The sequence below is a fragment of the Taudactylus pleione genome, unplaced genomic scaffold (assembly GCF_031769625.1).
Source record: "Taudactylus pleione unplaced genomic scaffold, aTauple2 ptg000181l, whole genome shotgun sequence".
NCBI lineage: Eukaryota > Metazoa > Chordata > Amphibia > Anura > Myobatrachidae > Taudactylus > Taudactylus pleione.
The window spans coordinates 3771514-3885000 of NW_028284583.1; the positions used below are offsets into that span (position 1 = coordinate 3771514).

General features: G+C 43.3%; 2 protein-coding genes across 2 annotated transcripts; one reads left to right on the forward strand and one right to left on the reverse strand.

The window, feature by feature from the left end:
- Nucleotides 1–18867: 18867 nt before the first annotated feature.
- YAE1 (YAE1 maturation factor of ABCE1) lies at nucleotides 18868–26659 on the forward strand. Its single transcript, XM_088476040.1, has 3 exons — nucleotides 18868–19160; nucleotides 22180–22301; nucleotides 22626–26659. Exons 1-3 carry the CDS (start codon nucleotides 19029–19031, stop codon nucleotides 23044–23046), a joined length of 675 nt encoding a protein of 224 aa, XP_088332166.1. The 5' UTR covers nucleotides 18868–19028; the 3' UTR covers nucleotides 23047–26659.
- On the reverse strand, nucleotides 25685–98773 carry LOC148519817 (mediator of RNA polymerase II transcription subunit 1-like). Its single transcript, XM_088476039.1, has 17 exons — nucleotides 98605–98773; nucleotides 90416–90498; nucleotides 81166–81250; nucleotides 80320–80374; nucleotides 79675–79807; nucleotides 76960–76988; nucleotides 74896–74967; nucleotides 66898–66972; nucleotides 66639–66712; nucleotides 51620–51685; nucleotides 50604–50712; nucleotides 49860–49984; nucleotides 47286–47392; nucleotides 40573–40771; nucleotides 34209–34304; nucleotides 30487–30595; nucleotides 25685–26566 (listed from the first exon to the last, which is right to left on the reverse strand). The coding sequence occupies exons 1-17, from the start codon at nucleotides 98744–98746 to the stop codon at nucleotides 25975–25977; spliced, it is 2151 nt and encodes a 716-aa protein (XP_088332165.1). The 5' UTR covers nucleotides 98747–98773; the 3' UTR covers nucleotides 25685–25974.
- Nucleotides 98774–113487: the final 14714 nt, after the last annotated feature.

A 113487-nucleotide genomic window follows, 5' to 3' on the forward strand; every position in this document is an offset into this window, starting at 1 on the left:
ATTAAATAGTATTTAAAAAATACAGTACTGTACTGTACAGATCAGTTTCTTTTTCCCCAAGATTGAAATAATTCTCAGAGTGAAATGTGGCTGCTATTTTTGACCCATTTTGTTGCAAGCCAAATGTAAATTATTTATTATGAGATTTACTGCATGCCTAACCATCCTGTGGACGTAAAATAAACCAGGACCAGCACAATTTGGCTCCATGTTACATAGGGCATAGATCTTCTCAGTTTCGCCACTGTGTTGCATTCAATGAACTTTTGTGACATTTTAGCCAAAAAGAGTAGATAGAGAAATAGGACAAATTGTTCTTTTGTTCAAAATAAATATAATGCCATTGGAGTTTTATTTACAACCTAAACATGGAGATGTTACAGATAAGTCTTCCATGAACCAGGAAGACTTATCTGTAATACCACCACCTGCACTTGAGTGTCGATGTTCAGCAATAACAAAAATTTGTGTAAAATTGTTTCAAACAATTATTTAAATTTTTAAGAAAACTGTTAATTTGTGTCGATTTTATGGGCACAACTATCACTTTGTGGTGGGTAAAACTATACTGTGTATGTGTATGCAAAAGCAAAACTACATCACTGTATGTGAGATACCCGAGCTAACACAGTAGTCTGGGTGTAAGCCTTCAGACTACCGGTATCACGGAAAACATTGTCAATAGAAATTTAGAGATGACAGATATTCATGTTGATCCTCCAGAAATGTATGTTTTTTAATTTTCTGAAATGTGATGTGTTGTTAAGCAGATTGTTAACATTATGTTTGATTTATTATATTTCATAACTGGTAAAAAATATATTTTATTATTTATTATCTATCTTTCAATTGAAATTTTCAACATCTCATGGAATAACTCTTGTTTTTTAGACTCCTTAGAAGATTAATTTAGGAGATCAGAACTTATCAGATAATTATTCTTACAAAATAAAATACATTTGAAAAATGTTAAATATGATATCAAGAGGACCCATTTCTTTTGGTAAACCCGAATAAAGCTGCTCAAGTATTTATTTATTTTTTTATAGTTTTTCATAAGTCGCTGTTAGCTGGACCTGTAACCATGATTTTATTATTTCTGATTGAACTACCTACGTGTGTCATGCTACACATTTGTTCCAGAAACTATGAGTATTTTAATGCATTTTCATTTTCCTGCTGGCAGAACTTCTCTAGAGTTAGTGACGCATGGAGTGATTTTTAAAGGGGGGGATCTATAGGGTGGCTCTATAGTGTTGATAATTCTTTATGACACATCACTTTAATAATTAATAGAGCTAATATGTACATGGAAAGAAAAGACAGATTCAGCAATTATTCAGTACTATGACATTATCCTGAGAGCAGCTTGGCAAAGGTCATAATAAAAGTTAATTTCAGTTTTTAAGACACTATCAACATGAAGCTTAACAAACATCACTGTAGTTTATGTGCTTCTAAAATACTCTTTTTACTTTTTTCATCTCATTTTTGATCCTTGAAAACATAACAAGATCTGAAATAAACGTAGCAATTTTAACATTTCTCATAAGTATTTACTGAGTGTACCCCTAATTTTAAAACAATAAACCAAAACTATGTTTTTATTAATTTTATTAGCCTGTTATTACACTCACTTTAGTGTTAGGTAGGATTATTGGCCTAGCTTAAAAAAAAGTTTTTAGTTTAACAATATTTCACCATTACCAAAGAAAATAGTGCTCTCTCTAAAGTTACTTCATCAAAAATATAAAATCACAGGAGCCTGTATCTACCACAATGTAATTGTATTCTTTTTTATCTACAGGTTAGTAGTTTAGTTAGACAAGTTCATGAACTGAAATGCTTTGTGTCTATCCTATTTATCATTAATTTTGCGTTCTTTGATAAAGATCAATTAACTAATTTAAAACTGTAAGATGGACAAATTCCAGGCTTTCTGATGAGTAAGGTAACCTAAATGGTATACTCAAACACCAGTAGCTGCATAGCTATATATCCATAAGTTCACTAGAGTTCAAATTCAGATACTTACTAACATAAGTATCTGTCATTTGTGGAAGTGAGAATGACTGCTTAAGCCCTGCAAGAAAGCTAATTTTGGAGTGGCTTTATAGAAAGTAAACTATGACATTAAATTGAATGATTAATGTATAGGTGTTCATGGATGAAAACACTCTAGAGTCATCCATAAACAAAATGTAAGCCAGTTCATCTATGTCAGAGAAGGGGGTTAAAGATTCTACTCGGCTCACAATAATTAGGCAGACAAGACCCAACCACAAGCAATATAGTAAATCATTAATGTAAACTGCAACACTGTGATTTCTTATTGAAGCAACATGTACCAAACTTTAAAACCTAGTTTAAATTAGCAATGTTTTTTAATTATTTTTTTTAGATACTTAATGTTTTATAAAGGAGATTACCCCAAATCTAAGCACATGCTCTATAATTTCAATTTCTTACTAACAGGAAGATAGCAGACTTATTATAGAAAACAAGATCTATCCTCATCTAAACTATTGAAACTGGATTTCATCTTTTTTCCAGGTTATTACTGATCTCGTCTGAATTTTGGTGTCATTTAGTTACCTCTGTATTAAACAAATCTGGAACTTAGTGTAATCGATACAAATGTATTTTATGCCAAAAAAAAAATACAGTTGAAATTGTCAAAACTTTATGACATGGCACCTGATGGAAATTTCTTTTTAAGTGCAATATATTTATTTCTGCTAGAAATGTTATATCAACATTATGTAATATTTGAAGCGTTTAAAGTTGAATGCTACGCAAAAATGTGCTTAAATTCTATATATATAAATATATATATATAACATGAGAACATTGTATATGTTATATTATTGCTGATGTGAGTGATTAATCATTAAAATATTTGTGTGTGTTTTAATACATTTTCCAGTATTATCTGTTTTCTGTGAATAGTGGCTGACCTATTAAGGTTACTTAACTAATTATTAAGGTTACCTGTAATATTTTCTTAAACTTCGACCAGAAGTTAGCAAGTTTATAATTATAACAATAATTTGCAAATAATTTTCTTATCACCTACGGGATATGAGATCTGTATATCTGTATATCTTTTATCATATGAAGTTCTCTTGATGTGTATAGAAAATGTACCTTGTGTGATACATCAGGGAAAAAGTTGACCTGACATGCAAAAGATATTTTCTTCCCAATGGAGAACAATCCTCCCATCCTTATTCCTGTGAAATAATAACTATTCCTTATTCCTGTGAATTAACAAACCACATTCCTAATTCTAACCATTGGCATTCTGACCATCGGGATCCTGTACCCAACTTGTTGAAAACATAGCAACCTAATATATTAACTGCTAACTGATACAGTATTGTGATAATATCCACAGTTACAGTATGTTATTGTGTATTTTAAGTAAGACCAGCAGGGTAATTTGGATAAATGAAAGGACTTGGTGCCTTTTATTGCTCAAAAATCCTGTGTGTCTATTATCCTTTTATCTACTATACAGTATAATTCCTTATGTAATGACAACTGAACATGGAGAGGTTTATAAATACAGTTTTCAGTTCTGCGGTTGCTGAAGCACAAATCCACTAATCATTGCAAATTAAGTGTTAAGGTGCCCACACACATACCAGCTTTTCATCCAATTAGGCCGATTTTGAAGAATCGTGACGACAGATCATGTAAAAAATGGCCAAATCGTGAGTTTCTACTCTTGATCACGATGCCAATGCGCGTCTCCGCTAGTCGTACCTCGCATCTTTAGATTTGCCATGCTGTAGGGCAGATTAGCCAATCTGGGATACAATGCACTGGCTGCAAGATAGATCTTAACTCAGATTGGACATTTTTAACTCCAAATCGTGACCATGACTGCCTGGAGAGAGTTCAGGGAGAGTTCAGGGGAAATCGTGTACATCGGCCGATTGGGAGCAAGTCGGTATGTGTGTGGGCACCTTGAAAGTGTCCTGTTTACGAATATGAATATATTTGCCTATTTCATGTGATACAAAATTCTCTGATGAGAGCTATTAATGCAGTTGTCAAGGTTTGTGTATAATAACATGTACACTGTCTGATACAGAATACTTAGACATGATGGGGTTGTTTCAGAGTTACAGTGGGGCAAAAAAGTATTTGGACAGCCACCAATTGTGCAAGTTGTTGCACTTTAAAAGATGAGAGAGGTCTGTAATTTCCATCATAGGTATACTTTAACTGTGAGAGACAGAATCAGAACAAAAAATTACGGAAATCACATTGTATGATTTTTAAACAATTTATTTGTATATTCTTGCGGAAAATAAATATTTGGACACCTACCAACCAGCAACAATTCTGGCTCTCACAGACCTGTTACTTCTTCTTTAGGAAGCTCATCTATCCTCCACTCGTTACCTGTATTAATGGTACCTGTTTGAACTGGTTAACTGTATAAAAGACACCTGTCCACACCCTCAAACAGTCAGACTGCAACCTCTCCACCATGGTCAAGACCAGAGAGCTGTCTAAGGACACCAGGGACAAAATTGTAGACCTGCACAAAGCTGGGATGAGCTACTCGACAATAGGCAAGCAGCTTGGTGAGAAGAGATGAACTGTTGGCGCAATTATTAAAAAATGGAAGAAATACAAGATCACTGACAATCTCCCTCGACCAGGGGCTCCATGCAAGATCTCACCTCATGGGGTATCAATGATCTTGAGAACAGTGAGGGATCAGCCCAGAAGTACACGGGAGGACCTGGTCAATGACCTCAAGAGAGCTGGGACCACAGTCACAAAGGTTACCATTAGTAACACACTACGTCGTCATGGATTCAAATCCTGCAGCGCCCGAAAGGTCCCCCTCCTTTAGCCAGCACATCTAAAGTTTGCCCTTGACCATCTGGATGATCCAGAGGAGGATTTCATGTGGTCAGATGAGACCAAAATAGAACTTTTTGGTATAAACTCCACACGCTGTGTTTGGAGGGAGAAGAATGATGAGTGGGATCCCAAAAACACCATACCCACTGTGAAGCATGGGGGTGGAAACATCATGCTTTGGGGATGCTTTTCTGCAAAGGGGACAGGACGACTGATCTGTATTAAGGAGAGGATGAATGGGGCCATGTATCGTGACATTTTGGGGAAAAACCTCCTTCCCTCAGTAAGAGCATTGAAGATACAATGTGGCTGGGTCTTCCAGCATGACAATGACCCCAAATACACCGCCCGGGCAACTAAGGAGTGGCTCCGTAAGAAGCATTTCAAGGTCCTGGATTGGCCTAGCCAGTCTCCAGGCCTCAACCCAATAGAAAATCTGTGGAGGGAGTTGAAAGTCCATGTTGCCCTGCGACAGCCCCAAAACATGACACATCTAGAGAAGATCTGCATTGAAGAGTGGGCCAAAATACCTGCTGCAGTGTGTGCAAACCTGGTCAAGAACTACAGGAAATGTTTTACCTCTGTAATTTCCAACCGAGGTTACTATACAAAGTATTGAGTTAAACTTTTTGATTGTCCAAATATTGTTTTTCAGAAAGAATATACAAATAAATAGTTTAAAAATCATACAATGTGATTTCCAGAATTTTTTGTTCTGATTCTGTCTCTCACAGTTGAAGTGTACCTATGATGGAAATTACAGACCTCTCTCATCTTTTAAAGTGCAACAACTTGCAGAATCGGTGGCTGTCCAAATACTTTTTTGCCCCACTATACATGCAAGTTTGTTTTTTCAGATGGATCTTGCTGCTTTTAGCACTATGCATGCTCTGTGGCCGAATGTACACATCTATGAGCAACTCTGGGCAACTAAGACTCGTACACATACCAGTTGCAGCTGAATGGGCGTAACGGGTTGGCAATTGGGTGTTCCCATACAGGCTAGGTTCAGTGAGGGAGCGTCGTGGACATGTAGGCAGAATTTCAGGCTATGTTCAGTTGTGATTAAACAGAGATCTGTCTGATTGGATCTCTTGAAACAGGAATGGAGCTGGTGCAAGTGCATGTTGATAATTATGGCAGCTATTTACATTTTTCACAAGTGGATAGATCGCAGATGCTCCAGGCGCTGCTGTTCGTCAAGGCGCTAGTGGCCGTGCATCCCTCGGCAGGGTGTGGCTGGCACAGGGCACCGTAAGACCCAGTTATGGCACTGCCTCCATACAGTATGATTTTAGTCAATACACCCAGGGCTGCTAAGAGCCAGCCTGGGTGAAGGGGCATGGCCTAATCGGGGAGGCATGGTCACGCTCCCTTAAGAAACAAAAATAGGGGGCTGTGAGCCCCTCAGCCCAGCACATATCCAGGGGGACACGATAAGCATCATTGCTCCCCCCACAGGTATAGGAGCATGTGCTGGGCTGCTCAGCTGACAGGGAGGAGGGGGCATCGTAGGACGTGGGTCCCCACCGGGCCCCTAAAGCAAGCATGGGCGTGGGTAATTATTACCCGCTCCCCCCCTCTCGGTGCCACTGAATAGACCTATGGAGTTGTGTCACTTTCAAGGTTAATAATAGCAGGATGTTGGGTGACTACCATGTCAAAAGCACTAGACAGTCCCTAACCACCTACCCTCAAAAGACCCATTAATTTCTGCAGGCACCATGGGCCGATGCATGTGGTAACCATTCACAGGCGCGCTGACAGCCACACTGGGCCTGGGTGAAGGAGGCGTGGCCTACTAACGGTAGTCCTGACCACGCCCCCTTAGAAATAAAATAAAAAAAAACATTTTTGCCCGCTGGGGAGGGAGGCGCTGTTAGACCCTCAGCCCGGCACATAGCCAGTGGGGGGCACGATCAGTGTGATCGATCCCCCCACAGGCATAGGAGACTGCTACGGCTGCAGCTTAGCAGCCAGGAGTACTCTACCAGATGATGCTGTGTGCTGGGCTGCTGTGATGTAAGAGGAAGGGGGTGAGGTGCCAGGCCCCTTCAGCAAGCCTGGACCCGGGTAATTAGTATCCGATTCCCCCCCCCCTCTCAGCGCCCCTGACCATTCACCACTACTTTTCTATGCATGCAGTATGGACTTGAGCCAGCATTTAGTGAGTGAGATCAGGCTTAAGTCAGGATGTACTAAAGGAAAAATGCAGTAAAAACACAGTTTTCGGGGTTTTTACTGCATTTCCATATGTACAAAGCCCCGGCCGCACTTTTACCGGTGCAGAGGGTAACGGCAGAAAAACCTGGCGTTACCCTATAGAAGCCTATGGGCTTCTTACCACACCCCGCTCCCGACGCTTCACAGCCCAGTGCTGGCCCCCACTCACCTGCTCTCCATGTTCACTGGCCCATGCTCCTCCTGGGTCCTCCACCTCCTCCTAATCTTCTTCCAGGTGCAGGGAGGAGGAAGAGGAGCCCAGGACTTCCTGCACAGGTGACCAGCAGGAAGCTCCCGGGGCTCGGAGGGGGCGGGATCCCACAGATACCCCGTCACCCGGCGTCAGCAGCTTCGCAAAGGGCAGCTCTTATTGCAAAAGCTGTCCTTTGCGATACTAATCACATATGTTAGTACATACGGTATGTGCTTAGTAAGGTTGCGGTGACTGGCGGAATGGTCACCGCAACCTTGGTACATCCCAGCCTTAGCCACAGAACCACTTCTGCGAATATATATACTTACACCAATAAGTACACATTCTTGCTATATTTTTGTTGTTGTTGTTGTTGTGAATACACAAAAGTGCTCTCCAGAGCTGTACAGCAAAGGGAAAAGGGACATATTAAGATGGCAAAATAAATGCTGAAGTTAAAACAGAGGTCCAAAGCAAAGATACGGCCAGCTCAAGATAATGCTTATGATCTAGTGGGAAAAGGGCACAGACAAGAGGAGCAAGTCTGGCTCAGAGAGTAGATTGGGATTTGTGAGGATAATATAGCTGGAGAAAGATTATGCTATAATAAAAAGGTGGGTTTTCAGGAATCTTTCAAAGGATTAAAAGTTAAGGGATAGGCTGGCATGGTCAGGAATTTCAAAGGAGTTTATACACAGGTATGAGAGATGACTATGAGAGAGGAGCTGAGGCACAGGCCAGAGGAAGACAGCTGATCCAAAAATCAGCTGTCTCCCCAATTTAGCTGCTCCTTTCAGAGCAGTGAAACTTAGCACTGCCGAGTCTGACTCTGCAGTGCTAGTGCGCCTGCGTGAACTAGAGTTCACGCAGGTGCACAAAGCTCCGGCGTCTGGTGGAAGGAGCTAGACAGGGGCGGAGGGATCCAAAAGGAAAGAGCAGGAGTGCAGGAGCAAACTCCATCTGAAGATTGTGATTGTGAATGTTCCCTCAGTCAAGCTCCAAAAATATTGTATTTTTCAAGCTTGATAAATGTAGGTCCCCATACTAGTGTATGGGGACAGTTGGCCACATCGGGAGAGAAAGGCAAGCAGAAGATATCTGTGACATCTCCTGCATTACCTTTATGATGAATGGCCCAAAACTTAATTTCTCCAAAAGTAGGTGAACATTTTTATTTTCACCTGCAAGAAATTAAGTGACAATGAATATAACCCAGTGTGAGGGAGAATATTCCAAAATGAGGTGTGAAATGTGTGAAGGGGTGGTTTTGATGAGGTCATTGCAGGTAACATTGAGTAATTTTAATTAGATTCTGGAGAATATGGAGAGTCTGTAGGGATTTGCAGAGTGGTGCTGGGGATGTTGAGTCTTGGGGTAAATTTACTAAAGTGAGAGTTTTTAAAAGTGGAGATGTTGCCCATAGCAACCAATCAGGTTCTAGCTATTATTTTCCTGAAGGTGCTAGTTAAATGCTAAGTAGAATCTGATTGGTTGCTATGGGCACCATCTCCACTGTTAGTAAATGTACCCCTTGCTGTGCATTTAGGACAGATTGAAGTGGGGATAGATAGCGAGGGGAATTTCAGATGGGGGATAAACAAGGCGAGAGAATGAGAAAATAGATGCTTTGTTTGTATCTTGGGTAAGAGTGTATTCTAGAGATATTTCAAAGATGAACACAATTATTATTTTTATTTATAACTTACTGACACATTGCACCATTCTATAGTTTCAGGTGATCATGGTACAAACAAATTATGAACAATGTCTCAGTAAAGAAGTTTGGGAATGGGTCAGGGGACCAGAGGTAGAGTTCAGTGTAATCAGCATAGATATAGTACTATAACAATTAAGCAAATTATTTCACTCAGACAAGATGTAGAGTGACAAAATTAAAGGGATGAGAACAAAGCATTGTCAGACCCCAAAATACAGTATAAGTGGCGAGGAGGATGTGGCAGAGGTAGAGCAATTGGATAGGTAGGACCAGGAAAGAAATGTGTTGAGAAGGCCAATGAAGTGATGTTGGTGACCAATGGTGCTGAAAGCAGCAGAGAAGTCCTGGAAGATGAGTATGAAGAAATTACTCTTAAGGTCAGATTCAATTAAGCGTGCTGCACATTTTCCAGCCAGTAACAGTTACTGATTTTTACTAGCACCTCCATAGGCTGCATGCGGAAATCAGCTACTGTGAGTAAACACGTGTAATTAAATCTGCCCCTTAGACTTGTAGTAAGTAGATCGTTGATAACTTTTATGAGGACATCCACAGTAGATTGTTATGGGAGTAAGCCCAATTGCAGAGATAGATAGACCATATTTGCCTACTCTCCCGGAACCTGCAGGCTCCCGATTTTTCAGGTAACCCCCTGCACCCCTGGAAGAGTAGGCACTTCTAGAGAAGTGGGTAGAATGGGAAGAAGTTTCTGTTGTCCGCGATAGATGGCGGAGCTTAATGATGTGATTCTTGGCCCCATCCCTATTTAAGTTTGCAGTATTCATGACAATTTACCACACTGGGGCGGGGCTTAATGACACAAGCCGTCCGCCCCCATCACCGCCCACTTGCTCCTCCTCCCTGGGCTTCTCCCAGGGTGGAAGAAAAAATAGTAGGTAAGTATGAGATAGATAAAAGATAGATATTTTTTCATAGTTTTTATTGAAATTTAAGCAATTCAAATCCAACGAACAACATGAAAGGGTACAAAGTTAAGCAGTAAACTGCTAGAGGCTAAAATACAAAGTTTAGGTCAGCAAAATCTGAAAAATAATATAATTTCACAGTTGTTAAAAAAAGGCCTTTTTCAGGGAACAAGTAATGGGTCAAAAACTTACTGTTGTTCTCCCGCAATTAAAAACTGGGTTGCATGGGCCATGCAGCGCTGCCAGCGGACTACTGAATACTGGAAGTAGGACTTATGGGACGATAAAGTAAAATGTGAAATCTTTGATTCATCATGCAGGGTTATTGAACACTGTTGAGTAGGTGAAAGGATGGCTCCTCAGTGTGGGCGGTATGTACTAACCTTACGGAGTACATCCCGTCAGTCACCGCATCCTTACTGATCGCATATGCACTAACATATGCAATCAGTACCGCAAAGGACAGCTCTTCTGATAAGAGCTGTCCTTTGTGATCAGCGCTACGCCCTGGACTTCCGCGGGGCATGCTGGGAGGGATCCAATCGGATCCCTCATACCAGTGCGATGTGGTAGAAGCCCATAGGCTTCTATAGGGTAAGGCCAGCAAAGGCTAGCGTTACCCTCCACATCGGACCCCCGGCGGCCAACCAATAATACATATTGGCCAGCCAATAATACAACCCCGAAAACTGGGTTTTTATCACATTTTCCATTTAGTACATCCCAGCCTTCGTGAGGTTTGTTTACTAGTAAAAACAATCTTTCTAGCCTGTTTAACCCTAGAAAGATAACCTTATAAAATAAAGTTTCATAACAGCCAACCTTGCTCTGTGATATCCGTAAGATGGAAAATCCATAGTATCCAGAAAAATAACATTTATTGAACAATGGTGTATGCATGGCTGCTACAGGTTGAGTCTCCCATATCCAAATATTCAGAAATACGGAATATTCCAAAATACAGATTTTTTTTTGTATGACTAAGATAGTGAATCCTTTGCTTTTTGATGTTTCAATGTACACAAATTTGTTTAAAGCACAACATTATTACAAATATTGTATAAGATTACCTTCAGTCTTTGTGTATAAGGTGTATATGAAACATAAATTAATTTCATGTATATACACAAACTTTGTTTGAGCCACAAAATGATTGAAAATATTGTATAAAATTACCTGCAGGCTGTGTGTATAATGTGTATATGAAACATAAATGCATTCTGTGTTTAGATTTGTCCCCATTCCCAAAAAATGTCATTATAGTATGCAAATATTGCATAATACGGAATATTCCGATATCCAAAATACTCCCGGTCCCATGGGAGGCTCAACCTGTATATCTTCTAAACAAGAATTTACGACTGAAGAAAAAAATAAATAAATTTCATTCAAATACAATCAGAACAAACCTATATTGGTACCAAATGTTGATACATTTTTTTGCAGAATGTCCTGTAACAACATCTTAACTGAGTGAGGTAAAGAGCTATTTGAATGTTCTTTATTGGAAAGTTAGAAATGGCCTGATGCGTCATACCCATGGTTTCCTTTTACATTTTGGGCTTAACCCTAAAAAGTTAATAGGGGGAATTCAATTCAGAGCATTGCTGAATAGCCTCAGGAGGGAGCTCCCGGAGCTATACAATTCAGCGCGCTGTTTGGACCGACTAAAAGGATTTATTTTTGCACCCTCATGAGGGTGCCAGGAGAAATCCGACTAAAGTGGCGGCCACGCGGCTGTTTGCCAGCTTAGCGTGACGCTAACAGCCTTGCGGCTGGCAATTTAGTCAGAAAATGCCGGTTCTCGCGACTAAACACTCAGGTTAAGACGCGAGAGCTGGCATTTTCCTACTTAACAGCTTCTTGATAAAGTAAACAGCGCGCTGAATTAAATAGCTGCGGGAGCTCCCTCCCGGGCTATTCAGCATCACAATGAATCGAATTCCCCCAATGCTTTCAATAGCAACCATCTTATTTCTGCTATTAAAAGCACTCCCCTTTTAAATTAAACACAACGGTAAGCGGGGGCTTTTACAAGCCACAGCTTTGTAAATAAACATCTGTGACACCAGCTTTCAAACATGGAGGAGGAAGCATAATGGTCTTGGGCTCTTTTGCTGCATCCTGAGTTGTCGACTTGCACAGAGTTTTTATTTTTCTATTCTTGCCAGAAAGCAAGGAGAAGACAAAAAATTGCTTTTTAGGGCACACTTAAACATACTCTTCCCAAGACTGTTGCAGAAGTTCCCACAAATGTGTTGCATATGTAGGTTGAGTTGCTTTCACCTTTTTGTATCTCAAACCAGCTCAATATGGGTTTAAGTCTGGAGACTGTGCTGGTCATTCCATGATTTGAAGCCTATCTTCTTGTTCTTTTCCTTCTAGGTAGTTCTGTTTTGGATCATCTAGCTTTAGGATGAACCCTTGACCAACTAGGCGCTGCAAATTTCTTTGGTAGCACTTTAGGTTCAGGGTCATGGTGATTGTCACTCTGTGCAAGTCATATATACAACCTGATTCCGCACAAGATCAAACAGGACATAATTTATATAATAGATCCCAACATATTAGCTGTTGTGACACAATACATATGCTATAGCTCTTGGTTGGTGGTGCTCCCAAATTTTAAGTATCTAAACTTTTTATTTTTCTATTCTTGCCAGAAAGCAAGGAGAAGACAAAAAATGGCTTTTTGGGGAACACTTAAACATAGTAATTCAAACAATATGATGAGTATATTTATTAAAACACAATTTGTATTGGATACTACCCCTTTAAAATATTCCCAACATGTTAAAAATGGGGGTATATCAAAGAAAATACCATTAAAAAACAAGTATTAAATATTGAGGGTTATGCGAAATATCAAATAATATCAAATAAATTCCTTCTGATACCCAAAAGAGTCTGGGTTATATGTATTCACTTAGGCTATTTGCAGTAGGTGTGTGACGAAAAAAATAAGTCATGAATGTTCATTCTAACACTTATCACCTATGCTCTACCTAAAAAGGGAAATATCAAAATTCCACTCAGAGTACCTCCTTCAATAATTCTATTTGGTGTTCATCCACTATATGTCATGTACAATTATCCATGTAAAAAGGGGAGTGGATTTTTTTATTCATCAATATGAAAAAAGAAGGAATTAAGCAATAAGCATCATGTGATGTTATTCCTCTGTGGTACCGTGATTCGGATACATAAATGTGCAAAACATTTATTAATATAGTTTAAATGGTATAATGGTATTATATAAATAACTCATATTCAAGCCAGGGAATTATACATGTGAATGTTAACTATAATATCTGATGTTAGATTGCTACAATAATCATATCCTTACATCCTAATTATCAAGTTAATTGATTTAATTAGCAGTCAAAGCAGTCTGCAAAAGCTAATTAATTGCAATAGAATGGAGATTCTAAGCTATATATTGATACACTTTTTAAAGACCACCTATGCTTATATTTCATATCATTGCAGTAATGTGTTAAAATCACTCAAAACATGTCTAATAAGTGCAAAATCATATCGGAATAAATATATATGTTTGCAGATAGCTGGTTAAAATAAATATTGAATTAACTATTACCTAAGTACTAAGAAAAGTAAAATATAGCTAATTAGATGTGGTCATACATATTAAATGATAAAAGGAAATTTATGATATACTTCTCTAATTTATTCTATGCATATTCTCATCTGATTGATTTTCCAAGCCCCCTTGTAATACCCAAGCCCCCTTGGGGGAGTTTTGTGTTCTTCAATGGACAGTAGAAATACATTTTTGTCTATAATTTCTGTCAGGTAGACTTCCTAGACACTCTCTCATGTGACTGCAGATGCATATTTGAATGCATGACGTCAGAAAGCAGAAGTGACCAGGTTATATATATCTACCGACTCTAATTGTGTTTTTTCCTATGTCTACTGTCCTCTAACTTTCTTTTCCTTTTGATCTATCATTGTCCATTTCAATACACAACTCTCTCAGCTAACCTGGAGGAGTTGAGTTTCCCTGTAATGCTGATATCAACAGGGACTTCCTACCAACAGATAGAACAGTAGAGACGTGTCTCTAAAATCTTCCTTATGATAATTAATAGCAGAGGCGTCACTATGGTTGGTGTCTTCTGGTGCTGTAATGCATGGTGACACCCCGCCCCCCCCCACCAAAAAAAATAAAAAATAAAGAATCGAGACCAAGATGCGCAACTCCGCAAACTTTTCCCCCTTACCAGTCCCGCAGTCACACTGTGCTCCTTCCAGGATGCCAGGTGCACCCGGCGGGCGTAATGATGCCACGCCCAGTATTCTGGGTAGCAGTGCTTAAAGTGGTCCTAGAGACGTGGTGGAACGACCCCCCCTTCCTCAGCGATTTATCAATAAAAGGACAGCATGCGCCTAAGGGGCATGGTGCAAAAAAGAGGCGTGATCTCGAAAGAAAATGGCATGTTCATGCAATACTATCCCCAATTCATATTACACTGCACAGTAGCACAATCTTATTCACATTACACCGCACATAGGACCTCATTCTGAGTCTCTCGCTAGATGTGATCGCTCGCCCCCAGCGTATGCAAATTTGTCAAAGTGAGGCCACGGGAAGCGATCGCTCGCCAAGGCATAAGCATGCCCACCATGTCTTAGCGAGCGGCCAGCGTACGCCCAATCGCACAGGCAGAGCCACCCACCAGCACACGTCATCTCCAGGAAGTGTATTAAAACATTGGTACATCGAGGACAATCGGAAGCGATCGCAGTGCTTGTGGTTGCCTTATCCTACCGCAAGCACTGCGAGGACTTCAGTGTAAAAAATAGGCATGTGAAGTGTACTATGACGCTGCGTGTTAATTATGCACGCCTCTAAAACAGCATTGAAACAGTCAGGCATGCCTGCGTTCGCACCTCCACTCCCCCGTTATTAGTGTCCTGCCCCTGTTACCACCCACGAATGGCCTCTCCTGTCACTCATTTCACTGGGCTGTCTTTGCTGGGCGAGCGAGTGGCCTGCGATCACACAGAGTAGTTTGCGCACATGCAGAACAAAGCGTGCACGTACGCAAACCATCGGGCTGCTTGCGAGCGCACAGCGCTAGCGAGAGACTCTGAATGAGGTCCATAGTGTCCCTTATTCACATTACACCATAAATTAGTGTCCCTTATTTATGTTACGACACACAGTAGTGCCCCTTTTACACAAAGCCCACAGTAGTAGTGCCCCTTAAACAAAGCCCCCAGTAGTAGTGCCCCTTATGCAATACCCCCAGTAGTAGTGCCCCTTATGCAATTCCCCCTGTAGCTGTGCCCATTATGCAGTTCCCCCTTAAGTAGTGCCCCTTTATGCAATGCCCCCTGTAGCTGTGCCCAATATGCAATGCCCACTGTATTATAGCCCTTTATGCAATGCCTCCTGTATTAAAGCCCATCATGCAATGCCTCCTGTATTAGAGCCCCATACACTGTGCCCCCAGTAGTGCCCCTTACACAGTGGCCCCAGTAGCGCCCCTTATACAGTACCCCAGTAGCGCCCCTTATGCAGTGCCCCCAGTAGTGCCCCTTATACAGTACCCCCAGTAGTGCCCCCAGTAGCACCCCTTATACAATACCGCCAGGAGCTCCCCTTATGCAGTATTCCCAGACAGTAATGCCCCTTATGCTGTGCCCCCAGTAGTGCCCTTATACTGTGCCCCCTATACACTACCCCCAGTAGTGCCAATATGCAGTGGCCCCAGTAACGCTGCTTATGCTGTGCCCCCATTCCTGTGTAGTACTACTAACCTTTCTTTACGAAGTCCGGGCTGGCTTGCACTTGGGGTGTCCGGGCGGAGGGCGCGCACCTCCTTCTACTCCTTCCCAGAAAGGAAAGATATACTGTATTTCCCCTTCAGCTGGCATGCCGCGTGCGTGATGACGTCACCGCGGCCGGCGTCCAGAGCCACATACAGGCACAGAGAGATGCTCTGTGCCTGTGTGTGGCTCTGAAAGCCGTCCACGCCGTGAGAATGAACTGACACGCGGCGGCTGCAGGGCCAGTCCATTTGGGGTCGGCGGGGGTGTGGTGGTGCCGGGGAATGGGGTGTGCGGGCAGGGGACGTGTCTGTGGATGGAGTGCGGCCCACATGTGTGTGTGTGCTGCTCTTTTTGGTGTCACCCCCCTAGTGACGCCACTGATTGATAGTTCTTCCACTCCCTTATTTTGTGTCTGCATGACACAGAAGGATAGAAGTGTTAGAACTTGACACTGTTGTCACTATTGTATCCAAGCAGTTGGTATCTGGTTTTTCATTTCTAGGAGCTAAGACATTTGTCATACCAAGAGTGTAGAATATACTCTGTCCTATATTAATATATATTTTGCACATTTATGTATCTGAATCACGGTACCAAAGAGGAATGACATAACTTGATGCTTATTGCTTAATTCTTTCTTTTTTCATATTGATTGATATTAAAATCCACTCCCCTTTTTTCATGGATGATTGTACATGATATATAGTGGATGAACACCAAATAGAATTATTGAAGGAGGTGGAATTTTGATATTTCCCTTTTTAGGTAGAGCATAGGTGATAAGTGTTAGAATGAACATTCATGACTTATTTTTGTCGTCACACACCTACTGCAAATAGCCTAAGTGAATACATATAACCAAGACTCTTTTGGGTATCAGAAGGGGATTAATTTGATATTATTTGATTTTTTGCATAACCCTCGATATTAATACTTGTTTTAATTATATTTTCTTTGATATACCCCCATTTTGAACATGTTGGGAATATTTTAAAGGGTTAGTATCCAATATAATTTGTGTTTTAATAAATATATTCATCATATTGTTTGAATTACTATGTTTAAGTGTTCCCCAAAAAGTCATTTTTTGTCTTCTCCTTGCTTTCTGGCAAGAATAGAAAAATAAAAAGTTTAGATACTTAAAATTTGGGAGCACCACCAACCAAGAGCTATAGCATATGTATTGTGTCACAACAGCTAATATGTTGGGATCTATTATATAAATTATGTCCTGTTTGATCTTGTGCGGAATCAGGTTGTATATATGACTTGCACAGAGTGACAATCACCATGACCCTGAACCTAAAGTGCTACCAAAGAAATTTGCAGCGCCTAGTTGGTCAAGGATTCATCCTAAAGCTAGATGATCCAAAACAGAACTACCTAGAAGGAAAAGAACAAGAAGATAGGCTTCAAATCATGGAATGACCAGCACAGTCTCCAGACTTAAACCCATATTGAGCTGGTTTGAGATACACAAAGGTGAAAGCAACTCAACCTACATATGCAACACATTTGTGGGAACTTCTGCAACAGTCTTGGGAAGAGTTCCCCAAACAATATTTGATTTCCTTTGTAAATTGAATGCCACAAGTGTGTTCAATGGTTATATCAGCAAAAAGTTGCTACTTTGATGAGTCAAAATTTTAGAAACAGTTCTGTTCCTCCCAATATTTGAATCTAGCAGGACATCACCTGTACCCACTAGACAATGCCCTCTTGTGTATGGAGTGTTGGAGGAGTGACTGCATGTCATGCCAGGGCCGTAGCTAAGGTGGTGATCTCAGTGCCACCGCACAGAGCGCAACAACACTGAGGCTGGAACACCAGCCGTCCACCCCCTCATTCTATATCCGCAGACTGCTGGCGCTGGGCGGCCGCTGCGCTCAGCATAGAGGGGTCGGACAGCAGCAGCCTCCCCTCCTCTTTATGACAGACACAGCTACAGCGTCGCGACCTATTGGGATGGGAGAGACGTAATGACGTCTCCTTGCCCAAGGCTCCCACAGTTCACTGAGGAGCTGCTGTGTGTTGTTGGGGGAGTCAGGCCGGCAGAGAGTGGTGCGGCACTGTATTGAGGAGTCTGTGGACACTTGATGACAGGACCTGCCAGATGAGGTCTGGTCCAGTGTTTTAGAGACAGGGGCGGGCGGTGGGGCAGCGGTATCCAAGAGCAGTGGCCAGCAGCCTACCCCAGCCATTGCCACTCCTAGGCTGGGTTGTGCCGATTAAAGATAATGTATTCAGAAATATATATGTATACATATATCTTTCTATATATACATATATATACACACACACATATATATATATATATATATATATATATATATATATATATATATAGACACACACACGCACATATATATATATATATATATATATGTGCGTGTGTGTGAGCAGGGCTTCCTATCTATATATCTGTCTGCTATTAACCAATTATGTTCAATTAATGTTTTCAATTGTAAAGCGAAATGGAATATGCTGCGCTATATAAGAAACTTAATAAATAAATAAAATATACACACATATATATATATATTATTTTTTTTTATGTGTATATAAATATATATAAGTGATTTTTGTTCCATAAGCAGTAGAGGTGGCTGCACCATTGAACTTTCTCACTCAGGGCACCAAAATGTCTAGTTACGGCTCTGTGTCACACTGGGGGTGAGCCCAGCACTCTGGCAGCCTCCAGCCTCTCCTGGCACTAAATGCATGCGGCATCCATTCATGCTGCTGTGCTATTCAGAAATAGTATGGTTGACATTCAGACTGTCAACATACACATACATTCCGCCCCTTATTGAATTGACCCCTAAAATGTAATGTATATGAATTATGAACGTATGTATATGTATCCTTAATCCCTTTGAGTGTAAAGTAAATTAAATAGCTTTCTTGTCTGTAATGTATATGTGCTTAATCCCTTTAAGTGTAAAGTAACAGAACTAAGAGCTTTCAGTTCTGGCATTTTATCTACCGATTTATAACATATACAAGACCAGGAGTTGATATAAAATGAATCAATAAATTAGTAAAATATCAGTTCCAGTTCATTTCCGCTAGGTAAGCCTGTATTCTGTCAGTAACACACTAGGTGGCGCTCATGTGTTATAGTTGAAGGACAATTGATGTAAAAGTAATGTCGCCTTCTTTATATGTCACACGGCGCAAGGCATTGGCTGTCGCGCCGCGGCGATTATACGTCAGAGACCGCAGTGCCCGGCTGCTGGGTACCCGCTGCTAGTATAGTGCGGGATAATAGAAGTGTCGGTGGAAGATGTCCTGGGTGCGGGCGGCCGCAGAGCTGCTGCCGGCCAGCGAGCAAGAGGCGGAGGTGTTTGATGAGGGACAGGACGAGATGGAGCTTGTTCAGAGGGAGTGGAAGAGATCCATGGAGCAGAGACTGAGGGTAAGAAGTGTGCATGTAGCTGTATGCCCTGCCCGGGGGCGGATACAGAGGGTGTATAGGAGATACTATAATGTGTGTGTGGTTACCCCTCAGTCAGCAATCAGGCATTATGTACGTATGAATAAGGCGGATAGTATTGCTGATCATGCGATAAGTGACCGCTCTCACTCACTGGCCAGGTCAGTATTTGGTGCACACAGTACAGTAAGTGACTAACATGGAGACAAATAGGCATTTTTGCAAACTTTTGAAAACCATCCTCAGAAACATCATGCTGGCCAGCTGTACAGATATAATACATACTTTTATAAAGGATTTTACACACTTCTAAGGGAATGGGTATGTAATACCGGCAGTCGGGATGCCTGCTGTCAAAATACTGACATTCCGATGGTCCACCGGGTCTGGTAAGTATACTTACCCTAACCCTCCCTTCTTGTAGCCTAACTCTCCCCACCCCGCACCCTAACCCTCCCAGTTAGTGCCTAACCCTTCCCCCTAGGGATGCCTAACCTCCGCTTCCCAAAACCAACACTCCCTGCTATGTTACCTAAACTGGTCGGTACTTCAACGCCTATGTTAAGTCCTGTGTCTGACTTTCTGCGCCGGGATTCAGACCGGCTGCATGCCGTCCGCCGGTCTGATAACTACATCCTATTTCGAAGTTTGCAGGAAATAAACTAAGCAAAATTGCTCTAAATGTCTAAGAACTACATGGACTCACTACAGATGTCCTCTTACAGAGACATCCCTGCCTGCTTTCTTTCCGACATATTCCCTGAACCATTGATAAATGCTCCAAGTTTATTGGCGGAAATGTTTCCTAAATTGTCAACTGTACCCTAATAGCATAATGTAACTGCTGAATAGGATCTTACTACAGTTCTATAGGATTTATAAGATGCTGCACATACAGTGCATCTGGAAAGTATTCACAGCGCTTCACTTTTTCCACATTTTGTTATGTTACAGCCTTATTCCAAAGTGGAATAAATTTAATTTTTTTACCTCAAAATTCTACAAACAATACCCCATAATGACAAAGTGTAAAAAGTTTGATTTTTGCAAATTTAATAAAAAAAACAACAAACTAAGAAATCTCATGTACATAACTATTCACAGCCTTTGCCATGAAGCTCAAAATTGAGCTCAGGTGCATCCTGTTTCCACTGATCATCCTTGAGATGTTCCTACAGCTTAATCGGAGTCTACCTGTGGTAAATTCAGTTGTTTGGACATGATTTTGAAAGGCATACACCTGTCTATATAAGGTCCCACACTTGACAGTGCATGTCAGAGCACAAACCAAGCATGAAGTCCAAGGAATTGTCTGTAGATCTCCGAGACAAGATTGTCTCAAGGCACAAATCTGGGGAAGGGTACAGAAAAAAATCTGCTGTTTTGAAGGTCCCAATGAGCACAGTGGCCTCCATCATCCATAAGAAGTTCGGAACCACCAGGATTCTTCCTACAGTTGGCCGGCCGTCTAAACTGAGCGATCGTGGGAGAAGGGCCCTAGTCAGGGAGGTGACCAAGAAACCGATGGTCACTGTCAGAGCTACAGCATTCCTCTGTGGTGAGAGGAGAACCTTCCAGAAGGACAACCATCTCTTCAGCAATCCACCAATCAGGCCTGTAGGATAGAGTGGCCAGACGGAAGCCACTCCTTAGTAAAAAGCACATGGCAGCCCTCCTGGAGTTTGCCAAAATGCACCTGAAGGACTCTCAGACCATGAGAAACAAAATTCTCTGGTCTTATGAGACAAAGGTTGAACTCTTTGGCGTGAATACCAGGCGTTCTGTTTGGAGGAAACTAGGCACCGCTCATCACCAGGCCAATGCCATGCCTACAGTGAAGCATGGTGGTGTCAGTATCATGCTGTGGAGATGTCTTTCAGTGGCAGGAACTGGGAGACTAGTCAGTATAGAGGGAAAAGATGAATGCAGCAATGTACAGAGACATCGTGGATGAAAATCTGCTCCAGAACGCTCTTAACCTCAGACTGGGACGACGGTTCATCTTTCAGCAGGACAACCACCCTAAGCACACAGCCAAGATATCAAAGGAGTGGCTTCAGGACAACTCTGTGAATGTCCTTGAGTGGCCCAGCCAGAGTCGAGACTTGAATCCAATTGAACATCTCTGGAGAGATCTGAAAATGGCTGACGCTTCCCACCCAACCTGATGGAGCTTGAGAGGTGCTGCAAAGAGGAATGGGCGAAACTGCCCAAAGATAGGTGTGCCAAGCTTGTGGCGTCATATTCAAAAAGATTTGAGGCTGTAATTGCTGCCAAAGGTGCATCAACAAAGTATTGAGCAAAGGCTGTGATTACTTATGTACATGCGATTTCTTGGTTTCTTGTTTTTCTTATTAAATTTGCAAAATTCTCAAAAAAAACTTTACACGTTGGCATTATGGGGTATTGTGTGTAGAATTTTGAGAACAAAATGCATTTATTCCATTTTGGAATAAGGCTGTAAAAAGTGAAGCGCTGTGAATACTTTCCGGATGCACTGTATCAAACATGACTGCTGGCCTTCATTGTAGCACAATAGGTTATTATGGTTTGGGGAGTACCACAATATGCTGCAGCTCTTTAAATTTGAAAATTATGAATTATATATAAAATGTAATTGAATGTAGATTACAATCTATAGAGACATAGAATACTGCTAATTACCATGGCCAGTAGTAATGGCATAACACAGGTCACTTACCATACCATGACCACTGGCAAATAAAATTCTATTGAATATCTAGTATGTTTAATAAATGAAAAAATGCATATTCTGAAAAGAAAGTAAAAAAAAATGGAACTTGGTGATAATGGACTGACCCGATATCACAAGCCAATCTACGTTCATGGGTATAAACTATCTTTTTTCTAGTGCTGCATGTAACAGCACCGCGTTGTTCATTAAAACTCAGATTCGACTTTTACCTTTTCTTGTGGCACTTGCAGAAGTTATGTGTAGAAAGTTGGTAGAGCACTGAATCCTTTGTCTGTGTGATTTCAGGAGGGCTATCTTGATGGGATAGAAGCTGGAAAGGAAAACTCTTTGCAAACAGGATTTAATTCTGGTTACAAGCTGGGTGTGAACATGCTTATGCCCTGTGGAGAACTTAGAGGAACATTAAGGTATGTGACAATACATTTATGAAATGGTTAGTTTTTGTATTCACTTGGTTGTAACTTATTGCTAAAAAAAAAAAAAAGTTTTAATTAAAATGTGTTGCTGTAAAGTTTATAATTTTGCATTCTTTTCAGCTGATATTATTTATTTGTGTGAATCCGTTTGAACATAATTTGTTGTATTGCAAAGTCCTTGTAATCAAAGCCTTACATTTTCATTGTATTAGATTCTTAGGATTGGCTTTGCAAACAGATTTTCACCAAAATGCCTAAAATTGCACTTTATTCTTTAATGATTACAGTACAGTAATTCTGACTTATTTTCCTTAGTGCTCTTGTCACATGGTGTCAGGTTCACCAGTTGGAACCTTCGCTGAGCGCCCAGCTTGGTGAGCTGCTGACTGCAGTGTGTCAGTGTGAGGACCACATCGTGAAGGCCTTGTCTTCCATTCACCAGGTTGCTCACCCTTCAGATTTATCAAGCTCTTTGGAGGACATGGATCTCACCAGCCACATACATGAGCCAGATAAGAGGTCCTGTAATACGGGCCAGGACTGTTGCCTCAACCAGGAATCTCTGCCATCTTCGCTGCTTAGCTGTTGTAGGACTACGCAGCAGCTGAGTGATGTAGTGAAATTGGAACTTGGTCGGATTCTGGGAGACACCCATGCTATAGCTAAACAGCTGAACATGTCTGAAGATCTACTTTATTATTTGCAAACTCTGAAAACAATGTATTTAACAGTTTGAATCATGTTACTTTATTTCAGCAACAATTATCCAACTTTGGATGTATTGGAGTATAGTTTTTAGGTTTTGTTTCTTAAACTTGATGCACCACTCTTAATATATGGTAGTTTCCATGTAAACATTGCCATTGCCCTTGCAGTTTCCTACTTTCCTAAGTAGTGGAGCAGTGCTTCTCCCATCGCTATATATGGACACTCCATTTTTGAATCTTGTCTCCCCTATATATTACACGGGTGGGAGGTCCCTCAGATGGAATCCCAAAGCTCCTATTATGCATTATGCTGGGCATACACTGTCAGATAAAGTCTTTCAGACTAACAGACATTTTCTGACAAGCTTAAACCCAGTAGATATTGGGGCCATTCACTGTGAGATGTGTCAGTGTATGGCCACGCTATCTGCGTTCCTCCCCTGTGATAGGACTGGGGAAATGTCAGTCACTTTGCCCGTGGCATCGCATACACTGCTCAATGCGGTTGACTTGCAGCTCATCATAAATGATCAGATCTGCCCGACATGCTGGTCGGTCGCACAAATAGACTGTACAATTATCTGGCCCATCCGCTGATATCTGGGGGATCGGCCAGACAATTGTATAATGTATGCCCAAGCATTACATTGCAGGCTTCTGACTGGACTTCAGATTTACTCTGTTAAATGAAAAGTGGCACCTGATTAGTTGGATACCTTGGGCAGCCATTCAGATTCTCCATTTAATGTAATATATAACATCTGATGTTTGAGTTTAAATGTAATACCTACAGAGCAATGTATGTTGGGAATCTGTATATCTATACCAATGTGGGTTGGATAGAAAACCAGAGATAGGGACTCTTTGTAAAGAATAACGTAAAACAGACTGCTATTATAGTGTTCTCTAGGTCCGGTGCCGGGAATGCCTAAGACGCGTCCCCTTTTCGTAACACTTGGGGGTGTGCCCGGCACTTACGGACGTGCCGGGCTGCCCCCAAGCGCTGCTGTCAGTGTCAATGGATGCTGGGGCGCATGCGCCCAGCATCCATTCACTGGCGGTGACCCACGGGTGGAGATGCCACCCGCAGGCTGTTTCAGTGGGGCGCCGCTCCGAAGTGTAGGGTGCTTTTTGCCCTTTAGAAATAGGGCAGGGTGCGATGCCCCGCTAAAACAGCCTAGCGGGAACACTACTATTACCTGCAAGTCAGCGCATAAAAGTAGTTTCAAGTTATCTAGTAGCCTAGCTAAAAAAGAAATTCAACAGGTATAATGTGTGTAAGGCTAAAGATGCTTATTACAAATTTATTCATGATGGTTCCCATTTAGACTTTCATTGAAGTCCTAAACTAGTCTACAAACCAGCCTTGCAATCCATTGTTTACTTTTCACATTGTTTCTGTATTAGTTATATTTGTACTAAAGTAGTAAAAAAAAAAAAAAGTTTGGACTTGTGCAAATCTTAGTCATAGTTACGTGTACATACACAGGGCTGCAGGCGCTGAGCGAAATCTGGTGGGGTATTGACAACTACACATGGTTGAATATTTTTGTGGCTTGACACTGGCAATAAACTTAAATGAAATAAAAAAAATAGGTTTTACAAAAGCTGCTAGTGTGAATGGACAATGCAAATACCATTTCTTCCCCTTTTGGGATATCATTATACCGCTTTTATACCTAAATGCCGGGTCTGACCCGAAGGTTGGACCAGGGTTCCAAACCGAATCAGACCTGGAATTTAGCCGGCGCCGACCCAGGATATTCCCGAGTTGGCGCCGTTCACACCAGAGCTAGATCTGCAGTGACCCGGCTCTTGCGGCATGGAAGTGGACGCTTGGAGATGACGTCATCTCCAAGTGCCACTGAAGCCAGCCCATCGTCCTGCATCGCGCCATTTACACTGCAGGGTTTCACAGGTCATTCCCATGTTAAACCCTGCAAGTTACCTGGGTCGGATTCCCGGGTCGCTCGACCCGGGAATGCAACCCTGTCCCCTTTTACACCAAGGAGCTACTTGGGTTAACCCTGCAATAACCTGGGTTTTAGCTCTGGTGTAAAAGGGGTATTTTCTGTGGGTTAGCACAACTTTCAGTTTGTGTTTTGCACTAACCATGTGTACTGTACATGAAAGCAATGCACTAATAATGTGATTAGAACATTATCATGTGCAAATGTTACACATACAAACATAGACACAACTGTTTTAAGTCATGTGAGTAAAGTAAGAGCAATGAGGCCCATGGTGCAGTAAAGAGGTCTTGAGGACCAGATCTGGGGAACATTGTACAAGACCTCCTGCATTTTACTCTTCTATGGCTAGAACGTAAGAGCAGGACAATTCAGTCCTGCTCAGAGATGTAGTTCTCTTTGGATAGTTCAATGATCAATTTGTCACCACTAGTTGCCCTAGTCACTAATATAACCACTGCTCCCAACACCACCTTACCTTTAAATACAGCAAGTGAGAAAACAGTTAAGCCCTTGTTGCTTAATGTTAAAATATACAAACTGCAAGCATTGAAAATGATGTCCTTTGGATTTCTGGCATCAGAATCATTGTGGGAAGCTCTAGAGCTGTCCCTGGCAGCATTATTTTCTAGTACATGTTATTCCTACAATAAATCTAGTAAAGTACACATATACAAATAGACATATTGCCTCTCACTCCTCCTGTCACTGCACACACATTACCATAGCTAACAGGAGTACACGTGATTTACTGCTCTCTGGATCATAGTTAATGATGGTTGTATAAATGTGTTTTATTGGTGTTGGAATTGCTGCTATTGTTGACAGGTTTGAGAGCCATATCTCTTATGTTACCCAAGCAGCACTAATGTGTAATGAGGGAGCATTGCTTCTTATTTATTGCCAGTTTCAAAGACACATTATTGCATTTAACACTGCTATTTATTTATGGGAATATTATCATGGAATTAACAAAAGCATGTTTGTTTATATAGAATAGCAGTCCTCAATTTCATCTTCAGGAATGGACTGCGACTTCATGAACCCAGAAACACTCAGGCTGAGCTCATCTGCAATGCTCGAGCTCAGCTCTCCTGTAATGCTGGAACTTGGCTCCTCTCCCATGTTGGGGCTGGGAACTTCAGCCATAATCGGGCTGAGTTCCTGGACAATGCTAGAATTTGGCTCCTCAGGAAGACTAGAGTAAGATTCTTCAGTAGGACTAGAATTTGTTTCATCCACACCATTAGAATTTACTTTTGCAATGCTAGAATAGGCGTCTTCTGTAAAGCTGGAGTTTGGTTCTGGAGCGGGCCATGGACTAGGTCCAAGTGAGTCAATGGCCTCAGGGAAGAAATCCTCATTGGATTCATAGACCGCAGCATGTGGAGCTTTCTCAGAAGCAGATATTGTCTCTTGTTGTATATGTGATGGATCAGTTACAGCTGATGGCGATTCCGCTGAGGGGTGTGGAAGAAAAATATTGCTGTTTGCACTATAAGTCTCCCTCTTCTGAGTAATCTCCAGTTTCTGTGCCTTCTTGAAGATGCTTCTCATAGTGATGGGAATTGACATACAACTGCAGACAAAAAGATGAAAACACAAAATTGATGTTACTCAATACTCAGAGCACCATCTTACATGTTGAAAACATGTTCATTTTGTTATTTCAATACCCTTTTTAATGTTTTTTATAAATTAACTTGAAAATGTATATTTTTTTAATTGGTTTTCCTTTTGACTTTGTCCAAATGTTTTACTGAACTTCTAAAGCAAATAATTTTGGAAAACCTTATTCCTTTATGGTTGTAAACTAGGTAGCTTCCAAAGAAGCCTGGGGAAAAAAGTTCTATTGGGGTCCTACCTGTGCATATTTGTATAAAATACTTTCATTGTGTTCAGGGTCCGTGCGATTGTGAATGGTTCTACAATGACCTTTTGGTGTCCTCATTTTTGTGGGATAGAAGGCAGTCTACAAATGGTAGAGGATGACTGTGCATCTGGGCCCTAAAGACTAGGGGGTAAATTTACTAAAGGTCAATTTGAGGAGTGATTTAGCTCTTCTCAAATCGAATGCAGTGAAAGCGGGGGGCCCTCACGTAATTTTTTTTAAACTTTTAACTGTTTAAATTACTTTTTACAGTCAGATACTTGCAGGCATCTCACTGATGTCTGCAAGTATCTGTGTCAATCCGACCTGCTCATGCTCAAATCGAAAGCATGAAGCAGTTCTATTCTATTGGTGATTTGAAGTCCGATTTTGAAGTAGATTTCAAATCAAATGATAATAAATAAGGGTTTTGTGTGTTGGGCTATGTAAAACTACCAATGTTTTCCTATAGTCGATTTGACTAAAAATTCGATTTGAAGTTCAATTTTACATTCGATTTGGCCTTTAGTAAATACCCAAAAGCAAAAATCGAATGAAAATCACACCTCAAATAACTCAAAATACAAAATTGACTTTTAGTAACCCACTGACCTAGGGTTAAATTTACTAAAGTTGTGGTATAAAGTAAATTAGCAGTCATAGGTAGACCTGGCATACTGTTCAGAGGAGGTACATGAACAAATCATCAAGACTGCTTAACCAGATGACATCCCGCAACATAGATCACAAGTCTTTTGCATTGTGGTCCCATTTTTTTTTTGGTAGGCATGTCCCATTGGTAACATGCCTACCAACATATTGACCCTTCCAATTCATTTTTATAGTATACTGATGTTCAATTACTGCGATACATAAACCTGCAGATCTATACTTGGCATATCATCCCATTCAGGCTGCTCCTATTCACCCACACTTAGGACACATCCAGTCTAACACCATAACACAAATGTGTTCTGGATTCACTGCTATAGTATTGGTCTCAGGTATAACATTACTGCATAACTTATTTTCATGGCTATGGACAGATGTGTCCATATTATAATTCACTACCAATAACACAAGCATAGATTTCAAGGGACCTTGTTATATAGTAAATCCTTATTTGGCTTTGAGAGCTTGGAAAAGGTGTGTGCTAGTTATATATCATCTGCACAGCTCTCCTCTCTATAGTTCTGTCTTGTATCCATACTTTGAGCACTTTAATACCCCCATTACACTAAATTACCGGGTCTGACCGATATTTGATGCAAGATTCCAAACTGGGTCAGACATACCCCCTTCAGACCGTGGCGCTGACCCGTGTTATTACCAGGTCAGCGCCGTTCACACTGCACATGGGTGCAGTGGAACTGGTCTGCCGGCGCTTGGAGAGGACATCATCTCCAAGCACTGGAAAATCTGGAACTCTCCATGCTGTAAACGGGACCCAGTTCGGACGACCCGGCTTAACCGTTTACACTGCAGAGTTACACTAGTCGTTCCAGTGTTAAACCCTCCAAGCCACCCTTGTTGGATTGCCGAGTCACTCGACTCCGGAATCCAACCCTGGCCCCTTTTACACCTAACAGCAACACTAGTTAAGCCGGCAATAACTCCAGTTTTAGCTGCTAGTCTGAAAAGGGTATAATTCTGCACCCATATTTGAAAAAGGGGGTGGAAGGGAACCAGCGCTTAATTGGAATGAATAGTGATTCTAGAAGGGAGCTGCTTCAGAAGACTAGAGATGTCCCGTCTCCGGATAATAAATTGGCAATGTAGTTATAAAATTACTGAAGCGCTACACCATACAATCTAATGATGATTATATTGTGCATACTAAACACACTGGTGTGTCAAAAAATGTTTTACTCAATACAAAAACACTCAAAAATTACATGAACATATATAGTAGGAAAAAATGAAAACAAAAAAATTAGAAACAAAGTTGATATTTAGATAAATAAAGTCAATGCAAATCTATGCATGATGATTGAATGATTGCAAATGAGGAATGTAGTGACAAATCGCTGTAGACACTAAGGTCACTGTTCCCCTCTGGTAATAATAAGACAGTACTTAGAATCCCGATTATTGTCAGTGTGTCAGATTTGCGGCGTCCCGCTATCTGGCTGGGTGAGATAATATAGAAGTTGCTGGTGGTGTATGCGAAAGTGATGCCCCGGGGTAGTCTTCCCAGGGCAGGAGTATGGCTCTTGTCTGGATGTGCAGGGATAGAGGAAAGGCCTTAGACGTGATGTATACCCCCCTGTCCAGACCGTACACAGGCGCTTGGGCTGGGCGTCCCAGACCAGCACCAGTGTGTTTGCTGGATGCAGGTAATCAAAACGTCTGGGGAGTGGATGTAACGGTGTGGGCTCTCACGGAGCGTGCTGCCGTAGATCCTCTCCTATGCGGCACTTACCTCCCCTTGCTTGTCCCAGGTGGCCGCTCCTGCCCCTTGCCGGCTAGCGGTGTCTTCTGTCTCCATCTTCCGTGTACAAGCGCTGCCTGTGGTCACGTGATCGCAAAGTCCGGATGAGTGTGGCAAATGAATGCGGCTAGGTAGAGATGAGTCAAAGTAGCCTGTGGGGATTCTTCCGTCTGCCTCGTGTTAGTGCTGTGGATCTCCAACGCGTTTCAGCTTCCGCCTTTGTCAAGGAGCAATATCCTGTTGTTACAGCTGATGTTATAAATACTTGTTGCTTCATTCTAATAGGTAATATCAACTTTGTTTCTCATTTTTTTGTTTTCATTTTTTCCTACTATATATGTTCATGTAATTTTTGAGTGTTTTTGTATTGAGTAAAACATTTTAAATTTTTTGACACATCAGTGTGTGTCTAGTATGCACAATATTGATCATCATTAGATAGCAACATTGTATGGTGTAACATAATTCTGCACCCAGGCAGAAACAAGTATATTGTACCCTTATGGTGGGTACACACTGGGCGATATTACTGAGCGACTGCACGATTACGACAATCGTGCACCTTTATGTCGGAAACGACCAGCGATGCGCACTCCCGCTGGTCATTTCCGACATTGTCCATCGCCTGAACATGCAGCACAATCTGACGATGTCGTCAGGTTCCTGCATGTTCGGGAATGGGGGAAGAGAGCCCGGAGCTGAACGATATCGTTAATGATATCGTTCAGCGGCTGTGCTCAATGTCATGAACGACATTGAGCACAGCCTGCCGGGGACAAACTACACGATATCGCTCAGGGAGCATATCGCGTAGTGTGTACGCACCTTTAGTCACTTACTGATTGTACACTTCAATAAACTTTAGTGACTATTTTATCACTTTCCATTTAATTTATCTCAAGTTGTACTCCTGTATTGTAATCAGTGTATTTTTGGCTTATAGTCCTACTCCAGAGGTTCCCAAAACCCTCCATTACAGTCCAGGTTTTAAAGATATCCATGCTTGAATGCAGATGGTTAAATCAAATTGACTAAGGTACTAATTAAGTCATCTGTGCTCAAGCATGGATATCCTTAATACCTGGACTGAAATGGCGGCATTTAGGAACCTCTGCCCTACTCCATTGTGATGGAATGTATTGGTGCTTTATAAAAATAGGTGATTATAAAATCTAGGCATTTCTAGATCGAAGTTTACCGTTCCAGAACCTTTATTATAAATTCACTGCTGCAGGGTGAAGGAGGGTCTGAGGAGTTTGTATACAGATTGCACGCTAATTTTCTGGAGCACAAGACATCGATGACAACTACAGGGAAAAGAATGGAAATAATTTAAGCTTCACTTATCAAGATATATGGCAATATTGTTCTACTAAATCAACGTGATCAAAGCACATTATTACTGGAAATTTAAACAGTTTTTATTTCATACCTCCTCTCTATAAAACAATGAAAAGTACAAAGAACATGTCCTGTGAATATAGATTAAAAATAATATATTGCATTGTGCATATGCTGTACAGTAAGGCAGCATTCTTGTCTGAAAGTCTAGGACAAAAAAAAACCTTGTATCAGTAGTCCACATTTGCCAACTATCCATAGTTTTCTGGGACAGTCCAATTTGTTTTTTTAAAGAATTTATTAGAAACCAATTTTATTTTATATCCAATGTGCAGAAGATGTATTGTAATTTTAATGTTTAATTCTTATGCTCTATATTATAAAAGTCAACCGATCTTTGGATTTATTTCCATAAATTATACATTAATTCAAGATATTACCTGGTGCCCAGGGTTCCACCTTATCCGGTGATGCTCCCCTCCCACCCAATGAGGTTGGATTTTCCATGCATGTAGCTTTTTGTCAACATCCCCTGCGGATCATGTGGAATGCCAGACCACAGGTAACTAATCTACTGGATTGAGGTTATATTTACGGAACTTAAATTGTACACTAATATTATTCCACCCAATACGGAAAATTCGCAATTACCGGTATAGAAAAAGTGTAGCAAAAATATTAGGTTCAGTAACATCATAATGGAGAGTGTTTAACACCAAGGTTATCGAGCTAGTACCGCATGTAACATGCTTAGATGCACTTGCACTTTGTAACTAAAGGACACTATTGTCAAAAAATGCTATAATTTATAACTGGGTTATTTTAGGATTTTAAAATATGTAATTACAATCTTTAAACAATTGTGTGAGAGTGACACTAAAGCCGGCCATACACGGTGCGATTTCCTAACGTTCAGTGGCCTTGTACGATTTCCCTTAAAATTCTCTATACGATTTATCAAATGCTGTACACGATTGTACATACGAGCATACGATACCGATGCGTCGTAACCGATTACTAATCGTTAAGGATGGATCGTTTGCAGCTAAAAACCTCACATCGGATCTTACGCCAGCAAAACAGCTTACGATGTGTATCACATCATACACGATAGGTCAAAATCTTACCACTTTTTCATAAATTCTACGATGCAGAATTACGGCGGGGACGCGTATCGTTATCGTACAAATACTGCACACGATTGGTCGATGCGATTGATCTAAATAGTGTATGGGCTGTATTACACTTTGAAATTAAGTAGAGATCCTTCCTTAGCATTTAAGAAAAAGTTTTCTGCAGTCCTGTGAGACTACTGATCATTTAGTGTCTCATGAACACCACACAGCAATTATTTTGCTTTGGCCAAACTTGCTCACAACCTCTCTAAAGATCTATTGTATCTGGGATGGGTTCTCTTTTTCCCACTTAATCCATTACTAAGGACTAACTTTTTTTTTTTTTTTTTCTTCAATTGACTGTAGAGACAATTTTTATGCTCAACATTTAGATATTACATTTACACTGGAATACAGTATTGGGGAACTTAATTTTCCTTATCAAGAAATCACTATGAAATAACTAGAGATGAGCAGTTTGCATTCCTTGGAATCTGAACCCATCTGAACATTGGGAATCAGAGTCAACCTGAGTGCGGGTCAGGTCTTCCCTTCTGACTCGGATTCCACTTGGAGGCAAAACGTAATCCTCATGGCATCGGATTCTCGTGGGTTTTGGGTTCTATATAAAAAGGCGCAGCGGACGGGACTCTGTGCCATTTCCTTGTCAGGCATGCTGATGTATGCTGCACTTAACTCTGCTGTATAGGCTGTGCTGCATAGTCAATGTGTATAGGGGCTCGGCACTGCAGAGCAGCACTACGGACAGGAGTATAAGAGTCTATGGGTGCAGGATGTGCAGTGTGGGACCCCCTGGATGCATGGGCCCGTGAGCACCACACACCCTGCACCCATTATAGATACGCCCCTGATAGTCAGCATGATGAGGAATAAGTTGAACCTGACTGTCTCTGGATGAATGGTCATCACAGCACTACAGACATTCGGGGGAGATTTACCAAAGTGCAGGTGTCGCCTACAGCAAATCAATCAGATTATGTCCATCATTTTCTAGAATGCAACCAAGAAATTATAGCTACATTCTAATTGTTTTCTATGGAGAACACCCCCGCTTTAAATTTTTAGAAGCTTTACTCATTGTGGGCAGTGGCGTAACTAGGGTATTTGGAGCCCAGGGCAAGTTAAAAAATGGAACACCCCCTCCCAAGTATGAGCGCGCACCTACCTTAGGTGCCGGAAAAGTGGACGTGGCCACATGCCACAAGGGGAATGGCCAGTGGAAAATGGGTGCGTGTCAACATGACACCACAGTTTCTCATCACTCTGGGAACATTCCTTTCCATGTGCACCTTAATGCCCCCAGTAGTACCCCTCTTGCAATGCTCACTGTAGTAGTGCACCCTTATACAGTGCCCCCCAGTAGTGGTCCCCCCTTTTCAGGTCCCCCAGTAGTGGTCCCCCCTATGCAGTGCCCCTTACATATATAGACACAAAAAAAACCCACAACACTTACCTGAATCCCAGCTCCTTCGCCCACCGCCGTCTGCTCGGCAATATGGGAGAGCAGTCATAACGTCTGTCCCATCCCCCACTGAGGGAGCCAGAAGGCAGAGCTCATGAGTGAGCTCCGGCCGTGGGTGCAGCAGCCAATGAGAGTCAGGGAGGGGGCAGCGATGGCGTGTCGCCGCTGTTGGGGGAGGGAAGAGACCAGGATTTCCAACGGTTGACGGAGATTTCCTAGCCTCTTTCTCTCATCTGCGTCGGCTTGCGTGACCCTATGGTCACTTAGCTGGCCGATGTTCTCGCAGATTATCCGATGCTGCGTTGTACAACGCAGCTCGGATAAGTAATGAATGCAGGAGGAGTGATGCCTCCTGCTGCATTACCATAATTGCAAAGCTGCCAGCGTGCAGCTTTGCAATTCCATCTTAAGCATATCTGTGCCTGATTCAGCTTAACAGTTATACCTCTCTGTCCACCACACTTCCCCCTCTTTGCCTACTCATTTTCTACAGTAGTGCTCATCAGTGATTGCAGCATACTTGTCTACTCTCCTGGAATATGCGGTAGAGTCTTACATTTTAGACAGTTCTACCAAGCTCCCAGAGTAGACCAGACTCCCGGACCCAGTCTACTTCTTGAGTGAGGTGGGTAGTTCATGGGGGAAGGGAGATTCATGGCAAGATTCCCAGTAAATCACAACACCGTGGCCCTGCCACGCACATCACAACTGCATAAAGGGCCTCAAATTCAAGGTACCACACCCCCAGAACTTCCAAACTATTCCTACCCTTTTGGGATCTCTTGAAGCACAACCGAACAAAAAAAATGGACTGGAGGAATTTGTGTGCATACAACATAACTGAGCAGCAGCAATTCTTTGCTTTGTCTATTTTAACACCTTTCTGAATAATATAGCTAGAAAATATGCATCTTCAGTGCGTCCAAATGTGCAACATACACTAACTTGCAACTTATTTTAGGATATTAGACAGATACATACCACAGAAAAGACTGCCACCAGTGGGATGCTGGAATGAAATGCAGATTTTCAAGTCTCTTTGCAGTGAAACTTCAAAGTGAAGCATAGCAGTGTTGTCTGTAGAAATAAAACCAGACTGCGTCATGTGAAACAACTTTATTAAACAAATAAACAAATAAGCATTAAATTTATAGCCTTTGATTGTGTGAAGCCGCCCATAAACGGTGCGACGCGATGGCGGATCCGAAGGCCGACATATGGGGCGGTCCCTACACACGGTGCGATCGGGTGGCTGACCGCCCGATATGCCGGCAACCCCCTCCCCCCCCTGCATAGCTCTGTATGGGATCGCTCATCGAATCCCCTGATCAACTGAACCTGCAGGAAGATCTGGAGGTGCAATGTACGACCCCACGGATGCGCGCACTGTCCGATATCATGCCCACACACTGTGTGATATAGCAGTGATATCGTACCAATCCGTCGGATCGGCTGCTATATCGCACTATTGCACTGTGTATGGGCACCTTTACCTTTTATTATCTGGTCTTCCATTACTAAGCTAACACAAAAATTTTTTAAAAAAGGTAGCTACTGATCTTATTTTCCTTACTCATTTTGATAAGGTTGCTCAGTTTTTGCAATAATTGCATGTTTCCGCCAGGATGATAGTCATACATATTGGTGGAAATTAAATTCACCACTGCTGCTATGTCCGGCTCTGCCCATTACCGCTTATACAAGAAGGAATATTCTTTGCTCTCTATGGGGCCTATTTATCAATGGGTTTTATCATATGCAACGAGTGATAAAACTCGTTGTATATGATAAATGGTGCTCCAGCCAATCAGATCCCAACTGTCATTTTTCAAACAGATGACAGTTGGGAGCTGATTGGCTTGAGCACCATTATCATATGCAATGTGTTTTATCACTAGTTGCATGTGATAAAACTCGTTGATATATGAGGCCTTTTAGGGAGCTTGGGAAAATGATGCATAGCCAGGGAGTGACTTTGCATTGCGCCTCCGGAACGGTCATGGAGAATATAATCGCCCAGTCCCCTATTATCACTGAAACATTTTGGGGGAGATGTAAACATTTGAGAAAGATCAAGTGGAGAAGTTGACCATGGCAACCAATAAGCTTCTGTCATCATATAGACTATGCTAGATAAATGATAACTTGACGCTGATTGGTTGCTATAGGCAACTACTCTACTTTATCTTCCCTAACTCTCCTGCATCCAGAACAGCATTTGAAATAAGCCCGTCAAAGCCCCCGCTTCTATTTGATAGCAGCCCTATTTCCTCTACCTCACTCATCTATATCATAAATAAGCAGACTGGAGTTTAGTATAGTAGAGTACATTCATTTTTAAAGGGCACAACACATACAGGCCTAAATGTTGTGCTCTCATAATCTTACTACTCTAACATAGGGGTCTATTCATGTAAAATGATAGAAACGTATTACTACAGTATATATCACATCACTTCAATGCGATATACAGCTTTGTTTACATGAAATTCATGTATACAGATGTGTCCACATACATATTACCTTCCTGCACTACAAGTCGCGTTAATAATAATGCGTGAGTGCCGTGCGACTCGATAGCGCAGAGCGTCTTTTCATGCATCTCTTTACCTTCCAATGCATCTTATTCGCATAACGATGCAGATAAGACTCACAAGCAGCTTCTTCTGATTAATATTAAATGTGGCATACCTATATTCTGTGTGCGACTGCATTATTTGCATGCGAAATGCTACGTTACAGTGTCACAGCCGCAGTCGCACACAGAATATGTCTTCGTGTTTGGGAGATCTCGTACTGGAGGAGCTGTAAGTCAAGGTCTCGGGTTGGGAAAAGAACTGGAGGCGAGGGGACTATTTATAAGTCCTCCTCATCCACAAGAGCCGGATGTTGGCGAGACCTGACCAAAGTCACGGAGTCTAACTTGCCGGGAGGAGTTCACCAGTGGCCCCTCCAATTGGGATTTGAGTTTTAGCTGCACCCAGTAAGCAGGTCGCGGCCCTTTGGTCAGGTATCCAGTACAAGTGTGAATAGAGGAACACAATCACAGGTGAGACACAGTGGAATAGCACTAATAGAACTAAGCTGCATATAAAGTGCACAATCCTGAGGTAACGCTGATACAGGAAAGACATAACACTATATAGTATCTGATGAAGGTACCGAGGGCCTGATTCAGAGCCGTACGCTATTTGCGAACGGTCGTTCAGAAAAAGGGGCCGGCTATTTAAATTGAGCGCTCGCTCTTTGCGGTCTGTTGATGAATCTATGTCTGAGCGAGCAAATGAAACATGCGCTCGCTATTTTGTAAAGACGCCCCCTAGCTGTTCGCATCATACGTCATCTCCGCTATTTATTAGATTAATCGAGTACATCGAAAGGCGTCTGAACTGCTCGCAGTGCTTGTGGTAGCTTTTACTTCCCGCAATCACTGCGAGCAGTTCAGGCTAAAAGACAACCAAGTGACGTGGTCGATGACACTGCTTTGTTAATTATGCACAACCATTAAACGCCCATTTTGACTGTTTGGCACGCCTGCGTTCGGATCTCCACTACCCGTTTTCAAGCACCTTCCCCTGTTACCACCCACAAACGCCTCATTCTGTCACTCAAATTAGCAGGCCCTCGCTGTTTTGCGAGCGCACGATTTCCGACCGCAATGACTGGCTGGCGCATGCGCATTACGACCCATACGCATGCGCAGATGTGCAAACATTGCTCGTAGCGAACGAGTGGCCGCTTACGAGCGGCTCTGAAACAGGCCCTGAGTACACTAGTTGTGGCTATAGTTGCAGCACTGTCACTGGAAGATGGTATCATGCAATGGTACTTGATGATGGTACTGAGTACACACAATGTGGTTTTAGAAGCAGCCCTGTCACTGGAAGATGGTGTCACAAGATGGCCCTTGGTGAAGGTCCTGAGTATGCTAGCTGCGGATGAACACTAAAAATAGCTCTGACAAGAGAGGAGAGCGGAATCTGGAACGTAGTAATGGCAAGCTTACACCAGAAGAAAAAGTTGTGCAGGCAAATTCCTGCTGTCCAGAGCCCAGTTATATACCCTAAAGGTAGCAGTCCATTGGAGGACAGCGTCAGCTGACAGCAACCACGCTACCATTGGGTAAAGGGTCAGTCAGGTAATGAAGACTGTCATGGCTGTGCCCATGACAGCAACCGCAGCAAACAAGTCACGAAGCAGCACATGAATATCCAAGCAGCCCCAAGACATAATCCTCAGCGCGTCACTCGCCGCCGCACCTGTCGTCTGACCAATCGAGAAGTCAGGGGAAGTCGGCACTGGGGCCGATCCTAGGCCGTAACCTGACAGAATATAGGCATGCCACATATTTAAATCAGCAGACACTGCTTGTTTTGCGAATAAGAGGCATTTGAAGGTAAAAATTGCATGAAAAGAGACTTGGCGCTACAGAGTCATGCCATGATGCAACTAGAAAGGCTGTTTAATGCGCAAGGAAGCAAGATGTATGTGGTCACATATGTACTTACTCTTCCTGCGATACAATCTGGTAACCAGGGTTCCGGCAATCCAGTCTTCTCCATGGGTTACTTCTGCGCATGTGCCAGGTAATGTCAGCGGCAGGGGCAGAGGGAGGGGGCACTGGGCAGTCTGGAGGTCATGACCTGGTATATGCATATGCCCTGGGTTCCTCTAATTGGCAACTGCCGGTGAAGGGGGCAGAGAGAACAGGGAGAAGGCACTGCTTCACTGCTCCTTCTCCCCTAATAAGCATCCTTAGGCCATCCTGAGAGGACAAATGGCTTTTGAAGGCAGAATTTTCCATGCTTCTATGAATCACTCTCCCCATACTACCGTACGGGGAAGCGATAACTGCACTAATCAGGGGCACTGCAGGAGAAATCTGAGATTTCTCCACGGTAACCCCTTCTCTGAATGGGGTGAAGCATTGAAAAGCCCAGTTATCACAGATAAAGGGCTTCTCACTGCTACATGAATAGACCCCCAAACAGTTGTCCAATGATGATAACATGTGGGTGTGTTCATTCCTTGGCATATCTGGGTCCTGGTCTAGAAACAAGTTTTATTGGGAAAGGAGTCTGTAATTTCATATCGCTATTCAGCCAAGCAGGCAGCTTTTCCCACTGAGTAATCATGGTTAGGTGGTTAAATAAGACAAACAAACTATTACTTTTTTTTCCCCTGTACACTTGCAAAATGTTAGACTGATAAAACGTTGGACAATAAACATTTATTCTAGACTTCCATTGTGCTCAAGTCAGATTCCATAGAGTATATATATGAAACAAGTATTGCATACATGATGGAAACTGATGTTATGCGGTCTTTAAGTACATAAACTTGAAAAATAGAATGCAATGTATACAGTTTACACAGACTAAGGGGGCATCTATTAATAATCAAATTTGCAATGCAATCTGGGTGCTATATTAGCGAATGCATCAAATTGTACCTGTAGGGAGGGGCTCTGAAAAGAGCCCCTCCCTACGATGTGCTGGAAGTGAAGTGACTACATCAGTGGTCTCTTCACTCCTGTGACATGGATCCTGCGCATGTGCGGTCTGCTGACTACACATACACAGCAGCCATTGCTGGGGGAGCTTCCTATGGGACCCTCTCTCGGTAATGTGGCTGCGGGAGCCAAGCTCCTGAATACTGCTGCTACAACAGTCTCCTCTCACTGCCCGATGTGCTGCTGCGCTGCTATACAGGTGCAGCCATCGGTAGTAGGCAGAGAGGAGAAGTGTTACAGGTGGGGGCGCTCACACCCCCTCCCAGGTTTGGTCAACTACCTTCCCCCAGTACCTGGGCCCATCGGAGCTCTCGATGGCCGTGCTTATGAAGTTTGCTTGCAGAAAGGCATTCAATTAATGTTGCACCAGAAGTGCTTTAAAGCCTTTTGCTAGTGCTTAGCAGCCAGCACCAAGGCCTGTTAGCCCCCTGCAAATGTTCTGAACAGATTCCAATTATGAGGGATTGTCTCTTTTGGTGTATGATGGGAGCTTAGTGACGTGACAGAAACCACCTTTTCATTTAGTATCTGCCTCCGAAAATTGGTCCATCAGTAATAACGAGGTCTCTGCTAAGACTGACAGATCGTGGCTCTATTGCAGAGCAGTCCACATCTCCTGAATGTTAGTAGTGATGAAGAGATTACTTTATTGAATCATTTCTCTCACTGCACTGAAGTGTCGCTACAGCTATATACATATATATTTCCAACTGTAATGTCTTGGGATTAAAGTGCAAATGAAATGGTTTTTGCAGCCATTCGACCCAGTCATCCAACAACCTATTCATCCCATCACATTTGGAGAGAGACACCGGGATAACTCCTACAGACCGTGCGCCATAGCAGAGAAGTTTGTAGTCTCCACAATGGATGATGAACTGGTCCAGAAAATGCTCAACACCACCACAGTGTAGCCTAGTCAAGAGCACAACGTCAGATTACTTCCGTGATTGGTTTGAGCTATTCCCTGAGTTCATGTGTTATTTTTGCTTCCATGTGGGATTTTATTTATATTAACTTGAAGTTGTTTAATTAAAATTCTAATTAACAAAAATGTGCTGGTTTTGTTTCCCTTTAGTCACGTTACATTACAGTCCAGTATGCCTCAAATTCTTTATAAATTGTAGTCTCTTTCCCCGCGCTGTTCCCTCAACAGTTCTAAGCCATTACAGCAATATTTCCTCCCTTTGTCTCATTGTTCCTACTCTATATCAGTTTGTTGCAGTGTCCCTACAGTATTTATTCTCTGCAGCTACATCTACGCTGCTTATCTGAAGTCTAGCTGTTCTGTACAAATTGCACGTTCTTGCTGATACATTGGTTTGTAAATTATTTCTTTGTGCTCCTCCTTTTCTGGACGAGGCTTGTTTACCTGTTTCTCCGCTCTAACCTATATCCCCTGCTCCTCTCCCCTTCACATTCATCCTTATGCTGTATCTGTCCCTTGCTTTTTACCTTGAACCATTCTTTGGCAGCTCTTTCACATTAGTCACTAAATTCCACCTCATTTAACTGCATTCTACTTGTGCAGCCAACTGGAGATTATTACAATCCTAAATAGCCAAGTGAAGCAATGAAGCCTGGTGACCTGATGCACCGTTCTACTCAGGTAGCCCAAGTGCCTGATAGAAAGTCAACCTGTAGCACAACACACACTTTCCACTACATTGTATTACCCTATATAATAATGAAAGGTTGTCACACAGTGTTGAAGATTGGTTCTCTCTTCTCACAATTCTCACGGGAGAACTAATGAAGAAAAACAAGATCTTCTTGAAAGGAGGAGGGAACAAATAAAATGTAAAAAAAAAAAAATGGCTATACAGTACTTACTTTTCGGGTTAATGGTGTTGGATATACAGCTTCTAAGCAGTGTATTGTAGGCCTCTTGGTGTCTCAAAACTTCCAAAATTGGTGAGACACAACTTGGGTGGGTGAAAGGTATTTTGTTTACCAATGCACCAATCACAATGCTTTCTTTGTCTGTGTTGCTGTTAATCACATAGCAGTGGTCTATGCAATCTGGAAGAGACTAAAGGACAAAGTAGTCAGCAATAGTTTGCAAGTATATGTATTAATACCCTTGCTTGTCTAATGCTAGCCATTGAATGCCCTTCTGTGTACATTTATTTAAACATTAATTTCTACAAAATCTACAACGCAGCCATACCTATTCTGTTGTCACATATACCTGGCTGAGTTGTAGATAATCAGCACTCTGGTAGAGTTGAATATTATCAGTATAGGTATGGCTGTGTTGTAGACTATCACATATGTGTGGTTGTGTTGTAGATTATCTATAACTCAGTCAAACCTATACTGATAATATACAACTCAGCCATACATACAGTGATTATAGAGGCTATAAACTTCCCACATGCTCCTCTTTTGAAGACCATTTTAACGCCAAATGGTCCATTGATATCTTTCTAATTAGTGTATTTTTTCTGACCTGTACAACTACTGATGTGTCCCCATACTCTATTACTGTAGACACACGAAACAGCCCTTCTCAGTGTGCCATGTATTGTATGACGTGGCTTGCATTGAGCGTATTTTTTTGGTCAAAAATCTTAGTTACCACCAAATGTGATAAGCCATTTCACAAGACTGCAATGATAATTTTGATACGAGACACTTGTGTCTCTGTGTGTGACAGAGTCTGAATTGGTATATGAAGTGCTACAATGCCGCAGCTTTTTTTTTACGCCAAGTTCCATTGTTCTTCACATACAGATGCACACAGGCATACAAGTGTCACAAATCAAAGTAATCATGCTGTCCCTTGAAGCTGATTGATGCTTGCAATTGAGACCAAGATTAATTTCTGGGCGCAAAAAAAGATGCTTGGCCCAAGCAGAGTTGCACGGAACCTGGTGGCTCACTCGTGCCGGATGGCATATTAAGGCTAGGTGTAGGAGGACACATCTGTAAATAAAAATTGTCACAGTCACCCCAAAAAGTCCATTCTTAATCTTAATTTTACATTGCACCATCATTGAGTAGGTGTTTACACCATTAGTGCATGGTAAGGAGCAGCAAACCTATTGTGATTAATTAGAAATTAGGACTAGGGTCCTGGACAGTTCTAAAATTTAAACCAAATTCAGTTTGGGCTTAATTTAGAAACAGCAAATAGTAAAAGAGAAAGTATAAAACTATAACTTAATTTAAAACAGCAATCTCCCAGAGGTTTACTGTACATTTCCTTTAAATAGCAAGTACCTTTTAATCATAAATCAGTAAGGAATTTTTTTCTTAGCAATCCACCTACTTGTGTTCAACACCTTTCTTGAGGCTGAACAAATATGGCTTCCGTAGGACATACTTGCCAACTCTCCCTCATTGTCAGGGAGACTCCCTGAAATAGCAGCAATCTCCCTGTCTCCCTGAAGAGTCTACCAATCTCCCTCATTTCACCTTAGCCCCATTATGACACTGTTATATAAAAGAAAAAACAGAGATATATACATTCAAATGGGATGATTAGTATTATTACCCTGCATTGGTTATAAGGCACAATGATTCCTATGGCTACATGTATTTTCTGAGAAGTATCAGTGTGTTTTCATCAACAAGTAGATCTCACTAACTGCTTTGGGGCTCATTTACATTTGGATGTAAATTAATTTTAATACACGCCTCTCAGATGTAGCCGTACACGCCCACTTTACCGCCGCACTCATAGGTGCTGCTGTCACAATCTCCCTGAAATGCTTTTTCAAAAGTAGGCACGTATGCCGTAGGATCACTGCTCTCAACATGTCAGCTGATAGCAGTGATGGGGGAGCAGGAGGGGGGATGATGGTGCGGGGCACAGAACAAAAAATATTGCGTAGAAGAAGGCAGAGCTAAGAGGGGGGTTCCATTCCCACTGTACTCACTATGGGGGAAATGTATCAAACCTTCGAGAGAGATAAAGTGGAGAAGTTGCTGCAACCAGTCAACTTCTAACTGTCATTTTACAGTATAGACTGTGCCAGATAAAGGACAGTTAGAAGCAGATTGGTTGCTATGGGCACCTTGTCAATTATCTCTCTCAAAGGTTTGATATACAGTATCTCCTCTTATCATGGCAACCACAGACCCATGGTGCATGATAGGTCACATAGCATTTGGAAAATCTGAGTTATCAGTAATGAATAGCAATCTAGAGAAATAAACTAAGGACAAAATGTAAATAGTAATAGATTATTCGTATAACCTGCCACATGTTTGCTGCATTAATAAAACAGAAAAAATTATAATAATCTTACCACAATGTGACTCTCCTATTTTGTATTCATGTGGGTCATGGGCCAAAGTGTCAGAAATAGGGGCTTGATTTGACACAGTGTCGATACCGTCCGTAAGCAGCCAATGTTTTCAGTCTATGCCTGCATCAGAGTAGCAGGCGTCCCGATGGTTACCGCCAGGAGCTGCAGAACTCATTTTTTTTGTGTGTGCGCGCGTTAGCAACTTAGCTGCGCTATTATTGCATACCTCCCAACATGACCCTCTCCAGGAGGGACACAATGCTCTGGTCCTGGACTTCCCTGGTAATTTATGATTGGTGGAGGCTCCAGGGGTGGGGCTGCAGTACAGTCCAAAATTCAAATAGGGGAGTCACACCAACTGCCAGTGAGCCCCAGCCAGTGATATTTGGCAGCGTGTGAAATGACAGTTGGTGTGACTCCCCTATTTGAATTTTGTACTGCACTGCAGCCCCGCCTCTTACCAGGGAAGTCCAGGACCAGAGCATTGTGTCCCTCTTGGAATGGGTCATGTTGGGAGTTGGTGACACTGCCGGCCAGACCGCAGTTTATTGTCCAGTTATTGTGACACTATAAGTCATAGCGCAGTGTGTTATTCTTATTCATAAAAAATATTGTGACACTAAGTGGTAGCGCAGTCTAATATTGAAATTTTCACTTCACTAAATTATTAGTCTACACGCCGACTACAAGACCACAACAAAGTGCTAAATAACATGCGGTATTATACAGTATAAAACATAATGACATCACTGTAAGTGGTAGCGCAGTGTTACTCTTATTCATAAAAAAAATCTTGTGACACTGTAGGTTATTGATACAACAGTGTAATATTTAAAATTGGTACAAATTGACGTGTGTGCTGTACCCCACTTCGTTCTCCATATCAACAAACATGAATGATCAGTTGAGAGGAGAGCAGGAACCACATATTAGTGCTGGAGCCCAAGGGCACATACAAAATTGGCAATATGCCAGTTTCACCACACAAAGTGTGAAGGAAAGTCTAAGGCCTTGGCCTTTATTTATGACTGGTGGTTCTGCCTCTTATGATGATATAAGCACAAGTGAACATGCTGACATAGAAATCAAGGATGCTTCTGTGGAAGTGCACCAGGATGAGCAGGATATTTGTGTAGCTGATTCTAATAAGGATGCGGTTGATGAGGATGTTGTTTGTGTAAATCAGGCACCAGTGGAAGAAACAGTTATTGCCCATGATAAGGAAAAGCCCATTGTCATGTCTGGGCACAAGACAAAAAAAAATACACTTCTTATGTGTGGAATTATTTCTACCCAAATCCGGACAACGATTGTAAAGTCATCTGTACACTTTGTAAAGCCAGAATAAGTAGAGGTTGGAACCTTAACCAAACCATCTAGGAATCTCCTTGCTGTTACGTCATCTGCAGCGCATCCATCCAAAAAGTTTTTGTGTTTTATGTTGACTCGTCTGCATCACTCGTCTTTTGGGAAAGTTTAGTTTTGTTTTTTCTCGGCAGATGCACTTGCTGGAGAAACTGAAGGAGAAGCCATCGCTGCATCACGTGGATCATATTGAAATGTACTCTGTTCATGTAATGTAATGCAATTAGCCAGTTTAGACTTGCTCTTCGGCGGGAAAACGGACACAAAGAAGCTATTGGAGGCTGAACTATTACAATACAAACTGACCTATGAACTGCATCGTAACAGAAGAACCAGGAAGAAGAACCAATGGGATTATGCCAACTAGTTCTATTGTATTGCCTATCTCTGCAAGGGTTTATATGCAAGGGTTTACCCTGAATCTGCTAGTCAGTCATCTTTTCTTTGCTGTTGACGGAGGTTTCATAGTTGATGCCGGGAATCTGGATTCAAAGCGCATGCGTATGTATTCGACTGTACCTAGTGATTGTATAATCTGTTTGCACTAATTGTATTTAGAGCACAGCATGTAACTATCTGCTTTTGGTGAACAATATCTTTTTGTGCTTTGGAACCACAATCAAAGTCTGGAAAGCAATTATTTGTTGTGCGACTTATAACGCTAAATAGTGACATTTAGGGTGTATAGATAGGTAGGAATTCATAAACCTTATATCTTAAATCTTGCATTTGCTCTGTTCAGCTTGTCCACATATCTGTGGTTAAGTGGACAGTGCATACAATGGCATTTTGGAGGCCACTAATTAAGTTTTTTTTATAATGTCCCTGTACAGGTTGGGAATTGCTTTTCTAGTGAAGTGGAATCTTGAGTGGATTTGGTAGCAGGGACACAGGACCTCAATTAATGGTCTAAAACCCACTGCATTATTGGTGGATATTGGACGCACATCTAATACCAACATAGATGTTATGGCGTCAGTGATCTGCTATGCAACTGGGTGACTGCTGTCATACTTGCTCCCCCTTGCAAAGGATTGTTTAAACAGTCAGTTTTTTTTAAAAGTACTACTAGTAGTCTTCTTGGTCCCTTTCTGGGATAAAAATCCACTCCCAGCAGCAGCAGGTATAGCGCTCAAGGATTTTGCAACTGCTGCTGCAATCTTTGACATGTGGTTGATGAATGTCAAAAATGTCCAGAAATGTTTATGGCCACAGACAGCATCTCCTGCATGCTCCTTTAATTTAAAAAAAAATATTCTGAACCACCAAGTTTGTGGGCAAAACATGGAACATATGGTTCACCCATGCTCTCCCCTCCTCCCTCATAAATTTGCTTCGGAATCAAAAAAATTTAATTTACTACCAATCAACCCTTTCTGTCCCTGCATTCAACTACATGCATAATCCAACTCCCTCAGGTCTCTTGATTAATGAATACATATGTTTCCTTATGTGCCATGTTGGAAGTTGAACGGTCACGTGTTTGTGCCGCCCACTGCCGCCACTTAGCTTAGTCAGTCAGCTAGCTATGTGCAAATTTTGGGCCTAAACTGGATCAAAACAATATTGTGAGCTGTGAGGTGGTCAAAATTGATTGGAAACAAGTGAAAACTAATGTTATTGAGGTTAATAATACTGTAGAAACAAAAAACAAACAAAAAAAGGATGTGATTTTAGCAGTTTTTATACATTTTTGAAAAAAATACAGATCCAAAACACGCAAGGTGCGGTTTTGGCAAAACCAAATCCAAAACACGAGGAGATACATATCCAAAACACGGGGTCAGAGCACATCCCTAATAGCGATGGTTCAAAAGCAGCAGCGATGGGGTCTAACGCATTGATGTATGGTGTACCTTTATTCCACAGTCTATACTCTGGAGATCCCAATTAGCAATAGATGTCCGAGTGATGAACCAAATAGTCCTTGGAATAATGCCCACTGACCAGTAAGGGACAAGCCCCAGTGGACATGTTAATTGGAGTCTCCAGAGGAACTGCCACAGAATTGGTAATTATCTCCCATAAACTGGAGATATCCCTATAGGGCCCTGTGCCCCTATGATTTTACATTTTGATTTTGTTCGATTAGCAAAAATATTAATCGCGGAGGGGGGGGGGGCACTCCAACATTTTTCGCACAGGGTGCTAATAGACCTGGAGCCGGCCCGGTCTTCAAGCCTATATATTTTTATATGAGAGTATTTCTGAAACATACCAGGAACTTATGGTTTTGAATGATGCATAACACCATTGGTTCCCCAACCAGCATTATTGTAGTAGAAAGGACATTTAGGGGTCCATTTACTAAGCAGTATTAGGAGACAGAGTGAAAACTGATAAGAAAGTGATAAGGTGCCAGCCAATCAGCTCCCAACTGTCATTTTTCAAACACAGCCTGTGAGCTGGCAGTTGGGAGATGATTGGCTGGCACCTTTTCACTTTGTCTCCTAACACTGCTTAGTAAATAGACCCCTTAATCTAATTACAGCGAACTGTTAAGATATTTTTCCCCCATTCACTACATACATTGCAGCATGCTCAAAGACAAATGAACATACAGTATGAGCAGTGATTGTCTCTCTACCCAGTTACTTGGTCTAAAAATAAAAATCATTGCCAATTAGCCTGTCTTGTCCAATATCCTGTTTATGATTCTAATGTATGTAGTTAAATATAATAGGATTCATTTTTTTGCAATGAAAACTAACATTTCCCTCGACAAGTCCTTTCTCCTGCTCATATAAAATGTAGTAAGACTATTACAATCTCTTTTCAGCATCCCCTCAAAGTGTCACTAAAAATAAAACTGAATGAAAGTATCCTGGGACAATTATATGCACAGGAGTGCTATAGAGTACACTACACACTACAAATAATTTGTTTAACACAATATATGATATTTGTAAAATGTGGAACACATACCACAATGTACTGGGCCTCCCGGTTATCCTCTTTGGTTAGCTTTTCGTGCTTCATACACATGAGCAGTTTATGCAGTGGAGCTTGTATCGTTGCAATAACCGGTAGACCTTTAAAACACAACATGCATATATTGTATATACAAACAAGAATATGGGGGAGATTCATAGCATGTTATTACAGTATGAAAAGCTTGCTTGTACTGCTATGGGGTGTGAGCATAAACAAGTACGTTTTAGAGATGGAAAAACTTATGTTACATTAGTGTGCACGTTTCCAACGCAACCTCGTCACTAACCAAATCTCCCCCTAAATTTATAAATAACTCCAAATTGTTGTGCCGCTAGTGAACACATTTGTCCTTATTCAATATCAAGTGTGAGTAATAATTTAAGGCTTTTCTAGAAGAGGGTAAGTGGCCATGCCCCCAATGCAATATGACCATGCCCCCTTCCATGTGCACTCTCTCCCATTTTACCTGTAGGAAAATGTTGGGAGATAGGTGTATTGTCAGGTCTGTACTCATGTCCTATGGGTCTATTTACTAAGCTGTGTTAGGAGATAAAGTGAATGGAGATAAGGTACCAGCCAATCAGCTCCTGAATGCCATTTTTCAAACACAGCCTGTGACATGGCAGTTAGGAGCTGATTGGTTGGTACCTTATCACCGTTCACTTTATCTCCTAACACACCTTAGTAAATAGACCCCCTAGTTTTTTATACATCTCCACAACTAAAAGTTCTCCACTATTCATTATAGAGCAAGTATTCTAATGGACAATATACTTTGACCTGCAGTGTGTGAGGAAACTGGGTTCCAGATAATTTTACAATGTTCACAGTGCACAATCCAGAGACGGACACAATGCTGATATTTTTGCAGAACAAGCGATTGTTTGCTTTGCATATGTGCGAATGCTGCACTGTGCATGCGCAGCGATTGCCTTGTGATTAATCTCATACACAGGAACCACAAAGTGAGTGAGTGACAGGTAGTCAGCGTTTGGGTGGAGGTAGAGAGGGGGGTGGTTATAAAATTGCAGGCGTGTCTGACCGTTTAAACGCTGTTTCATGGGCGTGCATAAATTAGCCATTGCGACCTTTGGAGTATGAACATTCTCTGCGTGTTATGAGTGCTGCAGTGTTTGACCCTGGTCAGACTTGACTTACATGCTGTGTGCCTGCCCAATATACACACAGTTGTATGTCAGACAGATATGAGAAGTCAGCAGTGGGCGTCCCTATGCTCGGGTATGCTTTGGAAAGCAATAGCATATTTTGGCAACTGCGATCCGTGAGAGTATACAGTTGCTAATGGATTAGCATACATCTCTCACTCTCCCAATTCTCACTTTTCACTGTGACCCAGGCAGTTAGGCTGATTTGTTACATTTAAACTTGCCACTCCTTAGTTCTATAGATCTTGGTCTTGGCTCTCTAGGAGTCCTGAGTTCAGTTTAGGTCTGCACCCCACCCTCCATTACTGCTCTATTCTAAATTAAATATCTCCTTGCTTAGAAGTAGCATACAAAATGCATACATAATGAAGATGTCATGTTGTTGGCAACATCAGGGTCTTGCTTAATGTTGGAGGCACATCACTTTTCGTGGTGTGATCACATGTATTTCTGTACTGTCCATGAATACCAACATGTGTGTCTACCTAGCAGTGACGTGAGGGGATGTAAATGGCTGGGGAGGCACTGGCTAGTATCAGAGCCAGATTTACAGATACATATATGAATCCGAGGGTACATGTGGGCATTACACAAAGGAGCAGCAGTATCTAGTGCTGGAAATTTGGTGTGATTGATCAGGGATGTGCAGAAAAGGTAGGCAGGGGAGGCATGACTAGAATAATACAAAGAAGATATAATTTTTATATTCAAAGCTCAGAAGAAAATATTATAAGAAAAATTGAGATTATACTGAAGTATGACAGAAGAGGCTCTGCCTCACCCGACAGCACATCACTGCTACCTAGATTCCTGCGTACTTTAGACTTGTGGTACCCTATTGCTGGAGAAGAAGCCAAGTATACATGGTGTACATTAAGGGCATGTACTGTACAAACAAGTGTCACACGCCTCCTATTGATGCCACCTAAAGAGACTCAGGGGTCTATTTACTAAGCTGTGTTAGGAGATAAAGTGAACAGTGATAAAGGTACCAGCCATTCAGCTCCTAACTGCCATGTCACAGGCTGTTGGGAGCTGATTGGCTGGTACCTTATCACGTTCACTTTATCTCCTAACACAGCTTAGTAAACAGACCCCTCAGGCATATCCCTAAATAAGTATCTTATTATATTATTCAGGTACTGGAAACCTGGTGGAAGCATACTGATACATGAGGAGGGTAAGATGAGGACAGCAACACCAGCAGAACTATTGACCTGCATCTCTATGCTATAAATGGGTGTGGGTATAAGCATGCATCGGTCTAATGCAGAAAAGCATATGTTTGGAGTACAAAATCTGTCCATCTCGAAGTGAGGCCCTAAATGAACAGACTTAACTTCCAGAGTAAACAGTTTTCAGATATTTTTGTAAAGCTAATGCTTTATAAAGGTCATACCAGTAATATTTTGAATCTTCTGAATTAAACACATCATGAAAGGTTCCGGATGAGAAAATGTCAAAAAGAAACAGGCCGGTAATACCATACTGGACTCTTCAGTGAGTTTTGAAAACCCATGGATTCTACAACAAAAAACAAAAAAAAGAATGGTGTAAAAATAAATAAATAAAAAGAAATATACTTTATATTGGTGACCTTTTAGTTCCTAAAGTTAGAATGCATGTGGAAACTTATATGAATAAGCCATCATTACAGTAAATATAGAATATCTACTGTGACCAGTATTGAATGATGCAATATCCAAACCAGAGCAGGTAGTGTTCATTACTTCGATATGAATATTTTCCTTATCCTGCCTTACTTTATACCAGGGGGCAGGTGTGGGGGGTGCAGAGACTAGATTACAGCCTCACCCACCCCACAATGCAAAATGCAGCAAAAGTGTTGGGCTATAATGACATAATTCACAGTGGATTGTGTTATCACATCACCTCCTGCCCACTTCACTGGGGAAATTTGTGGGATCCAGGAGGTTGTTAGGTGCAAGATCTATGAGGTGGGCTACTCGCCTGGGAATCGAGGGAACTCACAGAAATTCTTAAGTCTCTAGGCAAGTATAGTTTATCTGCAATTATCCAGTTTTATACAATGCTGAGACCACCAAGAAGTTGCCAATTACGCAAGTAGATTGCTTTGCCAAGTCTAGGTCCATGAAACAATTCAATAATATATCAGTATTACCTGTTACCTTCTTGTGGGCTCTCATGAAATAATGGGGTTACAGGAAGACGATACCAGTTCTTTGTGCCCGCAACTGTTACGGATGCATTTGATCCAACTACACATGTGCCTGAGGGAAGAAAATAAATAAAAACACAAATATTAAATAGCAGGTTAAATAGTTACCTCCATATGAAACAAGTGAAATTGGTACCGACTTTCAGTGATTCTCTACTGTGCTCATCAGGGTTCACCAACTGTGAAGAAGCCTGTAAGACTTGCAAAGAATCACAGGTGGATTTTTTTAGAATACCTCCTGACAGCATATGGCTCTCCAAATGTTTGTCAAATAGCTGGTACTGTATTGTGGGACTTGTAGTTTCACAACACCTGGAGAACAGTAGGTTTTCCATACTCGTGTTACAATTAGTCACTAATGAATCCCTTTCTGCTAAAAGCTAGACAGATAGAAAACCTGCACTGTGAGAGTCCTGAGGAGTAGACATAGGTTCCTAAAACAATAGTTTTACTGGCAGGGTCAGTAACACAGTCCAGGCGTGTACTAGGTCCATTTCAAATCAGAGGCTACTAGATACATTTCAAAACAGCTCTCCATCACCACCCACGTTTCCTAAAAAATGGTTCCCTTCGATTAAGAAGTTGAGATAACTTAACAGAAGGGGAACAGCTTGTCCAGGATAGCTGACATGTAAATACAGCACTGGATCTTTAACATTTTCAACTGTTTTGAAGAATTTCTATAAGAGAATTGTTATTAAAAGTGTCAAAGAGAAAAGGGGACGTAAATAATTCTGACCTGAATTAAAAAATACAAATATTCTAATATAATTCATATTCATATTGAAAAGGTGTTAAACTGGATTTGCTTGCAGAACACGCTGAAATTTGTATTCAATAGTGGAGAGCAACACTTTCCCTAGTCCCAATATAGAGTTCAATAATCAATTATAATTTTTTTAAAATTTTTATTAAGCTGTTTTTTTCACAGTAGAGTACCTTGCACGCACATATTTTACCTGATTTTTGATTTTGCTCTAAAGTTTGATATGGTGTAATATAGTACTCAGTTTTCATTGGAGTGCCTAAAAGAAAGTATATTACATTTATTGTGAAGTAAATGGTGAATAAGAGAGAGTGTGCTCTAGCATTTTACCATTAATTAAACATCATATTTACTCAAGAAATCATGATTAAGTGGTTTAATTACTGTGGCCCTATCCATTACATATTCAAAGTAAATGACATATGAATAAATAAAATGAACCCAACAGTTTATCCTCTGGGATATCCAGACTGCTTATATGTAACCATAATTAGCAACTAACACTAGTCAATATCCCCCCAAATATGGAATGTTGGATTGCTTTTCTGTGCGTTCCTTTTACTTATAAAAAAAAAAAAATTTAGTACTGAGTATGAAAAAAAACCCATGACTATGATCAAGTTCAACCTTATATTATAGACTAGATTGGTTGATCCAGTGGAATGAGGCATAAAACCCCAAACACATGGCAATTTAAAAGAATTGGGGGAATGTGCTCTGCGCTTGTAATATCAGCAGCGCAATTAGAAATAAAAATCACTAGTAAAATAAGATTGAGCGCTATGATAAAATAATAAAAACATAACAATCACATAAATTGATGTTTATAGTCTATTTAGACTAATTGAGGAATGATATAAGGCAGCAAAGTCCTGCTGGTAATCCGCACCTATCAATAGTCCGTGGTGCCAGCCCCTTATCTAACTGTCCCTACCTTACTACCAGTGATGGATTCCTTCTCCCTCCGGGGACTTTTCTTTCCCGTGAGGCTCCGACAGCGCGTGGCGGCTGCGGCGCTGGATGGGACCTTCAATCACCGGAGTAAGCCGCTGGATTACAGTTTCCTCCAGTGGGATTCCTCTTCTCAGCCTGGCTCTCACAGCCGTGGCGCTGGGTAGTGACGTCAGACGCCAGGTGGCTCACTCGGACTTGGCAGTGGAATATTGCTGCTATCCTCTTTCAATCACCTACGCGTTTCAGACCTGTTGGTCCTTTTATCAAGGATGGGATTGTTCAATTCTCTTTCTTTATTTATAGTTAAACTTTATTGAAACAGATAAAAAAAATGGATATTCTATGCCGGAAGTGGATGGGCATTTTGGCGTCAAGCACATGTTCCCAAATACTCCATTTTATTATTAAGTGATTGTTATACCTGTTAAATATATGTATAATGAGTGTGTACCTATAAAATATGTAGTAAAAACTATATGAAATTATTATAAAAAAAGCCTTTAATTCTATTTCTATATTGAGACCATGTGGTTCTAATGTTTGTAATAAAAAAATCCACTTTGTTTCATCTCTTTTGAGTAAATTCACCAAGTCTTCTCCTCTCCAATTTGGATTGATTTTTTCCAAAGGAATTTAAGGCCTTTTGGATTTTATTATGATGACTCAAAAAATGGGCTGAGAGACTGTGCGTAGTAAGACCTCTTTTTATGTTGTATATATGTTCCGCTACTCTTATTTTAATTTTCCTTTTTGTTTGCCCCACGTATTGGATTCCGCAGGGGCATTCTAACAAATATATTGCCCCTTCGGTCTCACAGGATATAAACTCTGTTATTTTATGACTTATTCCAGTTTTTCTTGAAGAGAATTCTTGAATTCTAGAGGTATTCGCTATTTAATTTCTACAGCCCATACATTTTTTACAAAAATGAAAGCCTTTCGATGCTTTACTCACATTTTCTTCAACACTTTTTATTGGAAGGAAACTTTTCGTCAGTTGTTGTTTTAGATTTTTTGCCTTTTTGTAAATTATACACGGTTTTAGAGGTAAAACTTTTCTAACTTCTTCATCCAATAATAATACATTCCAATATTTAGCCAAAATCTCTTCTATTTTTTTATAGTTTCCATTAAATTGTGTGATAAATGCAACTGCCCTAGGATCTCTCTCTCCTTTTGTTTTGTATTGAATAAGTTCTTTTCTTTCTAATTGGGAAACCCGATCAATTTAATTCTGCAATAACTCTTCTTTATAGCCGTTCTTCATAAAATTTGATTTAATCTCTTTTGCTTGATTAAGAAAAGTTGTTTCCTCAGTACAATTTCTTTTAAATTCGTCTGAGCTGACCTCCCGGAATATTCTTTATCCATTTCTTATGGTGATTACTATGAGCTGGCAGAATATTATTCCCGCTTACATCTTTTATATGATTCTGTGTATGTATCTGGTTATCCTTTATAAAGATTTCCAGGTCTAAAAAAAGTCATAATTTCTTTACTATGATTTGAAGTAAATTCCAGATTTAATTTGTCGTCATTCATATATGCCAGAAAGTGTAGTAATTCCTCATCTGTACCATTCCATATGAAAAAAAGGTAATCTATGTATCTTTGCCATACAATAATATTTTGTAGAAATGGATTATCTTTCCAAATAAAGTTATCTTCCCACCATGCCACAAATAAATTAGCATAGCAGGGGGCACAAGATGTTCCCATGGCCGTTCCTTTAATTTGCAGAAAGAAGTCTCCCTCATACCAGAAGTAATTTTTTCTCAAGATGAAATCTATAGAATCCATAATAAAATGTATTTGACTATTTGAAATTTTGGTCATTGAAGAAAGGTAATGGCGAGTTGCATCACATCCTTTTTGATAGCTTACAACTGTATATAGTGACTTAATGTCACTTGTACAGAGTGTATATGACTCTTTCCATTCTGTTCTCTTAAGAATTTGGAGGATATGCATAGTATCCTTTAAATAACTCTTTTGTTGGGATACTAATGGCTGTAAGAAGAAGTCAACATATTTCGACAAATTGGATGTAAGAGATCCAACACCAGATAATATGGGTCTTCCTGGTGGGTTTTCCATTTGCTTGTGGATCTTTGGTAGGTGGTATAGAGTTGGAATTCGCAGATAATTTATATTCAAAACTTCATACTCTGTCTTAGTAATAATTCCTAATTCCAGACCTTCATCTAAATGATCTTCTAAAATATTCTTAAATTCTTTTGTAGGATCTTTATTTAATTTTAGATATGTGGTTGTATCTGAGAGTAATTTGAACGCTTCTTTTTTGTAATCTTCTACATTCATAATAACCACACCTCCCCCTTTGTCTGCCGGCTTTATCACAATTCATCTCTTAATTCTTGTAAACTCTTCCTTTCTTTTTCTGTAAAGTTAATGGGTATTTTTGATTTCACTGGAAGTTTTGCAATTTCTTCTTCCACTAGCCGCTGAAAGGTGGTAATATGTGGTCCTTTTACATGGGTTGGATAGAAGGTAGACGTTGGTTTAAAATTTGCATGTAGATATTCCTTAGATGAAAAACAATTTTCTCTTGTAATTGGATCTTTAAGAAAATATTTGTTTAGGCATATTTTTCTTATAAATTTTGCTTATCAATATATAAATTACATTTATTTAATCCAGATTGGGGGGCAAATTTCAAACCCTTTTTTAGAACATTTTCCTGATCTTTTGTAAGCTCTTTTTTACTTAGATTGAAAATTGTTCCTTTTTGGTCTGCCTCCGTATCTTCTACCGGCGGTGTATTCTTTTTTCTCTTACCACCTCTTGTTCCCGCTCTTTCGTATAATGGGTCATTCCTTCTTCTTTTTTTCCATTGACTACATCTGGTCCGGAGGTTTTTCTGATCCCCACATGACATCTAAAAAATCTTCTTCACATAGGTTATTCTCACGCTCAATCTCTTCTGTATAGTTCCTCTTCTGTGTTTTTTCTTTCCTATTGTTGTTTGATCATTCTTCTCTTCAATGTCATTTATTAGGGTTCTGAAGCTTTTTTGTTCTTCTCTCGCTTCCTGTATTCCTTCTTGATATGACTGATTAATCCATTTATACGGATTATTATATGTAAAAGTTCCTCCAATTATATGGTTTATAGTTCCTTCCAACTCCTGATGTTCTTTTGTTAGAAAAGTTTTACCTCTAAAACCGTGTATAATTTACAAAAAGGCGAAAAATCTAAAACAACAACTGATGAAAAGTTTCCTTCCAATAAAAAGTGTTGAAGAAAATGTGAGTAAAGCATCGAAAGGCTTTCATTTTTGTAAAAAATTTATGGGCTGTACAAATCAAATAGCGAATACCTCTAGAATTCAAGAATTCTCTTCAAGAAAAACTGGAAAAAGTCATAAAATAACAGAGTTTATATCCTGTGAGATATAATATATTTGTTAGAATGCCCCTGCGGAATCCAATACGTGGGGCAAACAAAAAGGAAAGTAAAAATAAGAGTAGCGGAACATATATACAACATAAAAAGAGGTCTTACTACGCACAGTCTCTCAGCCCATTTTTTGAGTCATCATAATAAAAATCCAAAAGGCCTTAAATTCCTTGGAATTCAAAAAATCAATCCAAATTGTAGAGGAGAAGACTTGGTGAATGTACTCAAAAGAAAATGAAACAAAATGGATTTTTTTATTACAAACATTAGAACCACATGGTCTCAATATAGAAATAGAATTAAAGGCTTTTTTATAATAATTTCATATAGTTTTTACTACATATTTTATAGGTACACACTCATACATATATTTAACAGGTATAACAATCACTTAATAATAAAATGGAGTATTTGGGAACATGTGCTTGACGCCAAAATGCCCATCTACTTCCGGCATAGAATATCCATTTTTTTAATGTTTCAATAAAGTTTAAATATAAATAAAAAAAGAGAATTGAACAATCCCATCCTTGAGAAAGGACCAACAGGTCTGAAATGCGTAGGTGATTGAAAGAGGATAGCAGCAATATTCCACTGCCAAGTCCGAGTGAGCCACCCGGCATCTGACGTCACTACCCAGCGCCGCGGCTGCGAGAGCCATGATGAGAAGAGAAATCCCACTGGAGGAAGCGGTAATCCAGCGGTTTACTCCGGCTATTGAAGGTCCCATCCAGCGCCGCAAGCGCCACGCGCTGTCGGAGCCTCACGGGAAAGAAAAGTCCCCGGAGGGAGAAGGAATCCATCACTGGTAGTAAGGTAGGGACAGTTAGATAAGGGGCTGGCACCACGGACTATTGATAGGTGCGGATTACCAGCAGGACTTTGCTGCCTTATATCATTCCTCAATTAGTCTAAATAGACTATAAACATCAATTTATGTGATTGTTATGTTTTTATTATTTTATCATAGCGCTCAATCATATTTTACATGGCAATTTAAGTTTAGAGAAAAACAAAACTCCTTACTTGCCCCATGCGTGATAACAAAACCAATTCACTGGATCAGGTACCTCAAAAGGGTCAATATGTAATTATCACCTCTTACAGCACGTTGTATTGCTAATAAGGTAGTCTGTCTTTGAACCCTCAATGTCTTCTAGGGTTGTTTCTGTGGGAGCAAACTAAGTAACCACATGGGGTGCTCAGCTGAGTACATAGCAGTGATTGATTTTTGTTTCTTGATTAATAGGCACCCTGTTTTCATCTCTCATCTCTTCACTATCCTAGTGGACCACCATCTGCAGTATTGCATTGCAATGCACAGGGAGGGATAGGTATGAAGCCCGACAGGACAAGATCCCGACTAGGCTGGTAAGTACCCTCCCCTCTCTCCCCCCCTAACCCTCCTTTAGTGGTGCCTAACCCTAAGACTCCCAGGGTGGTGCCTAACCCTAAGTCCCCCCCGGGGGTGCCTAAATCTAATCCCCCTCCCCCTTTCGTTGTCGGATATAGACCGGCGGCATCTCGTCCTCCGGTCTATTAACTACATCCCCACAGGGAGACCAATTCAAGTGATCAACAAAGATGTTGATCTGAGCAGAGAATGAGAGGCCCTATCTGTAAAGTAGAAAAATTGTAATGCAGAGGTTTACTAAAAAGACACCCAGCAAAAGAGCTGGGCAATCTGTAGTCAAGAGGGAGAGGAGTTGTACTGAGAAAGACCAGAGGCCTAGACTGCTAAAGTGGGTGAACCAGAAAGGCTGCACTTAGTAGATGTCACAATTCTTGGGAGAACAATGGTGCTTGCCCTTACTTGGGATTGGCAGAAAGAGTACAGAGGCGTGGAGTTTTCACCAAGGACCCCTGCAGGGGCATTTTAAGAGAGGAGGGGGCCCGTGTGCAGCCTACGTTTGGGCTCCCTCCTCTCTGTCAGCGGCTCAGTGGCACTAAGCGCTGTAGATTCTGGCTTCATGCCAGAATCTACTGCGCATGCGCGGGTCTCCGGGAAAATGGCGCCCGTGCCTACTTTCCAGGGGACATCTTTTCTGCGCAGATCACTGGGAGAATGGACACTGACATTTTCCCAGTGAGTGTTTGCTGCCCTGCAGTGCCTATCCGGCGCTGTGGAGCAGCACTTCGGGAATCGGCAGAGAGGTAAGTATAATTACCTATAGATGCAGGGTGTGCGGTGTGGACCCCCCTGGACCCAGGGGCCCGTGTGCCCCGCACGCCTTGCACCCATTATAAAGACGCCTATGGACCCCCGCAAGGAGGTGTGGACTTAACTGCGTCCAACACGTAGTTCCCGGCCCTCTGTCTGGGTGCCCCTCATACAGGTGCTGGTGTACACAGGAGTGTGATAATAGCACGTCGAAAGAAAGACGTACAAGAGAATTCAACAATCCAGGTCAGAACCAGCCGAGCTGCGTAGTACCAAGGATGAGGCAAAATCAGTCAAGGAGGATAGCCGAAATCAAAACTGAATCGCCAATCGCAGTACCAGGGAGGAGACGGATACAGGGCCTGATTCAGACCCGGTCGCAAGCGCTGAGCGCTCGCAACCGGGTCAATGGTGGCCCAGAGCGCATGCGTACGACGGAGCCAGCTCAGTCGTGCGCATACGCAAGACCCGTATAGCGATGGGCAATCAGTCGCTCCGGGTCTCGCACCAAAGGCGGCGTGCAGTCGATATTGAGTGACAGCACGCCCCCTTTGGTGGGCGGGCTGGGGGGGTGGCTGCCCAGACGGAGGCATTCCCATGAGAACTCCTACCGTCTGGGGGCGGCCCCACTGACATCACAAGTGATGTCAGTGGAGAGCTTTCGGCTCTGTTAGAGCCGAAAGCTCTCTGGGGCTTGTGGCCTCAAGGGTCTCGTCGCAAGCCCGATGGTCACGATGTGACCAGGAGGTCGCTCCTTAAAAACAAAAAAGACGCCCTGATTCAGAGCGAGCGCTCTGTCAGAGCGTCCGGCTCTGAATCAGGGCCACAGGTCACAAGGGAAGCTGAGGTCAACAACGCATAACAGAATGCACAAGAACACAAGTACGCTGAAGTAGGTATGAGCTTATACTCTGGTACCTGTCTAGTACCACAGACTCCCTCTTATAGGGGGGGAGGAATATAATCCTGTGGCGAACTAAGCGAGCCCACGAGGGAACAAGTTTCTTCTTCTTTAGGTGAATTTTACGGGCATGGAATCGCACTTCCGCCCTCACTGCACGTCACTTCCAGGTCCTTAGCATGAAGGGGAAATATGCTCTACCAATTGGCACGCCTGTCACTTTTCCTGCAGGTCGGCGTGTGCACCCCTAGGGGAGCTGAAGCCACCTGCACTTTGCATACGCATCAGGAGCCAGGACCAGAGACGCCGATTCCCGCTGGGACCCCAGTGCTGCCGGGTCCCGGTAAGTAACGGCCGGTGTCCGGCACACTGCGACAGTAGATCACAAAAACTGGGCCAGCATTGGCATACAATAGCTAGCATTCAACTGTTAGCAAGATCATTCGAGTGCAAGTACTGCAGCAAATAATTATTTGTTTGCGCAAATGGGTATTTTATCCTTATAATTACCTAGGTTCTTCCAGAAAAAAAGACTGTTACACTTTTCCACTAGTATGCCAGGTCGCACCCAGGATTATGTTCACGCGCCCATCCCTGGAGCGACCATCGACGTCACGTGATGAGCGGGCACTTGGAAATTATCTCCTCACCAAGCGCTGGCTTTTGCTATGCAGAGAAAGGGACCCGGGTTGCATCGACTTGGGTTACCCGTTCACACTGCTTCACGAGCTGGGGTGAACCAGTGTTCAACCCGGCTCATGACCAGGGTTGAAGTTCACTCGACCCGGCTTATTTCAACCCTGCCCTTTCAGACAGCAATATAACCCGGGTTGCTGCACCCTCATGTGCAAAATCCCGGGTTATTGCTGGCAGTGGAAAAGTGGTGTTCAAAAATTAAATAGTTAAATTCACCCATTTGTTACACAGAAAGAGCGGGCTCATTGTTACCAATTATAGGCAGTATTATAGTTAAAACGAGTTTTGTGGCTTAGAGCACAGTTTCTCAAACTCGGTCCTCAGGACTCCAAATAGTGCATGTTTTCCAGGTCTCATAGAAATCACAAGTAAAATGATTAGTTCCACCTGTGGAACTTTTAAAATATGTATCAGTGAGTAATGAATACACCTGTGCACCTGCTAGGTGACCGGCAAAACGTTACTTGTGTGGGATCCTGAGGACAGAGGGCCTGATTCAGAGCCGGACGCTATTTGTGAATGGTCGTTCAGAAAAAGGGGCCGGCTATTTAAATTGAGCACTCACTCTTTTGCGGTCTGTTGACGCCTCTATGTCTGAGCGGGCAAACGAAACATGCGCTCGCTATTTTGTAAAGACGCCCCCTGGCTGTTCGCATCATACATCATCTCCGCTATTTATTAGATTAATCGAGTACATCGAAAGGCGTCTGAACTGCTCGCAGTGCTTGTGGTAGATTTTACTTCCCGCAATCACTGCGAGCAGTTCAGGCTAAAAGACAACCAAGTGACGTGGTCGATGACGCTGGTTTGTTAATTATGCACACCCATTCAACGCCCGTTTTGACAGTTTGGCACGCCTGCGTTCGTATCTCCACTCCCCGTTTTCAAGCACCTTGCCCTGTTACCACCCACAAACGCCTCATTTTGTCACTCAAATTAGCAGGTCCTCGCTGTTTTGCGAGTGCACGATTTCCGACCGCAATGACTGGTTGGCGCATGCGCAGTACGACCCATACGCATATGCAGATGTGCGAACATCGCTCGGAGCGAGCGGCCGCTTACGAGCGGCTCTGAATCAGGCCCAGAGTTTGAGAACCACTGGCTTAGAGGTTTAAGTGTATAAATCTAAATGTATATATTATGCTAATTAGTGCCAGTAGTACTGCATGTAAACTGCATTTACTAAAAGAGCGGTTGCGTAGCGACATTGATATGATTTCTTTGTAGACTTAACCTGTTAACTTACCACACCTTTTCTCTTTATTATCATCAAACTAAGCTAAAATCACCTGCTATTCCTCTACTTATGCCTCGAATTCCTGGTAATAAACAAGCCATATTGCCGCCCCTCCACCAGACATGCTCCCATACATTGGTGTCAGTGGTGGAACTAGAGAGTGGTGGGCCCAGGTGCAAGAATGCGCTTTGGGGCCCCCTATGCAGTGCCCCCAGTAGTAGTCCCCTTATGGAATTCCCCCCAGTAGTAGTCCCCCTATGCATTGCCCCCAGTAGTAGTCCCCCCTATCCGATGCCCCAGTCTCTCCCATCACCTGCTGTGGGGGGAGCCGGTGTGTTTGTTACTGTGTAGTGTGGACCACTCTCACTGTGGCCTGCACTACATTTAAATACTGTGGGGCCCTGGGGACACTGGCGGCGGGTGCAGCGGCTATGGGCCCCCGCACTACAGCGGGCTCCGATGCAAGCCACCGGCTGCACCACCGCTAGTTCCGCCACTGAATGGTGTGTAGTACTTGTGTCTGTGAATCAGACAGACAGGACCATTACAGGTTGAGAACTAGTAGAGTGAATAAGTCACCTAAATGTTGCAAGTCTACTGAAGAAACTAGAGTGAAGGCCATATAAGAAGAAGAACGTAAGCACAGATCGAACTAACAATTTACAACACCAAACTATTTTTTTTTTTTATATATATATAATTTGACACCCTTTTTGCCACATTATTACAGATAGGGATTTTTTATTTATTGCAAATCAACTCTTAAAATAATCTTAACATATTCAAGTACATGTTGCAGAGGAGTAGTTCCCAAACAAGGTACCCTTAGGGTCTCCATAATTTTTTCAAGGCACACCTGACAAATAATTACTGAGCAGGTCTGTTTTTTGTTTTGTGTTTTTTAAGTAGTTGGGTCAAAATAACGTATTAAGTATTTTAAAAAAAAGGAGGGGCAAAGTGTAAGAATAGCAGTTTTTCTTCATGTCTCACCTTTTGCTCCTTCCATGTTTCTCCCTTACTTACCTTTAGTTTTGTTCGTCAGCACCGTTCTGCAAATAGCTCCTCAGATCAGTCACTTCCTGTCTGAATTTCCATAATGCACTGCGCTGTAGGACCCCATTCAGTAACAGGCAGCCTTAGGATTCACTGCCTGTTGCTTTACAGTGACTGCCCCTCCCCCGCTAGTTACAAACCCCTCTTTGCCACTTTGCTCTACTCCACCAACCTCTCTTCCACCTGTGCAAAGAAAAAAATAATTTTACACAAAAAAAGCCACACTGGCTAGTCTCTTTAAGCCACCGGCCACTGCGGCACCCCGGTGACAGCACTGCGGCACCCCTGGGAGCAGTGGCGCACAGTTTGGGAACCACTGATATAGAGGAAATTACACACACACGATACAATGTAGCAATTTAAGCATGTACATGTTGTTCTCTCTTAAGCAACATTTTATACAGTCTATTTGTAGTTAAAAAAAAAATTTTTTACAAAGTTAATTTTTTCATTTTAAACCAGATTAGGATACAATCTGGAACATCTTTGGAAGAATGCTTACAACAGGAATTTAGTGCAGTGTAATGTACTGTATATCATAAAGCAAAATATAGTACTGCAAACTTCAGATAAAGCGTACAGTATTTTGTATATTTTCTGAAATACCTTTTGTGTCCAACAGATGAGGCCAAAGAGACAAACCATTTATTCCAGCAAGTATGCTTAAGACTGTTCCATACCCAGCTTTAATGCATTGTAAACTAGTTAATAAATCAATACATTTTACTCTGCATCTGCTTTACTATTTACAGGTCAATTATGATCCTTTATTTATAAAGCACTGACATATTACTCAGCACAACATACAGTATTAAGGGGATCATAACAAAAAGCAAATGGAGTCTGTGTGCTCCAATATGTAGAACCAACCAGACAATGACATAAAATCCCCCCCCCGTTTTTTGCATTAAAACCCCTCGTTGTTTCATAATCATACTGATTCTCACGGTTTATATATCAGTCCACACAAGACCATCTTCCTAGCCTAGATTAAGGTTAAGCTGAGCGCAGTACGTATATTTATTTATCCATTTGCCTATTTACAGTGTCAGCTGTACCACTTACTGCAGCTCGCCAACCATACCCATTCTCAGTGCGCAGATATCCTACCTCCTCTTCTTCTAAATGACATAAAATCATCCAGTATAGTGAGCGCACATCGACATGAAACAAAAAGGTAACGTCCCTGTCCAATGAGCTTACAGTCAAATGTGAACTACAGATACATATGGTAGCAAAAAAATTTATTCTCGCAAACATCTCTTCTAGCAGCCTCCTGGAGTTCTGCTCATACGCAGTAGGGAAATCGCTGGGAAAATGGCTGACACGCCATCTTCCCGGTGTCCTGTGCATGCGCAGTAGACTCCGGGCACAGACTAGTGCCCGCAGTCTACTGAACCTGTCAATGCGCCGCGCCCACTGGAGGGGACCCCGGACGGTGAGTGAACACAGATCCCCTCCTCTCTAAATATGCCCCTGGACTAAGGGATCTATTCATTATCACTTAATTTTTACAAAAGCAGGTGAAAATTAACATTTTCACCTGCTTTTGTAGAAATTAAGTTTTCAGGCTATTCATCAAAAAGGTAATGCAGGAGATATCACAGATCTCTTCTGCTTACCCTTCACTTCCTATGTGGCCCGCTGTCCCCATACACGTCCATCCACAGCACAGCTCACTTCTACTACAACACTTGCCAGCTTCCTTTCTGCATGCAAAAGCATCCTGTCAGGACGATGAAATCCACTGCATCTCTGATAACATGACAAGATGGGCACACAACTCTGACATTGCAAGGACAGCTGATTATCAGAAGAGTGGTTCTGGCACACTGTTACGAATTCCGATGCCTACTCCATGCCTACTCCATGTGAGACCAGCTAGCGAGATCTTCCACCAATAACAACCGCCCGTTGTTCCCTTAGAACTAGGATACGTTCACCGGTACTCAGGCGACCGCCTGGACTTATGCTCGAGGTAGTAGCGGCTCACATGGAGATACAAGAGATTTCAATAGGTAAACATGTACAATTAGGACTGACACAGTTGATGGTGTTAAGGATATCGATGGTGCGGCTATAGTGCGGCAATAGCCGTTAGAGTACTGTTTGGATTTACAATGGCTTGGGAGCCGATGGTGCGGCAAGAAAGCCAATGGTGCTGCAATTGTGCCGATGGTGCGGCTCAAGCCGTGAGAGTACAGTTTGGTTGGGAGCCGATGGTGGGCAGTTGTGCCGATGGTGTGGCAATGGTGCAGCTATAGTCGTGAGAGTACAGTTTGGTTTTTTGGACAATGGCTTGGGAGCCGATGGTGCGGCAATTGTGCCGATGGTGCGGCAATAGCTGTTGGTGCAGCAATGGTGCCGATGGTGCAGCTATAGCCATGAGAGTACAGTTTGTTTTTTTGACAATGGCTTGGGAGCTGATGGTGCGGTAATTTTGCCGATGGTGCGGCTATGGTGCCGATGGTGCGGCAATAGCCATTGATGCGACTATAGCCGTGAGAGTACAGTTTGGTTTTGAAGAACAGATGGCAGCACGGGGGCTGCTTGGTGCAGCTGGAAGCTGTATGGAGATAGCTGAGCAGACTGCAGCACGGGGCTGCTTGGTGCGGCTGGAAGCTGTATTGAGATAGCTGAGCAGATGGCAGCACGGTGGCTGCTAGATGAGATAAGGAAGCCGTATGGAAGTTCAGTGAACAGATGGCAGCACAGGGGATGCTTGATGCGGCTAGGAAGCCGAATAGGTGTTCATATCCACAGGAGAACAGGAACAACCTGACTATGCAGCCAGGCCGTGGGAACTCACAGACACACTATAGTCGGCACAGCTGCAATAGTCCAGTGAGTATAAATAGGCTGAAGTCCCAATCAGGTTTGCACTTGTGGAATAACCATCACTTCCTGAGGCGTGCCGATCGCCTAGCAACAGGAAGAACTGGAGTAACCCCGTCCTGTCCGGGCATACTGTCAGAAAGTGTCAAGTTGTGACCGTGACTTGTAACACATGCTAGCATGATAACGCATAACAATATCACAAAACAGAGATTTTAGTCTTACTGTAACTTTCTGCAATTTAAAATAAATATGCGCCCAATTATTCCATACTATTCCATTAATTTCTGTAGCTCTTTAGGAAAACTTATGTACATTGATCTCTAGTCAACTATATTTGCCTAGTTAAACCGAGACTACCAATTCGATAAATCCCTTAAAATGGTTTGATGACAGGGAGAAACAAAAATAGAGTCTGAGGATATGCAGCTACTTACCAACAGTAACTCTATATACCAACTACATGCAGTTGTAAAGAGATGGACTCCAGGTGAACGAAAAACGCACTGGGGGACAGCGCACAGACGTAGTACAAACAAGGAAATATTTTTTTACTTTTTTAAATTCGGCGCTCAGCTGACGCTGCGTACAGTCACAGCACTTATATGTCCATGAACAAAGGCTTCTAGGGTTGTGAAGAGGGATCCTTTCGAATCCCTCCGCCCATGCCCGTCTCCTTCCGCCGGGGCTTTGTGTGCCTGTGTGAACTCTAGTTCACGCAGGTGCACTAGCACTGCCGAGTCGACTCGGCAGTGCAGAGTTTCACTGCGCCGAAAGGAGCAGTGAAGCCGCTTCAGGGAGACAGATGATTTTCGGATTAGCTGTCTCTGCGTCGGAGCAATAACTAATTTGCTGCGGCACTCGCGGTGAGTTAGTATGTTAATTATCGGGGTAAGCATAACCCTCTAAGTAATAACCCAGATGGACGAGACTGTGCTGTGAGCGGGATTCGGCAATGTACTTCCACCACAATAGAAGGCAAGACACTAAAATTGCAAGGAATCCTCTAATTTTTCTTGGACTTTGGAGGGACTTTGTGTTCGAGAGGACTATATATTAGTTCTCCAGAAAAAGTTACTTAGGCAACTCCCTGCAATTGCTCTTTTTTGTTTTTAAGACACTTGGCACTAAAACCAAAAAGCCGCAATTTTTGATGGTGCCTTCCTCCACAGCATAATATTAAACAAGTGTTATAGGTGGCACTCAGAAATAATATGGACACAGAATCAACGCAAGTCAGCGTCAACGTTTCAGTTCTATTGTAAGAATTCTCATCAGGACCCGATGAAAATTCTTACAATAAAATTGAAACACTTACTTGCGGGGATTCCGCGTCCATATTATTTCTCTGAGTGCAACCTATAATGCCGATTTACTTAATAAATATACATTTATACACACACACACACATACACACACGGAGCTTTACAGCTTGGTGCATCAATCACAATTATTTTCATGTTCTTAATTACGTACTGCTTGTTTTAATAAACTGTTTAGCAGCGCTAACTTCTCTTTATGTTCATATAAAGTATAGAAATGTGCGATTGGAATAGTATTGATGATTTTGGCCTTTAGCCATAAGCCTGACAATGTATTTGCAGATATATATTGATATATGACAGACTGTAAATAACAGATTCAGCAATAAAACCCATGTGGCCCCATCCCAGGTTTGTGTGGGTTCCATCTAGTGTCATTCACTCCTACCATGGTCCAAATATGTACTGGTAGGTTAATAAGTTTCTAACAAAAGTGTCTGCAGTGTAGAAAAAGATTGTACATATCAAAATTGGTATATTCAGGCACTTTACTCCCCGTCCCAGGGAAAAGTGCACTGCATTATAGGATTGGCCTATTTGAAGAAATTATATTAAAAAGAAAGAAAATGTGCGAACATCATTTTGTAATAAGAGTAAGAAAAATGGGAATAATGAAAATATATATATATATACCTCCAGATCTCGGAGAAAGAAAACCTACTTTTCCATGTAAGATTGCCATCACCCTATCCTTCTCAGTTGTAGGACTGGCAAGACAAAAAAAAAAAAAAAAATGTACATTGTAAATAAATTGTTAGCATAGCTGTGGCAGCAAATATGTGCCCCCAAACCCCACTGATATCAATTCAGCAGTGACCACCGCATTTAATTCACAAGTTCCATTCAGCAGCACTCAAGCAACATCCAGGACAATATACCCATTGTATAGTACCTGCTCAGACTGAATATTGTACTCAGATCATCTTCTAAACTGCGCAATGCAAGATAGACTTTAGCTTTGGTATCACTGGGGAAATAAAATAGCAAGAGTCACACATACCTAGTATAACGTATGACCAGCTCTTAGGGGTAAATTTACTAAAGTGAGAGTTTTTGGAAGTGAAATGTTGCCCATAGCAACCAATCAGATTCTACTTAACATTTAACTACCACCTTCTAGAAGATAATAGCTAGAATCTAATTGGTTGCTTTGGGCAACATCTCCACTTCTAAAAACTCTCACTTTAGTAAATATACCCCTTTAGTGTCCAGCTAACAGACTCTACTCTTGCAGTCCTATTCAAATCAATATGTGATCCACAGCTGTATTGAACAATACTGGAAATATTAGGTTCTCCTGCACTCTGAGCTGCAGAACCTGTATTTTCACTGCTCTCCTGCTTTCATGGACAGTGAGCTGCGTATCTGAAAACAGCAATATACAGATATAGGGCCTGATTCAGACCCACTCGCGAGCGGCTGTCCGATGGTCTGCACTGCGCATGACAGAGGGCGCTCCGTCGTGCGCATGCGCGAGACGCGACGAGCGAAGGACTTTCCTTCGCTCGTTGTGTCTGATCAAAGGGGGCGTGCTGTCGATGTTGATTGACAGCACGCCCCCTTTGGAGGGCGTGCCGGGGGCGTGCCTCCCAGACGGGGGCGTTCCCAAGGGAACGCCTACCGTCAGAAGCCGGCCCCACTGACATCACTAGTGATGTCAGTGGGAGTGATTTTGGCTCTGATAGAGCCAAATCACTCCGGGCCTTGCGGTTGAGAAACTCAACCGCAGGCTTCGGCTCGCAGTGGCGATGGTCGCGATGGTCAAGACCATCGCGACCATCAACCTGCACGCTCGTATATGCTGTGGGTGGTGACCCACAGCTATACGAGCGTCCAGGAGGACGCTCCATAATTATGGAGGTGGGCCCTGATTCAGAGCGAGCGCTCTGGTCAGAGCGTCCGGCTCTGAATCAGGGCCATAATTCACACGAGAGAAAAAAAAGGCTAAAGTGTATTTCGGTAAATTTAGGTCTCTTCTATGCAGACATACTAGCATTTTTTAGTACTTTATTATTTTTGCGCTGCATATAAAAAACAACCATTCAGCAATGTTATGAGTTTATGTTATGAGATTTAGATCAACAAGAGAAAATGATAAGCTAGAATCTATGGTGCAGAATTCATTCCAATTTCTCACACTAAGGGCCATATTCAATTTGAAGCGAAAAGGCCGTTATCTTTTTTACCTATTTTCATTATCCCCGTATTCAATTTTAAAGACTTTTCGCCAGTGCGAAAAGTCTTTGAAAAAAAAACGGGGATAACTTTTCACCACGGAATAGGTGGCGAAAAAAAGTGCAGAGTTGGGGTTTAGGGGTGCAGGCTTATAAAAAAAAAAAAAAGCCTGCACCCCTGGGAGAGTCCCCTAAAAAAAGATCAGTGTCTAAAAAAAGTTAAAAAAAAAAAAAAAAAGTTTGATTTGGGGTGAAAAATAAAAAAAATGTGGGAAACAAATTTAAAACTAACAAAATTAATTCAGGGGGGGTTCCCAAGTATGCGGCAGGTGTTTTCTTCATTGCGGGTAGTAGCGGCAGGTGCATTTTTTAAATTTTGAAGAATTTTAAAAATGCACCATAGGGATATATGTTTGCACCCATTTTCATGTATCCCAAAATTTGATGCACCTAGTTTATAAAAAAAAAACAAAAAAACTAAGTGCTCTTCTTCCCCTGTCGGAAAAAAACAACACCTGCCACGGCTATTTAAAAGCCATACTTACCTTCCGCAGGCCAAAATGGGGGTACCCATAATGTCAGGAAACCATTAGGGGGGTCCCTGGATGCTTTCCCGAAAATTCACGATACTTTCCGCCGGGTCCCGTTTTCGCAGCTTTCAAATTGAATATCGACGCCCGATACTTTATCCCAGTAAAATCTCCGATGTGGAGCGAAAACCCCCCTAACACTCTACAGTGATGGCAGTAATGGTAATTCATGTTACAACGTACCTGGAGACTTTACTACACCTCATAAGGGCATACATACTGTATACCCAGTGCCAACTCATTTAACATATGTATATTTGCCACATATGTATATTCTTCAGTAAAGGCATGACTTTTTGCATTGTGTAAAAATTGTGTATAAAAAGTAGCACGTGTTAGCAGTGTAGTGCGCTACTGCGCACTCTCCAACAAAAAGACTCCTCTAGGGAAGCTAAGTTCCCAAACCAAGATGGTCAACGGTAGGGTATCTGCACATGCGCCACTGTGTATGAGCGACATGGTGTAGGACGTACATACTAATTTTAGCTCCAGGTACCTGCGTAATTACTTCACTGTATCCAATATTACAGACCCTGTACCAGTACCCTATAGAGGAGAGTCCCCAGATGGTGGTCTCTCTGCACCCCTTCAGAGGTGGCCATACATTTGGACTCTGTGATCTACTTATTAAGCTAAAAACCTTATGTGAGCTACAGAGTATGCTCACTTGCTCACACGATAGGTGTGAGCCCAAAAAGGGAGTGTGGTATGCAAAAGTGGGCGTGACTTTGCACCAAGGAGCATGGGGTCTGTTCTGCCCGAAACCACATATTGGTCCTCACATTAGAAAAAATGAGACACATTTGCCCCCACAAAAAAAATCCATAAACACATTGGCCCTTACAGCAAAAAAAACAATGTCCCCCTCCCCGTCTGAGTATTTTCTATTCTCTGCTCCCTCCCCTACAGTAGTTAACATACCTCTTTTTCTCCTGCAGCGCAGCCTCACTCCAGTTAGCGTGGGTCTCCAGTCCACAGGCAAACATGCCAGCAGTAAGTGGCACTGGCAAGGAAAAGGGAGTCCCTTTAGGAGGTGGACCAGCCAGGTGCCAAAGGATCCTCGGTAACCGCCTTAGTCACATGTCTGGCCTAGCAGCTGAGAGAGACATGCAGATAATGCTTCCCGGATGCTTAGTTTGTTACAAAGATAATCAGCCGCACAGGGTGCAGATGCAGCCCACCCTGGCCTCAGCCAATAAGAATCAGCTTGATTCTGAATGGCTATTGCTATCATGGGGACAGCTAACAGACAGCCACGGCTTCAGCTAGCCGCAGCTTTGGTGCAGCAGCCAATAAAGAATCACACTGATTCTTATTGGCTGCTGGTGATACACCTGACCACAAACAGTACAGGTCAGCTGCGGCTTCAGCTTCGGTGCAGAAGTCAATAAGAATCTGCATGACTCTTGTTGGCTGATCCTGGTTGTCCACCACGATCGACTGGCCGGGTGCCCGTGATAGATAGTTTGGCCACCCCAGCTCTACTCCATCCAGAGTGTGTATTACAACAGTGAGTATACTTTACAAATTATTTCCAACAATAAACCACAGAGCCTGGATAAGTTACTTGACTGGTCACTGCCTACATGTTATGATCCGTGGCAGTGGATCATCTTTGTTGCAAGTCCCGTCCGCATTAAGCAATTGGAACACTGCTTTATGCCTTTGATTCCATTTCCGGCTGTTGCAGGCAGCTGGAACTCTGTGTCTTTGCAGCTCATGGCTGCATTTCCACCTCTCAGTCTTTGCAGCTCAGCTGCAAACCATTCAGTGATTAGGGAGGCTCTCTGCAGGGATTGCCCTCATTGGTCCCTTCTTCTGATAAGTTACAGCCAGCCGTACACTTCCTGCAGGTGATTGGTCTTCTTGGAGCCTTGTCATTTGGTCCCTGTTCGTCGTTGCAGTTCCTGAGTTCCTAGCTGTCTTCCTAAAGGAATTGCTCAGCTAAGTGTTTCACTACTGTTCATTAACCCTGCTGATATATACTTCTTAGTATTCTGCTGTGTGACCTGTGCATGCATTATCTACTGAGCCATCCACCTATGCCTTGCTAGAATCACTGTTTAATTATCATTGCTTTTCTATATTGGGATTGCTGTGCTATAAATTTAATGGGGTGTTAGGCACTAGTGCTATGGTGGTCCTCACCTAGATATTGGGAGCTGCTGGGCATACGAGTTGTCCAGACTCGTAAGTAAGTATCATAAGGAATAGAGAAGTATTATATCCAGCGCTAACCAAAAAAGTGGAATAATCAAAGAAAAACAGAGAACTATGTAATCAATGTATAAATAAAATATGTTTATTTATATTTAAGATGTTGCAATGAAGATGGCAACAGTTGTAGAAATGGTATCTGTTAGTATGGCACTTACTGGGAAGTTCAGATGGCTCCTTTAGGGTGCCTCTTTCCGTAGGTTAGAGCTATACCTACGTTACCTATGGCCAATTGCCCTGGAATTGATTGAGCTGACAATATTGTGCTCAGTTCAAAAACTTCTTGTAAAATCACCTTGGTTGCAGGTTACATAAGTGGACTCCTTAAGGGTGTCCCTTTCCGTACAGCACTTTGTGCCTACGTCTCCCTTTTAACACTGTTCGTGACAACCTTCTCGGTGTATGTATACAATCTTACTATCATCAAATTGCCCTATGCTTGATATTATGGCATAAGTATTGATAGATATTGATGATAGGTATTGATGGATATCTGTATATATTCACACACTGTCCTCCTGTATATGCGTGTCCAGTCTTGTGGAGGTACAGGTGTAGTGAGGGGTCTTGGTCTGCCCTTGCTAAGGGGTGACCTTCCGCATGTTCAAATGTACCATACGCAGTGTTCAACAGAAAATTGTATGTGTGAGTCCCAGCGCCGGCGTCCCGCACTGCTGGTCTTACCGGTGGTGATCACTTTTGTAGTGGAGCTTCACCGCATCCCGTGTGGACTCTGTCAGCCGTTGGTAGTGAAGACACCTTCCTCCTGCTGAGACGTCGTATGTTGAGACTGAGTCCGGAAAGCGTTGATTGGCGTGAAGCTACTGTTATGTCTACAGGGAGGGGACACAGTGATTTTACAAGAAGTTTTTGAACTGAGCACAATATTGTCAGCTCAATCAATTCCAGGGCAATTGGCCATAGGTAACGTAGGTATAGCTGTAACCTATGGAAAGAGGCACCCTAAAGGAGCCATCTGAACTTCCCACTAAGTGCCATACTAACAGATACCATTTCTACAACTGTTGCCATCTTCATTGCAACATCTTAAATATAAATAAACATATTTTATTTATACATTGATTACATAGTTCTATTGCTGTACTATGCTGGTGCTGCTGCAATAATAGTGACTGTGTTTAATCTTTCCTACTACATTGAGAACTGTGGTGCAGCTCTGAGTGCTCTATTACTTGCATTTCACCTGTGGATAAATACTGTGCTGTCCTTCAAGAATCGCATTACTCTACATGATGTCCATATCCTCTGTCTGCATATTATACCCATGCTACTACTTGTTCCAGTGTACTGGACAAAACTAGTATCAGTACTTCAGTTAACTGTTTTCTTGCCATATTACTGTTGCTTATACATTACTACTCCAGTTATTACCTAGTGATCTCTGGTCTGTTGCATAAGCCCCTACTGTTCGGAGGTATAAGACCTGGTGGCCATCTAAGTACCAGTGTGTGTCTAACACTAAGGGAACAGTGGGTGGCTGTTATAGGCAGTAGATCCTCCATCGAGGGACTCTATGGGTCTTATGCAATAGTGCAGAAGTTTCATAACACTACAGAATTAACCAGACATTTCTAAATGCAAGGTGGCGGCCTGGTCGATGCTTCAACACGACAAGATGGCAGCAACTTATCTTACTGTGGTTCCTAGTCCAATCTGCAATAGGAAGATACACTCCAAGTGGCTGACTGAGTAACATTCAGACACAGCCTAGTCTTTTGCCACAGCCGCTTCTGCTTAGCTTCCTCCATTACCTCCCAGAAGCACCCACTTTATTCGACAGACCCTGCGTTCAAATCTGTTCTGCGTCTCTGGGCACTAACCAGGGGCATAAGTTTGCAAGGGCTCCTATGTACAGTACCATCCAATGGTGTAAAATTGTAACATGTATACAACACATTTAAAAAGGAAGATGCCCCCCCCCTAAGCTCTATGATAGTTACGCCCATAGCTCCAGCAATTGGGACACATGCGCTGCATGACTGGGGCGAATGTGCAGATTTAAAACACTGACCAACTGGGTGTGGCATCGACACTGCGTGTGACTTGGAATCAGCCCCCACATGTGGACTAGCTAACTTGGCCCATATTAAATAAAAAACGAAAAAATTCCTCTAGCTCCAAAAATTAGCATTACTCATCAATGCACATAATGGATTTAAAGAATGCTTTGAGGGACTAGCAGGGGCAGAACTATGGGAGACAATGGAGGCACCTGCCGCCGGGCTCCAGCACTGAAGGGGCACCTTCTCCATTGCCCACAATATATTTACCCCACTTAGGGCTGTAACTATGTACCCGGAGTGTACGTTATGGCCATCCAATACATGGCACCTCTTCACTAGTGGAGAGCAGGGGCGTACAGAGTGCTGCCGGGCCCCGGTAAAGAGGGGGCATGACCTAATCATGGGAGGCGTGGCCACTCCCCCTTGAAAAAAGAAAAAAAATACTTCTGCAGCTACACGGCGCTATGCGCCGGGGAGGGGGCGCTGTGAGCCCCTCAGCCTGGCGCAAAGCCATGGGGGGGCGCGATCAGAGTGATCGCTCCCCCCCTCAGGCATGGGAGATTGCTTAGCAGCCGCGAGCAGTCACCCGCTGCATCCAAGCACACGCTGTGTGCTGTGCTGCTGCGAGGGAGGGAGGAGGGAGGAAGGGAGGAGGGGGGGAGGCGGCGCCGGAAGCCCAGGCAAATTGTACCCGCTCCCTCCCCCCTCTCGGTGCCCCTGGTGGAGAGCTCTGTGTCAGAGCATCAACTGCCATCTCAGTCTATCTATAGCCTATACTCATTGGTTTTGCTGCTCATTAGCAGCTTCTTTTTTCATTGTGACACGTCTGGCGCCCCATCACCCACAACTCTGTCTCACTCCTCCATGGCATGCCTATATTCTGTGTGCAACTGCGGGTGTATCTTCTCACGAAATGCTACGTTACAGTGTCAGCGGCTGTGACAGATGGCACCAAATTTACGCCACTGGGGACTAGGTATCAACGATCAGGAAAGCAGCTCCAATAATCGGTTCCAACCGAACATATGTAAGTGTGACAACGAGTATGTGTCTATGATAACGATTACTAGTGTACCGTTACTATATCAGCATACATCTGATTATATGTATGGAAATAAAAATCTCAGACAAAGTGACATTGGGCTCAAGATTTATTTTTTATTCATTCACTATAATTATATTGCCTTCTGTCAAGATATTGGAATCTACTCACATATGGCTCAACATTAGAAGTCATTAATACTCATATTTTTCCATAATTAGAATATGACAACAGCATACAGTGTGTCAGCGTAATTTTTAGTATATCACTTTTCCTACTTTACCCTCACTATTTGTATATTCTCTATTTTGTTTTTAATACTTCACTGAGCAAGGTTTTAATGTCTTCATGAATAAAGGTTATATTTTATTTAAAACTTTTCTATTTGTGCGCCATTGCAGAACAATCTTTTAAGTTAAAAGGGTCTGGATAAATAGGTCCCCTATTCTTTATTTGATAAAAAAGGGAAGCTGGGAGGCAGGTCCCTCTCACCTTAGGAATTCAGGGGTGTTTTTGGAAGAATATCTAACATTCAGAAGCACATAATGGTCAGGTGGTCAGGAGTGGTCATGTCCATGGCGACATTGGCTGGTTCCCCACATGACCGGTCCATGGATCCTTTTTGGAGGAGGAAACTTGGGTATTTCCTGACATTTTTAAATGTTGGGAGGAGTAAGTTGTCATACCAAAGCCGATCACTTTGAAATCTTTTATAGTTCCTCAATTCAAAAACATGCTTCACCATTTCATCATTCCAATAGCTAGCACAATACCAGCCATCCAAATTTACCATCTGTTCTTTCAAATAATTCTATATTGTACAAATCATATGACAAAATATACCTGTTTCCTGGAATATTGTACAGATTTAAAAGACCTTCCAAGCTTCTTCCAAAGCCTTCAAAATCATTTATCCTACAGGTAAGACAACATCTTTAATGAACTTTAGAAGTCTACAAAAGTTATAAACTAAAATAGTTTTTTTTCCCTTTTTCTATTGAAAAGAATGGTTCAGCTTTCAGTTAAGTGACTTCTTCCCAAGAAGAAAATGAATGGAATCTAAAAAATGTCACTACATCTATATTGTTGGTTGCATATTTTTTTCTAGAACATTAAAGTATTAACTTCAAGTGTAAACTGAAATTGAAAACAAGTAACATAAGTATTTACTTTTGCACACACCTAAGCATAATTTTAGGCACGGACTGCATGGTGTGATAAAGGACATGACAAGGGTGTGAATAGAGTAATCAGAACAATTGAGTAACGAGCAGGAAGATAGGCCCCCCCTAAACTCTGGGTATAATATTAATATATATATATATATATATATATATATTATAGCGCTATCTATTGGGTTCCAGACTATAGATAGACAGTAAAAGGATTGACAATGTCTAGATAGACACCAGATGTTAGACAGTCAATAGGTCGACTGGGACAAAAGGTCGACACACTAGAGGCAGACGGGTACAAATGATCGAAACGCAATTTTTTTTGTGTGTGTGTTAGGCACTTACGCAGATGGTTAGGGTAAGGCACCAGGAGACAAGGTTAGGCACTAGAAGGGACGGTTATGGTCAGGCACCTACCCCGACGGTTAGGGTGAAGATTAGGGCTAGAAAACAAAAAAAATCATGTGTCAACCTTTTGACCATGTCGACCTTTTGTCCCATTAGACCTATTGACTGTCTAACATCTGGTGTCTATCTAGACACTGTCAACCTTTTGTCCGTCAATCCGCACCCCTATATATCAAGGAGAAAACTCATAAGGGATGCTGCCAGGAAGCCTGCAGGATTTTCAACCAGGTATTGGTTATTCCCTGCATATGAAAACAGTCTCCCATATTTTACTTGTCAGGTCTATATGGGTAGTGTGGCAAGATGGAAGTCATTTATTCCAGGGAAGAAAGAAAACAAAACTTGTTCTGTTTGCAAAACAATACATTACACCACCTTAAACTATGTGGGGAAAGTGTTTTATGGTCTGAGATCAAGATTTAAATTCTTTGGCGTTAATTGTAAAATATTTTGTTGCAAATGGTTGGACAGAGCCTGGATAGAGGGCATTGAACAGACCCAAATATGAAGATATTTAGGCAAAAAACCTGCTGACTTCTGTTAAAAAGCTAAAGAAGATGACTAATTTCCGCTTCCAAGATTATAACAGTCTACAAAACACATTAAGACAAACAAGGCATGGTTTCAGAAATGGATGAAAAATAAAAAGTCTTGAAATGGCCCACTGAGATCCCAAAAGTCAATCCAGTTGAAAACTTGTAGAATGAACTAAATGGGGCTGAAGCACAGATCCCTCACAATTTGATGGACATACTACTAGTTGAAAGACTCATTACTAGAAAAAGAGTGAAAGGTGCATCCACAAAGCAGTAGTTTAGGGGTGGGCACACTTCTGCAACCAGGGTATTGTAGGTTCTCATTCTTAAATTTTTTTTTTCCTGAAAAATTTACTATTTTTCACTTGAATTGTGTTGGTTGCAAGGACACGTTAAAAAGATGAGAAACTGCATTTACAATAACGGTGTTTAAATTTAGTATTTATTTATTAGTCAGCATAGAGCCAGCTGATTCTGGTGCTTCCTAAATAGTGCCGTCCTAGATCCGGATTGATAAACACAACCATTCCAATGTCTTTGGTAGAATTTTGTCAATAATACAGAAGCCATTTTTAGTTTTACTAGGCAGAGGCTGCAGAGAATAGAAGAATTATTGAATAGAAGCAACAATTTTCTCAACTAGAATTGTTCTTTAGCATTAGGTTTACAGTTCCTGGTCTTTCACATTAGTTTATAATTGCAATTCTTTTTAGCAACACTGTATGAAACCGCAAAATTCCCCAAATTTATTATCACAGAGGAAAATTTATGATATCAAATAAAAATACCTGAGAAGCTGAAGCAATTCTTTGCACATCTAGAGCACCAAAGAAATAAAAATAAAATTAAGTAGAGAGACTACTAAATGCTTATATTATCTATCTGTAATTTTATATATACATACACATAGTTGGTAGAATATATATATTCTATCTTTGGAAACTTACTTTTTCCCCATCAAAATTAAAATGTACTTAAATATATTCATGTTTTGGCATCAGACCATTAGCAGAAACAAAACCATCTGGTAGTGAGTACATCTGTCTCCCATCATCATATATGTGGAATATTTAAAGTGAATGGCTTACTACACTAGTTACCATAGTTTTAAATTGATATGGTACACAAAAAAGGCTTTGAAGGCAAATCGTTTTTACAAATGAAAAAAAAAAATCTATAAAACTTGAAGGCAACTTTGCTGTAATAAAAATTTCAGTTGTACTATAAATTTGTTTAACACATACAATGCCTCAGCATCACTTGGTTCTGCCAGATCTACATGTTCAAGAATCCCAACAAGCTACACTTGACAGAGACCTACCAGACGTGACTGTCGGTTAAAGAGAGTGCTATTTCTTAATGATTTAAGACTAAAACAAAATGTTCTAATGATCTTTTAGTAACTATTTCTCATTTAATAAATAATCAATTTGCAAAGTATAACCAAGAAATATGGTATAATTTTCCAGCTGCAATGTCACAAGAACCAAGATTTATAATAAAGATGGTTTCATTTAAGATATTTTGTAATCTCCAACATTGATAATCACCAGTATATAAACAGGGTGTTACAATACATACGGTAATATATTTGGGTAGTCCGGGTATGTGTTGTATGTCCTTGGTTATGCCCATTGTAAGAGTCAGACTTTAAGCTTATACTCAGAATTTGTTTAGTGTATGCACCTAACACTAAAGGTTATCCACGTTTTTTTAAATGACATAATTAAATTCTTTCCCTTTTTTATTTCGGTTTTTATTTTTGTCACAGAAGTACTAAGAAGAAGCAGTCTACTGGATGTTCCCCTACAGCAGGGGTGGGGAACCTTTTTTCTGCCGAGGGTCATTTTGATATATATAAAATAATTTGCGGGCCCGATGCAGGCCAGGCTCCCTCCATGTGATGTCACACGGGGCGGGGCCACAATCACCGGTGATTACAGCAATGCCCGGAGTTGTAAGAGCAGCAGTGTGACCGTCTGAAGCATCCTAAGGATGCTTCTAGCGGCAGTACTGCATAGATTTTGGCTGCAGGGTGCCATTCTAGGCACCCTGCTAGCCAGATGAGGCTACCAGAGAAAAGCTCCGAAGGCCAGACCAAATAACTCCGCAGGCCTTATACAGCCCCCGGCCTGAGGTTCCCCATCCATGCCCTACAGGGCTGCCATCAGGAAAAGGGGGGGGACTGGAGTCTTGGGCCCAGACAGAAAGGGGAGGAGCCTCAGTCGCACCCGCATGATGAAGAGGAACAGCTGCCAGCCAGAAGGCAGAATAAGGTAAGTGATTGATGCTGGGGCTGGCCGGAGGCACGCAAGCTGGGGCTGGCTGGAGAAACAGGAGGGCTGGCTGGTGACTCACAGGCTGGGGCTGGATGGAGGCACAAGAAGGCTGGCTGGCGACACAAAAGGGGGGCAGAAAACGGGGCTGGCTGGGGAGGCAGAAAGGGGGGCTGGCTGGGGAAAACTGCAGGGCTGGAGTTGCTGAAACACTTTTGGGCCCTGCCTATTTTGTCAGTCCCGGGCCCCACAATTTCTGATGGCAGCCCTGATTCCCTATAATGAATGCTTTTAATATACAAGCTTTATTGCATATATGTAGTTTGTAAATTAGGTTTACAATTGTATTTGTCATTATGAAGGGGGGAGGGAGAGTATCTATTTTAGTGTATTTTATGGTCTCAGGCTATGCCTATTGTATGGGAGAGGAAGATATCACAGCTTTAATTTGCAACTCCAATTAGATGCAATGCTTTTGATATACATCTAATGGTGAATGTTACTGTATTTAGAAGTATATAAATAGTAAAATATGGCCAAAGAGAGACATACAATTTTTCTCTTTAAAACAGAAAAACAGGTTCTGTCAAGTGGGACATACATGTTAAGGACTGACCAGAGCCAGGAAGTAGGTTGTGGTTCAACAAGTGCCACAGAGCTGGAACCTGTAGTCCCACTGTGAAGAATATTACTGAATTTAACCCATTACCTCCTGCACCCATCGCCTCCAGGGGTGTAGAGAAGAGCCCAGGGCTTCACCCTAGCCCTGGGGTATCCTCGGGAGATCAGATCTTTATTGGGGGGTCCCCACTTTCCAAAAGATACCAGGACTGTGGTGACCAGTTTGGGGCTAGCGAATACTTTGGCTGGGGGGATCCACACTGTGTCCCCCCCCTGCTGTGGCATTACCCCCTGGCTGGTTGAGCACGGTGCTGGTTACTGGAAGTACAGAGTAAACCCACGCCGTTTTTCCAGGACCAGAACGGGCTCAAAAGTCTTGTGATGTTTTGCAGCAACAAATGGTTGAATGTCATTTGATCCCATACATTACCAGATTTTTGTTCCAACCAGCATCTACTAGTTTAAAGGTGGTTGATGGGAGATTTAAAAAAAAAAAAAAAAAAAAACATTAAATTAGTGCCCACTTCAAAACAAAAACTTTGCGTGGGGGGGGGGGGTAGTATTAAAAAAAAAAAAAAGAAAAAAGAAAACCAAATAACTTGTTACCGTTGGAGATTCTCCATGGTGAGCCAGCTTGACAAATGCTACATGTCCATTACTCTTCACTTGAACTTCTATATAAAACATTTCTGATGTGATATAGCAAATTCTTCCATTGGGACCAAGGTGAGATTCTAACCTTTTTAATTTGCAGAAGAGAGACATATTTTTGCATACTGCTTCAACACTGTAAACGAAAAACACTCGCACACCCCGTGCTCCTGACCACCTAAGATATTTCAAGGTAAAACTACAAACACATTTTTCAAAATGCACCCAATACATATAGTGTATCATTTGATCATCAGTAGGACATTATATATTTGTGCTGTACTTTATTTAGGTTATATTTTTAAAAACCCACGCACATAGGAAAATATAAAGCAATGTGGATACATCATGCAAACATTAATTTTTTTACGTTTCGACAGATACTGAATCCTTGATCATCTGGTAAAACATAACCCAAACTTATTTTTAAAAATAAGGTTCAGGGCCCAAACTATAAGTGCTTTCTAAAAAGGAAAAACAAAAAATAAAATGAATGTGAAATATATCACCGTCTACTCAATCCAAACTTTGCAGGATTTGGCTGTAGATCAAGTGTAAAATATATCATTACTCATTAAAATGTTACAAAAATGGACTTACCCCTTTTGTTTAGATATGGACTCTATGCGAGTTAACAAGGTAGAGAGGGATTTTGCTGGAATAAAAAAAAAAAAAAAAAAAACACATGCTGATAAACATTGACAGTGATTGATAGATACAAATCAATGGGAAAGATTGAGTAGCAGAGAAGTATCGATGGTAGTTTGAATGAAGTAGTAGTAATAGACAGTATGGGGCCTATTCATCATCACTTGTTTTTCACAAAAGCATGCGAAAATTAAAATTTTCACATCCTTTTTTAAAAAATAAGTGTCAGGGCCATTCATCAAGTAACGAAAAAGCATTTTTTGGGGGAATTTGATGTTACTGAATGCCACTTTCAGATGGCGTTCAGCCCCAGATAACCTTCACAGACTGCTGTTTACACGGCAGCCTATGAATATCTACATGGCAGCCACAGCAGAGTGATCTATTCAGATCCTTCCCTGCTGCGTCTGCACTGCAGACATGTGACCCTGACTCACCGACTGAACACAGTAGGTGAGCCGGGGAGGGAGAAGATGCGGCGTCCCAGGATCGAACTCCCGTGGGGTGGGGGTCCGGAATGGGGTGGGGGTGGTGACAGACACCGGAGCCGGTGTCTCTTCCCAGCCTGTCTTTAAGCTGCGCATGCGTAGCTTGAAGACAGGCAGTGAAGAATTTCTCACTTCCAAAAAACTGCGTCGTGGAAAAAGTAGTTTTTTGGAAGTGATAGTTTAGGGCAAGAGGCATGATGAATGCCTCCTAAACTGTGTTTGAACTAGCAGCGTGTTCAAACCATAATTATAACAAGTGATAATGTTTTTGATGAATACGCCCCTATATTACACAAGCCCTTCTAGATACCTTTTACAGCTTCCTGTAGTGTGTTTGTGCATCTCAAAACTGGATGATCTATACAGCCTCGTAAAGCTCTTCCAGCAGGTTTGTCCTAAAAGAAAATTAAGTAATAGGTTGAACAGATAGCTTTTTTTTTTTTTTTTAATCTTAATTTTTTCAAGTAATCGGCTGCGGAGGAATCAGAAGAGGTATGGAGAACTAGAGTTCCAAGAGAAATTATTTTAAAGTTGGCAATTGATCCTTCTAGAGCTAAGGGGAGAAAAAAAATGAAGAATTAGAAAACAGGCTCATTTATAAAATACAAGGGGGGAATTTTACTAAGAATCAAGTCTGAGTGAAATCGCAGCTGCAATTGCATTAGCGTATATCTCAAATCAGGCCCATTGTTTTGGATTTGGATTTTGTTCTAGAATTTCTGCAATTTTATTCTCCTTTCAAGGCAGCAGAAACCACCAATTGCATGGACCCAATTCCCCAAGTGGTCAGGGCGCTGGCCTGCATATTACCAGACAGCATTTTTGATCATGCTACAATATCATTCCCTCATCAACAATTAACACTCTCTCAAAAACGATTAACTACTGCAGCATCATTCTAACAACCTCAGTCAAAGTATTTCATTAAATTAACCCCTGTACAATAATTACCTTCATAATCCCGATTATTGATAAGCTCCAACATAAAATAATTTACATTTGTTTACATTATCCCTCTAGATACCTCCCTCAGTCTAAAAAAATAATAATAATAAAAAAAAAACCTTCATGATAATTGAACCCACTAAAACATTAACCCTTTATTTTTTATATTAGTCCCATAAGCTATACACACCTAAACCCATATATCCTAATTTAGCTCTAGGAGAACTTTTTTACTCCTCTCCTATTGCAACCACTGTGTTCAGGAAGCCTCAAGCAGCTGCCTGTCAGGCATGTTCCACTGAGGCGGCAGCAGTCAGTGAGGAGGGGCCATGCAGAAACAGGGCAAACAGGGGCTGTGCAGCCTATTGCTGAAGAACACTGCCCTTATGAAAGGATAACTGTATGCTGACCAGTGGCAAACGCAGGATTTCTAGAGGGGGGTTTCCAAATGCATGATTTTAGAGTGAGTGTGCCCAGTCCATGAAGAGGGTAGAATTAGCACTTAACCAGCTTTAATATGCGTCATACAAAATGTATTGTGTGTAATAATTCCAGCATATAGAGGACCAGCAATCACAGTAAGCCATTAGATGCGGCAGTAGGGCCATCCTGCCTGAGCTGAATGATTTTATTTTAGATGTGGGCACCATTCTAGAGTATTAGAGCAAGTCAGGGAATCTGGGGGAGCAGCAGAATAACCTAGCACTGCCCTGGACATCTATGTACATATTTGGCTCTATAGCAGCACATCCCTAACAGTGAATGTTTTCCAGATCTCCTAGTTGGTGCACAGGTTATTTATTACTGATTGATACATATTAAGAGTTGCACAGGTGGTGCTAATTATTTCATTTGTGATACTGAGAACATGCAGCACTAGTAAAATTCTATTACATTACTATTTCTATTGTGGTCATGGTGTGGGCTGGGGAGGGGGGTTTCCAGGCAGACAGAAACCCCCCCCTGCGTTTGCCTATGCTGAAAACCTTTCCTCACTGCCTGCTCATCCCTGCTCCCTGAGATCACAGCTGCAACTCCTGCTCTCCCGCTGGTGTCCCCTCCTCTGTTACTTGGAGCACGTGCCCTGCCTGCGCCCCCCTTCCCACTGTGCCCCCTGATTTGGACAATGCCTTAACCAACATTTAGCCAAGCCTTTACCATCCTTATATTGAGACTGAATAAAAACTCTGAGATGAATACATCATTTAGGCCATTTTTTCTTTTTAATCAAGATTACAAATTATTGACTAAGAAAAATGGTCACTCTACTTCAGACCTATATGACACACATTATTACAGCACATAAGACAGACCTCCCAACATGACCCTCTCCAGGAGGGACACAATGCTCTGGTCCTGGACATCCCTGGTAAGAGGTGAGGCTGCAGCGCAGTTCAAAATTCAAGTAGGGGAGTCACACCAACTGTCATTTCACACGCTGCCAAACATCACTGGCTGGGACTCACTGGCAGTTGGTGTGACTCCCCTATTTGAATTTTGGACTGTACTGGAGCCGCCACCAATCATAAATTACCAGGGAAGTCCAGGACCAGAGCATTGTGTCCCTCCTGGAGAGGGTCATGTTGGGAGGTATGCATAAGAGGTTTACTAATGACCACCATTCAGTCAAAGTGGTTCCTACAGTCATGGCTACAGTTTGAGTCTCAATGTTACAGACGTACCAAGATTATTATTTTGAGGCTTGAAGTGGCATTCGATAAGGTACCATGGGGCTGGGCCCACCTTCACACTAATTTTTGAGACTTTAAGTTCCAAGATTGTCCAAATTGTTCAATATATTACCACAACCCTGCCTCCTCTCTCATAATAAATGATCATCTGTATGGTGTCAGTTTTTAGATTAAGGGTATACATCAGATGTGCCAGCTACCCCTCGTAAATATTAACTTGACCTTGGCCCCTTTGCTTAGAATTCTATATGGGTTGGGATTGATTCATGGGGAATTGTAAATGGGATGCAGAGGTTACACCAACAGTGTTTGCCAGTGACTTATTCTGTATATTGCCAATGCAGTGCAAAGCCTCTTAAACATTGAGGGTAAAAAAAAAACCAATGTGTATTAGTAACAGGGTTTAGGGTCAAGATCGTTAAATCTTTTGCCCTCTCTTTAGGGAGACAAAACCATCTTGAAGTAGATCACTCGGCCATCAGTGGACAAACCATCACATAAAGGACCTCATTCAGAGTCGGTCGAAGCGGCCGCACGGTCGTACGCGAAAAGGGGCCATATATGCAAATGATTCTCTCACAAGTTGCGTCCCTAAGTTCGGATTGGTAGCTGGCCGACCAAGGGGAGGAAGCGGTCGGAAGACAAACAAATACGCCCCCTTCTCGTACGCATTGCATGTCATCTCCGGGCATATAAGGATTAATCGAGACCATCGGCAACCATCGAAACTGGTCGTAGAGCTTAAGGTTGACCATACCCTCTCTTAAGCTCTACGATCATGTCAGTGTAAAAACCTCCCATATCACATGTGCCATGACGCTACTTTGTTAATTATGCACTCCCATAAACCGTATGCACTCCCACAAAACGGCGTTCGCATAATTAGGCACGCCTGCGTTCGGATCTCCTCTCCCCCGTTTTCAAGCACCTTCCCCTGTTACCACCCACAAACGCCTCATTCTGTCACTCAAACTACCGACCTGGCTGTGTTCAAGGAGAGAGAAATTTCTGATCGTAGCGGCTAGTTTGCGCACGCGCATTGAGAACTTTAAGCATGCGCAGTATAGCGAACATCAGTGGCATACGACCGTGCGGCCGCTTCGACCGACTCTGAATGAGGTCCAAAGTGCTTATGGATATAGTGTTCATTCTAGTACCCTGCACCTGTCACAACTAGATATGAGTGGTTCGGATTCTGTGGAATCCGAACCGCTCCGAACATTGGGGATCCGAGTCCACCCGAACCCTGTTCAGGTGTTCACCGCCTGACTCGGATCCCCGTTCGGGGCCGAACGGCGGCCGCCTGATGTCGGATTCTCACTAGAGAATCTGACATCAGGGCTCCTATTGTGTAGGGCAGAGCGCTGTGATAGCGCTCTGCCCTACACAGACACAAACACACAGCCGCCAGCGGCAGCTGTGTGTTTGTTACAGCAGCCAATGAGAGTCACACAGACTCTCATTGGCTGCTGCACGGAGGGAGCCGGCTGGAGCTCACACATGAGCTCCGTCTTCCGGCTCCCTCCTCAGCGTGTGACAGAGCGGACGGCGCGGGAGCGGGGTTACAGGTAAGTTTTTATATTTTTTATTTGTGCAAGGGCCGGGGGCGCTACTGGGGGGGGTCTGCTACTGGGGTGGTCTGCTACTGGGGGTGCGGGGAGGCCATACTACTGGGGGGGTCTGCACTACTGGGGGGGTCATACTACTGAGGGGCCTGCTACTGGGGGGGCTATACTACTGGGGGGGGGTCTGCTACTGGGGGGGCCATACTACTGAGGGGCCTGCTGCTGGGGGGGCTATACTCCTGGGGGGGCATACTACAGGGGGGGGCCATACTACAGGGGGGGGCCATACTACAGGGGGGGCGCCTGCTTCTGGGGCAGCCTACTACTGGGGGGGACATACTACTGGGTGGCATGCTAATGGGGGGCATACTACTGAGGGGGCCTGCTAATGGGGGGCATACTACTGGGGGGGCCTGCTAATGGGGGGCATACTACTGGATGGCATGCTAATGGGGGGCATAATACTGGGGGGGGGCTGCTAATGGGGGGCATTCTACTGGGGGAACTGCATAGTGGACCCTACTACTAAGGGGACTGCATTGGGGGCACCACTGCTGGGGGCATTGTGTAAGGGACACCGCTACTGTGGGCATTGTGTAAAAGGGGCACTACTGTGGGCATTGTGTAAAAGGGTCACTACTGTGGGCATTGTGTAAAAGGGGCACTACTAAGCTGGGGGAACTGCATAGTGGACCCTACTACTAAGGGGACTGCATTGGGGGCACCACTGCTGGGGGCATTGTGTAAGGGACACCGCTACTGTGGGCATTGTGTAAAAGGGGCACTACTGTGGGCATTGTGTAAAAGGGTCACTACTGTGGGCATTGTGTAAAAGGGGCACTACTGTGTGTCGTAACATAAATAAGAGACACTACTTTATGGTGTAATGTGAATCAGGGGCACTATGTGTGGTGTAATGTGAATAAGATTGTGCACTGTGACTCCTAGGGCCGTAGCCCACTATGTAAACAAGTACTGTGATTCTGCTGGCGGTACCCCACTGGGTGGGTGCACTACTTTTCATTTCTGCCACTGCTGTGTGGCAATGTGTCATAGATGTGCTTTATACTGTGGTGTCTGTGTCGTTGTGCCGCTGCTTTGTCACTTAGTAACCGGTCAGCTCACTGCAACCTTTGGCCAATAATGTTGAAAACAATATTATAAGCTGTGATATGGTCTAAATTGACTGGAAATCAATGTTATTGAGGTTAATAATACTCTAGGACGAAAAAAAAGACCAATTTATGTGATTTTAGCTTTTTTTGTAAATTTTTGTAAAAAAATCCAAATCCAAATCCAAATCCAAAGCCAGTCACCGCAGTTTGGCAAATCCAAATCCAAAGCCGGACGACGAATTAGAACCAAATCCAAATCCAAATCCGGCAAAAATGGTCCGGCGCACATCCCTAGTCACAACCCATGCAGTTCCTCTTCCCCGCCTGGGGCATCGCTCTCTGCTCTGGTGCTTCTAGCACTCTCAGCTGATACAGCAAACTGCTGAAACAGACCAGAGTGCTAGAAGCATCAGAGCAGAGAGCGACACCCCAGGCACGAAAGAGGAACTGCACAGGTGGTGACCATTATGGATATATTTACCTAAAAACAGGTTTGAATTGTACGATGTTAATGTCAAAATAATAATGAAATCACATGAGGATCTTAAAAGCTGGCAAGGACTGCCTTTCTTTCTTGGGAACCTCAAATTTGCTGAAAATTATAACCTTCCCAAAACTTCCCATAACAGACACTTCCCATAGTATTATCAAACTATCATTGCATGGCCATTAATAAGGTATTCCAAAACTTCATTTGAGATTATAGGAAGTTTAAATTCAGTCTCACAATATTTTAATGACTGAATTCATAGTAAAGATTCAGGGGCCTATTCATCAACCGTTAAATGGCCCGATACGCTAGTTTCTGCATTTTTAAGTTACCAGGCCATTCATCATTAGGGGTCCGAAAGGACCCCCCGGTATTCAGCAAACTCTGAAAACTGAGTTTGCTGCCGAGAACAAGCGCCATCTTCAGACGGTGGTTGTTCTCTAATCCCCGCTCCTTCCTATGGGAAGGAGTTTCGGGGATGTGCAGAGCGATCCGAGCGGATACCTCCACCGCCTCCTCATTCCCTTCCGGCGGCTTTGCTTATGCGTGGCCCAAGGTCACGCATGCGTTGCCGGGACGACGGGGAGCAGGTAAGTAACGCAGCTACAGAAGTAGCTGCGATACTTTCCACGGGGACAACTGCTTTTCGGAGCAGTTGTCCCCTCACCGGAGCAATGATGAATTGCTCCGATGTCAGGCTTCCCCCGCTGCGAGTTGGATACTAAAGTATCCCTCGCAGCGAGTTCAAAACTTCATCGGAGGCCATATGGCCTTAGATGATGAATAGACCCCATAGATATATACTAAGATGTCTTTAGAATGACCTTACAAATTTCTTACACCTACACAAACAAGAAACCTCCCTTATTCATATCAGCATAATTCATGGGGCATAAAATTAATCGCAAAAGGGACCTATATAGCCATAATTTGGCATTCCTCCCTATGTGTGGGGTAGTGCAGAATTCCACAATGGCAAACCTGCATGCCCTTTTACTTGGGCCAGAGAGGAAATATAGGATATTAGATGTAGACTACTAAGGGGTCTATTTGCTAAGCTTTGTTAGGAGATAAAGTGAATGGAGGTAAGGTACCAGCCAATCAGATCCTAACTGCCATGTCACAGGCTGTGTTTGAAAAATGACAGTTAGGAGCTGATTGGCTGGTACCTTATTTCCTGACAAAGCTTAAAAACCAAATTACATTTTTAATAACATACACACCATGCCAACTGTTGACATTCACAATGTCAACATTGAGAAAGTCGTGATTTTCTACCCTACCCATAGATCATGCTACATTGTAATTCTTAATATTACAATGTAGCAAATGCCCTTGTTCCAGACAGCAGGGCCGGATTAACGGGGGGACGACAGGGGCGATAGTCCCTGGGCCCCCACACGTTAAGGGCCCCCACGCCCATCGGGGGTTAAAGTGGACCGGAGGAGGCGGAACCAGCTCCTGTAAACAGCGGGCGCCCGGCTCCCTCCCCGCAGCGGCAGCCAGAGTCGGAGGCTTGAGCTCACATGAGCTCCAGCTTCTGGCTCACGCAGAGCACTATGGCAGAGACGTCATGACGTCTCTGCCATAGTGTGGAGGAGCAGCCGAGCGGACTGCAGCGGACGCGGGGCTAAGGTTAAGGTAAGTATGAGCTTTATTTTTTTTTTATTTTTTTTTAGTGCAAGCGGCCTACTGGGGGCATTACTGGCGGGGGGCATTACTAAAGGGGACATTACTCGGGGGGGAGCATTACACATTACACCTGGGGCATTACTCGGGGAGGGGGGAGGCATTACTACTGGGGGCATTACTGGCGGGGGGCATTATTCAGGGGGGAGCATTACTACTGGGGCATTATTCAGGGGGAGCATTACTACTGGGGCATTACTCGGGGAGGGGGGAGGCATTACTACTGGGGGCATTATTCAGGGGTGAGCATTACTACTGGGGCATTACTCGGGGAGGGGGGAGGCATTACTACTGGAGGCATTACTGGGGGGGGGAATTACTACTGGGGCATTATTCGGGGAGGGGGGAGGCATTACTACTGGAGGCATTACTGGGGGGGGGAATTACTACTGGGAACATTACTCGGGGGGAAGCATTACTGCTGGGGGCATTAATCAGGGGGCATTTCTATTGGGGGCTCTACTACAGAGGGAGCATTAGTATTGGGGGCACTAATAGAGGGGCATTACTACCGGGGGCATTTCTACAGAGGGCTCTACTAAAGGGGGAATGACTACTGGGGGCCTTACTATTGGGGGTACAACTGCATGGGTATTTCTACTAGGGATGTGCAGGCTCGGATAGGTTCGAGTTTGCACGTGGAGTTCGGATTTTTCCCTCCAAAAAAACGGAACTCAGAACGAGGCAAAACGTCATCTTACATGGACGAACATCATCATTCCTGGACAAAAGACCAGGAATGATGATGTTCGTCCATGTAAGATGACGTTTTGCCTCGTTCTGAGTTCCGTTTTTTTGGAGGGAAAAATCCGAACTCCACGTGCAAACTCGAACCTATCCGAGCCTGCACATCCCTAATTTCTACTGGGGGATTTATACAGGGGGCATTACTACTAGGGCATTACTATTGGGCACATGCCCAATTACTACTGGGGGGCATTACTATTTGGGGCACAACTACAGGGCCCTACTGGGGGCATTTATACAGAGGGCATTACTACAGGGGGCACTACTAATGGGAGTATTGCATAGGGGGCACTGCATAAGGGGCACTACTACTGGGTACACTGCATACGGGGCACTACCACTGTGGGCACTGACACTACTGGGGGCTCTGCATAAGGTCCCCATTGCGCATACCCCCAGTTTGTCACATTTAATAGGGGCCCCCACATGTTTGTTGCCCAGGGGCCCCCACAGACCTTAATCCGGCCCTGCCAGACAGACTCCTATTTCAGCTACCAAATCCATAGAGGACTGCACTAAACACTAGCCTGAGGAGGATAGTGCTATGTGCTGAAATTGTATCTGTATTTGCTTTGATACATAGACCCCTGTATTTACAGTAGTGTACATTAGAGTGATAAACTGAAGAGCAGATTCAGAGTCACATGCAAAGCGGTCACATCAGAGTCAGACCATCTATGCAGCTGCACCACCTGTGTACTTACCTCGTGAGAGTCACTATCATCACATTTGCACCAGTCCTATAATGGGTGCAAGAGATCCAACTGAAATCCACCAGAACTTTACACACGCTCTCCTCTTAACAGTTCACAATTCCATCTACATGCACACGGCAAACTTATGCTACGTGTAAACTCCCTGTTGCAGAGACAGTCACACCCATTTAGCTGCAAGTGGAAATCAACAGATCCGCTGAGATGCCTCGGATGAATGCACAATACAAAATGTTGTAGTTGCGGCCCTGCGATTCTGAATCAGACCCAGATTGCGCAGCATCATCATTATGTATCATTTTGGTGCATTATATGGCAAACTTGAATACGATTAAACCAACCCACTGTATTGCAAGTGAAGAAAAAATCCTACATGTAAAGTCAATGTATTTTGGGATATATAGTGTCCCAACCACCCACCCCCAGCCAAACCCCCAAGCATTTATTTCATGTAAAGTGGAGCATTGGTTTGATTGAGAGGAGGCGCTTGTAACATTAAAGCTGCATAAGGAAATCATGCAGCCTTGGATGGCGGGCTTAGCTCTAGCACACAGAACATTTATGCTTTACAATTACATACATACAGTAAGAAAAACGGCTCTTACCAGACAATAGCGGACAAGTTTAAAGGTTTCAGTCCATGGTTTCTGGGAATATTTCAGGTGCAATTTTTCTAATATAGTTTTTCCTGCAATAGTAACTGGAGCTGTAACATATTAGCAAGACAGACATACACAATATATAGCCTCAAACACAGACATACAGATTTAAAAAATCTGCAGCAGGAATAAGGAGATTATTGTCGCATCACCAAACCAAACCCAATGACATTTATATTTTGGGTGGCGTTATCTTTCAATGTTGAAGCAGGATTAAAACACAAAATGAAAGTCAAATACTTTCAAAATGTATGGAACAAATGCTATTGTGAGGACTTGTTTATAAGAAACAAACTGGACACTTAAATGCACTGACTAGAGGGATTACTTATACAAAAAAAAAATTTCAAGTTCCAGGATTCCAGTGACAGAGTGGCCTATTCAGTGGCGTAAATTCATCCCAGATGCCCGGAGGCAAGTTATAATTTGGTGCCCCCAGCTCCCCCCATCACAGCCGCTGACACTGTAATGTAGCAATTTGCAAGCATACAGGCTGTAGATAGACAAAGGCAGCAGCTGATGGTCTGAGATGGACTATCCACTAGTGTATGATGGCTTCTCAGGTGCTGGGAAGGGGTACAGTGTATTGGGCGGCCGTGACGGTACACTCTGGGTACATAGTTACAGCCCTAAGTAGGGTGAATATGTTGTGGACGATGGAGGAGGTGCCCTTCAGAGCTGGAGCCCGGCGGCAGGCGCCTCCATTGTCTCCCATAGTTCTGCCCCTGGGCCTATTGTTGTACAATTACATTTATTTTACTATTGTATCTTCCGCATTCAGCTAAGAAACACAGTATACCACCAGGGCCGTAACTAGGGTAGTGCGACCAGTGCCGTGGCACAGGGCACCGCAGGGCAGGGGGTGCTGTTTGGGTCTGTCAGTTTTCCTGTTTATTATCATTCTCACTTGTATCTTCCTCTTCTTTTATCCCCAGCATCTCCTGGCTGACACAGGAGTGTTCCTATCTCTTCCCTGGCCCTTCCCCATGAAACCATTGCCCTTTTTTTAGGTGCACTATCTTATGTCCCTATTTAAAAAATGTGTGTGGGGGGCGCCAATTCTCTAGTTGTGGCTCTGTATACCACAGTCCCTATTATTCTCAAAAGGGGCCTGCGGACTTGGGCAATTTGAAAAGTTTTTAAAAACTTAGCATTTTGGTGCATCATCCCTATAGCTAATGCCATCTTCAGATGGTGTTAGCCATTGCAATGTTTGCTAAATAAATAGGGATTTTGGGATCCCTCTGTGTCGATTTATACGGTGCACATGTGCGACCTGATGACTGTGAGCCAGTTGTGAGACTGCAGTGCCAGATAAATGTCCACAGGGGCCTGGACCGGAAATATTGTGGGCTGCTGCAGGAGTGTGACAGTCGCTGTGGCGCTGTGGCGCTGTGACTAGTAATGTGGGGGTGCGACCTGCAGAGTGTGGCATGTGTAGTGGATGTGGCTAACTCCATGGAGGGCATTGTCAGTTCCTACCTTCAACCACTTTATAGTGGAGCTGTAACAAGAAAAAGTTTTTAAGGATGTTTTGTGTTGGGAATATTTGTTTGTATGTGTATACACAGTGGCGTCACAAGGGGGGTGCGGGCCGCACCCGGGTGTCACCCGCCGAGGGGTGACACCAAAGTGCAGACTCCCCCTCTGGTGACAGGAGCCGGGTGCTGCACTGTAGAATTACGTGCAGCACTCGGCTCCTGTCACACTGAGGGAGCCAGCACTACAAACACACTGGTTCCCGGGGGCAGCCCGCACCGCCTGGACCCCCCGGAGACACTAAAACCGGGGTTTGGGTGCTTGGCCCTGCCCCCACATGTGAGGGCCCACTCACTTGTCCCGAGGCCCCACCCCCTTTCCCCGGAGCGTGCGGCTGTGCCGCGCTCATGCTTGTACACCCACACCGGGTGCAACTAAAGGTGAGGACACGATTGTGTATACAACTATACATACATGCAGGAGTGAAGCTAGGCTTCCTGTCTCCCCAGGCAAAGACTCAGCTCATCATCCACCCACCTTGTAGATAGTAGACACCCTTGGCTAGATTGTATAGAGCTGTCAGCATTGTAAAAACAAAAATGTTTAGGTAAAATACCATTTTAGTCCCATTACTTTAAAGGTGCCAGCGCCTGCTGCATTTACAGTGCATTCGGAAAGTATTCACAGCGCTTCACTTTTTCCACATTCTGTTATGTTACAGCCTTATTCCAAAATGGAATAAATTCATTTTTGTTCTCAAAATTCTACACACAATACCCCATAATGACAACGTGTAAAAGGTTTCTTTAGATTTTTGCAAATTTAATTAAAAAGACAAACTAAGAAATCCCATGTACATAAGTAATCACAGCCTTTGCTCAATACTTTGTTGATGCACCTTTGGCAGCAATTACAGCCTCAAGTCTTTTGAATATGATGCCACAAGCTTGGCACACCTATCTTTGGGCAGTTTTGCCCATTCTTCTTTACAGCACCTCTCAAGCTCCATCAGGTTGGATGGGAAGCGTCGGCGCACAGCCATTTTCAGATCTCTCCAGAGATGTTCAATAGGATTCAAGTCTCGGCTCTGGCTGGGCCACTCAGGGACATTCACAGAGTTGTCCTGAAGCCACTCCTTTGATATCTTGGCTGTGTGCTTAGGGTCGTTGTCCTGCTGAAAGATGAACAGTCTCCCCAGTCTGAGGTCAAGAGTGCTCTGGAGCAGGTTTTCATCCAGGATGTCTCTGTACATTGCTGCATTAATCTTTCTCTCTATCCTGACTAGTCTCCCACTTCCTGCCGCTGAAAAACATCCCCACAGCATGATGCTACCACAACCATGCTTCACTGTAGGGATGGTATAGGCCTGGTGATGAGCAGTGCCTGATTTCCTCTAAACAGAACGTCTGGCATTGACTACAAAGAGTTCAATCCTTGTCTCATCAGACCAGAGAATTTTTTTTCTCATGGTCTGAGAGCCCTTCAGGTTCATTTTGGCAAATTCCAGGCGGGCTGTCATGTGCTTTTTACTAAAGAGTGGCTTCCGTCTGGCCACTCTACCATACAGGCCTGATTGGTGGATTGCTGCAGAGATGGTTGTCCTTCTGGAAGGTTCTCCTCTCTCCACAGAGGAATGCTGTAGCTCTGACAGAGTGACCATCTGGTTCTTGGTCACTTCCCTGACTAGGGCCCTTCTCCCACGATCGCTCAGTTTAGATGGCCGGCCAGCTCTAGGAAAAGTCGTGGTGGTTCCAAACTTCTTCCATTTACGGATAATGGAGGCTACTGTGCTCATTGGGACCTTCAAAGCAGCAGATATTTTTCTGTAACCTTCCCCAGATTTGTGCCTGTCTCGGAGGTCTACAGACAATTCCTTGGACTTCATGCTTTGTTTGTGCTCTGACATGCACTGTCAAGTGTGGGACCTTATATAGACAGGTGTATGCAATTCAAAATCATGTCCAGTCAACTGAATTTACCACAGGTAATGATCAGTGGAAACAGGATGCACCTGAGCTCAATTTTGAGCTTCATGGCAAAGGCTGTGAATACTTAGGTACATGTAATTATTTTTATTTTTTTTTATTAAATTTGCAAAATTCTAAAAAAAAAAAAAAAAAAACACTTTACACATTGTCATTATGCGGTATTGTGTGTACAATTTTGAGGACAAAAATGAATTTATTAAATTTTGGAATAAGGCTGTAGCATAACAAAATGAGGAAAAAGTGAAGCGCTGTGAACACTTTCTGGATGCACTGTATTCTGGGGTATCTACACTATTCAATGGAGCATGGAGGCTCAACTGTTGCAAAACACAATGGCTAAGTATTGCTGCCTGTACTAAGCTGACACAACCATCACACAGCATTGCAATGACCACAATATAATACAGAGAACATTACAGTTACTGCCATATGTTGCAGAGAGCATATTACAATGATTGGGAAATAACACGCAGAGCATCACTGTGACCACCATATAATACAAAGAGTATTGCAGTGACTGTCATATTATACAGAAAACATCCCCTTGACCACCAGATAATGTAGAGAGCATCACAGTGATCACCATATAATACAGAGAGCACTGTAGTAACCACCATAAATTGCAATGACCACCATATAATGCAGTCACTATCATATAATACAGAAAGCATCTCGGTGAACGTCATAATACAGAGCGCGTTGCAATTTCTGCCATATAATATAACGAACATCGTAGTGTCCACAATATAATAGTGTATTACAGTGACCGTCATATAAAACAGTGTTGCAGTGACTGCCGTATAATACAGAGAACATCAGTGCCCGCCATACAATGCACCAAGCATCCAAGTGACTGCCATACCCAGCTACACACCATGGCCCCTGCAGTGGGATATATCATCAGCAAGCTGCAGGCAGATCTATCTATATATACACAGGGACAAATGCAGGATTTCTAGAGGGGGGTTTCCACATCACGCCACTTAAGTGGTCATGACCACCATAAAAGGGTGTGTGGCTATCATTTTAGCTAATCCTAGGCCACATCTACATCAAATATGATGCATTAAGAGGAATACATACTTAAGCAACCCAGTGGCCAACTGGCAGTCCCTCCGACCAAGTGGACAAATTGGTAAGTGATATACACTTACCAATGGGCTGCTCGATGTCTGGAAAGACATCACAACTGGACGGGGATTTAAATTTGCCCACCTAATTGTGATGCCAGCATTGGCATTTCCTGTGGCCAGTGTATGGGTGGTCAGTGGGTCACCTGTACACATAAGTAGATGGACCTTTGGCTGTACTGCAGGTATAACCCGATATGTCTGTGAACAAAGGGCCTGATTCAGAGCCATTCGCTATTTGCGGTCGTTCGTTCAAAAACAAGGGGTGGCTATTCAAATGATCAGTTCGCAAATTGCAGTCTGTTCACACCTCTAAGTCTGAATGAGCGAGCAAAACATACGCTCGTTTATTTGTTAAAAACGCCCCCTGGCCGCACGCACCATACGTCATGTCCGCTATTTATTAGATTAATCGAGTACATCGACCAGCGTATGAACTGCTCGCTATTCTTGTGGTTGGTTTTTGCTACCACAATCTTGCGAGCAGTTCTGGCTATAAAATAACCCAGTGACGTGGTCAATGACGCTGCTGTATTAATTATGCACACCCATAAAACGCCCGTTTTGACCTTTAAGCACGCCTGCGTTCGGATCTCCACTCCCCATTTTCAAGCACCTTCCCCTGTTACCACCCACATACGCCTCATTCTGTCACTCAAAATAGCAGGCATTCGCTATATTGCGAGCACATGAATTTCGGCCGCACTGACTGGTTCGCGCATGCGTATAACGATCCGTACGCATGCGCAGATGTGCGAACATCGCTCGGAACGAGCGTACTGCCGCTAGCGAGTGGCTCTGAATGAGGGCCAATGTCATTCACAAACATATCGTTTGAACACACCCGCATATGCACTATGTAATTCGCTGAACGACATATTGCATAGTGTACCCTTTAGGCAGAAAATAGGCTTTAATGGTGAGTATTTTAATAAAAAATGACATAGATAAAAAGCACTCACTGGATTCTGCCCCAGTGCAGGTTCTACTTCTCCCTGCATCCCTAGGACTAGACAAATACCAGCCAGCAGGCACAGTTTCTGCTCACCTCCTCTCATGGACTCCCACTCCTCCTTGCACACACTCCTCTTATGGGTCCCTTGAGCGGTTCTTACACTCCAGTACATCTGTGCTGCTCTCTCCTTCAATCCTCCCCACTCCTCTTTTGCTAAGCATGGACTCCTCCTTCCTATTCTAATCATTTCCCCCTGGCAGAGCTGCCATCAGCAAACTGAAAGCCCTGCAGTCTGCTCTGCTGTTAAAGATGCCGTGTCAGGCTGTCACTCACAAATATGTCACTGCTGGGGCCTGTCTGTCCCAATCAGCAACAGCACTTTGTCTTGCAACCTCCTACCTTCAATGCTGCCTAGGGATGGCCATCGACCATTTGAAATCATCGATGGTTTATGGCAGATGTTGAATATTTTTACCATCGATGGCTAAAAGCCAATTGTTTTTAGCCATCGATTGATGAACAAGTGGGAGCCAATGTTTTTTTTTTCTGACGGGATAGAGCTTAGCCCTGCCCTGGTTCTGCTAAGAACAGACCCTGTTTTTTGATTGGTCCGCGCCTCCCCGTTTTCTCCCACAGCGGGGGTGCAAACCATCGATTGTTCACCATAGATGGTTTGTGTGCCATAGATGGATCCATTGATGGATACCCCACCAATGGCCATCCCTACTGTCGGCCCCAGACAGGCGGTGCAGCTTAGAACACAACGGCGGGCAGGTCTTTGTCAGGCTTGGGGGCGGAGCTTCAGCCTGTTTGGGGCGGAGCTTCCACCAGCTCCGAGGTGGGTGGGGCTTCAGACATTCAGGGGGGGCTGGCATTAGGGGGGAGGGGAGTGTTTGTTTGTGAATGGCCGTAGTTTTTTCGCTTCACCAGAAGCAGCAGTCTCGGCATGAAAAGAATAGCAAATTGTCCCAACACTATTGGGTCCATTTACTAAGGCTTGGGTGGAGGGAAAGTACGAGCCAATAAGCTCCTAACTGCCATGTCACAGGCGGTGTTTGAGAAATGACAGTTAGGAGTTGGGTGGTTGGTACGTTGTCTCCATTCACTTTATCTCCATCCAAAGCTTAGTAAATAAACCCCAAAATCTTGTATCAATAAGTAGAGTTAATTTCTGAGCAATACTCTCCCTGATAACTAAGGGCTGTAGAACCAAGGCTTTTTAGAATGACAATGTTTTATACAGAAGTTATGGAAAACTTACAGATGTGTCCTCATACAGCAGTGCTCTAAGCTCGCCAAGGTTCTACGGCAAGCATCCTTTTTTTTCAAAACTTGCATCTTTGCACCGCTAAAAAGTATAAGAAGCAACAAAACTACATTGCAAGCGTATACGGACCACTGGGCCTTGCAGTACTTGTACAGCTGCACGGAAGCAATACGAGTGGCGGTGGTTATTCATCCCAGCACGACCAGTTATGCTTAATCTGAATACTACACTACCCGTGGCAGAGTGTGTCAGTCACGCTAAAGAGTCTCGTGCTGTATGGCGTAAGACGCTAGGTGTATGAGGACACATCTGTACAGTGATACTTGGCACTGAATAAAAAATAAAAATGGAAACATTTCATAGCTCTTTATTCCGATAGAACTGTACGTAGTTGTAGTTCTCTGAAGCAGTCTCTGTGCGACACAGAAATAGTACAGGATTTACTAGATCAGTGTCACTACAGCATCACTTCATATTTTCACCATGTACCATGGCTCTTAGTACCATAGTTCCATGTACCATAGTTCTGCACTATATAAACACATTTCTTGTCAGGCGATGGTTTTCTGTATGTAGTGTGGAAGAAAAGGCGAAGGAACAATCTAAAATTGCTAATGTATTTATGCTCCTGGTACACCAGAAAAAGTCCACCTAATACAAATACCAAGGCCACTGTACTACTATACACAAATCTGCACTAGATTATAATTGAAACACATATGATAGTATAAGTGTGCACTTTATCAGATGTAAACAGGCATGCATATGGACCAATGACCCTGCAGAGGCATATGTAGTGTAATCACAATGAACCTGGATATATGACTAATACCCCATCTGTTTTAATTACAAAATGACATAGGTTTTGTTACTGAACACAAAGCTTTTCCTAGGTGAATAATATAGCAGCTCCCAATGCATATTACTTATTACAGCATCACAGCACCTACACTACACATGAGAGTTATGCAGCATACTCTAGAACTACAAACCAGCTATTGATATCTAGAAGATGTGTCAGAGCTTCATACTGGATGCCACATATTAGAGAATAAATAAAACTAGCATGTGGAGAACAATCAAAAAAAGAGATTGTTGTAATAAATAATTGGGCACATAATATATGCCATCATCTTAATTACATTTGTGCAGTTCTAAAGAGATTTCTTTATTATAGTAATAGTATATGTGATGTTTGCAGTCAGTTATTAATCTGACAGCCAAGATGATTTATTCAGATTATCCTTTGTGTCCACTGTGGTGGATTTAAATAATGACCACAAATATTCAGCATTTCAAGCTATGTTTCTGTTTACCAAAACCAGATACATTCCAGTCCGGACGGTGTTCGATAGGAGCATGAAGTAATGGAGCAGCAGACTCCTTGTTTATAGGTGTCCAGAGACTTTCAATCATCCCCTCCTCTGACAAATCAACAAACGCCTCCATCTCTGACATTGTTCAACTGTTACTATTCCTCCTTACTGACTGATAATCTCTGTGGTTTAATGGCTGTTTACCACACCTGTACTATTAACACAGCTCAGCTGAATGCAACTTTCTCAAATAAAAAATTCTCCATATTACCTAGGATTTTAAAAATAATAATACAATATATATATAACTTAACTGAGCTTAAGTCATTGGATCATAATATCAGTAAATATCTGAAAACTATAGTCAAAATATATTTCATACTATTAAATTGTGTGAAACATTAAATACTACAATTTAATTGGAAACCGTTTCTTACAAGCCCCATGCTATATAGTGAAGGCAGTGCATTCAGTCATGGGGGAATGGTCGGATGTGAACACAAGTAGAAATCACTTTGTAGCAAAGTTCATACATGCAGATATTATAGTAAATGCAAATCTGATAACCAGGCTATTACACAGGTTTATTGGCTGCACCACAGATAGGTTACATACATACTAGGGGTGAGCGGGTTCGGATTTCTGAAATCCGAACCCCCCCGAGCCCCCCCGATCCGAGTCCGATCCGAGTCAGGCTCGACTTTTCCCGCCTGACTCGGATCTGAAATCGAGGCAAAACGTCATCATCCCGCCTTCCGAGTCTCGCGGGTTTTGGATCCTATATAAGGTACCCGCGTCGGCGCCATTTTCTCACTCGGCTGTGGACAGTGAAGAGGGAGGGTGGGAGTTAGGGCTGTGTAGTGTAGTGTAGTGTAGTGTAGTGTAGTGCTGCTGTTGTCCACTACTTCAAAGTCCATAGGGGCTGGCTGTGTTGTGCTGTGCTGCTGTTGTTAATAGGGGCTGTGTCCACTACTTCAAAGTCCATAGGGGCTGGCTGGACTGTGTTGTGCAGTCAGTTCTCCATAGGGGCTGTGTCCACTCCAAAGTCCTGTGCAGTGTCCCAGTCCTAAAGGAGTGCTGTAGTGTTGTCCAGGGGGTGCTCTGTCCATCAGGGGTGCTCCCCCCAAGTGCTAAAAAAATAATATATTTTCTGTGTTTGTGAATTGTGTGCGCAGTAGCCGCACGTGCATCAACAAAGTAGTGCCAAGCGTGCGCCTGTGTCATAAGTAAAGGGCCGGCTGGCTTGACCGTTAAAGGGTGCTGTAACCCCCGAAAGTACACTCCAGTCCAAACCAAAAAAAAAATATTTTCTGTGTTTGTGAATTGTGTGCGCAGTAGCCGCATGTGCATCAACAAAGTAGTGCCAAGCGTGCGCCTGTGTCATAAGTAAAGGGCCGGCTGGCTTGACCGTTAAGGGTGCTGTAACCCCCGAAAGTACACTCCAGTCCAAACCAAAAAAAAAATTATTTTCTGTGTTTGTGAATTGTGTGCGCAGTAGCCGCACGTGCATCAACAAAGTAGTGCCAAGCGTGCGCCTGTGTCATAAGTAAAGGGCCGACTGGCTTGACCGTTAAGGGTGCTGTAACCCCCGAAAGTACACTCCAGTCCAAACCCCAAAAAAAATTATTTTCTGTGTTTGTGAATTGTGTGCGCAGTAGCCGCACGTGCATCAACAAAGTAGTGCCAAGCGTGCACCTGTGTCATAAGTAAAGGGCCGGCTGGCTTGACCGTTAAGGGTGCTGTAACCCCCGAAAGTACACTCCAGTCCAAACCAAAAAAAAAAATATTTTCTGTGTTTGTGAATTGTGTGCGCAGTAGCCGCACGTGCATCAACAAAGTAGTGCCAAGCGTGCGCCTGTGTCATAAGTAAAGGGCCGGCTGGCTTGACCGTTAAGGGTGCTGTAACCCCCGAAAGTACACTCCAGTCCAAACCAAAAAAAAAAATATTTTCTGTGTTTGTGAATTGTGTGCGCAGTAGCCGCACGTGCATCAACAAAGTAGTGCCAAGCGTGCGCCTGTGTCATAAGTAAAGGGCCGGCTGGCTTGACCGTTAAGGGTGCTGTAACCCCCGAAAGTACACTCCAGTCCAAACCAAAAAAAAAAATATTTTCTGTGTTTGTGAATTGTGTGCGCAGTAGCCGCACGTGCATCAACAAAGTAGTGCCAAGCGTGCGCCTGTGTCATAAGTAAAGGGCCGGCTGGCTTGACCGTTAAGGGTGCTGTAACCCCCGAAAGTACACTCCAGTCCAAACCAAAAAAAAATTATTTTCTGTGTTTGTGAATTGTGTGCGCAGTAGCCGCACGTGCATCAACAAAGTAGTGCCAAGCGTGCGCCTGTGTCATAAGTAAAGGGCCGGCTGGCTTGACCGTTAAGGGTGCTGTAACCCCCGAAAGTACACTCCAGTCCAAACCAAAAAAAAAATTATTTTCTGTGTTTGTGAATTGTGTGCGCAGTAGCCGCACGTGCATCAACAAAGTAGTGCCAAGCGTGCACCTGTGTCATAAGTAAAGGGCCGGCTGGCTTGACCGTTAAGGGTGCTGTAACCCCCGAAAGTACACTCCAGTCCAAACCAAAAAAAAAATTATTTTCTGTGTTTGTGAATTGTGTGCGCAGTAGCCGCACGTGCATCAACAAAGTAGTGCCAAGCGTGCGCCTGTGTCATAAGTAAAGGGCCGGCTGGCTTGACCGTTAAAGGGTGCTGTAACCCCCAAAGTACACTCCAGTCCAAACCAAAAAAAAAATTATTTTCTGTGTTTGTGAATTGTGTGCGCAGTAGCCGCACGTGCATCAACAAAGTAGTGCCAAGCGTGCGCCTGTGTCATAAGTAAAGGGCTGGCTGGCTTGACCGTTAAAGGGTGCTGTAACCCCCGAAAGTACACTCCAGTCCAAACCAAAAAAAAATTATTTTCTGTGTTTGTGAATTGTGTGCGCAGTAGCCGCACGTGCATCAACAAAGTAGTGCCAAGCGTGCGCCTGTGTCATAAGTAAAGGGCCGGCTGGCTTGACCGTTAAGGGTGCTGTAACCCCCGAAAGTACACTCCAGTCCAAACCAAAAAAAAAATTATTTTCTGTGTTTGTGAATTGTGTGCGCAGTAGCCGCACGTGCATCAACAAAGTAGTGCCAAGCGTGCGCCTGTGTCATAAGTAAAGGGCCGGCTGGCTTGACCGTTAAAGGGTGCTGTAACCCCCGAAAGTACACTCCAGTCCAAACCAAAAAAAAATTATTTTCTGTGTTTGTGAATTGTGTGCGCAGTAGCCGCACGTGCATCAACAAAGTAGTGCCAAGCGTGCGCCTGTGTCATAAGTAAAGGGCCGGCTGGCTTGACCGTTAAGGGTGCTGTAACCCCCGAAAGTACACTCCAGTCCAAACCAAAAAAAAAATTATTTTCTGTGTTTGTGAATTGTGTGCGCAGTAGCCGCACGTGCATCAACAAAGTAGTGCCAAGCGTGCGCCTGTGTCATAAGTAAAGGGCCGGCTGGCTTGACCGTTAAAGGGTGCTGTAACCCCCAAAGTACACTCCAGTCCAAACCAAAAAAAAAATTATTTTCTGTGTTTGTGAATTGTGTGCGCAGTAGCCGCACGTGCATCAACAAAGTAGTGCCAAGCGTGCGCCTGTGTCATAAGTAAAGGGCCGGCTGGCTTGACCGTTAAAGGGTGCTGTAACCCCCGAAAGTACACTCCAGTCCAAACCAAAAAAAAATTATTTTCTGTGTTTGTGAATTGTGTGCGCAGTAGCCGCACGTGCATCAACAAAGTAGTGCCAAGCGTGCGCCTGTGTCATAAGTAAAGGGCCGGCTGGCTTGACCGTTAAGGGTGCTGTAACCCCCGAAAGTACACTCCAGTCCAAACCAAAAAAAAAATTATTTTCTGTGTTTGTGAATTGTGTGCGCAGTAGCCGCACGTGCATCAACAAAGTAGTGCCAAGCGTGCGCCTGTGTCATAAGTAAAGGGCCGGCTGGCTTGACCGTTAAAGGGTGCTGTAACCCCCAAAGTACACTCCAGTCCAAACCAAAAAAAAAATTATTTTCTGTGTTTGTGAATTGTGTGCGCAGTAGCCGCACGTGCATCAACAAAGTAGTGCCAAGCGTGCGCCTGTGTCATAAGTAAAGGGCCGACTGGCTTGACCGTTAAGGGTGCTGTAACCCCCGAAAGTACACTCCAGTCCAAACCAAAAAAAAAATTATTTTCTGTGTTTGTGAATTGTGTGCGCAGTAGCCGCACGTGCATCAACAAAGTAGTGCCAAGCGTGCACCTGTGTCATAAGTAAAGGGCCGGCTGGCTTGACCGTTAAGGGTGCTGTAACCCCCGAAAGTACACTCCAGTCCAAACCAAAAAAAAAAATATTTTCTGTGTTTGTGAATTGTGTGCGCAGTAGCCGCACGTGCATCAACAAAGTAGTGCCAAGCGTGCGCCTGTGTCATAAGTAAAGGGCCGGCTGGCTTGACCGTTAAGGGTGCTGTAACCCCCGAAAGTACACTCCAGTCCAAACCAAAAAAAAATTATTTTCTGTGTTTGTGAATTGTGTGCGCAGTAGCCGCACGTGCATCAACAAAGTAGTGCCAAGCGTGCGCCTGTGTCATAAGTAAAGGGCCGGCTGGCTTGACCGTTAAGGGTGCTGTAACCCCCGAAAGTACACTCCAGTCCAAACCAAAAAAAAAATTATTTTCTGTGTTTGTGAATTGTGTGCGCAGTAGCCGCACGTGCATCAACAAAGTAGTGCCAAGCGTGCACCTGTGTCATAAGTAAAGGGCCGGCTGGCTTGACCGTTAAGGGTGCTGTAACCCCCGAAAGTACACTCCAGTCCAAACCAAAAAAAAAATTATTTTCTGTGTTTGTGAATTGTGTGCGCAGTAGCCGCACGTGCATCAACAAAGTAGTGCCAAGCGTGCGCCTGTGTCATAAGTAAAGGGCCGGCTGGCTTGACCGTTAAAGGGTGCTGTAACCCCCAAAGTTCACTCCAGTCCAAACCAAAAAAAAAATTATTTTCTGTGTTTGTGAATTGTGTGCGCAGTAGCCGCACGTGCATCAACAAAGTAGTGCCAAGCGTGCGCCTGTGTCATAAGTAAAGGGCTGGCTGGCTTGACCGTTAAAGGGTGCTGTAACCCCCGAAAGTACACTCCAGTCCAAACCAAAAAAAAATTATTTTCTGTGTTTGTGAATTGTGTGCGCAGTAGCCGCACGTGCATCAACAAAGTAGTGCCAAGCGTGCGCCTGTGTCATAAGTAAAGGGCCGGCTGGCTTGACCGTTAAGGGTGCTGTAACCCCCGAAAGTACACTCCAGTCCAAACCAAAAAAAAAATTATTTTCTGTGTTTGTGAATTGTGTGCGCAGTAGCCGCACGAGCATCAACAAAGTAGTGCCAAGCGTGCGCCTGTGTCATAAGTAAAGGGCCGGCTGGCTTGACCATTAAAGGGTGCTGTAACCCCCGAAAGTACACTCCAGTCCAAACCAAAAAAAAATTATTTTCTGTGTTTGTGAATTGTGTGCGCAGTAGCCGCACGTGCATCAACAAAGTAGTGCCAAGCGTGCGCCTGTGTCATAAGTAAAGGGCCGGCTGGCTTGACCGTTAAGGGTGCTGTAACCCCCGAAAGTACACTCCAGTCCAAACCAAAAAAAAAATTATTTTCTGTGTTTGTGAATTGTGTGCGCAGTAGCCGCACGTGCATCAACAAAGTAGTGCCAAGCGTGCGCCTGTGTCATAAGTAAAGGGCCGGCTGGCTTGACCGTTAAAGGGTGCTGTAACCCCCAAAGTACACTCCAGTCCAAACCAAAAAAAAAATTATTTTCTGTGTTTGTGAATTGTGTGCGCAGTAGCCGCACGTGCATCAACAAAGTAGTGCCAAGCGTGCGCCTGTGTCATAAGTAAAGGGCCGGCTGGCTTGACCGTTAAAGGGTGCTGTAACCCCCGAAAGTACACTCCAGTCCAAACCAAAAAAAAAATATTTTCTGTGTTTGTGAATTGTGTGCGCAGTAGCCGCACGTGCATCAACAAAGTAGTGCCAAGCGTGCGCCTGTGTCATAAGTAAAGGGCCGGCTGGCTTGACCGTTAAAGGGTGCTGTAACCCCCGAAAGTACACTCCAGTCCAAACCAAAAAAAAATTATTTTCTGTGTTTGTGAATTGTGTGCGCAGTAGCCGCACGTGCATCAACAAAGTAGTGCCAAGCGTGCGCCTGTGTCATAAGTAAAGGGCCGGCTGGCTTGACCGTTAAGGGTGCTGTAACCCCCGAAAGTACACTCCAGTCCAAACCAAAAAAAAAATTATTTTCTGTGTTTGTGAATTGTGTGCGCAGTAGCCGCACGTGCATCAACAAAGTAGTGCCAAGCGTGCGCCTGTGTCATAAGTAAAGGGCCGGCTGGCTTGACCGTTAAAGGGTGCTGTAACCCCCGAAAGTACACTCCAGTCCAAACCAAAAAAAAATTATTTTCTGTGTTTGTGAATTGTGTGCGCAGTAGCCGCACGTGCATCAACAAAGTAGTGCCAAGCGTGCGCCTGTGTCATAAGTAAAGGGCCGGCTGGCTTGACCGTTAAAGGGTGCTGTAACCCACAAAGTACACTCCAGTCCAAACCCAAAAAAAAATTATTTTCTGTGTTTAGCCGCACGTATATATCAAATCGATATAACATAAATGGAGGACCAAACTTTCTCCGATAAAAATAAAATAGAGAAAGATCAAGAACCACTTCCTCCTAGTGCTGAAGCTGCTGCCACTAGTCATGACATAGACGATAACATGCCATCAACGTCGTCTGCCAAGGCCGATGCCCAATGTCATAGTAGAGGGCACATACAATCCCAAATGGCAAAGTTCAGGAAAATGACCTTGAAAAAGACATTTAAATCAGCTGAAGAGAAACGTAAACTTGCCAATATGCCATTTACGACACGGAGTGGCAAGGAACGGCTAAGGTCGATCCCTAGTATGTTCATGACTAGTGGTTCAGCTTCACATGACGATGGAAGCCCTCCTCCCACTAAAAAAATCAAAAGAGTTAAGCTGGCAAAAGCACAGCGAAGAACTGTGCTTTCTAAGAAGATATCACAAATCCCCAAGGAGAGTCCAAGTGTGGTGGTGGTTGCGATGCCTGACCTTCCCAGCACTGGACGGGAAGAGGTGGCTCTTTCCACCATTTGCACGCCCCCTGCAAGTGCTGAAAGGAGCACCCACAGTCCACTTGCTGATATGCAAATTGAAGATGTCACTGTTGAAGTACAACAGGATGAGGATACTGGTGTAGCTGGCGCTGAGGAGGAAGTTGGCGAGGAGGATTCTGATGGTGATGTGGTTTGTTTAAATCAGGCTCCGGGGGAGACAGTTGTTGTCCGTGGGATGAAAAAGCCCATCACGGTCATGCCTGGGCAGAAGACCAAACATTCCACCTCTTTGGTCTGGCAATATTTCTATCCAAATCCGGACAACAACTGTCTTGCCATATGTACCATATGTAAAGGTGAAATAAGTAGGGGTAGGGACGTCAACCACCTAGGAACATCCTCCCTTATACGGCACCTGCAGCGCGTTCATAAAAAGTTACTGTCAAGTTCAGAAACTTTGGCTAAGACCGTAAGCAGTCCAGGGACACCTAAATCCCGTTGTCCTGTTGTATCCAAGCGCCTGCAAACCACACCGTCAACTCCCTCCTCGTCAATTTCCTCCTTAGTTAGGATCGGAAGTAGTCCTGCAGGCCATGTCACTGGCATGACTGACTCTCCTATCCGGGATTCCTCCGGAGGATCCTGCATTGCTACGCCTACTGCTGCCGCTGCTGCTGTTGCTGCTGCTGGGAGTCGTTCATCATCCCAGAGAGGAAGTAGGAACACCACTACTTTTACTAAACAATTGACCCTCCAACAGTCCTTAGCGAGGAGGATGAAGTACGACAGCAGTCATCCTGAAGCAAAACGTATAACTGAGGCCTTGACTGCTATGTTGGTGTTAGACGTGCGTCCGGTATCCGCCATTAGTGCAGTGGGATTTAGACAATTGATGGAGGTAGTGTGTCCCCGGTTCCAAATCCCGTCTAGATTCCACTTCACTAGGCAGGCGATACCGAGACTGTACAGAAACGTCAGAAAAAGTGTCCTCAGTGTCCTGAAAAATGCCGTTGTACACAATGTCCACTTAACCACGGACATGTGGACAAGTGGAACAGGGCAGACTAAGGACTATATGACTGTGACAGCCCACTGGGTAGATGTATCACCTTACGCAGCAACAGCAGCAGCGTCACCAGTAGCAGCATCTCAGAAATGCCAGCTCGTTACAAGGCAGGCTACGCTGTGTATCACCGGTTTCAGTAAGAGGCACACCGCCGACAACCTCTTAGAGAAACTGAGGGAAATCATCGCCCAGTGGCTTACCCCACTTAGACTCTCCTGGGGATTTGTGATATCTGACAACGCCACCAATATTGTGCGGGCATTACATCTGGGCAAATTCCAGCACGTCCCATGTTTTGCTCACACAATAAACTTGGTGGTGCAGAATTTTCTGAAAAGCGACAGGGGCGTGCAGGAGACGCTTTGGGTGGCCCGAAAAATTTCTGGCCACTTTCGCCATTCAGCGACTGCGTGCCGAAGACTGGAGCGCCAGCAAACACTCTTGAACCTGCCCCGCCATCACCTGAAGCAAGAGGTTGTGACGCGGTGGAACTCAACCCTCTATATGCTTCAGAGGATGGAGGAGCAGCAAAAGGCCATACAAGCCTATACATCCACCTATGACATAGGCAAAGGAGGGGGTATGCACCTGACTCAAGCGCAGTGGAGAATGATTTCCGTGTTGTGCAAGGTTCTCCAGCCCTTCGAACTTGCCACACGTGAAGTCAGTTCAGACACTGCCAGCTTGAGTCAGGTCATTCCCCTCATCAGGCTTTTGCAGAAGCAGCTGGAGAAAGTGAAGGAGGAGCTAAGACGGAGCGATTCCGCTCGGCATGTGGGACTTGTGGATGAAGCCCTTCATTCGCTTTGCCAGGATTCCAGGGTGGTCAATCTGTTGAAATCAGACCACTACGTTTTGGCCACCGTGCTCGATCCTAGGTTTAAAGCCTATGTGGTGTCTCTCTTTCCGGCCGACACAAGCCTGCAGAGGTGCAAAGACCTGCTGGTGAACACACTGTCAGCTGAAGCGGAACGTGACACGTCAACGGCTCCTTCTTCATTTTCTCCTGCAACTGGGGCTGCCAGGAAAAAACTTAGGTATCCTAAGCAACCCGCTGGCGGTGATGCAGGGCAGGCAGGACCAAGTTTGGACATCTGGTCCGGACTGAAGGACCTGGCAACAATTTCTGACATGTCTACTGTCACTGCATATGATACTGTCACCATTGACAGAATGGTGGAGGATTACATCGGTGACAGCATCCAAGTAGGCATGGCAGACAGTCCATACCTGTACTGGCAGGAAAAAGAGGCAATTTGGAGGCCCCTGTACAAACTGGCTCTATTTTACCTGAGTTGCCCCCCCTCCAGTGTGTACTCCGAAAGAGTGTTTAGTGCAGCCGGGAACCTTGTCAGCGAAAGGCGTAGGAGGTTGCTTCCACAGAATGTGGAGAAGATGATGTTCATCAAAATGAATTATCAGCTCTTCCAGGGAGACCAGCCTCCAGAAGGTACAGAGGGACCTGTGGTGGTGGATTCAAGTGGGGACGAGTTAATACTTTGTGAGGATGAGGATGTACACACTGAAGAGGGTGAGGAATCGGTGGATGAGGAGGATGAGGATGACATCTTGCCTCCATAGAGCCAGTTTGTGCAGGGACACATTAATTGCCAGCTTGTTTTGTGGGGGCCCAAACGAACCAATCATTTCAGCCACAGTTGTGTGGCAGACCCTGGCGCTGAAATGATTGGTTTGTTAAAGTGTGCATGTCCTGTTTATACAACATAAGGGTGGGTGGGAGGGCCCAAGGACAATTCCATCTTGCACCTCTTTTTTTTCTTTGCATTATGTACAGTTTGGGGCCTAGTTTTTCAAACTGCCATCCTGTCTGCCACTGCAGTTTCACGCCTAGATGGGTCACGTGTTTGTGCCGCCCACTCGTGTCGCTTAGCATAGTCATCCAGCTACCTCGGTGCAACGTTTTGGACATAAAAACACTATTGTGAGGTGTGAGGTGTTCAGAATAGACTGGAAATGAGTGGAAATTAAGGTTATTGAGGTTAATAATAGCATAGGAGCAGAAAAACCTACAAATTCTGTGATTTTAGCTGTTTTTATGCTTTTTTAAAAAAAAATACAGATCCAAAACACAAAACCCAGAACCCAAAACACGGAAGGGTGGTTTTGGCAAAACCAATCCAGATCCAAAACACGAAGAAAGATCCAGATCCAAAACCAAAACACAAAACACGAAAAGTGGCCGGTGCACACCCCTAATACATACTGGTAGTGTGTACTGTACTATATATAAATGCATGTAAATATAATTCTTTCTGCAATCTTTACTCTTTTTCACTGTGCAATCTTTCTTATATGTCAAATGCAATAGTTAGGGCTGAATAGATAAGGCATGTTAATAACTGGCTATAGCATCAATATACTGTAATACCCCTTTTCCAGTGCTGCAATAGCCCAGATTATTGCTGGGTCTTCCTGGGTAGCGGCTCAGTGTAAAAGGGTCCATGAAAAATAACCCGGGGCAAGTGACCTGGGAATCCAACCCAGGTAGCTACCAGGGTTGGACCCGAATGGACCTGGGTAATGGTGCAGTGTAAATGGCGCAACCCGGGTTATCGGACCTGGGTCATGCCAAAATAATCTGATTGGTGGCTGTAGAGTCACCTCCCACTTTTTATGACCTCACAAGTTTAGCAGGGCAGACCCGGGTGCAGTGTGAACGGGGCTGATCCAGATCGAAGGTGCAGTGTAAACGGTGTCTGACCTGGGTTGGAACCATGTCCAAAAACCCAGGTCAGACCCAGGTTGCTGTTGGAAAATGGCTATAACCTTGTACAGTGTTTCTCAAACCATGTCCTCATGGAACACTAATACCCCTTTTACACAAGAGCTAAAACCTGGGTTATTGCAGGGTTATCTCGGGATGCTTCTAGATGTAAAAGGGGCCAGGGTTAAATTACCGGGTCGAGTGACTCAGCAATCCAACCCAGGTAACTTGCAGGGTTAAACACGGGAACGAACTGTGAAACCCTGCAGTGTAAACGGGTAATCCAGGTGTCCGACCCAGGTCCCATTTACAGCACGGGGTCTTCCTGGTTTCTCAGCGCTCATCTCCAAGCATCGGGAGAAGTGTTCCACTGAGTGCATGTAGTGGAAAAGGGGCATGTCCAGGGTCTGGCCCGTTTTGGAACTGTGTTCCAAATCTCGAGTCAGAGCCTGGACTTAAGTGGAAAAGCAGTATTATAGTGCATATTTTCCAGATAATTTAGCTGGAACACAGGTGTGTTAATTGACTAACATAATACATCTACAGGTGGTACTAATTCTTGAGAATAGACGCACAGTTATACCCCTTTTACAATAAAGTCCCGGTCTGACCCAGTATTTGGAACATGGTTCCAAACTTGGACAGACCCAGGATACCCCTTTTACATTACGGAGCTGACCCGAATTATTCCTGGATTGGCAACATTGACACTGCACACAGGTGTAGTGCCTGTGCTTGGAGATGACATCAACTCCTTGCGCCAGTATGCAGCTCTCCCTATACTGTAAACGGGTCCCGTGTCGGATGACCTGGGTTACCCATTTGCACTGAGCCTTACCCTAGTAGGGTTGGCTTCCCAGGTGACTGGACCCGGGTGGAGGCTTTTCCACTGACAAAAATCTAGGGATGAGCGGGTTCGGTTCCCTGAGAACCGAACCCACCCGAACTTAGGGGATCTGAGTCAGATCCGAGTCGACTCTGGGTTTCCCGCCTGACTCAGATCTGAAAACGAGGCAAAATGTCATCATCCCGCTGTCGGATTCTCGCAGGTTTTGGATTCTATAAAGGTCCCGCGATCACCGCCATTTTTCATTCTGGCTGTGGAGAGTGAAGAGGGAGGGAGCTGGGAGCTGTGCTGTGCTGCTGTGCATAGGGTTGGCTACAGTTGTGTTGCTTAATGTCCATAGGGGCTGGTTGTTGTCCATATAGCGGCTAGCTGGCTGTTGTTGTGACTGAGGTTGTCCTGTCCATGCATAGGGGCTGGTTGTCTGTTGTCCATATGTAGGGGCTGGCTGGATGTTGTCCTGTCCATAGGGGCTGGCTGGCTGTAGTCCATAGGGGCTGGCTGACTGTTGTCCATAGGGGCTGGCTGTTCTGCTGTGTTGTCCAGGGGGTGCTCTGTCCATAAGGGGTGTTCTTCACCCCCAGTGTGAAAAAATAAATAAATTCTGTGCATGTTAGCCACACTTGTCATCAATGTAGGTGCGCAGGGGTGCTGTGCTGCTGTCTGTCAAGGGGTTGCAGCCTCTTTCAGGGGTGCTCTTCACCCCCAGTGTAAAAAAAAACAAAAAACTATTTTTTCTGTGCATGTTAGCCACACTTGTCAGCAACGTAGGTGCACAAGGGTGCTGTGTTGCTGTCTGTCAAGGGACTGCTGCCTCTTTCAGGGGTGCTCTTCACCCATCCCCAGTATGAAAAAACAATTTTTTTTTGTATGTGCACGTTAGCCACATATATCAGCAACGTGGGTGCGCAGGGGTGCTGTGCTGCCTGTGTCGTTTATCAAGAGGGTGCTGCCTCATTCGGGTGCTCTCCCTCCCAAGTACCCCCAAAAAATTAATTCAATCAATTAATCAATCTTTTTTTGTATGTGTGTCAGGGGTGCGGTCTGTGTCGTTTATCAAGAGGCTGCTGCCTCGTTCAGGTGCTCTACCTCCCAAGTGCCCCCCAAAAATTAATTAAATCAATCTGGGTTTTTGTGTGTCTGTGTGTGTCTGTGTGCGCGCGTTAGCCATGGCATCACAAAATGCCTCTGCTGAGATTTGCATAAACATTTTCAAAGATGAAATTAGAGGATATGGTTTAAAAAATGGAATAAAGCAGCTAAAACTGCGTTCTCTGATGATAGTGTCCCTACTCCCAGTCCCTGCCCATGGGGCAACTCCATGCAACCATATTCCAGAGTGCAGCTGCTCCACTTGTAGCCCAGGTCAGAAGATGTGTAGGGGGTGTGGTGATGATATGGACTAAAATGGAGCTCACATCCACTAAAGTGAACAATGAAACCCAAATCTAATCAGAAGCGCAGCTGTAATTTATACACAACACAGGATGGGATGACGACAGGGCTGGATGAAGGCTTGTGGGGGCCCCGGGGCAAACAAGTTGTGGGGGCCCCATCAATAAAATTACTACGGCCCCACACAACGACTACTATGCCCCTTGTTCTCCGGACTCTCCCCTGACCGGCAAGGATCGCAGTATACTACTCCATGTCCGCAGCACTGCTGGGAACTGACTCCCAGCAGCATAGCGTACATGATCTAGTACACTGATAGGAGCAAATGCAGGATTTTGAGTGGGGGGTTTATAGAGGGGGGGAGGCAGACAGAGCTAGGGGAGGGAGTGAGATATAGGTACATTAAGCTGTCTTTGGGTACATACCGCAGTTGATTACCAAGAACTTCTGAGGAAGCCGCCGAGCATAGACGGAGGCGGAGAAACGCGTTAAGGGTCTGCTTATCCAAACCAGCTGGCGCTCTAACACTCGTCACATCACCCGGGTGAACTGTGAGTACGGGAGCATTAAACTGTTTTAGTTACGCTCCTGAGTTCCCAAAAGGAGTTCACTTGTCTAAAACTCCGGCTTGCATGAATAAGGGATTTAAAAACTGTCTTCATTGCTTGCTCTGAATGTCCTCTTGCCTACTAACCCTCTTGGCACAAGTGCTTACTAACAACTGGGGCATAACAACTAACATTCATAGAGCTGAAAACTTGGATGCATGCATGTACTAATCATTAAACAAGTCAGTGCACGGAATTATTTGCAATGAACATTGACTAATACCCTTATCTTTGGAACAAACCAATCTGCTTTTTTTAAACAGATAAAGTCTCATGCTATTGATTTTTTTCATGCTTGCAAAAAAATGGTCTCTATATGACACCAAATAAGGTGTATTCTTAATACCATATGACAAAAATTTCTTTTTTTATGGTCCTATTAGCTGATTGATGAGTGTATACACCGGCCGGTTTTGTGTAAAACACTACTTTTTGTCTATTGTATTGTAATGTCTTAATATTTGTATGTAAGGTCATTTTTATGTATTAAATCTTTTGTCAAAAACCGCTGTCTCTATAAAATTACAATTTCTATGGGGTAACGCCACCTGAATATGGTGTTACCCACAGGGCCGGATTAACAATGGGGCGGGTGGAGCTCCAGCTCCAGGCCCCCAGTTAAAAATAGGCCCTCAGCATCTTCAGGGCTGCTGGCGACAGGAAAAAAATATTTTCCAGCTACACTGGCAGTCTGGGGAGCGGCAGCCGCCCAAGACCCGCCCACTGAATCCGGAGCCTTGAACCCCCATTTGCCCTCCCACTGGCGGTACTTGAACAATGAACACTGGTGGTGCAGTGGAAGGCTTCATAAGCCCTCACTGCACTGCGCACTGGGCTCCTTCCCTGCGCCACGTGACATCACTCGAGCGCTGCCAGTCCTGCTGCTGATGACCGACGCCAGCAACTAACTCAGCTCCGAGAAGGCAGTGCGGGACTGTGGGTGTCAGTGATCGAGCATATGCTGTGCAGCTGCTGCTGCTATTCAAGGACGGGCTTCTGCTGTACAAGAATTGGTCTCCGTGTCCTCTGAAAGGTATGCCCCCACTGTGAGTGCTCTGCTACTGACCAAAGACTTTAACAATGGTATTGTGATGTATAATATGTATTTGCGCACATATATATATATATATATATATATACTAGGGGTG

Bases quoted from the DNA above. Each gene is read 5' to 3' on its own strand.
- YAE1 (XM_088476040.1), top strand. From the start codon at position 19,029: ATGTCCTGGGTGCGGGCGGCCGCAGAGCTGCTGCCGGCCAGCGAGCAA. The intron at 19,161-22,179 runs GTAAGAAGTGTG...GTGTGATTTCAG, and splicing joins CCATGGAGCAGAGACTGAGG to GAGGGCTATCTTGATGGGAT. The intron at 22,302-22,625 runs GTATGTGACAAT...TATTTTCCTTAG, and splicing joins GAACTTAGAGGAACATTAAG to TGCTCTTGTCACATGGTGTC.
- LOC148519817 (XM_088476039.1), bottom strand. From the start codon at position 98,746: ATGTCAGAGATGGAGGCGTTTGTTGATTTGTCAGAGGAGGGGATGATT. The intron at 80,375-81,165 runs GTATCTAGAAGG...TTTTTATTCCAG, and splicing joins ACTACAGGAAGCTGTAAAAG to CAAAATCCCTCTCTACCTTG. The intron at 74,968-76,959 runs GTATTTTTATTT...TCTTACCTGTAG, and splicing joins GAATTGCTTCAGCTTCTCAG to GATAAATGATTTTGAAGGCT.